The sequence below is a fragment of the Triticum aestivum genome, chromosome 1B (genome assembly GCF_018294505.1).
Source record: "Triticum aestivum cultivar Chinese Spring chromosome 1B, IWGSC CS RefSeq v2.1, whole genome shotgun sequence".
Taxonomy (NCBI): Eukaryota; Viridiplantae; Streptophyta; class Magnoliopsida; order Poales; family Poaceae; genus Triticum; species Triticum aestivum.
In genome coordinates, this window is record NC_057795.1 from 237,315,553 (window position 1) to 237,459,731 (window position 144,179).

General features: G+C 48.3%; 2 protein-coding genes and 1 long non-coding RNA gene across 3 annotated transcripts; 1 reads left to right on the top strand and 2 right to left on the bottom strand.

Moving 5' to 3' along the window:
• The first annotated feature begins 40,871 nt into the window (after window positions 1-40,871).
• Window positions 40,872-88,319, top strand: LOC123078067 (zinc finger CCCH domain-containing protein 8-like). Its single transcript, XM_044500457.1, has 7 exons — window positions 40,872-40,914; window positions 69,938-70,053; window positions 86,058-86,345; window positions 86,509-87,124; window positions 87,173-87,275; window positions 88,040-88,220; window positions 88,311-88,319. Exons 1-7 carry the CDS (start codon window positions 40,872-40,874, stop codon window positions 88,317-88,319), a joined length of 1,356 nt encoding a protein of 451 aa, XP_044356392.1.
• Window positions 88,320-88,787: 468 nt separating this feature from the next.
• On the bottom strand, window positions 88,788-106,290 carry LOC123078074 (uncharacterized). Its single transcript, XM_044500468.1, has 5 exons — window positions 106,123-106,290; window positions 104,714-106,056; window positions 104,525-104,632; window positions 103,183-103,259; window positions 88,788-89,129 (listed from the first exon to the last, which is right to left on the bottom strand). The coding sequence occupies exons 1-2, from the start codon at window positions 106,288-106,290 to the stop codon at window positions 105,256-105,258; spliced, it is 969 nt and encodes a 322-aa protein (XP_044356403.1). The 3' UTR covers window positions 88,788-89,129; window positions 103,183-103,259; window positions 104,525-104,632; window positions 104,714-105,255.
• Window positions 106,291-110,666: 4,376 nt separating this feature from the next.
• LOC123117550 (uncharacterized) lies at window positions 110,667-115,168 on the bottom strand. The gene is made up of 3 exons (XR_006457417.1): window positions 114,958-115,168; window positions 112,248-114,875; window positions 110,667-112,166 (listed from the first exon to the last, which is right to left on the bottom strand). It is a non-coding gene; the product is annotated as an uncharacterized lncRNA (long non-coding RNA).
• Window positions 115,169-144,179: the final 29,011 nt, after the last annotated feature.

A 144,179-nucleotide genomic window follows, 5' to 3' on the forward strand; every position in this document is an offset into this window, starting at 1 on the left:
CATGACATAAATGTTTTCCTCTCATTTTTACATGATGTTTGAACCATGACATATTGCTAGAATATGATAGCCATTGGCTTATTTTTTTTAACTTGGGGTACGATTATTTCCACGGCATTGCAATTCTCTGGCTATGATCTGTGTCACTGTTATAATAATATTAATTCCACATATACTCTTAACATGATTTTATATTTCTATCCTTTTGGTCTCCAATTTGATTTGTTGCAGTAGACGCAAATGCGCTGGCCTTCATGATTCCAGGACCTGGAAATATACAAGTTAGTGGGTGGTGGTTTATCACTCATTCAACTGACGGTGGTCGATTGATGCTCATTCGCACGCACCAAATTGATCAAACCATTTTATCAAACCACATGTTGTACAATGCCTGGGGCGTTCATGACTCTGATGGATATGGCTGCTTCGTGTTCGAGAAAGATCCCAACTTTGTTGGGCCAGGGGTATTCAACTGGAGGGGGGTTTATAGCCTTGGCAACCACTCCATGTTCCTCGGGCTCAATTATTCGATCGATCATCCAACCAATCATCGATCGTATCACCGGCGATGATTACCATGCTATGCAACTTCCATTCACCAGGGGGAACCGTATTTACACATTGTACCATGGGTTTCATGAATCACCATATATAGAGATTAGTCGACACAGCTTGTTGCCAGATGGTCCTGAGTGTGTGAAAGGCATCAATCTTCCAAGTGATGAATGGCTTTTGCAAACCCGACATGCGGCAATGTGGTTCATGCCAACAGCAAATATGCACAACTTGATTCGTAGTGATATCTAGACTGAGCCATGTATCCAGCTGTTGTAGCATGACCCTCTTTTGTTCGATATTATGTACTGTAGTTAGTTTGAAGGATAGCTACCTTTCTGGGTTCAAGTGCATCCTAACTCACTTACATAGCATGTACTGATAATGCTGATGGTGATGTTGTGCAGAAGCCATATATCAATTAGGCTTCAACTGCGTACTTGTTGGTGAAAGTGTTGTCCAATGGGAATTATATTTTGTATTGCTCATGTAGCCTACAAAGTCTGTCACATAGCCTTGTAACTTCATACTCCATCTAAATGTGTACTAGTACTAGTAGTCCTCTATACAATATATTGCGCTACTCGTACTACTACTCCTTCCTTGTTTATTGGTCCCCTTTGTAATTTGTGTCAAATTTTGACCATAAATTTAACTAACTAAATGTTAATGCATGTCACAAAAAGTTACATCGTTGGATTCGTATTTCAACATAGTTTCCAATGGTATAATTTTCGGTGGCATGCAATGATATTTTGTTAGTTAAACCTATGGTTAAAATGTGACACTAAATACGACTATTAAGTAGTACTCTAGTACTAGTATACGTCGGTCAAATTATTCATCATGTCCTCACATTGAATTGACGTGACAACACGCTGCGTGTGAGGTGACACAAGAGTCCCGGCGGCATGTGCAGTTCACCAAAGTGAGCCTCTCCCCTCTCGTAGTACAACAACACTCTCCCATTCTCTATGAAATCACTCTCCCATTCTCTCCTGGTCTCCCCGCCTCCCATCCGCCGCCTTGTTCTGATCCATTTGGTATGATGAGCGATGAGCTACTGGAGCTGCTATACTTCATTGCAATTAGTCAATAGGAAGACGCTAAAAAAATTGATCTCAACAAGGATGCTCTTCAAGCTAGCCGGATGAAGGAAGGAACCAGCGAGGCCGCTCCTGTGAGTAATCGTCCCATCGCCATGTATGATGATTTGATCTTTATGGGGGGTTTTCAAGTCTTTAGAGTCTACATGTAGTAATGAAGACGATACCCCAGTTTGTTCGGGTATTATGGAATTCAGATTTGGGATACCACTTATCTGTCAAAATCTTTCATCATTTACTTAAAACAGTTGATTTATCATACGTTGAGTACCATTTAACTTGAATTAACCAATGCAAGTCCAAGAAGGATTGGCCAGTGCTGACGGCTGGCGTCAAGTTCGATCCCATAGATCAGGAGCTGTTCGAGCACCTTGAGGCCAAAGTGAGTGCTGACAGCATGAGATCATACCCTCTCATCGATATTGTTCATACCAACCACCAACAGTGAACACGGCATATGCTACACCCATCCTGAGAAACTTTCAGGTGAGGCACCAATCGACCGACTACTTGCACAAACATATTCCTTTGTTTATACCTCTATTTTTCTTTTTAGACGCAGACCTAGTGAAGCAATTACAATTTGATAGTTAATAACAAGTGAAGCAAGTGACTGCAACATGCCAAAGATGTTATGAAAATGCCAACTATGTACCCTAAAACTTGTATTCGCCAATACTACAGGTATCACACTGAGTGGCCTAAGCAAGCATTTCTTCCAGTGCAACTCCAGGGCATTCAAAAGGGGCACGCGGACGCGTCGCAAGATACAATCGGAGTGCAGCATGCACGCGATGTGGCACAAGACCAGCAATACCTTATCGGTGATGGTCAACGGCCGACAAATGGGTGTCAAAAAGGTTCTGGTGCTGCACACCAACAAGAACTTCGACCAGCAGAGGACCAACTGGGTGATGCACTAGTACCACCTCGGGGACCTCGAGCAAGAGAGGGAGCGAGAGTTGGTCGTCTGCAAGATTTTCTACCAGACCAACACTAGGGCCAGGACTAAAAAGATTATAAGTTAGTTTGCTATTGGTATACTTGTACTACTTGGTCGTCTGCAAGTTGGTATTGTTGTTAAGGATCTTTTGGTATGAACTTACATTTGCTTCCAACCATCATGTCTGTTGGGGAACATTGCAGAAAATAAAATTTTTCCTACAGTTTCACCAAGATCCATCTATGAGTTCATCTAAGCAACGAGTCATGGGAGAGAGATTGCATCTACATACCACTTGTAGATCGCGTGCGGAAGCGTTCAAGGGAACGGTGATGATGGAGTCGTACTCGCCATGATTCAAATCACCGATGGCCAAGTGCTGAACGGACAGCACCTCCGCGTTCAACACACGTACGGTATGGACGACGTCTCCTCCTTCTTGATCCAGCAAGGGGAAGGAGAGGTTGAGGAAGAAGGCTCCAGCAGCAGCACGACGGCGTGATGATGGTGGAGAGGCAGTACTCTGACAGGGCTTCGCCAAGCGCTCAACGGAGGAGGAGAGGTGTTGGGGAGGGGAGGGGCTGCGCCTTGGATCAGGTGTTCAGCCCTCCCCTCGCCCCTCTATTTATAGGGGAAGGGGTAAGGGGCCCGGCCCCCTCTAGATGAGATCTAGAGGGGGGGCGGCCAGGGAGGCGGCTTACCCCCCAAGCAAAGGGGTGCGCCCCCTTTAGGGTCCCCCCCCCAACCCTAGGCGCATGGGCCCAAGGGGGGGTGCCCAGACCTCCAGGGGCTGGTTCCCTGCCCCATGCGGCCCATGAGGCCCTCCGAGAGGGGTGGCCCCTCCCGGTGGACCCCCGGAACCCTTCCGGTGGCCCCGGTACGATACCGATATGCCCCCGAAACTTTCCGGTGTCCGCATGACAACTTCCCATATATAAATCTTTACCTCCAGAACATTCCGGAACTCCTCGTGACATCCGGGATCTCATCCGGGACTCCGAACAACATTCGGTAATCACATACAAGTCTTCCTAATAACCCTAGCGTCACCGAACCTTAAGTGTGTAGACCCTACGGGTTCGGGAGACACGCAGACATGACCGAGACGGCTCTCCGGTCAATAACCAACAGCGGGATCTGGATACCCATGTTGGCTCCCACATGCTCCTCGATGATGTCATCGGATGAACCACGATGCCAAGGATTCAATCAACCCCGTATGCAATTCCCTTTGTCAGACGGTATGTTACTTTCCCGAGACTCGATCGTCGGTATCCCAATACCTCGTTCAGTCTCCTTACCGGCAAGTCACTTTACTCGTACCGTAATGCATGATCCCGTGACCAGACACTTGGTCACACTGAGCTCATTATGATGATGCACTACCGAGTGGGCCCAGTGATACCTCTCCGTCATACGGAGTGACAAATCCCAGTCTCGATCCGTGTCAACCCAACAGACACTTTCGGAGATACCTGTAGTGCACCTTTATAGTCACCCAGTTACGTTGTGACGTTTGGTACACCCAAAGAACTCCTACGCTATCCGGGAGTTACACGATCTCATGGTCTAAGGAAGAGATACTTGACATTGGAAAAGCTCTAGAAAAACGAACTACACGATCTTGTGCTATGCTTAGGATTGGGTCTTGTCCATCACATCATTCTCCTAATGATGTGATCCCGTTATCAACGACATCCAAATGTCCATAGTAAGGAAACCATGACTATCTGTTGATCAACAAGCTAGTCAACTAGAGGCTTACTAGGGATGTATTGTGGTCTATGTATTCACATGTGTATTACGATTTCCGGATAATACAATTATAGCATGAATAAAAGACAATTATCATGAACAAGGAAATATAATAATAATCCTTTTATTATTGCCTCTAGGGAATATTCCCAACAGTCTCCCACTTGTACTAGAGTCAATAATCTAGTTACATTGTGATGAATCGAACACCCATAGAGTTCTGGTGTTGATCATGTTTTGCTCGCGAGAGAGGTTGACTACGGATCTGCGACATTCAGATCCGTATGTACTTTGCAAATATCTATGTCTCCAACTTGAACATTTTCACGGATGGAGTTGAAACGACGCTTGATGTGCCTGGTCTTCTTGTGAAACCTGGGCTCCTTGGCAAGGGCAATAGCTCCAGTGTTGTCACAGAAGAGTTTGATCGGCCCCGACGCATTGGGTATGACTCCTAGGTCGGTGATGAACTCCTTCACCCAAATAGCTTCATGCGCTGCCTCCGAGGCCGCCATGTACTCCGCTTCACATGTAGATCCCGCCACGACGCTCTGCTTGCAGCTGCACCAGCTTACTGCTCCACTATTCAACATATACATGTATCCGGTTTGTGACTTAGAGTCATCCAGATCTGTGTCGAAGCTAGCGTCGACGTAACCCTTTACGACGAGCTCTTCGTCACCTCCATAAACGAGAAACATGTCCTTTGTCCTTTTCAGGTACTTTAGGATATTCTCGATAGCTGCCCAGTGTTCCTTGCCGGGATTACTTTGGTACCTTCTTACCAAACTTACAGCAAGGTTTACATCAGGTCTGGTACACAGCATGGCATACATAATAGATCCTATGGCTGAGGCATAGGGGATGACACTCATCTCTTCTTTATCTTTTGCCGTGGTCGGGGATTGAGCTGAGCTCAATCTCACACCTTGCAGTACAGGCAAGAACCCTTTCTTGGACTGATCCATTTTGAACTTCTTCAAAATCTTATCAAGGTATGTGCTTTGTGAAAGACATATGAGGCGTCTCGGTCTATCCCTATAGATCTTGATGCCTAATATGTAAGCAGCTTCTCCAAGGTCCTTCATTGAAAAACACTTATTCAAGTAGGCCTTAATGATGTCCAAGAATTCTATATCATTTCCCATCAAAAGTGTGTCATCTACATATAATATGAGAAATTCTACAGAGCTCCCACTCACTTTCTTGTAAACGCAGGCTTCTCCATAAGTCTGCATAAACCCAAACGCTTTGATCATCTCATCAAAGCGAATGTTCCAACTCCGAGATGCTTGCACCAGCCCATAAATGGATCGCTGGAGCTTGCATACTTTGTTAGCATTCTTAGAATCGACAAAACCCTTCGGCTGCATCATATACAGTTCTTCCTTAAGATGCCCGTTAAGGAATGCCATTTTGACATCCATCTGCCATATCTCATAATCATAGTATGCGGTAATTGCTAACATGATTCGGACGGACTTAAGCTTCGCTACGGGAGAGAAAGTCTCATCGTAGTCAATCCCTTGAACTTTCCAATAACCCTTAGCGACAAGTCGAGCTTTATAGATGGTGACATTACCATCCGCGTCCGTCTTCTTCTTAAAGATCCATTTGTTTTCTATCGCTCGCCGATCATCGGGCAAGTCAGTCAAAGTCCATACTTTGTTTTCATACATGGATTCTATCTCGGATTGCATGGCTTCTAGCCATTTGTTGGAATCTGGGCCCGCCATCGCTTCTTCATAGTTCGAAGGTTCACCGTTGTCTATCAACATGATTTCCAGGACAGGGTTGCCATACCACTCTGGTGTGGAACGTGTCCTTGTGGACCTACGAAGTTCAGTAGCAACTTGATCAGAAGTACCTTGATCATCATCATTAATTTCCTCTCCAATTGGTGTAGGCACCACAGGAACATTTTCCTGAGCTGCACTACTTTCCGGTTCAAGAGGTAGTACTTCATCGAGTTCTACTTTCCTCCCACTTACTCGTTTCGAGAGAAACTCTTTTTCCAGAAAGGATCCGTTCTTGGCAACAAAGATCTTGCCCTCGGATCTTAAGTAGAAGGTATACCCAATGGTTTCCTTGGGGTATCCTATGAAGACGCATTTTTCCGACTTGGGTTCGAGCTTTTCAGGTTGAAGTTTCTTGACATAAGCATCGCATCCCCAAACTTTTAGAAACGACAGCTTAGGTTTCTTCCCAAACCATAATTCATACGGTGTCGTCTCAACGGATTTAGACGGTGCCCTATTTAAAGTGAATGTAGTTGTCTCTAGAGCGTATGCCCAAAATGATAGCGGTAAATCGGTAAGAGACATCATAGATCATACCATATCCAATAGAGTGCGATTACAATGTTCGCACACACTGTTACGCTGAGGTGTTCCAGGCGGCGTGAGTTGTGAAACGATTCCACATTTTCTTAAGTGTGTACCAAATTCGTGACTTAAATATTCTCCTCCATGATCTGATCGTAAGAATTTTATCTTTCGGTCACGTTGATTCTCTACTTCATTCTGAAATTCCTTGAACTTTTCAAAGGTCTCAGACTTGTGTTTCATCAAGTAGACATACCCATATCTACTTAAGTCATCAGTGAGAGTGAGAACATAACGATATCCTCCGCGAGCCTCAACGCTCTTTGGACCGCACACATCGGTATGTATGATTTCCAACAAGTTGGTTGCTCGCTCCATTGTTCCGGAGAACAGAGTCTTGGTCATTTTGCCCATGAGGCATGGTTCGCATGTGTCAAATGATTCATAATCAAGAGACTCTAAAAGTCCATCGGCATGGAGCTTCTTCATGCGCTTGACACCAATGTGACCAAGGCGGCAGTGCCACAAGTATGTGGGACTATCGTTATCAACTTTACATCTTTTGGTATTCACGCTATGAATATGTGTAACATTACGTTCGAGATTCATTAAGAATAAACCATTGACCATCGGGGCATGACCATAAAACATATCGCTCATATAAATAGAACAACCATTATTCTCGGTAAATGAGTAGCCATCTCGTATTAAACGAGATCCAGATACAATGTTCATGCTCAAACTTGGCACTAAATAACAATTATTGAGGTTCATAACTAATACCGTGGGTAAATGTAGAGGTAACGTGCCGACGGCGGTCACATTGACTTTGGAACCATTCCCGACGCGCATCGTCACCTCGTCCTTCGCCAGTCTCCGCTTATTCCGCAGCTCCTGTTGTGAGTTACAAATATGAGCAACGGCACCGGTATCAAATACCCAGGAGTTACTATGAGTACTGGTAAGGTACACATCAATTACATGTATATCAAATATGCCTTTAGTGTTGCCGGCCTTCTTGTCTGCTAAGTATTTGGGGCAGTTCCGCTTCCAGTGACCCTTCCCCTTGCAATAAAAGCACTCAGTCTCAGGCTTGGGTCCATTCTTTGACTTCTTCCCGGCAACTGGCTTACCGGGCGCGGCAACATCTTTGCCGTCCTTCTTGAAGTTCTTCTTACCCTTGTCCTTCTTGAACTTAGTGGTCTTATTGACCATCAACACTTGATGTTCTTTCTTGATTTCAACCTCTGCTGACTTCAGCATTGAGAATACTTTAGGAATGGTCTTTACCATCCCCTGCATATTGTAGTTCAACACAAAGCTCTTGTAGCTCGGTGGGAGCGATTGAAGGATTCTGTCAATGACCGCCTCTTCCGGGAGGTTGATCTCCAACTGGGACAGGCGGTTGTGCAACCCAGACATTTTGAGTATGTGCTCACTGACAGAACTGTTTTCCTCCATCTTACAACTATAGAACTTGTCGGAGACTTCATATCTCTTGACCCGGGCATGAGCTTGGAAAACCATTTTCAGCTCCTCGAACATCTCATATGCTCCGTGCTTCTCAAAACGCTTTTGGAGCCCCGGTTCTAAGCTGTAAAGCATGTCGCACTGAACGAGGGAGTAATCATCATCGCGTGATTGCCAAGTGTTCATAACGTCCTGGTTCTCTGGGATGGGTGCTTCACCTAGCAGTGCATCTAGGACATAATCTTTCTTGGCTGCTATGAGGATGATCCTCAGGTTCCGGACCCAGTCCGAATAGTTGCTGCCATCATCTTTCAGCTTGGTTTTCTCTAGGAACGTGTTGAAGTTCATGTTGACATGAGCGTTGGCCATTTGATCTACAAGATATATTTTGCAAAAGTTTTAGACTAAGTTCAAGATAATTAAGTACATCTAATCAAATTATTTAATGAACTCCCACTTAGATTAGACATCCCTCTAGTCATCTAAGTGTTACATGATCCGAGTCGACTAGGCCGTGTCCGATCATCACGTGAGACGGACTAGTCATCATCGGTGAACATCTCCATGTTGATCGTATCTTCTATACGACTCATGTTCGACCTTTCGGTCTCTGTGTTCCGAGGCCATGTCTGTACATGCTAGGCTCGTCAAGTTAACCCTAAGTGTTCTGCATGTGTAAATCTGTCTTACACCCGTTGTATGTGAACGTAAGGATCTATCACACCCGATCATCACGTGGTGCTTCGAAACGACGAACTTTAGCAACGGTGCACAGTTAGGGGGAACACTTTCTTGAAATTATTATAAGGGATCATCTTATTTACTACCGCCGTTCTAAGTAAACAAGATGCATAAAACATAATAAACATCACATGCAATTATATAGTAGTGACATGATATGGCCAATATCATATAGCTCCTTCGATCTCCATCTTCGGGGCTCCATGATCATCTTCGTCACCGGCATGACACCATGATCTCCATCATCATGATCTCCATCATTGTGTCTTCATGAAGTTGTCACGCCAACGACTACTTCTACTTCTATGGCTAACACGTTTAGCAATAAAGTAAAGTAATTTACATGGCATTCTTCAATGACACGCAGGTCATACAAAAAATAAAGACAACTCCTATGGCTCCTGCCGGTTGTCATACTCATCGACATGCAAGTCGTGATTCCTATTACAAGAACATGATCTCATACATCACAATATATCATTCATCATTCATCACAACTTCTGGCCATATCACATCACATGACAATTGCTGCAAAAACAAGTTAGACGTCCTCTAATTGTTGTTGCATCTTTTACGTGGTTGCAATTGGGTTCTAGCAAGAACATTTTCTTACCTATGAATAACCACAACGTCATTTTGTCAACTTCTATTTACCCTTCATAAGGACCCTTTTCATCTAATCCGCTCCAACTAAAGTAGGAGAGACAGACACCCGCTAGCCACCTTATGCAACTAGTGCATGTCAGTCGGTGGAACCTGTCTCACGTAAGCATACGTGTAAGGTCGGTCCGGGCCGCTTCATCCCACAATACCGCTGAAGCAAGAAAAGACTAGTAGCGGCAAGCAAGTTGTAAAGATCTACGCCCACAACAAAATTGTGTTCTACTCGTGCAATAGAGAACTACGCACAAACCTAGCTCTGATACCACTGTTGGGGAACGTTGTAGAAAATAAAAAATTTCCTATGGTTTCACCAAGATCCATCTATGAGTTCATCTAAGCAACGAGTCATGGGAGAGATATTGCATCTACATACCACTTGTAGATCGCGTGCGGAAGCGTACAAGGGAACGGTGATGATGGAGTCGTACTCGCCGTGATTCAAATCACCGATGGCCAAGTGCTGAACGGACAGCACCTCCGCGTTCAACACACGTACGGTATGGACGACGTCTCCTCCTTCTTGATCCAGCAAGGGGGAAGGAGAGGTTGAGGAAGAAGGCTCCAGCAGCAGCACAACGGCGTGATGATGGTGGAGAGGCAGTACTTCGACAGGGCTTCGCCAAGCGCTCAATGGAGGAGGAGAGGTGTTGGGGAGGGAAGGGGCTGCGCCTAGGATCAGGTGTTCAGCCCTCCCCTCGCCCCTCTATTTATAGGGGAAGGGGGAAGGGGGACGGCCCCCTCTAGATGAGATCTAGAGGGAGGGGCGGCGGCCAGGGAGGGGGCTTGCCCCCCAAGCAAAGGGGTGCGCCCCCTTTAGGGTTCCCCCCCAACCCTAGGCGCATGGGCCCAAGGGGGGGCGCGCCCAGCCCTCCAGGGGCTGGTTCCCTGCCCCATGTGGCCCATGAGGCCCTCCGAGAGGGGTGGCCCCTCCCGGTGGACCCCCGAAACCCTTTCGGTGGCCCCGGTACAATACCGATATGCCCCCGAAACTTTCCGGTGTCCGCATGACAACTTCCCATATATAAATCTTTACCTCCGGACCATTCCAGAACTCCTCGTGACGTCCGGGATCTCATCCGGGACTCCGAACAACATTCGGTAATCACATACAAGTCTTCCTAATAACCCTAGCGTCACCGAACCTTAAGTGTGTACACCCTACGGGTTCGGGAGACACGCAGACATGACCGAGACGGCTCTCCGGTCAATAACCAACAGCGAGATCTGGATACCCATGTTGGCTCCCACATGCTCCTAGATGATGTCATCGGATGAACCACGATGTCTAGGATTCAATCAACCCCGTATGCGATTCCCTTTGTCAGACGGTATGTTACTTGCCCGAGACTCGATCGTCGGTATCCCAATACCTCGTTCAGTCTCCTTACCGGCAAGTCACTTTACTCGTACCGTAATGCATGACCCCGTGACCAGACACTTGGTCACACTGAGCTCATTATGATGATGCACTACCGAGTGGGCCCAGTGATACCTCTCCGTCATACGGAGTGACAAATCCCAGTCTCGATCCGTGTCAACCCAACAGACACTTTCGGAGATACCTGTAGTGCACCTTTATAGTCACCCAGTTATGTTGTGACGTTTGGTACACCCAAAGCACTCCTATGGTATCCGGGAGTTACATGATCTCATGGTCTAAGGAAGAGATACTTGACATTGGAAAAGCTCTAGCAAAACGAACTACACGATCTTGTGCTATGCTTAGGGTTGGGTCTTGTCCATCACATCATTCTCCTAATGATGTGATCTCGTTATCAATGACATCCAAATGTCCATAGTCAGGAAACCATGACTATCTGTTGATCAACGAGCTAGTCAACTAGAGGCTTACTAGGGACGTATTGTGGTCTATGTATTCACACGTGTATTACGATTTCCGGATAATACAATTATAGCATGAATAAAAGACAATTATCATGAACAAGGAAATATAATAATAATCATTTTATTATTGCCTCTAGGGCATATTTCCAACAATGTCGAGGGTCGACGTGGATATAAAGCTGAATCATTTGTTTCAAAACGAATTTTCAGGCACCTGATTTTTATTTGATGGGTAGCATAAGCACCTGCCATTCGAATTCCCAGTTCTCCAAAAAATTTACATGTTCGAAGTACGCACAGGATCCATCTGGTTTGACAGGCTGATAGGTGGACGCAGCACATCGGAACTGGATTGTGGCATGCCAAGCCCAGCTACAAATTGTTAAAAGAGAGGTGCAATGGATTTGGGCCTTCCGGAACAGTTAAGAGTCGCGACTTCGATCGCGTGAAGCGCCTCCCATGGACTCAAAAAAGGCCCAGTCGGTTATTATTAGTTGAAATATGTAAAATATTCCATAATAAAAAGAAATATGTAAAATGCAATGAATTTAGTCCAGTTTCACTGAAAACCATTTGATTTGTATAAATTCATCTGTGGAGCCACAAGACAGTTGTCTATACATAGCCTAACCATAGGGAACCAGCAGGTCCATGGCCGTACTCAAGCAAGTGCATGCACTTATTATCACGATAGAAAAATAATGCTGACGTCTGAGACACCTATGAAATTTTCAATGTAGTCAATAAATGAGAGAATTCTGCAAGTACGGACTGTAACTAGGATCCAACAGGTACATTGTTTTTCAGGTCAAGCGTTTCAATTAGGTTGTAGACTGTCCAGTCTTGGTTTTGTTTTTAGCAGGCCTAGCCCATGATAACAATGGGGCACAAAGATCCAGCAGATATCAACTGGCCTCTGGCCCACCAGCCTTAGTTATATTTTCTCTTAGAACACACGACTCAGCTCTATTTTCCTCTTGAAACGCCATGTCCTACTTCCATTTTCTAATCTTTACCTTTAGTTTTAATAGTTCATATACATGTATTATTATATTGAAAATACGTAAATTTCCCTATTCATCTTTACATCCTTATTTTTCGTTGTTCTTTTCCTTCCCAGCGGTGATTTTCTTAGCACTAGTTTTCCCTAAAAGCAACTCAATTGTCCCACGTCTTATTAGCTAACGAAAATAAAACAACTTTCTTTGGAAAATCAATAAGTTCTTAAAAAATTATCATTTCTGGATTAAAACAGTTCGGACTCCACCGAAATATGCAAAATTAGGTTGAACTTTTTGACCGTGGTCCTGGGTAGAAAATGGGTTGTAATAAATTCCTTAAGAATTAGCAAATGGGCTGTAAATTATTAAAAAATAGCAAATGGGCTCTATGTTGTCTGCCACAGATTTGCAGGCTGACTTGTGGGCCTACTAAGTTCATGCATACACAAGGTTTCTAAAAAAAGAAACTTAGTCAACAATCGACTCTACCAGCGTCAGACCGTTAGATGTCAATCCAACGGCAATCATGCTTCTTCAGTCTCCGATCTTCCTGCTCCAGCCGCCCACACCAGCGCCAGCGGAACCGCCTGCTCCCGCCTCCTGTGGTAGGCTGCGCTGTCGGCCAGGCCTCATTGCCCCACCCTACTCATATCCCTGGCCTGGCCATCCCTCTACTCACCCACACCTCCTGATATTTTCTGGCGATAGCAGCCTCACACTGCATCTGATCCAGTAAACCCTCGTAACCACTCTGCGTGGGAAACAACAGCTGAGTCTTCCTCGGCTCCGTGTCGTTCCCTTACTTGGCATCGCCGTCGTCCACCGCCTTGGTGCTATTGGCACGGTGTGGTCAACGAACGACATCCATCGGAAGAGGACTGCACATGGAGAAGCTGACAGCTGGGTCCATGACTGTGTGCAAGGAAGTGCCTCCTTTTTTGTGAGTAGGAAGTGCCTCCTTATTACAGGCAAAATAATGATTCCTCCACCTGATAGCGGGGACCCACCAGAAGGACCTCTGAATTTCACGAAAAAACAATTTCCCCCGCTGACAGCTCGGACCCACCAGCAATATCTTCGCACGGAAGGAAGTGCCTCCTTATTATGCACAAAAAATGAATACCCCCATTGCTAGGTGGGGACCACATATTTGGAGGCTAACTTGTGGGCCTACTAAGTTGACGCGGACGCATGGCTTTTTCAACTTAGTCAATCAAAGGCCGTCATGCTTCTTCAACCTCTGGTCTTCTTGCTCCAGCCGCCCAAACCATCACGGGCCGTGCCGCCTGCTCCTTCCTCCCATGGCCGGCTATGCTGCCGCGCAGGCCTCACCGGCCCCTCCTACTCCAACGGTTGTCCAGGCCATCCCTCTACTCACCCACAACCCATGTTATTCTATTGCGACGGCAGCCTCACACCACAGTCAAAGCAGTCAACTGTCGTACTCCTCTCCGTGTGGGCGTCCACTATCGCGTCTTCCCCGGCTCTGCGTCGTCCCCTTCCTAGGCCTCGCCATCGTCCATGCCTGGTGCTCTCGGCGTGGCGTGGTCAACGTGGTCAAGAAACGACTTCCATCAGAAGAGGACTGTGCGTGGAGAGGCTGATAGCTAGGTCCACGACCGCAGCAAGGAACTGCCTCCTTATTATGCGTAAAATAATTATTTCTCTAGCTGACAGTGAGGACCCACCGAAAGGGACTCTGTATTTTGCAAAAAAAATGTTTCCCCCTGACAGCCGGGACCCACCAGCTACATCTTCGCACACAAGGAAGTGTATCCATATTACGGGCAAAAAAATGATTCTCCCCCTAACCGCTAGGACCCACCAGTTATATCTTCGCACGCAAGGAAGTGTCTTCTTATCCTCGCTGGCAGCTGGGACCCACCCGGTCGAACCGTATGTACGGTTGGTTGTCTGGTCATGAACTTGTACATACATACAGAATCAATCTCTCTGCAATGATGAACCGTGGTCGAGCAAGGAGCAGCACGTGTAGTAGTAGAGTCCCCGACGTAGCAGAACTGTGTACACGTACGTACAACCAGATGCCAAAAAATATGGCCACGTATGTACATATGGGCGGGGTCTCGAACGCGTACTCCTGCATACGTACGGCCAAGGCTCGTGTACGTGGAGAGGCAACGGACGGCAGCAACGGCGTCCTGTTCATCAGGCAGCCAACCGGCTGGGTCGAAATGGAGAAACAACATCCTATTCATCGAGAGGCAACAGACTGGGTCGGAATGCATCCTGTTCAATGGGAGCCAACCGGCTTGGACGGAACAGCCAAAACGGGGTCTGGCATACCACAGTACGAAGGAAACAGACTTGTGTTCGAGCTCCTACGGTCGAAACAGGGTGATGTTGACTGGGAGAGGTGCGGCGTACTGCAAAACGGAGGAAATGAACTTGTGTTGGAGCGCTACGGTCAAAACGGGGGTCCTATTCATCGGGAGGGGTGTGGCATACCGCAAAACGAGACTCCACAAGCTACTGTTCACCCACCGTCGACTTTCTTCCATCTCCACCTGCACTATTCATCCACTGCGTCTTCCTCCTGGCCCCACCATCTACTGTTCATCCAGCCCTCCATCGACTACTGTTCAACCAACCCTCCATGGGGTCCTGTTCATCCACCCCCAACCAGCTCGGCTGTGGCGGCCTCCTCTCAGGGTCCTATTCATCCAGTGGCAACGGCCTACTACCACGGGGTCCTGTTCATCCAACCCCCACCGGGAACTGTTCATCCAACCCCAACCACGTACGTACGTCTCGACTCGTTCAACCAACCCCCACGTTCACTATTCATCAAGAGGCAACAGGTTCGATCGGCTTCAGTAAGCAACAATAGCAGCAACGATTGATCGATCAGGTTCAGTTAGCAGTAGTAGCGAAGGAATCGCTCAGGTTCAGTTAACAGCCATGGGATCGATCGCTCGGGTTCAGTAACATACCTAGTGCAATTGCTCGGGTTCTGTAAGCGAACGCCTTTCTTGGGTTCAGTTAGGGCCCAACGCCTCGCACACACGCGTGTACGTATATGAGAGAAATGTGCATCGCTTGGCCCTGACCACCCATTATAACCAGGAACTCTCCGAAATTTTCTTCTCCCTCGCTTCTACCGCAACTTTTTCCTTGATGGACGGCCCAAAGAATGTCACACATGTGCGTCTCCGGCCCGCCCAGGATGAAAAACCCATTTTCTTTCATGATTTTTTTTCATAGAAGTAGGATCCCACCACATCTATGATGATACCGGGTTTTCTAACAATTATCGCCATAGAAGTGTCATAAGCATAACAATAAAAAATACGTTCGAGCCAAAATGTCACGGATGTGTCTTTTTCTTGTAGTGAGTCCACATTTTCTACGGTGGTGGCTAACATATATATAGTGGCCTTGGTCCTCTTCCCCCAAAGCTTAGGCAGGAAGGGATCCCACAACGGCCAATTTGAAAGGGGACAAGAGGTACATCCTATCCTGACAAAAGGTGGTCTTCTCCTGCAAAGCTTCTGGTCGTGACGCTGCGGTGAGCTCGGCGATGACATCCGTCCGGCCGAGCTCGTGGTCTTGGTCTTGTAGCACCGGAATGGAAACCTTTGGTAGATTCCTTGGGAACCCATGCATGTCCTTGTCTCCTTAGCACCAAAGAGGAAACTAGCTCCTCTGCACCTGCTGGCGCCCGCCTGGCCTTGATCGTCATGGCTCACGTCATCGCAGCCCCGTGAGGATGGGTACCTGCATAGAAATCTCTGCTCCTTCGGAGGTTGCTCCCTCTGGAGGTCTTGGTGGCGTCCGCCTCGCGAGGCCAGGGCCCTCGCGAGGGTCTTGTCTTGGTTGTCTTCCAGATGGGCCATACTAGGTCGTCAAGGGGGCATGCCATGGGACGCAAGCAGGCAAGTCTGGGTACGCCGGTTCCCGGAACACCGACAGTAGCCCATGGGCCCAAGGCACACCCGAGCTGGCTTCCAAGCCAAGCCAATCCAAGGGGCAGGGTCGAAGCACCGCGGGCCCCAACCGCCTGCGGGCTGATAAATCTCCAACATATATATAATTTTTTATTGTTCCATGCTGTTATATTATCATTCTTGGATGTTTTACAATCATTTTATAACAACTTTATATCATTTTTTGGGACTAACCTATTGACATAGTGCCCAGTGCTAGGTGCTATTTTTTGCTTGTTTTTTACTCCGCAGGAAATCAATACCAAACGGAGTCCAAACGCAGTGAAACTTTTTGGTGATTTTTTCTGGACCAGAAGACACACGATGGGCCAAGAAAGTACCTGAGGGGGGCTTCAAGGGGAGCACAACCCACCAAGGCGCGCCTGGGGGGTCAGGCGCGCCCAGGTGGGTTGTGCCCACCTCGGCCGCCTCCCGTACCGCCTCTTTGCTCTATAAATACCCTAATATTCCAGAAACCCTAGGAGAGTCTACTAAAATCAATTCCAGCCGCCACAAGTTCCAGAAACCACAGATCCAATCTAGACACCATCACGGAGGGGTTCATCATCCTCATTGGTGCCTCTCCGGTGATGCGTGAGTAGTTCATTATAGACCTACGAGTCCGTAGTTAGTATCTAGATGTCTTCCTCTCTCTCTTATGATTCTCAATACAATGGTCTCTTGGAGATCTATTTGATGTACCTCTTTTTTGCGGTGTGTTTGTTGGGATCCAATGAACTTTGAGTTTATGACCAGATCTATGTTTTTATCCATGAAAGTTATTTGGGTCTTTTGATCTCTTATATGCATGATACTTATAGCCTCGTATTTCTTCTTTGAATCTTCGGTTTAGTAAGGCCGACTACATTGATTTTGCTTGCCATGGGAAGAGGTGCTTTGAGGTGGGTTCGATCTTACTGTGCTTGATCCAAGTGACAGAAGCGGAACCGACATGTATGTATCGTTGCCATTAAGGATAACAAGATGGGATCTATTTCAACTTAAATAGATCTTGTCTACATCATGTCATTGTTCTTATTGCATTACTCCATTTTTCCATGAACTTAATAAACTAGATGCATGCTGGATAGCAGTCAATGTGTGCAGTAATAGTAGTAGATGTAGGCAGGAGTCGGTCTACTAATCTTGGTCGTGATGCCTATATAATGGTCATTGCATGGATATCATGATGATTATTTGAAGTTCTATCAATTGCCCAATGGTGCCTGCTTGAACTACGTCGGTATTTCACCAAAAAGGAAAGGATGATGCAGCACAGCGAGGATAGGTATTTCCCTCAGTGATGAGACCAAGGTTATCGAGCCAGTAGGCGAACCAAGGAACACAACGTAAATAGCCCCTGCACACAAATAACAAATACTCGCAACCCGACGTGTTAAAGGGGTTGTCAATCCCTTTCGGGTAACGATGCCTCAAGTTGGCGAGAAGACGTGATAAAGTTGTGATAGATAGAATAAATAGATCGCAAAATAAATAAAGTGCAGCAAGGTATTTTTGTATTTTTGGTTTAATAGATCTGGAAATAAAAGCAAAGGAAATAGATCACAAAGGCAAATATGATGAAAAGAGACCCGGGGGCCATAGGTTTCACTAGTGGCTTCTCTCAAGAAAAATAGCAAACAGTGGGAAAACAATTACTATTGGGCAATTGATAGAACTTCAAATAATCATGACGATATCCAGACAATGATCATTATATAGGCATCACGTCCAAGATTAGTAGACCGACTCCTGCTTGCATCTACTACTATTACTCCACACATCGACCGCTATCCAGCATGCATCTAGTGTATTAAGTTCATGGAAAAACGGAGTAATGCAATAAGAACGATGACATGAGTAGACAAGATCTATTTATGTAGAAATAGACCCCATCTTATTATCCTTAATAACAACGATACATACATGTCATTTCCCCTTCTGTCACTGGGATCAAGCACCGTAAGATCGAACCCATCACAAAGCACATCTTCCCATTGCAAGATAAATAGATCAAGTTGTCCAAACAAAACCGAAATATTGGAGAAGAAATAAGAGGCTATAATCAATCATGCATATAAGAGATCAAAGAAGACTCAAATAACTTTCATGGATAAAAACACAGATCTGATCATAAACTCAAAGTTCATCAGATTCCAACAAACACACTGCAAAAAGAGTTACATCATATGGATATCCAAGAGACCATTGTATTCATAATCAAGAGAGAGAGAGAGAGGAAGCCATCTAGCTACTAACTACGGACCCGTAGGTCTACAAAGAACTACTCACGCATCATCGGATAGGCACCAACAGACATGATGAACCCCTCCGAGAAGGTGTCTAGATTGGATATGGTGGTTCTGGAACTTGCAGTGGCTGGAATTTCTTGGCCCACTAGATGTCTTCTGGTCCAAAAAAATCCACAAAAAGTTTTGCTGTGTTTGGACTCCGTTTGGTATTGATTTCCTGCGATGTAAAAAACAAGCAGAAAACAGCAACTAGCACTGGACACTATGTCAATAGGTTAGTACCAAAAAATGATATAAAATGACTATAAAATGATTGTAAAACATCCAAGAATGATAATATAATAGCATGGTACAATCAAAAATTATAGATACGTTGGAGACGTATCAGCATCCCCAAGCTTAATTCCTGCTCGTCTCGAGGAGGTAAATGATAAAAACAGAATTTTTGATGTGGAATGCTCCCTAACATGTTCATCACATTTTCTTTTCTTTGTAGCCTGGCCATTTGGACTCTTATATGGTTCAAAGGAATAGTCTAGTTTTGACATGAAGATTTTAATACTCAAGCATATCAATCAAGCAACCATGTCTTTCAAAATATCAACACTAAAGCAAGTTATCCCTAGCCAATTATGCTCAACCATTGATCCATTCATGAAACACACTCGAATATTAGTTACACCCAATGCTCAAATACGATCATAGTGCCCCTTAGTTGGTGCTTTATAAGAGAAGCTGGAGACTCAAATTCAAAATAAAAGTTGCATAAAGTAAAAGAAAGGCCCTTCGCAGAGGGAAGTAGGGATTTGTAGAGGTGCCAGAGCTCAAAGCAAAAATTGAGAGATAAAAACATTTTGGGAGGCATACTTTTCCCACCAACGAAAACGACCTAGAGCTCTCAACACTTTCCATGCTTGATACATCATACGCGGTTCCCAAACAGAAAATAAAGTTTATTCCTTTCTCCACCATTACTTTAACTTTCCATGGCTAACCGTATCCACGGGTGCCCTCCATACCAAAACTTTTGAAGGAATTTATTATTTGAAAACATAAAGTAAATTCATATTTCATTTCGGGACTAGGCATCCCTAGTACCTTTGTCGTACTCTCGTGCAATGACAAGTGAATAAACACTCATTGAGGGAGTCCTGGACTAGGGGTGTCCGGATAGCCGAACTATCATCATCGGCCGGACTCCAAGACTATGAAGATACAAGATTGAAGACTTCGTCCCGTGTCCGGATGGGACTTTCCTTGGCGTGGAAGGCAAGCTTGGCGATACGGATATGTAGGTCTCCTACCATTGTAACCGACTCTGTGTAACCCTAGCCCTCTCCGGTGTCTATATAAACCGGATGGCTTTAGTCCGTAGGACGAACAACAATCATACCATAGGCTAGCTTCTAGGGTTTAGCCTCCTTGATCTCATGGTAGATCTACTCTTGTAACACACATCATCAATATTAATCAAGCAGGACGTAGGGCTTTACCTCCATCAAGAGGGCCCGAACCTGTGTAAAACATCGTGTCCCTTGTCTCCTGTTACCATCCGCCTGGACGCACAGTTCGGGACCCCCTACCCGAGATCCGCCGGTTTTGACACCGACATTGGTGCTTTCATTGAGAGTTCCTCTGTGTCGTCACCGATAGGCTTGATGGCTTCTTCGATCATCAACAATGACGCAGTCCAGGGTGAGACCTTCCTCCCCGGACAGTCTTCGTATTCGGCGGCTTTGCACTGCGGGCCAATTCGCTTGGCCATCTGGAGCAGATCGAAAGCTACGCCCCTGGCCGTCAGGTCAGATTTGGAAGTTTGAACTTCACGGATGACATCCGCAGGAACCTGATCCTCGATGGATTCGAGCCACAGCCGAGCATGCCGCACTGTCACGACGAGCATGATTTAGCTCTGCAGCCGGACAGTATCCTGGAGGCCGCACTCGAGTCCGCTCCGATCTTCAATTCGGAGCCGGCTGCGTAGATCGAGGACGGATGGCTAGACACCGCCTCGGGGGCTGCAACCTCTATGGTGATAGAGCCGAACACTAATCTTGTCCCTCATGAAGCCCGTGACTCCGAGGTGTCGGACTCTTCGCTGGACTCCGAGCCTCCCGCGCCCCCTCCAATCGAATCCGGTTGGGCGCCGATCATGGAGTTCACCGCTGCGGACATCTTTCAGCACTCACCTTTCGGCGACATCTTCAGTTTGCTAAAGTGTCTCTCATTATCAGGAGAGCCCTGGCCGGACTGCGTCAGGACGGTTGGGATGCGGACGACAAAGAAATTCAAAGCCCACCCACCACCCACTTAGTAGCCATTGTCGACGATCTAACCGACATGCTAGACTACGACTCCGAAGACATCGACGGTATGGACGACGATGTCGAAGACGACCAAGAACCAGCGCCTAACGGGCACTGGAAAGCCACCTCATCATATGACATATACATGGTGGATATCCCAAAGGATGGGAATGGCGAAGAAACAGCGGAGGAAGACCCCTCCAAGAAACAGCCCAAGCGCCAGCGTCAGCGCCGCCGCTCTAAATCCCGCCACAGCAAGAATGAAGATTCCGGCACCGGAGATAATAACACCCCAGACAGTGCCGAAGACAACCCACTCCAGCAAGATTCAGCACAGGAGGACGGAGACGCCAGCCCCCATGAGAGAGCGGCAGAAGAAGAGGTAGAGGATTATATGCCTCCCTCCGGAGACGAGGCAAGCCTCGACAACGACGAATTCGTCGTGCCTGAGGATCCCTTCGAACAAGAGCGTTTTAAACGCAGGCTTATGGCCACGGCAAACAGCCTCAAGAAAAAGCAGCAACAGCTTAGAGCTGATCAAGATCTACTAGCCGACAGATGGAGTGAAGTCCTCGCGGCCGAAGAGCATGAGCTCGAACGCCCCTCCAAAAGCTACCCTAAACGCAAGCTGCTCCCCCGATTAGAAGAGGAGGCATATGAACCTGCATCACCAGCAGACAATACGGCTGACCGACCACCCCGTGGTCGCGACAGAGAGGCCTCTAGGCCCTTCACTAGAACCGTACCCCGGCATCGCTCAAAAAGCACAAGGCCACAGGGGAACGCTCCGGACTTGCGAGATATATTGGAGGATAAGGCAAGACAATCAAGATCAATCTATGGATCGTGTGGGCGCCCCATGATACGTGACGACAACCATCGCGCCGGACACAGTAAGTCCGGCCAGGCCGAACAAAATAGACAAAGCTCTTTTGAGCTCCGTCGTGATATCGCCCAGTACAGAGGCGCCGCACACCCACTATGCTTCACAGATGAAGTAATGGATCATAAAATCCCGGAAGGGTTTAAACCCGTGAATATTGAATCTTACGATGGCACAACAGACCCCGCGGTTTGGATCGAAGACTATCTCCTTCACATCCACATGGCCCGCGGTGATGATCTTCACGCCATCAAATATCTCCCACTCAAGCTTAAAGGACCAGCCCGGCATTGGCTTAACAGCTTGCCAGCAGAGTCAATTGGGAGTTGGGAAGACCTGGAAGCCGCATTCCTCGATAACTTCCAAGGCACGTATGTGCGACCACCAGAAGCTGACGACCTAAGCCATATAATTCAGCAGCCAGACGAATCGGCCAGACAATTCTAGACACGGTTCTTAACCAAGAAAAACCAAATCGTCGACTGTCCGGATGCGGAGGCCCTCGCGGCCTTCAAACATAACATCCGCGACGAGTGGCTTGCCCGGCACCTGGGACAGGAAAAGCCGAAATCCATGGCAGCCCTCACATCACTCATGACCCGCTTCTGCGCGGGTGAGGACAGCTGGCTAGCACGCAGCAACAACCTCAGCAAAAATTCTGGCAGTCCGGATATCAAGGACCGTAATGGCAGGTCGCGTCGCAACAAAAACAAACGCCGCATTAACAGCGATAATAGTGAAGATACGGCAGTCAATGCCGGATTCAGAGGCTCTAAACCCGGTCAGCGGAAAAAGCCATTCAAAAGAACTACTCCGGGTCCGTCCAATTTGGACCGAATACTCGACCGCTCGTGCCAGATACACGGCACCCCCGAAAAGCCAGCCAACCACACCAACAGGGACTGTTGGGTATTCAAGCAGGCAGGCAAGTTAATTGCCGAAAACAATGACAAGGGGCTGCATAGCGATGATGAGGAAGAGACCCGACCGCCGAACAATAGAGGACAGAAGGGTTTCCCCCCATAGGTGCGAACGGTGAACATGATATACGCAACACACATACCCAAAAGGGAGCGGAAGCATGCACTCAGGGATGTATACGCGATGGAGCCAGTTGCCCCGAAGTTCAATCCATGGTCCTCCTGCCCGATCACTTTTGACCGAAGGGACCACCCCACCAGCATCCGCCACGGTGGATTCGCCGCATTGGTTTTAGACCCAATCGTCGATGGATTTCACCTCACCAGAGTCCGTATGGACGGCGGCAGCAGCCTGAATCTGCTTTATCAGGATATAGTGCACAAAATGGGAATAGACCCCTCAAGTATTAAACCTACCAAGACGACCTTTAAAGGCGTCATACCAGGTGTAGAAGCCAATTGTACAGGCTCAGTTACACTGGAAGTGGTCTTCGGATCCTTGGATAACTTCTGAAGCAAGGAGTTAATCTTCGACATAGTTCCGTTCCGCAGCGGCTATCATGCTCTGCTCGGACGTACCGCGTTTGCAAAGTTCAACGCAGTGCCGCACTACACATATCTCAAGCTCAAGATGCCAGGCCCTCGAGGAGTCATTACGGTCAACGGAAACACTGAACGCTCTCTCCGAACGGAGGAACATACAGCGGCTCTCGCGGCAGAAGTACAGTGCAGCCTCTTAAGGCCATTCTCGAGTCCGGCCGTTAAGCGACCGGACACGGCTAAACACGCCCGGAGTAACCTACAACAAGATCACCTGGCACGTTCCAAGCACGCATAGCAGTGCGGCCCCAACCCCAGCCCCTGCAAAACGTCAAGACAGGTCCTTCGCGTACACCATTACGCTTTGGAGATACCATGGGCATGGAGAGAGGGGCACGACCACGATAGGCCTAGAATGCGGCTCAACCACACCAGGGGCTCTCAAGTGTGTCGTTCTTTTTTTCTTTTTCCTTTTTATTTTTACCCACAGGACTCCGTTCGTCAGAGGCCCTGTCCGGCAGCAGACCTGTCGAACTCACGATGCAACAGCTAGGGAAGGAGAAAGGCTACAACGAATATCCAGGTGGTCTCCATTACGAGCATTAAATCTGTTTTATACACCATTCCGCAGCCTACCCCTGGAGGGGGACATGTTTAATAGTCCCATCCCTTGCTTATCGCACCATTTGTATCGTTCTGCATTCACGTCAGTTTTTCTTGAATAAGTAATGCAGCACCTTTTTGCTTCCAATTGCATTTCTTTCTTATACATATGTTCATTTATGACATGTTGCATCCGTACATTTTGGTACGGCTAAATACACCAGGGGCTTATGTTTCCCGCATCATGGTGTGATAAGTCTGAACACTTTCACAAGTGCGGCACCCCGAACTTATAGCATTATATGCATCGGCTCCGAATCATGTCTTGGGTCAATAGTTGGGTTTGCCCGGCTCCCATGTTTTGGTACCTTACGTTCCGTTGTATCGGCTAAGGTAGCACTGAGAGAACCACTGCGATTGCGCCCCAGTTGAGTTGGGCGAGCGCCTCAGTGGAGAAAGCTAAAACTGACCGTCATGATGAGGCGAGAGCTGGTCGCCGTTCGAGAGGTTTTTTGCGAGTCCCTAAAGACTTATGCCGCTTAGAGCGAGGAGCCGGCTTTGTCCGGCCCAGGCGTGGATAGCACCCCAAATTCGGCCTTCCGAATACTAGGGGCTTCGCCAAAATTTAAAATTATAGAATTCTATGGCTAAGTGAGAGTGTTCAAGCATTATAAGTCTGGTTGCCTTGTTCGTTGTGTTGAGCGCCTCCCTAGATGGACCCAAAAATGGGAACAAGAGTGCTCAAATTTATCCCGAACACCACAGCACTCATGGCATGGGGGCTGAAGCCGACGACTTGCCATCTCTCATATTTGATAAACAGCCGCACAGAAGGTAATATTTTAAATTAACAAGCGTTGCTTAGCGCATATGAACTAAGTTTTCAGTGCACAGGATAACAAAATGCGAGTCTACTCAAATATTACATCTTTGGAGCACTCACCCGCAATAATGCGGGCACCCTTCAGGACACTCTTATAATACATCTCGGGCGTGCCATGCTCTTGCTCTGCGGTGGCGCGTCCGTCACAAGCTTCTGAGCATCCATCTTGCCCCAGTGCACCTTTGCGCGGGCAAGGGCCCGACGGGCACCTTCAATACAGGCGGAGTGCTTGATGACTTCAACCCATGGACACGCATCCACCAGCCACCGCACCAGGCCGAAGTAGCTCCCAGGCATGGCCTCCTTAGGCCATAGCCGAACTATGAGGCCCTTCATGGCCTGTTCGGCCACCTTGTGGAGCTCGACCAGCTGCTTCAGCTGGTCGCTAAGGGGCACCGGATGTCCGGCCTCAACATACTGAGACTAGAAGACCTTCTCCGTCGAGCTCCCCTCCTCGGCCCTGTAGAAAGCGGCAGCATCGGACACGCTGCGGGGCAGATCTGCAAACACTCCTGGAGAGCTCCGAATTCGGGTAAGTGATAGGTAATTCACACTCACATGCTCACTTTGCATGAAAAATGCCTTACCCGCCGCTATTTTCTTCAACGCCTCGACTTCCTGGAGGGCCTTATAGGCTTCTGCCTTAGCGGCTTTGGCACTCTCAAGAGCCGTTGCAAGCTCGGACTCTCGAGTCTTCGAGTCACGCTCCAAGCTCTCGTGTTTTTCCACGAGAGCCTGGAGCTCTTGCCGTGCCTCCGCCACCCGCGCCTCCTGCCTCTCTCGCTCGGTGCGTTCCGCGGCCGCATTACGTTCGGTCGCGGACACCGCCTCCTTCAGGGTCGCCACCTCGCTTGTGGCCCCTGCAATACCCACGTTATCCTTGTCATTCTTCTTGCAACCAAAATCCTTTTCTGTAAGGTACATTTTTAATAAGGTGTTACTCACCTTCATTGTCCTCGAGCTTCTTCTTGGCACAGCCGAGCTCGTTCTCAGACCGCTCGAGGCTTTGCTTCAAAGTATTGACCTCCGCAGTCAGTGCGGCAGAGGTTAGCAGCACAGCCTGCAATCCCATATTGACATATTTTTTATGAGTCATGCGTATATCTTTTTAGATCCTCAGTCCGGCTTTTCTTTCCGAACACCGAACCGAGCATCAGGGGCTACTGTCTATGCGGTACTATTTTACATATATCGAAATTCTTACCTCAAAGCCTGTTAGAAGGCTGCTGCAGGCTTCGGTCAGCCCGCTCTTGACGAGCTGAACCTTCTGAATCACCGCACTCATAACAGTGCGGTGTTCCTCTTCGATGGAGGCGCCATTGAGCGCCTCCAGCAAGCTATCCGGCGCCTCCGGTTGGACGGAGGCTGCCGGCGTCACGGTCTTGCCCTTCTTGCGAAGGGGCCGCCCGCCAGACTCCGGAACCCCTATGGGTTCCGGGGCCGAGTCCGGTGCAAAGTCCGGGAGGTTGTTCTGCGACATCTCCGGGGCCTCCTCCTCCTGGTAGGTCCCTTCCCGGGATCCCACCTCGGCATCGTCCGCATCACGGGGGGTGGAGGCGGTCGGAAGGGAATCCATATCCGACGCACCCAAGGACCCGCTCGACGAAGTGAGAAGATCATCCTTGGGCGGACTGCAGGGTTGTATGCGGCATTAGAAAGACACCATTTTGCGAAAGGAAAAAATATAAAGTTATTCGGGAGTCTGGATACTTACGATCTCGCCAGGGGCTTGGCCCTTGGGGGCCAATCCTCGTCGTCGTCGCCGGCGTTGGCAGAGCAGTCTGGGGGAAGAATCCTTCCCTTCTTGGACCCTTCGGCCTCCCTCGTTGGGGAGGCCTTCCTTTTCTTCCCTCCCCCCACTGGGGGAGAGGCTTTCTTCTTCTCCTCCTCGCCTTTGTGGGAGGAGTCTGCCTCGGAGTCATCATCCGATAACACCTGAAAACGGGAACTCTTCCGAGTGCCCGTGGCCTTCTTCTTGGCCTTCTTCTCCGGCACCACGTGGGGTGCCGGAGCCAGCAGCCCCGTTAAGCAGGCGTCCGCTGGGTCCTCTGGTAATGGGGCCGAACAGATAGTCTGTTCGGCCTTCTCCAGCCAGTCCTGTCAAAGGAGAGGGAGTTTAGATCCCGCATGGAGTCAAACTATGGAAAACAAGCGTCCCGTAAAGGGCAAAATCGCTTACCTCGTCAGCTGGACGCTGCGAGCTGAATCCGTGATCTTCGGTAGCGGATGTGGGGGCCTCGGCACCCTTAAACAGCACCCTCCAGACGTCTTCGTATGTAGTGTCGAAGAGCCCGCTCAAAGTCTGGTGCTGCACCGGATCAAACTCCCACATATTGAAGCCCCATCGTTGGCACGGGAGAATCCGGCGGATGAGCATGACCTGGACTATGTTGACAAGCTTGAGCTTCTTGTCCACTAGCTTTTGGATGCAGGCTTGGAGTCCGGTCAGCTCCTCTGAATCACCCCATGTCCGGCCGCTCTCTTTCCAGGAGGTGAGCCGTGTGGGGATACCAGATCTGAATTCGGGGGCCGCTGCCCATTCAGGGTCACGCGGCTCGGTGATGTAGAACCACCCCGATTTCCACCCCTTAATGGTTTCCACGAAAGTGTCCTCAAGCCAAGTAATGTGGGACATCCTGCCCACCATGGCGCCTCCGCACTTCGCTTGACTACCCTTCACAACCTTCAGCTTGATACTAAAGGTCTTGAGCCACAAGCCGAAGTGGGGCTGGATGCAGAGGAAGGCCTCACACACGACGATGAACGCCGAGATGTTGAGGATGAAATTTGGGGCCAGATCATGGAAATCCAGGCCGTAGTAGAACATGAGCCCCCGGACAAAGGGATGGAGTGGGAAGCCCAGTCCGCGGAGGAAATGGGGAAGAAATACTACCCTCTCATGGGGCCTGGGGGTGGGGATGAGCTCTCCCTCATTGGGGAGCCGGTGCGCGATGTTGCTGGACAAATATCCGGCACTACGCAGCTTCTGGATGTGCCCCTCCGTGACGGAGGAGGCCATCCACTTGCCTCCCGCTCCGGACATAGTTGGAGAAGGTTGAGGTGAGATGTGCGGACTTGGGTGCTGGAGCTCGAGTTCGCGGAGATGGATAAGCCAAGGAGGAAGAAGGCGCAGGTAAAAGGGTTGGATCTTTATCCCCTTATATGGGCGGAAAAAAACATGTGTCCCCACCGGCCTGATAAAACTCGCTTATCTCCCAAGCGCCGCAATCAATGGTGCGGTTGGGTTACCCACGTCCGTATTGATGGGAATCCCGGAATAAGGGGAACACGATCTCTGCTTCAACAAGACGTTCCAAGGAAACCGCTTCGCTAAACGCGTTGAGGTGGTACAATAAAAACAATTCGAGTAAAGGCTTGGTAGTGGTGTGACGTCACGCCACCAAATACGTCAGCAGATTGAACATTGTGTGAATATTATTCTCTCTATGGTGGTACGTGGAATTTATTTTGCAGAGCCGGACACTATCCTGGTGTTCACAATCTTCTATAAATTATTCGGAGGAGGAACCCGCCTGGCAATGCCGAAGACAATATGCGTGCCGGACTCGTCATCATTGAAGCCTGGTTCAGGGGCTACTAAGGGAGTCCTGGACTAGGTGGTGTCCGGATAGCCGAACTATCATCATCGGCCGGACTCCAAGACTATGAAGATACAAGATTGAAGACTTCGTCCCGTGTCCGGATAGGACTTTCCTTGGCGTGGAAGGCAAGCTTGGCGATACGGATATGTAGATCTCCTACCATTGTAACCGACTCTATGTAACCCTAGCCCTCTCCGGTGTCTATATAAACCGGATGGCTTTAGTCCGTAGGACGAACAACAATCATACCATAGGCTAGCTTCTAGGGTTTAGCCTCCTTGATCTCGTGGTAGATCAACTCTTGTAACACACATCATCAATATTAATCAAGCAGGACGTAGGGTTTTACCTCCATCAAGAGGGCCCGAACCTGGGTAAAACATCATGTCCCTTGTCTCCTGTTACTATCCGCCTCGACGCACAATTCGGGACCCCCTACCCGAGATCCGCCGATTTTGACACCGACACTCATCGTGAGAATAACACATCTAGCATGGAAAATGTTGGCCACCCCTCACCGCCTCGCGAGCGGTACGAGCACACAAAAGAGAAATTTATTTTGAAAATTAGAGATGGCACATGTAAATTTGCTTAGAACGGCATGGAAATACCGCATATAGGTAGATATAGTGGACTCATATGGCAAAACTGGTTTAAAGGATTTTGGATGCACAAGTAGTGATCATACTTAGTGCAAAATGAAGCCTAGCAAAAAGATTGAGAAGCGACCAACCAAGAAACGAAAAATCTCATACCCAAGCATTAAGCATAAGTAACACCGAATAATGCACCACAAGCAGGATATAAATTTCATCGCATAACTATTGACTTTCATGCTTGCATAGGGAATCACAAACCTTAACATCAATATTCTTACTAAAGCACGATTACTCATCAACATGACTCACATATCATATAGTCATATCTCAAAACCATTACTAAGAATCAAGTCTATTTTGCCCAGTGATCTTAGTTTTTATTATATCCTCCTTGGATATCTATCACTTTGGGACAATTTTCCTATGTTGTTTTCAATAAGCTCAAACAAATATAAGTGAAGAACATGAGCATAACTTTTCTTTCTCTCAAAATAATCTAAGTGAAGCAAGGGAGAATTTCTAAAAAAATACTAACTCCAAAATAAATCTAAGTGAAGCATGAGAGCATTTATTCAAAAATAACAAAGCACAACGTGCTCAAAAAGATATAAGTGAAGTACTAGAGCAATTCCATGGCTCTAAAAATTTAAGAGAAGCATAGGAGCAAGCATAGCATAATTTTTGGCTCTCTCAAAAAGGTGTGTCCAGAAAGGATTCAAGACTTAAAACAAAAAAACAAAAAAATTAAATACTCATATCATACAAGACGCTCCAAGCAAAACTCATAATATGTGATGAATAAAAATATAGATTCAAGTAAAATACCGATGGTTGTCAGAAGAAAGAGGGGATGCCACTCGGGGGCATCCCGAGCTTAGTTGCCTGCTACTTATTTGAATATTATCTTGGGGTGCCTCGGGCATCCCCAAGCTTAGAATTTTGCTAATCCTTATTCCTTTATACATCGTAAGATCACCCAAAACTTGAAAACTTCAATCACACAAAACTCAACAAAACCTTTGTGAGATCCCTTAGTATAAAAAGCAAACCACTACTGTAAGTACTGTTGCAAACCCATTCATAGTTTATTTTTTCATTATATATACTTTATTCCAACTTTTCTATGGCAAAAACTCTTCAAATAAAACCATAGAATCATCAAAACAAGCACACAACGCAAAGAAAACAGAATCTGTCAAAAACAGAACAGTTTGTAGCAATCTAACTACTTCGAATACTTATGTAACTCCAAAAATTCTTAAAAATTAGGAAGACGTGAATAATTTGTTTATTAATATTCTGCAAAAAGAATCAACTCAAAATCACTCTTATGGTAGAAACGAAAAATAATTTTGTGAGCGCAAAAGTTTCTGTTTTTCAGCAAGATCAAATCAACTTTCACCCAAATCATCCCAAAGGCCTTGCTTGGCACAAACACTAATTTAAAACACAAAAAAAATATAATCAGAGGAATAATTGTGTATTTTATTGAAAATAGTAAGAAAACCAAAAATCAAAAAGATACAAGTTGGGTTGCCTCCCAAGGAGCGCTATCGTTTTACGCCCCTAGCTAGGCATAACACATAGGATCTAAGTGTTGTTATCTTTAGTTCTAGTTCCATATGATGCCCTCATGATTGATTCATATGGTGGCCTAATTCTTGTTCTAGGGAATTGTCCCATGCCCTTCATTAGTGGAAATTGAAATTTAATATTGCCTTCTTTCATATCAATCACGACACCAATAGTACGTAAAAACGGTCTACCAAGTGTAATTGGTCAAGACTGATTGCAATCAATATCAAGAACAAAAAAATCTATGGGAACATAAATCTATTTGCAAGAATAAGAAGATCTTTAATTCTTCCCATAGGCTTTTTAATAGTAGAATCCGCGAAGTGCAAATTTAAAGAACATTCTTCAATATCGGTAAGACCAAGCACATCACATAAAGATTTCGGAATTGTAGAAACACTAGCACCTAAGTCACATAAAGCTAAACACTCATAAATTTTAATCTTGACTTTGATAGTAGGTCCCCATTCAACATGTAATTTTCCAAGAATTGAAACTTCTAATTCCAACTTTTCTTCAAAATCTTTCATCATAGCATCAACAATATGTTTAGTAAAAGCTTTAGTTTGTTCATAAGCATGGGGTGAATTTATCATGGATTTCAACAAAGAAATACAATCAACCAAAGAGCAACTATTATAATTAAAGTCTTTGTAATCCAAAATAGTGGGCACATCACTAGTTAAATTCTTGACCTATTCAAACCCACTTTTATCAATTTTCTCAACAAGGTTTTCACCCTTCCAATCATAGGGACGACTTCTAGATAAAGTTGGCTCTTCTCGAGTCCCCTTTTCATCAATCTTAATTTTACTAAACAAATAATCAATAAAAGAAACACCAATCATTTTAAGATCTTCATCACTTTTATGAAAGTAATCACTAGAAAACGCTCTTTCTAAAAATTCTCTTTTGGCTCTAAGCATAGTAGTTATTTTCTTACTTTAATCCATAGAAACATAAAAAGCTTTAATTGATTCTTAAACTTTAGGCACAAAACTTTTCATCTTGAGAGATTCTACATCATGAGAAATTCTATCAATACTTCTTGACATGTCATCAACTTTATTCAACTTTTCTTCTATCGAAGCATTGAAAGCCTTTTGAGTATTGATAAATTCTTTAATATTATTCTCAAGATCAGAGGTGTTTCTATTATTATTATAAGTAGGATTACCATAGGAATTACCATAATTATTAGAGGAATTACTAGGAAAAGGCCTAGGATTAAAATTACCTCTATAAGCATTGTTATTGAAATTGTTTCGCGAGATAAAATTCACATCTATGGCATCACTATTTTGCTCAATCAAAGTAGACAAAGACACATCATTAAAATCAATAGGAGCACTTTTATTAGTAACCAACTTCATAAGAGCATCAACTTTTTCACTCAAAGAATTTATTTCTTCTACGGAATTGACTTTTTTACTAGTAGGAGCCCTTTCGGTATGCCATTGTGAGTAATTGGCCATAATATCTAGCAATTTAGTAGCTTCACCAAAGTAATTTCCATAGAAGTACCCCTCGCGGTGGAATTCAACAGATTACGAGAAACAAAATTCAACCCCGCATAAATGTTTTGTATGATCATCCAAAGATTTAACCCATGAGTTGGGCAATTCCTTAGCATCAATTTCATCCTTTCCCAAGATTATGAAACATGCTCATGTTCAAGTTGCTTGAAATTCATGATCTGGGTTGTAAGGGAAATGATTTTTGCAGGCGGAAAATACTTAGTAAGAAAAGCATCCTTGCACTTGTTCCAAGAATCGATACTATTGCGAGGCAAAGAAGAAATCCAAATTTTTGCGCGATCTCGCAAAGAAAACGGAAATAATTTCAACTTCACAACATCATTGTCCACATCTTTTTTTCTTTTGCATATCGCATAATTCCACAAATGTGTTAAGATGGGACGCGGAATCCTCATTAGGAGTACGGGCAAATTGATCTTTCATAACAAGATTCAGCAAAGCAGTATTAATATCACAAGACTCCGCACTAGTGGCAGGAGGAGCAATCGAAGTGCTAATAAAGTCATTGTTGTTGGTATTTGAGAAATGACACAACTTGGTGTTCTCTTGAGTCATGAAGACTTCACGACAAGATTGCACTCAAAAACAAATCTGACGAGAAAACGGCGAACGAAAAAGATGGCGAATAAAACGACAAATTTTTGTGAAGTGGGGGAGAGGAAAACGAGAGGCAAATGGAAAATAATGTAAATTGCAAGGAGATGAGATTTGTGATTAGGAACCTGGTTGATGTTGAAGATCCTCCACGGTAACGGCGCCAGAAATTCCTTTTGATGCCTGCTTGAACTACGTCGGTATTTCCCCAAAGAGGAAGGGATGATGCAGCACAACGACGGTAGGTATTTCCCTTAGTGATGAGACCAAGGTTATCGAACCAGTAGGAGAACCAAGCAACACAACATAAACAACCCCTGCACACAAATAACAAATACTCTCAACCCGACGTGTTAAAGGGGTTGTCAATCCCTTTCAGGTAATGATGCCTCAAGTTGGCGAGAAGACGTGATAAAGTTGTGATAGAAATAGATCGCAAAATAAATAAAGTGCAGCAAGGTATTTTCGTATTTTTGGTTTAATAGATCTGAAAATAAAAGCAAAGGAAAATAGATCACAAAAGCAAATATGATGAAAAGAGACTCGGGGGCCGTAGGTTTCAGCAGTGTCTTCTCTCAAGAAGAATAGCAAACGGTGGGAAAACAATTACTGTTGGGAAATTGATAGAACTTCAAATAATCATGACGATATCCAGGCAATGATCATTATATAGGCATCACGTCCAAGATTAGTAGACCGACTCCTGCCTGCATCTACTACTATTACTCCACACATCGACCGCTATCCACCATGCATCTAGTGTATTAAATTCATGGAAAAACAGAGTAATGCAATAAGAACGATGACATGATTTAGACAAGATCTATTTATGTAGAAATAGACCCCATCTTGTTATCCTTAATAGCAATGATACATATGTGTCGTTTCCACTTCTGTCACTGGGATCAAGCACCGTAAGATCGAACCCATCACAAAGCACCTCTTCCCATTGCAAGATAAATAGATCAAGTTGGCCAAACAAAACCCAAATATCGGAGAAGAAATACGAGGCTATAATCAATCATGCATATAAGAGATCAAAGAAGACTCAAATAACTTTCATGGATAAAAACATAGATCTGATCATAAACTCAAAGTTCCTCGGATCCCAACAAACACACAGCAAAAAGACTTACATCATATGGATCTCCAAGAGACCATTGTATTGATAATCAAGAGAGAGAGAGAGAGAGAGAGAGAGAGAGAGAGAGAGAGAGGAAGCCATCTAGCTATTAACTACGGACCCGTAGGTCTACAAAGAACTACTCACACATCATCGGAGAGGCACCAATGGATATGATGAACCCCTCCGAGATGACGTCTAGATTGGATCTGGTGGTTCTGGAACTTGCGGCGGCTGGAATTGATTTTTGTCAACTACCCTAGGGTTTCTCGAATATTGGGGTATTTATAGAGCAAAGAGGCGGTGCGGGAGGCCACCGAGGTGGGCACAACCCACCTGGGCACGCCTAGGCCTCCAAGCGCGCCCTGGTGGGTTGTGCTCCCCTCGGAGCTCCTCTCAGGTACTTTCTTGGCCCATTGGATGTCTCCTGGTCCAAAAGAATCCACAAAAAGGTTCGCTGTGTTTGGACTCCATTTGGTATTGATTTCCTGCGATGTAAAAAACAAGAAGAAAACATCAACTGGCACTGGGCACTATGTCAATAGGTTAGTACCAAAAAATGATATAAAATGACTATAAAATGATTGTAAAACATCCAATAAAGATAATATAACAGCATGGAACAATCGAAAAATATAGATACGTTGGAGACGTATCACCCAACAGTAATTTGTTTACCCACTGTATGCTATTTTTCTTAAGAGAAGCCACTAGTGAAATCTACGGCCGCCGGGTCTCTTCTTTATTATATTTGCCTTCGAGATCTATTTTTGTTCGCTTTTATTTTCAGATCTATTAATCCAAAAACACAAAAATACTTTGTTGCACTTTAATTTATTCATGGCCTATTTATTCAACCTATTACAACTTTCTCCTGTCCAGGTGCCAATTTCTGGCGCAGTTTCACGAAAGGGACTGACAACCCCTTTAACACGACGGGTTGCAAGTATTTGTTCTTTGTGTGAAGGAGCTATTTACATGGTGTTGCATGGTTCTCCTACCGGTTCTCATCACTGAGGGAAATACCTACCATTATTGTGCTGCATCATGCCTTCATCTTTGGAGAAATATCGACGTAGTTCAAGCCAACATCACGGGCCAGGCTGATGCGTGGCGCTTGACGGGACGCCGATGCCTCCGCTCCCCCATGTTGCCTCGCCAACCGCTCCTAGTTGATAGCAGCCTAGTGCATGCGGCAGAGCCATCATCACTTAGAACATGGAGGGGCGCCGGTTAGCCTTCCTCCGCCTATAAATGGGCAAGGGGGCGGAGCCCCCTACCCCATCTTTGTCTTCTTGCCTCCTCGTCCTCCTATCTCCTCCGTATCCTCCACCTCACCGAAGTGGTCATGGCGATAGCGAGGAGGTTTTCAGCCAAAGAGAAGGGCTCGGCCTCTCAAGTGGGGCCAAAGGCGCCGCCACCCAAGAGAGGGTGCGGCCGTCCCCGCAAATCCGTCGCCACACTGGTGACGTCGTCACGGGGGCGCGAGCGTCCGCCTCTGATGGCTCGTAACAGCCCCAACCACCGGGAGAGGGGCCTCCCTCACAGGGGCGGTTACAGTGGCCCTAGCAACCACGACCAAGGGGTAAGGCGCACCATGGCCAGCCGTCCATTGCGCCCGTGCCTGCTCGAGCGACTCAGCGTTTGAGTTCGTTGTGCGGGTGGAGGGCCCTAGAGGCACTTGGCTTCTGCTTCCAAGCTCCCTCACGGAGGAACTGCCAGCGGCGGGACCCATTGGGCTGCGGCTGCAGCCTGACAGCTGCTGCAACGGGTCCTCGTGGGTGGAGGTCGAGGTCAATTCCATCGGCCATGTGTTCTTGACCCGTGGATGGCAGTGGTTTGCCCATGCCCGCGGTGTGAAGGGGAGGCGCACCCACAACTTCAAGTATGACGGGGCGGCAACGCTCTACGTCAGGGTCCTCGGGGAGGACAGCAGCCGTCTGGGGTGCTGCCCGAATGGTGGCAACGACAGCGACCATCCTTCGGACGATGACAGCGAACATGGTCGCGGTGTCCTCGGTGGTGAACTTGCCCTTGGCCGCCGCACCTCCAGCACCAGCGGTGGCGCCTCCACCAGGGGAAGCTCGGGCGATGACGACTATGACGAGCCTCATGGAGCCCCCGAGCAAGGGCCGATCATCATTGGCACACCGAGGCGCGATGCCTGGCAGAGCCAGGAAGCGGATGCTCCTGAGTCCGAGGGGTCGATGGCTCGCTCGAGAGCGTCGCGCGAGGATCCTGCCAAGGTCTGCTGCTGGCGCAACCTAGGCCAGTTCATGCGTGTACACCGTGTCAAGCCCCCGCTCGCAGGACAAGATAGTGGGAGCCATGGGCAGCTGCCACACTTCCCAAAGATGAAACTCAAGAGAGGAAACCCTACTAGAAGAAGAAAGAAAGGAAACTCCCTCCTTTTTCAAATAAAGACGCAAGAACTGCAAGTTTCATTCCAAGAAGTAAAAAATGGGTTACAAGAGCAAAGCAAAAGAACAGACACGCCCGGCACCACTAGTCTTCTTGTCTTCCCGCTAGCGTGGAGCATGGGGCTTCCACTAGGCGTAGGCATAGTCGTTGATTGACCGTGTCGCCCGCTAGCGTGAAGCATGGGGCTTCCACTTGGGCATGGGTGGGAGCCCACGTAAGGCCCAAGGGAGGCACTTAGGAGACTCTGGGGCGTGTAAAGCCCCACTCATTATTACATGAGAGTGTCACGGGTAGAACCTCCGGAGGTACTGGATGTTCCAAGCATTTTGGATGGGGACCTCGTCCTGCGTCTCCAGGCGTACAACACCAGGTCTGGAGACGCAAGCGACCTTGAACGGGCCCTCCCACATGGGCGAGAGCTTGTGAAGGCCCTCCCTTAAAAGGACCCGACTCGGGACGAGGTCTCCCACCTCGAGTGTCCGGGAGTGGATGATGCGGTAGTGGTAACGCTGCAGTGCCTGCTAGTACCTCGCTGCGCGGGGCTTGGCAACAGGCTTACTCCAAGAGCACGAGGCATGTCCCCCGTGAGGCATCTTGACGCGCCTCGTCGAATGCCAGGACCCGCAGAGAGTGATGCCTGACCTTTTGAGGGAGGAACACCTCGACCCCGTAGACAAGGAAGAACGGGGTCTCGCCGGTGGGCTTAGTCGCAGTGGTGCGGATAGACCACTACACGGGTTGAAGCTCACTGAGCCAACCCCTGCGCAGGCCTTGAGCTTCTTCTTGAAGCTCCTTGCCTTGAGGCCCCTTACGACCTCCGCGTTGGCGCGCTCGGCACGGCCGTTGCTCCATGCATGCGCCACTGGCACGTAGCATATCTGCGTTCCAAGGTTAGCGCAATACGTCTTGAAGAGGTTGCTCGTGAATTGGGAGCCATTGTCAGTAATGATACGATTGGGAACACCGAAACAACTCACGAGGCCCTTGATGAACTTGATGGCTGAGCCAGTTGGGATGCTGCGCACGGGCTCTACCTCCGCCCACTTGGTGAACTTGTCGATGGTGACGTAGAGGTAGCAGTATCTTCCTGCTGCGCACGGAAATGGGCCTAGGATAACCAGCCCCCAAACCACGAAGGGCCATGAGAGCGAGATGGTCTGGAGACCTTGCGCGGGCTCGTGAATCTACTTGGCATGGAACTGGCAGGCCTCGCAGGATCGCACCAGCTCGGTGGTGTCATTGAGCGGCGTAGGCCAGTAGAACCCGCTACGGAACACTTTGCCCACGAGGGTGCGCGACGAGGTGTGGTGCCCGTAGTCCCCGCCATGGATATCGGCCAGCAATTCACGCCCTTGCTCTCCAGATATGCAGTGAGACGTTGTTGGGGCATCACTGGTACAGCTCGCCGTCCTGCAAACAATAAGCTTTGGCTTGGAGGACCACACGCTCGGCGTCCTGCTCCTTCTCGGGCAAGTTGCCACGGAGCAGGTACGCCTTGAACTCCTCGGTCTAGCAGCCCACCTGAGGTTCCAGTGCCAGGAGTAAGCGGGCTCCTGAGATCGGGCCACAGGCCAGGGCTCCTGAGGTCGGGGCCGGCGGCAGCTCCTCCCTGAGCAACGTCGGGTCTGTGGCCGGGGGGGAGGGGGCACTGACGGCTAGTGGCGCCTCTCCTCGAAGACGCCAGGCCTCTAGGGATCGCGGCGAGACGCCCTCTTGGCAATGTCGTCTGCTTTCTTGTTCGCGCCCCGCGGGACCTGCTGCAATTCCAAGCCCAGGAAGCGTTTTTCGATTTTACGTACCTATTCTAGGTAAGCCTCCATGTGCTCGTCCTTCGGCTTGTACTCTTTGTTGGAGAAGCTGACAAGGAGTTGTGAGTTGCCTTTGATGGTAAGGCGCTTGATTCGCAGGGCGGCCGCGGCCCTGAGGCCGACAATCAAACACTCATACTCTGCAATGTTGTTGGAGACCTTCTTGCCATGCTGGAAGTAGAGTCACACAACATAGTAGGGCTTATCCTTGGTTGGCGAGACGAGCATGACTCCAGCCCCCGCGCCCTGCCATGCGAAGGCACCATCAAAGTGCGTGACCCATCGTCAGGTGCTTTGTCGCCGGGCGTGAGGGATTGGCCCTCATCTAGCCCCCGATCAGGATCGTTGGTCCACTCTGCCATAAAATCGGCCAAGGCCGCCACCTTGATGACCCTGGTCATACTAATTTCTAGCTTGAAGACCTGCAGCTCGATGTTCCATTCTGCTACCCTCCCCACGGCGTTGGGGCTATGCAGCACCTTCTCTAAGGGATACAGTGATACGACCTTGTTGGGGTGGCCTTGGAAATAGTGATGCAATTTTCTTGAGGCAACGAGGAGCAGGAGCAGGAGCTTCTGCTTCATAGGGTAACGCACGCACGTTGAACAACGCCGTGCTGACAAAGTACACCGGTTCTCGATGAGGGGCGAGGAGTCGGGGACATCTTGCTCTGCGAGGGGCACGAGGGGCTTGCGAGGCTCATCGGCCGTTGAAGCAGCGGGATCCTCAGGAGCGCCGCCCTGGGGCAGCAAAGGCTGTGCGGCTTCTCGCAGGCTGTCTTGTCTCAAGCCTGCGTTGGTGGCTCCTTCCCTGACCGCCACGAATGCTGTGCTGGCTGAGTGGGGGGTGGCTGCCAAGTAAAGCACCAGGGGCTCACGCGGACGAGGCACCACCATGACAGCCGAGCTTGTGAGGTATCACCTGAGGGCTTCGAAGGCTGCCTCAGCTTCCAGGGTCCACTCAAACGGGCCCTTCTACTTCATCAGCTTGAAGAAGGGGAGGGCGCGCTTGCCAAGGTTGGAGCTGAAGCGCCCCAAGGAGGTCACGCATCCGGCAAGTTTTTGCATCTCCTTGAGGGTCTAAGGCGGGCTCATCCTCTCTATTGCCTTGACCTTCTCGAGGTTGGTTCTCGAGGTTGGCCTAGATCCCTCTGGGCGACACCAGGAAACCCAGCAGCTTGTCGGACAAGACCCCGAACACACACTTCTCTGGATTGAGCTTCAGGTTGATGTTATGCAGGTTAGCGAATGTTTCTTCCAGGTCTTTGATTAGGGTCCTTGCCTCCCGTGATTTGACCACAATTCATCGACGTATGCCTCGGCATTCCTCCCTAGCTGTGGCCCGAACCCGATCTGCATCAGCCGCTGGAAAGTTGCACCATCGTTCTGCAGCCCAAAGGGCATGCAAGTGTAGCAGTATACGCCGCACGGGGAGATGAAAGTTGTCTTCTTGACATCCTATGTTGCCATCTTGATTTGATGATATCCCGAGAAAGCATCCAAAAAACACAGCAGATTGCACTCGGCAGTGGAATCCACAATCTGGTCGATACGTGGGAGAGGGAAAGGGTCCTGAGGGCAAGCTTTTTCTAGGCTCGTGAAGTCCACACACATGTGCTCGTTCCCACCTTTCTTGGGGACAATTACAGGATTCGCTAACCAGTCTGGGTGTCGCACTTCCCGAATGACATCGGCCTCTTGGAGCTTGCCGACCTCCTGGACAACAAATGCTTGCTTCTCTTATGCTTGACGCCGCACTTTTTGCTTCACCAGGCGCGCACCAGGGCACACTATCAAGTGGTGCTCAATTACTTCCCTCAGGCGCCGACCAAGTCGGACACTTCCCACGCGAATACGTCTTTGTTAGCCCTCAGGAAGCTAACCAGTGCCTCCTCTTGGTCCGAGGGAAGGCCAGCACCAATGGTAATGGTGGGGCCCGAGCCCGCGACATCGACAGGCACCTGCTTCGTCTCGACCCTGTCCTGAGAGAATAGTTGCTTTTTCTTCACGGGCGCGGCCTCCTGAGCTTCCGCAGCGCCCCTGACAGCAGAGCACGAAGCGGTCGCGGCCCTGTAGGCGAGTTTGAGGGCCCATACCATATCTTTCGTATCCCCGACCACCACGATGACAACGCTGCTGCCCGGCATCTTAATGATCTTGTAGCCTAGATGGTCACCGACATGAACTTGGCGAGGGCCAGAAACCCAAGGATGGCATTGTACGGGAGGCTGATGTGTGCCACGTCGAAGTCGATGAGCTCGATGTGGTAGTTGTCGCGCGTGCCGAAGGTGACGGGGAGACGTATCGAGCCCAAGGGGTGGCCGAGCCCTTGACCACACCCAAGAAAGGCTTGGTGGGGAGGATCTGGTCATACGAAACTTGGAGCAGGTCAAAAGTTTCCACCGAGAGGACGTTCAGGCTGGCGCCACCGTTGATGAGGGTCTTGGTCACTGCCGTTGCTGATGGTGGGCGTGCACAGCATGGGGAGGGCTCCTTCCACCATCGTGGTCTTGGGGTGGTCTCTGGAATCGAAGGGATGTCAGTTTCAGGTCCGGCACGGCCATGGAGAGCCTTGTGTTGTGGCCGGGCAACGCCTTGCCAACGGAGAAACTGCTTGATATGGCGGCTGGAGGGAGGCACCTGTGACCCGCCGACGATGCACGCGACCGCATGGGGCGCCGGAGCCATGAAGAGTGTGATGAAATGGTCGTAGAGTTCTTCCCAAGAGGAGATCCAGGCACGCAGGAGGCCACAGAGCCAGGATCGAGGGGCCTCCGTGAGAGCCAGGGGGAACCAGTTTGCCATGACCTTGTCGTCGTCGCCCGCCGCCTCGATGGCCTCCGCGTATGATCGGAGGAACCCTTAGGAGTCCGCAATGTCGTCGTACCGCGAGGGCAACACCGACCTGAACTTCGCAGGTGACTGCACCCGTCGCAGATCAGGGGTGAAAGCCGGGCAACCCGTGGCACTCCCGTACGCCTGCAGGGCAGCGCTTGCCATGGGGGCAGCAAGGCGCGGATGAAGCACGGTCGGCGGATTAGACTTCGACACACCCCTACCTGGCTCACCAAATGTAGGATGAAGTGCTCCGCAGACCCAATAAGGTTTAAACTCTGGGGCATGTGTGAAGATCTTAACCTCTCAGGCCTCAAGCTCGTCTCCGTACAGCCTAGCTTCACTGGATACACGCTAAAGTGGGGAAGAAGATGGACACGGCAATTTACAGGTTTGGGCCACCTTGCGGTGTAAAGCCCTACTCCTGCTTTGTGGTGGATTGGCCTCACGAGGAGGTTTGGGGATGAACTAGTACAGTGGATGAGCTCCCTCGCGAGGGCTCAAGGGGATGAGTGTTGGTGTACAAAAGAAGAGGCTCTCCTTTTGACCCCTTTACTTGTGCATGGGCAGTCGGCGTCACCCGCCACGGCCACGCATAATAGGGAAGGAAAGGGAAGCCGGAGAGAAGCCGAAGGCATGAGACAAACAAAGCAACGACAAGGACCAAGACCACAGAGATCAGAGGGACGGAGCAGGTTTCCCCGACAAGGACCCTTGCCGGGGGCAGCCTCAGCGGCCCCGGCAAGACCCTTGCCGGGGGAGCTCGCCCCCACCAGCCGAGCGAGCCACCTTTGAGCCCACCAACGCTAGACAAACATGTCAGGACAGGGCTCGGGAGGCACCTCTGTGCTGGCATGCAGATCTTTGTGAAGACATAAAATGCTCAAGATCAAATGAGGATAGGAAGGCAACTATCCTCACCGAAGAAACCCACAAGACCCCCGCAAGATCCTTGTCGGGGACGCCAGTGCGCAACAGCAAGACTCTCGCCAAGTGCACCGGCAGGGTCACTGCCAGGCCCGCGGCAGCCAAATCTTCGCCTCCGTTCGCATGTAGCTGCCGACACAACCAGCTGGGCAGGCACCTGCGTGGCAACATGCAGCCCTTCGTGGAGGCTCCACCACCGCGCCACCTCAACTGCCTGCCTGCCTACATGGCACCTCATGCATCGCTGGCCAGGGCGCGTGTCGAAGCAAGGAGGAGCGGCGACGGACGGGACGGGCCTCGCCCCCGTCCCCGATAAAGCGAAGGGACACCTAAGCCTCGCATTAAATGTGCTTTGTCCTGTAATAACCAGCGATAAGCTCGCAACACTGTTGCACTTTCCACCTCCCGTGTGCCATTGTGGCAGCCCCTTTCGCCTATAAAAGGAGGCCCACGACATACGGGGAAAGGATCCGGCTCTTTCGAACCCCACAGCACCTAGAGCTAGTTCGAAAGCTCACGAACACTGAATACATCCACAAAAGCAGGATCGTAGGGTTTTACGCATCTTTGCGACCCGGACCTGGGTAAATCCCCTTTGTGTTGTCTGCTAGTACCGCTCTTCTCACAATCCCCGCGCCCCGCAACCATAGAAGGGATTCCAGTGATCCCATAGGTGTCGTTTCCCACCGACATCTTTGGCGCGCCACGTAGGGGGCGCAATTGTGAGAATATGGCCTAGCAGCCGACCTAGATGTTCTTCATCGCCATGGCTCCTAAGAAAGAAGACGACCACGGTGATCGGTTCATCCGGGACCGGGTTGGTACCGGCGCGGACCGGTAGCAGGCCAGTCACGGAGAGAACCCGTGGCACGGCCCGCGAACATCTACATCACCCTGATGGTCCAAGCCTGGCTAGTGGTTTCGCTCGCACGCCAGGCGACGAGCCACCAGTCGCGGGCTCCGGAGGTGGAGTCGGGCCCCCGCAAGCGGCGCGGGGCCCTCTAGGGGCGCCACCGTCCCGCCAGGCGGCGGCACGGCGGCCTCCAAGACGCCGACACCGGCGCCCACAGCGCGCTCCTCTCAGGTTGTGCGTGATAAGCAGCATCACCCTACCGGTGACCCTGCGCACCGCCCTGGGAAGAGTCCCGTGCACCCATCACATGAAGAAGAGGGCCAGCATGCGCGTCGAGGTGCTGATGGAGATGGCGAACGGCTGCGGAGCCGTGACGCAGCTCCTTCTAACGCAGTTAGAAGCCGAGGCGCATCGCGGTCCACCCAGCTCTCGCCGCCACCCACGCCAGTGGAAGCCCTAGCGTGCACACAGCTGCTCCTCGATTTTCCTCCCGCCATGGAGAAGCTCGACGAGTGGAGGGCCACCATGCGGAGCCTCGTCGGCATCGCCAACAACGATGAGTTACGGCCGGCGGGACCCGTCGGCCGTCGCTCCACCGGACCACCGCATGCCAGCGAAAAGCGTGCTGGAGGCGATGCAGCCACGGTGCACTCCCCTCCTCTGCCCCGACCACCCCGGGCGTCGGTTCGTCGCGACAACGCTCGAGACAATATCTCCATCGCATCGTCTGACCCGCGAACTAACCACGGTCAGCGTCAAGTCCTTCGGGAGCAGGCTCATGAGGACGCTCGAACTACGATCGAGCGCCGACATGACGCGCGCCACCAGTCGGACAGGCGGGCAGGGCCTGCTATGGACCACCCAGCGCCGGGAGGCTACGGTGGCCTACCTTATGAGGTGGGTTGTCCAGCCTTCACCCGTGAGCTGCGGCAGTTCCAGTGGCCCTCCCACCGTATGTTCAAGCTCGACGTTAGTGAGAAGTACAATGGCAAGACTTACCCGTCAGAGTTCCTCAGCATCTACACCATCGCGATGCAAGCTACTGGGGCCCGTGACGATAAGGTACTTGCCAACTACTTCCCGTCTGCACACAAGCCTAATGTTATGTCATGGTTGATGCACTTGCCGGTGGATTCCATCTCTTCTTGGGCGGATCTGTGCCATGAGTTTGTTGGTGCCTTTACCGGAGGTCACCAGGCTCATGGCCAAGTGAGTGATTTACACATCATCCCCCAGAAGGAAGGGGAGAACTTGCGCAAGTACATCCAAAGGTTCAGCCGAGTGCAGTACAACATCCCAGACGTTCATCATGCCGCCGTGATCAGTGCGTTCCATCAGAATGTGCGCAATCATAAGATGCATGAAGAGCTGGCGATGAACAATGTCAAAGATGTGGCCGAACTTTATGTTCTGGCCGATCGGTGCACTCGTGCTGAAGAGGGAAGGAAGTACCCCGGCGAAGACGCTGATGCGGAAACCGACTTCACGGATGACACCGTCACCCCAGTGAAGAAGGCCCGATGCCATAACAGAAAGCGCAAGGGCAAGGTTGTGCTTGCCGTTGAGGGATCCGACAACACTGGCGCCACCAAGAAGACCAAGGCGAGCGACCCCGGCAAGGAGGTTTCCGGGTGTGACGCTTGTCGGGCCTTGGCGGCTACCGACAAGCCAGGAGGCTCCGACGAGAAGTACTGCAAGATCCACCGCACTAAGGGCCATGATCTCCAAAACTGCCGGCAGGTAGAGTTGCTCGTTGAGAAGCAGAAAGCCGAGTATGAGCGGCGGGACAAGGAGAAAGGCCCAGATGGTGCCGAGGGGTCCGGCAAGAAACATGGCGGCCAAGGAGGCCGCCGCGGCAAGGATAATCAGCAAGAGAGGCCCGCCCAGGGCCGCGACAAGAAGCAGGAAGACGATGATCATGACAAGGACGATGAGTCCGGCGACCACGAGTTTCAGAAAGCCACAGAGGCCATGTGCATCGATGGTGGGGCCTCGCTGCATATGTCCCACCGCCAACTCAAGCAGTGGGCGCGTGATATCACGGCGGTGGAGCCATCGTTCGATGCACGGAAGCCGCTGAAATGGTCCAGCACGCCCATCGTCTTCGACACCGAGGACCACCCTGACCGCACCATTGTGGTCGGGTGCTTGCCATTGTTGGTTTCACCAACAATCCGCAACCTCAAGGTGCCAAAGATGTTGGTTGACGGCAGAGCCGGCCTGAACTTGATCTCACCTGTTGTGGTCAGAAGGCTGCAGATCCCCGACGGAGACGCGAGGAGACGGGCACGTTCCAAGGGGTTAACCTGGGGAGGAGCCAGCCAAAGGGAAAGGTCACACTGCCCGTACATTCGGAGGCGAGCTGAACCACATGACGGAAAGGATTGTTTTCGATGTAGCCAAGATCCCCTTGCCTTACAACGGGATCCTCGGCCGCCCGGCACTAGCCAAGTTCATGGCGGCTTCACACTACGCCTACAACATGCTGAAGATGCCCGGGCCGATGAACATCATCACCGTCCCTCCGACAAGAAAGATGCGCTGATCTACGCTGACCAACTCTACTGGGAAGCAGTTGCAGCAGCTGCCGCTAAGGCACCTTCTCCTGCCGATGGAGCCCTGGGGGAGAAGAAGACCGGCGAGACCCCTCGCACCCACTCCGGCAAGCGCACCTCTTCGGGTTGTTGTGCTTCCGTTGAGAACGTGCCAGAGAGCTCCGCCGGCAAGAGCAAGAAGTCCAGAGCTACACCACCGAAGACCAAGAAGGTGCCCGTCAAGGAGGACGGCACGGGGGGAGCGTTCACCATAAGCTCCACCCTCGACGGCGAATAGGAAAGCGAGCTCGTCACCTTCCTGCGGGCGAATGTCGATGTGTTCACATGGCAAGCCTCCGACATCCCCGGCGTTCCCAGGGAGGTGATTGAGCACCACCTTGCTGTCTGTCCTCATGCGCGGCCCGTCAAGCAGAAGGTCAGGAAGCAAGCTCTGGAGTGGCAGGAGTTCATCACAGAGGAAATCAGAAAGCTAGAGGCGGCAGGCTTGGTGAGAGGAGTACTCCATCCGACGTGGTTGGCCAATCCGGTAGTGGTGCGCAAGGCAAATGGGAAGTGGAGGTTGTGTATTGACTACACAGACATCAATAAGGCTTGTCCAAAGGATCCCTTCCTGTTACCGCACATCGACCAGATTGTTGACTCCACGGTTGGGTGTGACCTGTTATCATTCCTTGACGCCTATTCGGGATACCACCAGATCTTCATGACAAAAGAAGACAAGGAAAAGACAGCATTCATAACCCCATGTGGTACGTATTGCTTTTTACGGATGCCTTTCGGGTTGAAGAGTGCTGGCTCAACCTTTGCAAGAGCAGTCCAAATTGGTTTTGAGCCCCAGCTACATAGAAATATGGAAGCTTATATGGAAGACATAGTGGTCAAAATCAAGGACAAAGCAACACTTGTGCAAGATCTGGAGGAAATATTTGGGAACCTACGCAAGATCAACCTCAAATTGAACCCTGAGAAGTGTGTCTTCAGTGTCCCATCCAGCAAACTTCTCGGGTTCTTTGTGTCCCAGCAAGGGATTGAAGCAAACCCAGATAAGATCAAGGCCATCGAGCAGATTGAGGCACCCAAACGGATCAAGGACGTGCGTCGGCTCACTGGTTGCGTTGCCGCCATGAGCCGGTTCATCTCCAAGTCCGCAGAGCATGCCCTTCCTTTATTCAAGATCTTGAAGAAGGCAGGGCCAGTGGAGTGGACCCCAGAGACCAAGGCAGCACTGCAAGATTTCAAGAGATACCTCTCCTCTACCCCAGTGTTGGTCGCGCCCAAACCAAAAGAACCGTTGCTGCTTTATCTAGCGGCAACAAATCAGGTGGTTAGCACCGCACTAGTGGCGCAGAGAGAGGTCGACGAGAAGGCAGCGGCAGCGGCAGAGCCAACAGATGGCAAGCCGAAACCCTCTCCGGCAGGGCTCGATCCTAGCGAGATTGAGTCCCCGGCAGGGGCTGACGCCAGCATGACAGGACCCACGCGATCGGGTGAAGAGGCGCATGAGAAGAAAATGGTGCAGCACCCAGTGTACTTCGTCAGCTCCCTCTTGCAGGGGCTAGGTCGAGGTACTCCGGTGTGCAAAATCTGCTCTTCGGCCTCCTTATGGCTTCGAGGAAGCTACGCCATTACTTCCAAGCGCGCGAAATCATGGTGGTCACCTGCCTCCCATTGCAACGGATACTACACAACCCAGATGCGACGGGGAGGATCGTAGAATGGGCCCTGGAGCTGTCAAGTTTCGGTTTGAAGTTTGAAAGTACCTCGATGATTCAGAGCAGAGTCTTGGCGGAGTTTGTTGCGGAATGGACCTCGACGCCCGACAAAGAGGTACAGGAGACCACTCTCCCCGGCAAGGAAACGAGCCGCAACTGGATCATGTACTTTGATGGTGCCTTCTTGCTGCAAGGCGCCGGTGTTGGTGTGCTACTTATCACACCCACCAGAGAGCACCTCAAGTATGCCATCCAGATGCACTTTTCCCGAGAGATGTCAACCAACAACACCGCCGAGTACGAGGGTTTGCTTGCCGGTCTCAGGATCGCGGGAGACCTCGGAGTTAAGAAGCTCATCGTCAGGGGTGACTCACAGCTCGTCGTCAGGCAGATCAACAAAGATTATCAAAACCCGTTGATGGAAGCTTACATAGATGATGTGAGGAAACTGGAGGAGCGCTTTGACGTTATACAAGTGGAGCATGTCCCTCGGGCAGAGAACGACATCGCCGACTACTTGCCAAAGCGTGCTGCCCTCAAGCTACCTGTGGAACCAGGTACTTTTGTTCTTCAATTAACCCAACCATCCGTTGAGCCGTCGAACGGGCAGAACAAGCGGAGGAAGCTAGGCCCCGGCAAGTACTTCCCCATCGAGCTCCCCGGAGCCGACGGCGAAGATGTTGCCGTGGATGCCGATCCTACCGCAGGGCAACCGACTCCGGCAGGACCTCAGGTCATGGCCATGGAGGCGGCCGCTCCCGTGGCAGAAGAGATGCCTTTGGTCCCTGTCGCGAGCCATAAGCTCCGGCATGGGCGCAGCACACCGTCCAATTCCTTCAAAAAGGAGAGCTTCCTGAGGAGTAGGAAGAGGCAGAAAGAGTAGCCCGCCGGTCTGCTCTGTACCAATTTGTTGATAACGTATTGTACAGAAGAAGACCAAATGGGGTGAAATTAATGCGCATCTCCCGGGAGGAAGGACTAAAGATGTTGGCAGAGATACATGGAGGCATATGTGGCTCCCACATAGGGTCAAGGGCCCTTGCCGGCAAAGCTTTCCGGCAAGCTTTCTTCTGGCCCACCGCCCTCCAGGATGCGACAGCACTAGTAACCAAGTGTGAAGCGTGCCAGTTCCATTCAAAGAAGCTCCATCAACCAGCTCAAGCCCTGCAAACTATCCCTCTCTCCTGGTCCTTCTCGGTCTGGGGGCTCGACATCTTGGGCCCCTTCCCCCGAGCAGTCGGGGGCTTTGAGTACTTGTACGTCGCAATCAACAAGTTCACAAAGTGGCCGGAAGTGGTAGCAGTGAGGAAGGTGACAGCGCAGTCAGCCATCAAGTTCTTCAAGGGACTAGTGTGCCGTTTTGGGGTGCCCAACAGGATCATCACCGACAACGGCACACAGTTCACGAGCCATGCCTTCATGCAATACATTGAGGATCTCGGCAGCAGGGTCTGTTTTGCTTCCGTGGCACACCCACGGAGCAACGGCCAAGCGGAGAGAGCAAATGCTGAAGTCCTGCGAGGCCTAACAACAAAGACTTTTGACAGGCTGCAAAAAAGCGGGAGGCGCTGTATTGATGAGTTGCCGGCGGTTCTTTGGTCGATCAGAACGACGCCAAATCAAGCCACCAGCCAGACACCCTTTGCCCTGGTTTACGGGGCAGAAGCAATTCTCCCACGGAACTCATATACGGGTCACCTCGAGTGCTCTCTTATGATGAGCTTGAGCAAGAGCGGTTGCGGCAAGATGGCGCAACGCTCCTTGAGGAAGATCGTCTCCGGGCGGCTGTGAGAGCAGCACGCTACCAGCAAGCCTTGCACCGCTACCATAGCCGCAAGGTTCGTGCCCGGAGCTTTGAGGAAGGTGACCTTGTTCTTAGGCATGTTCAGTCGGCCAAGAATTCCAACAAGTTGACGCCAAAGTGGGAAGGCCCTTATCGGGTAACACGAGTAACCAGGCCCGGTGCAGTCCGGCTGGAGACCGAAGATGCCATTCGAGTGAGCAACTCCTGGAACATCGAGCATCTTCGCAAGTTTTACCCATAAGGCGCGCCTGCCGGGCCTCCTGGCAAGCCACCCTTTTGTACAAGCCTTGCCGGCAAGGCATGTAACCGTTTGTACAAAGCCAGGTGCAGACCCTGAGCATAAATAAACGAAGCGCTGGCGCCCTAAGTTATAGCATGCATGCTAGGTTGAGTCTCTTCCTTGGTTAGGGTTGATAGTGCTTAGCGGCGGCTAACCCCTAGCTTAGAGGTCGAGTGTGCATCTCTCTGTTCTTCTCTGTCTTCCTTGGTTCGCAGGACACACAAATATCCTTGCCAAGCTATTTTGGAGCAAAGGGGACGGACCAGCATCCGAGCCCCGGCAAGCCAAAGTTGCCGGGGGCTACAAGAGCAAGGATCCATCCGCAGCAAGCCAAGGTTGCCGGGGGGCTGCGGATCCAGATAAGTCTTCTATCCTCTATCATGTGTTTCGTTATGGGCTGAGGTATGTGAAACCTTGTTTTATCCTTAGGCTACCGTGCTCCCTCCATTCTGGACCCTAGGACTCATCTCTTGGGACCGAGTTTGGTCATAGTCGCGACAGCAAGGAAATGAAACGAGGGGCCTAAGCCCACCGCATCCCTGCCTCCGCCAAGGGCGTGAGAAAGGTCAAGCGAAGTGGGGGGACGGCAAGGCCTGTTGCCGGGTGAAAAAAACGTTTATATTAAAGGTGACAAGGATTCACTCCTTGTCATGGGTTCTACCCGCGAACGAAAAACCCGGCAAACATCCCTTTTTCATTAAAAAAACATCCCACACATGTATAGTCCATACGAAATGAAAAACATGAACAAGGGGATTACAAGTTCTAAAGTTAACAAAGGCCCGAAGGCTTACAAGACTAAAAAGATATAAGGTGCTCGTAATCCCTTTCTTGTCCCTCTCCTCAGGAAATGGAACAAGAAAGCAGAAGGGCAAAAGGGGCGCCTAGGCGAGCTACGAGTGGCAGAAGACACCAAGAGAACATCTCGGTGGCCGTCCAAGGGCTGGATGGTGGTGGCGGCGCCGGAGGAAGAGCTTGAAGACGAGGCGGCAGGACGTCAATACGCGACGAAGGCGTTGGTGCCCGCGTACTCCGACTTGACGGCCTTGCCGCCCGCCCTCTTCCTCTTCCGTAGCCTCCCAACGTCAGCCGCCCAAGGAGACAACCCCGAGAAGTTCAAGGAGCCGGCGACACGGATGATGGGGTCGCCGGTGCCGCTCGGGGCGGCGCCCGACACCTAGTCGGACTCGTCATCCTGCCGCCCACTGCCCTCGTCGTCGCTGCCGTTGTCTTCCTTGCCACTCTCGCTTGAGGAAGAATCTTCATCGTCGGAGGAGCTCTCCACACAGCACCTCACGCGAGTCCTGAAGTGCCCGAAGATCTTGACGGAGAGGAGGACACCCTCCATTAGTTTGAAATGGAAAGTGAGCCCATCCGTCAAGCTGTGGAGGCGAGCGAACGTCTTCCACCCTCGGTGAAGATACATGACGTGACGGGCGGCGAACTCGACGTCGGCCCATGTGCCGCTGTTCCCACAACCCCTCATGTGCAGCCGCAATGCCTGCAACGGATCCAGCTCCATCTCCCACGCAAATGGAGTTGGGAGGCGAAGGCAAAGGCGTGGTGGCTAGCGCAGCCTGACGAAGAATTTGCAGGGGTTGTCCCTGGCATGGCCCTCCATGGGGGAAAGGGCTGCTAGCGGGGCCGAGGCCAATTTGCCTCCCCGTCCTCCTCTCCCTCGAGCACCACGACGGCCTCGACCTCGCCCCCTCCCCCTTCCTCTAGCAGCCGGCTCCGCCACTATGAGCTCTTAGGGAGGAGCTATGCACTGTCTGGCCAAAACCCTCGCCACCACCGATGATGCGTCGCCACACCCCCTCGCCATGGCAGAAGAAGAAAGGAAGCAGGAATGGGGAGAGGCAGATGGCGAAGAGTTGAGAGGCACCATTCCTCCCACTCCCCTCTTTATAAAGGGGCGGGGGCAAGGCTCGGCCGCCCCCTCTCAGCCAATCCGGCTCATTGAAGTGACAGCAAGCGGGGCCGTCGACCGCCCTCCCCGCTCCATTGAAGGCGCGTGGGAATCGACCCGCGTGCACATGACTTCCCACGTCCCGCGCTCCTGTCATTCGCTCTGCATTATGCATGCAACGAACATGGCGCAAGGGGCGGGCGCAGTAGGACGCGAGGAATGGCGGTTCCCAAGCAAGGGCAGTAAATGGGAGGCGGCCCTGCAGTCTCGAAGAGACATGCAAGCCACCTCTTTACTGTCCACCACCAGGTGACGCCAGCATGCTTCTGTCATGCGCGCGCGCACGACCCCCACGTCGCGCGTTCAACGCGGGTCATGGGGAAGCGCAGCGGACGGAACAATGGCCGCGGTAAAAATCCGCCCCAACTGCCTGCGCACCGTTTTGGGCCTGGCCCAACAACGCGTTGCGCTTATGTGTGGCCCAGGCCCGGGGGCTCCTGTTGGTGTACAAAAGAAGAGGCTGTCCTTTTGACCCATTTACTTGTGCACGGGCAGTCAGAGTCACCCGCCACGGCCACGCATAACAGGGCAGGAAAGGGAAGCCGGAGAGAAGACGAAGGCACGAGACAAACAAAGCAACGACAAGGACCAAGGCCACAAAGATCAGAGGGACGGAGCAGGTTTCCCCGGCAAGGACCCTTGCCGGGGGTAGCCTCAGCGGCCCCGGCAAGACCCTTGCCGGGGGAGCTCGCCCCCACCAGCCGAGCGAGCCACCTTTGAGCCCACCAACGCTAGACAAACACGTGAGGACAGGTCTCGGGAGGCACCTCCGTGGTGGCATGCAGATCATTGTGAAGACATAAAATGCTCAAGATCAAATGAGGATAGGAAGGAAACTATCCTCACTGAAGAAACCCATAAGACCCCCGGCAAGATCCTTACCGGGGACACCAGCGCGCCATGGCAAGACCCTTGCCGGGCCACCCGGCAAGACCCTTGCCAAGCGCACCGGCAAGGTCACTGCCAGGCCCGCGCCAGCCAAGTCTTTGCCGCCGTTCGCATGCAGCTGCCGACCCAACCAGCTGGGCAGGCACCTGCATGGCAACATGCCGCCCTTCGTGGAGGCCCCACCGCCGCACCACCTCAGCTGCCTGCCTGCCTACATGGCACCGCATGCATCGCTGGCCAGGGCGTGTGTCGAAGCAAGGAGGAGCGGCGACGGACGGGACGGGCCTCGCCCCCGTCCCCGATAAAGCGAAGGGACACCTAAGCCTCGCATTAAATGCGCTTTGTCTTGTAATAACCAGCGATAAGCTTGCAACACTGTAGCACTTTCCACCTCCTGTGTGCCACTGTGGCAGCCCCTTTCGCCTATAAAAGGAGGCCCATGGCATACGGGGAAAGGATTCGGCTCTTTCGAACCCCACAACACCTAGAGCTAGTTCGAAAGCTCACGAACACTGAATACATCCACCAAAGGAGGATCATAGGGTTTTACGCATCTTTGCGGCCCGAACCTAGGTAAATCCCCTTTGTGTTGTCTGCTAATCCCGCTCTTCTCACGATCCCCGCACCCCGCAACCATAGAAGGGATTCCAGTGATCCCACAGGTGTCGTTTCCCACCGACAATGAGAAATGAGTCCACCTTTTCTACGGTGGTGGCTAACCTATATTTATAGTGGCGTTGGTCCTCTTCCACCAAAACTTAGGTGGGAAGGGATCCACACCGACCAATTTGAAAGGGAACAAGAGGTACATCCTATCCTGACAAAAGGTGGTCTTCTCCTGCAAAACTTTTGGTCATGACACTGCGGTGGGCTCGGCGATGACATCCGTCCTGCTGAGCTCGTGGTCTTGGTCTTGTAGCACCGGAATGGAAACCTTTGGTAGATTCCTCGGGAACCCACGCCCGTCCTTGTCTCCTTAGCACTAAAGAGGAAATTGGCTCCTTTGCGCCTTCTGGCGCCCGCCTGGCCTTGGTCGTCAGGCTCACGTCATCGCAGCCTCGTGAGGCTGGGTACATGCATAGAAATCTCCGATCCTCGGGAGGCCGCCTGGGGAGGCCGCTCCCTCTGGAGGTCTTGGCGTCATCCACCTCACGAAGCCAGGGCCCTCGCGAGGGTCTTGTCTTGGTTGTCTTGCAGATGGGCCATACCAGGCTGTCGAGGGGGCCACAACATGGGCAGCAGGCAGGCAAGTCTGGGTATCCTGGTTGCGAGGACGCCGACAGTGAACGTGTCAGTTGGCCATTGGCTGGACCTCGTGTCCAAAATGGTCATTTCCTATCTGGGAAGGCTGCGACTATAAATAGCCACCCCGCGCAAGCTTTGTCCGGTGGCTTCTCCGTTTGATTCCTAAGAAGATTGCTGAGCAACCCCCTATCTGAGCAATTTGAGTTTGAAATCCATGGAGAGAAAAACCCTAGAGCCAAACAATTAGATAGTGGTTCAGCATCACTAGAATCTATGTTTGGCTAGATGGTTAGGTGTCAATTTCTTTAGAGACCAAGAGTGATTATGGTTCTCAAAGAACTCTGTAAAGGTTCGGAGATCACCTTCAAGTATCTAGCATGAGTGATCGGCATCGGTTGACGAAATGATTCTCGAGGAGAATAGGGTGAAGAGAGTTTATCTTCCATGTTAAGTCACAGCCCCTCCAACCAGACGTAGTCCTTGTGCAGAAGGATGAACTAGTCGAACAAATACCTTGTCCCCATCGAGTGATAGAGGCAAAGGTGTCCCGTCTTTCGATGAGATGGTGGATTTCGCTTTGGTGGAAGTCGACTTTGACGATCCGACTACGAACGTGTGAGGACGTCGCGCCTTAGCAATCGCTAAACCAACTCCGAGAGGTTATTGACCACGCCGGGCACGATCAACCTGACCACGAGGGTCTGTTTCCTGCGAGCAAACGAAGAACAAGCAAGAAACTAAGATTGCAATCTGGATATTGCGAATATAAGATGAAAGCTTTATTGATCAAGGTGGGGTTCTGTGACGCCTTTGTCTGGTCGTTGAACACAAACGAAGTACGCGAAGTTGCAGCTATGGCGAACTTTTAATCTAAACAAAACCCAAAGTCTAAACGATGCCCTAAGGGCTGTATATATGGAGGAAGAGGGGGGAATTTCGTGGCCCTTGGTGGAGGAGTCCGAAATCAACCCTATCTCTTGTTTCCCCACACATACGGACTTTAAAAATAGCCTATACTTATGTATTTCGAAATTACATGGGCCTGGCCCAATAATAAGGTGACGCAGCACCTAAAATAGCCTCGGGACGAAATTTATGAAGTGGCATCTTGTATATTTCGTCCAAGGCTTCATGCACCCATTATGGTGGCTTCAAAGTCCTGAAATCATCACTTGTAACTCCGTTCTTGTTCCCCTTGCGCATGCCATCATCTCCATGCTTGTTCTTGCTCCAATGTTCATCCTTCTCCAAGCTAGGCCCTTCATTTGTAAGCAAAACAAATGTATCCAATTTAGGCAGCATCATATTCTCATGAACATTAGAATCATTACCAAGAAACGAAAGTACCTCGTAATTTAGTTGGCGTGCGCGAGCTCTAGTAATTGGTCCAGTATGTATAGCAGCAGGGCCTGTGGGTGTAACAATGGTATTGATGTCCTCATCATCCTCCCCTTCTTGAAAGGAAGTCGTCCTTGACGGAAACTCATCTTCCTCACCCAAATAAGGCTTCAAATCTGCAATGTTAAAAGTGGGACTAACCCCAAAATCTGCAGGCAGCTCAAGTTTATATGCATTATCATTTATTTTCTCTAACACCTTAAAGGGACCATCGGCCCGTGGCATGAGCTTTGATTTGCGCAAATCAGGAAATCTATCCTTACGCAAATGTAACCAAACAAGATCTCCAGGTGCAAACACAACATGTTTTCTACCCTTATCTCCAGCAAGTTTATATTTGGCATTCATACGCTCAATGTTTTCCTTAGTTAACTCATGCATTTTTAAAATCAATTCAGCACGTTGTTTAGCATCAAAATTAACCTTCTCCGAAGATGGAAGAGGCAACAAATCAATAGGTGCACGAGGTAGGAAACCATACACAACTTCAAAAGGGCACATCTTAGTAGTAGAATGCAATGAACGATTATAAGCAAATTCAATATGAGGCAAGCATTCCTCCCACATTTTCTTATTACTCTTCAAAACAGCCCTAAGCATAGTAGACAACGTTCTATTGACTACTTCAGTTTGTCCATCAGTTTGGGGGTGACAAGTAGTACTAAAAAGCAGTTTAGTCCCCAACTTAGCCCATAAACATCTCCAAAAGTGGCTAAGAAATTTAGTATCACGATCTGAAACAATAGTATTTGGCACACCATGCAAGCGAATAATTTCACGAAAGAACAAATCAGCAACATTAACAGCATCATCGCTTTTATGACATGGTATAAAGCGTGCCATTTTCGAGAATCTATCCACGACAACAAATATGCTATCCCTCCCCTTCTTTGTTCGAGGTAAACCTAAAACAAAGTCCATAGATATATCCTCCCAAGGAACACTAGGTACAGGCAAAGGCATATATAAACCATGAGGATTGAGTCGTGACTTAGCTTTTTGACATGTAGTGCAGCGAGCAATAAAACGCTCAACATCCCGTCTCATCTTTGGCCAAAAGAAATGTGTAGCAAGTACGTCCTCCGTCTTCTTCACGCCAAAGTGTCCCATTAATCCTCCTCCATGCGCCTCCTGCAACAACAAAAGACGAACGGAGCTAGCTGGAATGCATAGCTTGTTAGCACGAAACACAAATCCATCGTTAACAACAAACTTGTTCCACATTCTTCCTTGATAGAGGCAAAGGTGTCCCGTCTTTCGATGAGATGGTGGATTTCGCTTTGGTGGAAGTCGACTTTGACGATCTGACTACGAACGTGCGAGGACGTCGCGCCTTAGCAATCGCTAAACCAACTCCGAGAGGTTATTGACCACGCCGGAGCACGATCAACCTGACCACGAGGGTCTGTTTCCTGCGAGCAAACGAAGAACAAGCAAGAAACTAAGATTGCAATCTGGATATTGCGAATATAAGATGAAAGCTTTATTGATCAAGGTGGGGTTCTGTGACGCCTTTGTCTGGTCGTTGAACACAAACGAAGTACGCGAAGTTGCAGCTATGGCGAACTTTTAATCTAAACAAAACCCAAAGTCTAAACGATGCCCTAAGGGCTGTATATATGGAGGAAGAGGGGGGGAATTTCGTGGCCCTTGGTGGAGGGGTCCGAAATCAACCCTATCTCTTGTTTCCCCACACATACGGACTCTAAAAATAGCCTATACTTATGTATTTCGAAATTACATGGGCCTGGCCCAATAATAAGGTGACGCATCACCTAAAATAGCCTCGGGACGAAATTTATGAAGTGGCATCTTGTATATTTCGTCCAAGGCTTCATGCACCCATTATGGTGGCTTCAAAGTCCTGAAATCATCACTTGTAACTCCGTTCTTGTTTCCCTTGCGCATGCCATCATCTCCATGCTTGTTCTTGCTCCAATGTTCATCCTTCTCCAAGCTAGGCCCTTCATTTGTAAGCAAAACAAATGTATCCAATTTAGGCAGCATCATATTCTCATGAACATTAGAATCATTACCAAGAAACGAAAGTACCTGGTAATTTAGTTGGCGTGCACGAGCTCTAGTAATTGGTCCAGTATGTATAGCAGCAGGGGCTGTGGGTGTAACAATTGTATTGATGTCCTCATCATCCTCCCCTTCTTGAAATGAAGTCGTCCTTGACGGAAGTTCATCTTCCTCACCCAAATAAGGCTTCAAATCTGCAATGTTAAAAGTGGGACTAACCCCAAAATCTGCAGGCAGCTCAAGTTTATATGCATTATCATTTATTTTCTCTAACACCTTAAAGGGACCATCAGCACGTGGCATTAGCTTTGATTTGCGCAAATCAGGAAATCTATCCTTACGCAAATGTAACCAAACAAGATCTCCAGGTGCAAACACAACATGTTTTCTACCCTTATCTCCAGCAAGTTTATATTTAGCATTCATACGCTCAATGTTTTCCTTAGTTAACTCATGCATTTTTAAAATCAATTCAGCACGTTGTTGAGCATCAAAATTAACCTTCTCCGAAGATGGAAGAGGCAACAAATCAATAGGTGCACGAGGTAGGAAACCATACACAACTTCAAAAGGGCACATCTTAGTAGTAGAATGCAATGAACGATTGTAAGCAAATTCAATATGAGGCAAGCATTCCTCCCACATTTTCTTATTATTCTTCAAAACAGCCCTAAGCATAGTAGACAACGTTCTATTGACTACTTCAGTTTGTCCATCAGTTTGGGGGTGACAAGTAGTACTAAAAAGCAGTTTAGTCCCCAACTTAGCCCATAAACATCTCCAAAAGTGGCTAAGAAATTTAGTATCACGATCTGAAACAATAGTATTTGGCACACCATGCAAGCGAATAATTTCACGAAAGAACAAATCAGCAACATTAACAGCATCATCGCTTTTATGACATGGTATAAAGTGTGCCATTTTCGAGAATCTATCCACGACAACAAATATGCTATCCCTCCCCTTCTTTGTTCGAGGTAAACCTAAAACAAAGTCCATAGATATATCCTCCCAAGGAACACTAGGTACAGGCAAAGGTATATATAAACCATGAGGATTGAGGCGTGACTTAGCTTTTTGACATGTAGTGCAGCGAGCAATAAAACGCTCAACATCCCGTCTCATCTTTGGCCAAAAGAAATGTGTAGCAAGTACGTCCTCCGTCTTCTTCACGCCAAAGTGTCCCATTAATCCTCCTCCATGCGCCTCCTGCAACAACAAAAGACGAACGGAGCTAGCTGGAATGCATAGCTTGTTAGCACGAAACACAAATCCATCGTTAACAACAAACTTGTTGCACATTCTTCCTTCTTTACAATTATGCATTACATCTTTAAAATCAGCATCATGCACATATTGATCTTTGATGGTCTCCAAACCAAATATTTTGAAGTCAAGTTGTGAAAGCATAGTATAGCGACGAGACAAAGCATCAACAATAACATTTTCTTTTCCCTTCTTGTGTTTAATGACATAAGGAAAAGTCTCAATGAATTCAACCCATTTAGCATGTCTACGATTCAGTTTAGCTTGACTTTTAATATGTTTCAATGATTCATGATCAGAATGTATAACAAATTCTTTGGGCCATAAATAATGTTGCCATGTTTCTAAAGTCCGAACAAGAGCATATAATTCTTTATCATAAGTAGAATAATTCAGACTAGGCCCACTCAATTTTTCAGAAAAGTATGCAACAGGTTTGCCATCTTGTAATAACACACCTCCTAATCCAATTCCACTAGCATCACATTCAAGCTCAAAAGTCTTATTAAAATCAGGAAGTTGGAGTAAAGGAGCATGTGTCAACTTATCTTTCAATACCGTGAAGGCTTCTTCCTGTGCGGTACCCCAAAGAAAAGGCACATCTTTCTTTGTAAGCTCATTGAGAGGTGCAGCAATGGTGCTGAAATCTCTCACAAAACGCCTATAGAATCCAGCGAGGCCAAGAAAACTCCTCACTTGTGTGACCGTTTTGGGCTGCGGCCAACTCTCAATAGCTTCAATCTTGGCTTTATCAACTTCAATTCCCTGTGGAGTAACAACATAGCCAAGAAAAGATACTCGGTCGGTGCAAAAGGTGCACTTCCCAAGGTTTCCAAACAAATGTGCATCACGTAGAGCAATAAAAACAGCACGTAAATGTTCCAAATGTTCCTCCAAAGATCTGCTATAAATCAATATGTCATCAAAGTAAACTACCACAAATCGTCCAATGAAAGCACGTAAAACTTCGTTCATTAATCTCATGAAAGTACTAGGTGCATTAGTTAACCCAAAAGGCATGACTAACCACTCATATAATCCAAACTTAGTTTTAAATGCTGTTTTCCATTCATCTTCCAATTTCATACGAATTTGATGGTAGCCACTACGCAAATCAACTTTGGAGAATATTGTAGAGCCACTCAATTCATCAAGCATATCATCTAGCCTAGGAATAGGATGACGATAACGAATAGTAATATTGTTAATGCCTCTACAATCAACACACATACGTGATGTACCATCCTTTTTCGGCACTAGAATAATAGGAACAGCACAAGGACTAAGGGATTCGCGTATATAACCTTTGTCGAGAAGCTCTTGTACTTGACGCATAATCTCCTTCGTCTCCTCTGGATTGGTATGGTATGGTGCACGGTTTGGCAGTGAAGCACCGGGAATTAAGTCAATCTGATGCTCAATCCCTCGAATAGGCGGTAATCCCGGTGGCACGTCTTGTGGAAAAACGTCAGCGAACTCCTGCAAAATGTTAGTGACAGCAGGAGGCAAAGAGGAAGGCACGTCCTCGAATGAAAATAATGCCTCTTTGCACACAAAAGCATAGCAAACAGATTTGCTGAAATCTAGCTCATCAATATCAGATTTGGTGGCAAATAAACATGCACTTTTCAATTTAATTTCAGAAGCAACACTAGATGGTTTATTATTAGGCTTCATTTGTTGCTCAAATTCTTTTGCCACAATCTGATTTTCACTCTTATTCTTCTCCTGTTGTGTTTTATTAGCTCTATTAATATCATCTTTCAAAATGGAATCAGGAGTCATAGGAAGCAAAGTAATATTTTTATCCTTATGAACAAGAGTATAGTGATTGTTTCTACCATGGTGTACAGAATTTTTATCAAATTGCCATGGTCTACCAAGTAATAAGGAACATGCTTGCATAGGTACCACATCACAATCAACATAATCAGCATATGTAGAGATACTAAAATGCACACGAACAGTACGTGTTACCTTAACCTTGCCGATGTTGTTGAACCATTGGATGTAGTAGGGATGTGGATGTGGTCTTGTGGTGAGAGAAAGCTTCTCCACCATCTCCATGCTAGCCAAGTTGTTGCAGCTCCCTCCGTCTATGATGACGCGCACAGAACGTTCCTTCACAACTCCCTTGGTATGGAACAAATTGTGCCTCTGATTTTGCTCAGCTTGTGTGACCTGCACAGTCAAAACACGTTGAGCAACTAAACATTCATACCTGTCAGCGTCTTCAGGAGCCATGTATTGCGTCTCATGATCAGAATCATCTCCACCATGTTCTTCACGTGTAATAAGAGCCAAAGTCTCCTCATCATAGTCACTAGCGGACTCATATCCACCATCCGCGGTAGCAACCATCACACGCGGAGATTTGCATTCTCTCGCATAATGACCTCCTCCCTTACAACGATGACAAATAATATCACTTGTGTGCCCTGTTGATGCCATGGAAGAAGAAGAACGCTGTGCAGGCCCCGCAGGTGCGCTCTTGGCAGATAATGGTGGTTGTGCCTGTTTTCTTGTATCACGGCTGGAGGTGGCACCGGATGGAGGTGCTGGTGCAGTTGAAGTAGAAGATGCACGTGGTGTCCATGATGAAGGTCGGCCTGCAGAAAAGTTAGTTCGCCCCAATGCTTGTCGATCCTGCACTTCACGTTCAGCTTTACAAGCAAGATGGAATAAACGAGTGATATTAGTATACTCCTTATAGTCTAGAATGGTCTGAATCTCTCTATTTAATCCACCCAGAAAACGTGCAAGCATGGCTTCATTCTCCTCAACAATACCACATCTAATCATGCCAGTTTGTAATTCCTGATAATATTCTTCTACAGAATTTTTCCCTTGTCTTAAACGCTACAATTTTTGAAGCAATTCACGTTGATAATATGGTGGAACCCAACGCGTACGCATAGCAGTTTTCAAAGCAGCCCAAGTAGTTGGAATAGGATATAATCTACAATGCTCAGACCACCATACACATGCAAAACTAGTGAAAGCACAAACAGCAGCAGCAACTCGTCTCTCCTCAGGATATTGTAAACATGTAAATCGTTGTTCAGTTTCTAACTCCCAAGTAAGATATATATCAGGAACATATCTACCCTCAAATGGTGGAATATTCAATTTCAGTTTAGGAATATGGACATCATCTCGTACCTGAGGTGGTGGTGCAGGCCTACCATTACGAATATATACCTGAGGTCGACTTGCTGGTGGTGGTACAGGTGGCTGCACGTAGTGTTGATTTTGATCAACCTCATCCTCATAATCTCCCACATAATCATCCTCCTCCGCATCAGCAGCAGGAGCCACAGAAGTATCAACAGCAGCACCAACAGTTTGGCCAAACACAAGAGGAACACGGCTTGCTCGGCGGAGGTCTGCTTCGCGACGTGGAGGTAGTCGTTGTTGTTGTTGTTGGAGAGGTGCGTTAGGTGCAGCGGGTGGTGGTGGTGGAAGACGCGCGAGCAATTCATTAAACTTGTTATCGAGCTTTGTTTCGAACGTCTTCTCAAGGCCAGTGATCTTCTCCATGGCCTCTTCAAAATTGTTCAGCACATCTTGCACCTGTTCAATCATCATTTGCTGAAACTTATCATGAAGCTCCTTGTTCGATAAATTCTCCCAGTCAATCTCGTCGGCTTGTGATCCTGGCATGGTTAGCAGCAATAGAAACACACAAGAATATGATCCTACAGACTACGAACAAGTGGTGGTGGTGGGTGTCACAAATCCGTCAAGCAAATCTCAAATTCTTACCAGTTCTTACCCAGCAGCAGGCGGTGATCGGCAACCGTTGTAGTCAAAAACTCTCAAAGCTTGGATAGAGCGATTACCAGGGAGAGTCAAACGCACGACGTAGATGTATGTGGAGCTGGGAAGGCTTATAATATGGTAGCAAAAAGGGTCAGCAATAATCAATTCAGAGATGCAAAGTTGAATAAACGCTCAACGACGGTACTGTGCTGGTCCTAGGCTAGACTGTGCTAGAGACGCGAGCCTAGAACACTAAGTTGTCACGCCGCCGCTTGATAGAGGCGAGGGTCCCGATCTTTCGATGAGATGATAACTATCGATTTGGTGGAGACGACTTTGACGATCCGACTACAAACGTGCACGACGTTGCGCCTTAGCAATCGCTAAACCAATCTCCTGAGGTTACTCACGATGCTGGAAGCACGGTCAGCCTGACCACGAAGGTCTATTCCTGCAAGCAATCGAAGAACGAGCAAGAATATGATAAAGCAATCTGAATATTGCAAATATATATGAAGTATTGATAATGGTGGGGATCCGGAAGCGGTCTTGGTCTGGTCGTTGGACACAAACGAAGTACACGAAGTTGCAATGGCTAACTTTTAACTAAACAAATCCCAAGGAAAAGCTACTAGATGGATCTACTTATATAGGAGCAAGGGGTGGCGGCCAAGGAGGTGGGAGGACGTCCCAAGGCAGCCTAAAACTAAATCTAGGTCGTACAAGGCCAATGGGCCCAAGTGGAGGTGATGTAACACCTTTGGACTTGTAGTTTGACTCGGATTCTGCTACAGCATCAGATTGTTTCGTCCACAACTCAATGCTCCGGACGAATTTGAAGGTGATTCCAATTGGGTTGGAAAGTGCACGAAATCTAGTTTCCAACAAAAAAAGAATCACCCAATTCGGAGTCCGTATGAAAAACTTGTGTGCGTTTTGAGTCAGGTATGTCTGTGCAGTCCGAATCTGAATCCAGAACGTGAGAGACTTGGACTCTATCTTCTCTTGGGCCAAAAGTGACGTGAGAGAACTTTTTGGACAGCAAATAAACATCTCTTTCTTCCTTATCTTCATATGTGGATTGTACAAATGTCCCATACACCTGCAATTAGACAAAACACAAAAGTGTGTGAAGTATTTTTGTTCTGGATAACATAAATAGATTATTGAATAGTTTGCACTAGAAATCACCTGACAAATATGCATATATGCAATATTTTTGGTCATATCCAAGGTAGTCATGTCCTCATCAGTACGGTATGGTGCACGGTTTGGCAGTGAAGCACCGGGAATTAAGTCAATCTGATGCTCAATCCCTCGAATAGGCGGTAATCCCGGTGGCACGTCTTGTGGAAAGACGTCAGCGAACTCCTGCAAAATGTTAGTGACAGCAGGAGGCAAAGAGGAAGGCACGTCCTCGAATGAAAATAATGCCTCTTTGCACACAAAAGCATAGCAAACAGATTTGCTGAAATCTATCTCATCAATATCAGATTTGGTGGCAAATAAACATGCACTTTTCAATTTAATTTCAGAAGCAACACTAGATGGTTTATTATTAGGCTTCATTTGTTGCTCAAATTCTTTTGCCACAATCTGATTTTCACTCTTATTCGTCTCCTGTTTTGCTTTATTAGCTCTATTAATATCATCTTTCAAAATGGAATCAGGAGTCATAGGAAGCAAAGTAATATTTTTATCCTTATGAACAAGAGTATAGTGATTGTTTCTACCATGGTGTACAGAATTTTTATCAAATTGCAATGGTCTACCAAGTAATAAGGAACATGCTTGCATAGGTACCACATCACAATCAACATAATCAGCATATGTAGAGATACTAAAATGCACACGAACAGTACGTGTTACCTTAACCTTGCCGCTGTTGTTGAACCATTGGATGTAGTAAGGATGTGGATGTGGTCTTGTGGTGAGAGAAAGCTTCTCCACCATCTCCATGCTAGCCAAGTTGTTGCAGCTCCCTCCGTCGATGATGACGCGCACAGAACGTTCCTTCACAACTCCCTTGGTATGGAACAAATTGTGCCTCTGATTTTGCTCAGCTTGTGTGACCTGCACACTCAAAACACGTTGAGCAACTAAACATTCATACCTGTCAGCGTCTTCAGGAGCCATGTATTGCGTCTCATGATCAGAATCATCTCCACCATGTTCTTCACGTGTAATAAGAGCCAAAGTCTCCTCATCATAGTCACTAGCGGACTCATATCCACCATCCGCGGTAGCAATCATCACACGTGGAGATTTGCATTCTCTCGCATAATGACCTCCTCCCTTACAACGACGACAAATAATATCACTTGTGTGCCCTGTTGATGCCATGGAAGAAGAAGAACGCTGTGCAGGCCCCGCAGGTGCGCTCTTGGCAGATAATGGTCGTTGTGCCTGTTTTCTTGTATCACGGCTGGAGGTGGCACCGGATGGAGGTGCTGGTGCAGTTGAAGTAGAAGATGCACGTGGTGTCCATGATGAAGGTCGGCCTGCAGAAAAGTTAGTTCGCCCCAATGCTTGTCGATCCTGCACTTCACGTTCAGCTTTACAAGCAAGATGGAATAAACGAGTGATATTAGTATACTCCTTATAGTCTAGAATGGTCTGAATCTCTCTATTTAATCCACCCAGAAAACGTGCAAGCATAGCTTCATTCTCCTCAACAATACCACATCTAATCATGCCAGTTTGTAATTCCTGATAATATTCTTCTACAGAATTTTTCCCTTGTCTTAAACGCTGCAATTTTTGAAGCAATTCACGTTGATAATATGGTGGAACCCAACGCGTACGCATAGCAGTTTTCAAAGCAGCCCAAGTAGTTGGAATAGGATATAATCTACAATGTTCAGACCACCATACACATGCAAAACTAGTGAAAGCACAAACAGCAGCAGCAACTCGTCTCTCCTCAGGATATTGTAAACATGTAAATCGTTGTTCAGTTTCTAACTCCCAAGTAAGATATATATCAGGAACATATCTACCCCCAAATGGTGGAATATTCAATTTCAGTTTAGGAATATGGACATCATCTCGTACCTGAGGTGGTGGTGCAGGCCTACCATTACGAATATATACCTGAGGTCGACCTGCTGGTGGTGGTACAGGTGGCTGCATGTAGTGTTGATTTTGATCAACCTCATCCTCATAATCTCCCACATAATCATCCTCCTCCGCATCAGCAGCAGGAGCCACAGAAGTATCAACAGCAGCACCAACAGTTTGGCCAAATGCAAGAGGAACACGGCTTGCTCGGCGGAGGTCTGCTTCGCGACGTGGAGGTAGTCGTTGTTGTTGTTGTTGGAGAGGTGCGTTAGGTGCAGCGGGTGGTGGTGGTGGAAGACGCGCGAGCAATTCATTAAACTTGTTATCGAGCTTTGTTTCGAACGTCTTCTCAAGGCCAGTGATCTTCTCCATGGCCTCTTCAAAATTGTTCAGCACATCTTGCACCTGTTCAATCATCATTTGCTGAAACTTATCATGAAGCTCCTTGTTCGATAAATTCTCCCAGTCAATCTCGTCGGCTTGTGATCCTGGCATGGTTAGCAGCAATAGAAACACACAAGAATATGATCCTACAGACTACGAACAAGTGGTGGTGGTGGGTGTCACAAATCCGTCAAGCAAATCTCAAATTCTTACCAGTTCTTACCCAGCAGCAGGCGGTGATCGGCAACCGTTGTAGTCAAAAACTCTCAAAGCTTGGATAGAGCGATTACCAGGGAGAGTCAAACGCACGACGTAGATGTATGTGGAGCTGGAAAGGCTTATAATATGGTAGCAAAAAGGGTCAGCAATAATCAATTCAGAGATGCAAAGTTGAATAAACGCTCAATGATGGTACTGTGCTGGTCCTAGGCTAGACTGTGCTAGAGACGCGAGCCTAGAACACTAACAAAATCACGGCACGGCACGTAAACAAGGGAAAAGCACACTCTGAATTTTTTTTTCGCTCTTTTTTTTGCGCTCTTTTTTTTGCGCTGCTTTTTTTTTGCGAAAAAACACTATAATGGCGAGTGTCTCAAAACTCTTCCTAGCTCAAACTGACAGGATGGGCACGAAATTTTTTCGACCAATTTTTTTTTTCGACTGCCCGGACCCAAAAACTGGAAACGGGTCAAAAAAACTTCCTATAATGGCACCTGTCTCAAAACACTCAGAAACACCTAAAAATAGGATAGCCAGAATTTTTTTCGAAAAATGCGTTTTCAAAAAATTTTGGGCCTAAACGGAGCGTGGCTACCCGACTCTTTTTTTTTCCGAAACCTACTCCGGCAAGGAAACACGAATCGGAATCTAGATGGATCCCGAAAACAAACCTAATAAGCAAGGAACTCGGATTGGTGGTGGATATATGGTGGTGGTATATGGCAGCGGTGGTGGTAGCGGTGGTAGTATATGGATATGGATCGGTGGTGGTATATGGGCACGGATTGGTGGTGGTATATGGATACGGATTCGGAGCGGTGGTGGTAGATGGCAGGGGCGATGATAATGGTGCGGCGGCGGCGTGACAACTTATGACCAGAACTCGAAACTCTAAAAGACTAGACTCTAAGACCAGCAACTAGACACGACGATGCAACCGCAAATTCAACAAAGCAAAACCCTAAAAAGATTATGCAAAGGCTCAGATTGGTTCGGATATGATGAACTAACCCTAAATTTTTTTTGTGGCTTTTTCGTGGACTGTAGGTATGAAGAACAGACTCGATCTAAACTACGAAAAACTGTAAAATCTCACCGAGCAACCTGGAAATCTGATACCACTTGATAGAGGCAAAGGTGTCCCGTCTTTCAATGAGATGGTGGATTTCGCTTTGGTGGAAGTCGACTTTGACGATCCGACTACGAACGTGCGAGGACGTCGCGCCTTAGCAATCGCTAAACCAACTCCGAGAGGTTATTGACCACGCCGGGCACGATCAACCTGACCACGAGGGTCTGTTTCCTGCGAGCAAACGAAGAACAAGCAAGAAACTAAGATTGCAATCTAGATATTGCGAATATAAGATGAAAGCTTTATTGATCAAGGTGGGGTTCTGTGACGCCTTTGTCTGGTCGTTGAACACAAACGAAGTACGCGAAGTTGCAGCTATGGCGAACTTTTAATCTAAACAAAACCCAAAGTCTAAACGATGCCCTAAGGGCTGTATATATGGAGGAAGAGGGGGGAATTTCGTGGCCCTTGGTGGAGGAGTCCGAAATCAACCCTATCTCTTGTTTCCCCACACATACGGACTCTAAAAATAGCCTATACTTATGTATTTCGAAATTACATGGGCCTGGCCCAATAATAAGGTGACGCAGCACCTAAAATAGCCTCGGGACAAAATTTATGAAGTGGCATCTTGTATATTTCGTCCAAGGCTTCATGCACCCATTATGGTGGCTTCAAAGTCCTGAAATCATCACTTGTAACTCCGTTCTTGTTCCCCTTGCGCATGCCATCATCTCCATGCTTGTTCTTGCTCCAATGTTCATCCTTCTCCAAGCTAGGCCCTTCATTTGTAAGCAAAACAAATGTATCCAATTTAGGCAGCATCATATTCTCATGAACATTAGAATCATTACCAAGAAACGAAAGTACCTCGTAATTTAGTTGGCGTGCGCGAGCTCTAGTAATTGGTCCAGTATGTATAGCAGCAGGGCCTGTGGGTGTAACAATGGTATTGATGTCCTCATCATCGAGCATCTTCGGTTACCTCTGTTACTCATGTTTACTTCTGATGCATTCCATTCACGTCATTTACTTCGATGCATGCTTTAGTTTCCCTGCGGTACTCTACTGTAGTTCTTCGTAGTCTGCTTTTCATTTATTCTGGCATTGGGTTCTGAGAGATTTATGTTTTCCAAAGAAAAAATAAAACTCCCATTCACCCCCCGCCTCTGGTAGACATACTTAGTTCCTAAAATTTGTATCAGAGCGAGGTACTCCTTGACTCTGCTCATTTTGTCTAACGACTTTGGAGTTTAAGTATGTCTTCAGTGAACTACAAGTCGCATCTCAAGATTCCCATGTTTGGTGGGACGGACTATCCCTTGTGGAAGGAGAATATGAAGATCCGTCTTTGAGCAATAGATGATGATATGTGGAACGTGGTGCATATCGGGTTCACTATTGTTATACCTGAAGCTCCTACCGAGGAAGAAAAGAAGCTCATTCAACTGGATGCTGAAGCAAAAGATGAAATTGGTGGCCATCTCTCTCGAGCACAATTCCTTCGGTATCTCTAGTGTGAAACAGCAAAGGAGATGTGGGACGTCTTCGAGAAGATCAATGAAGGAGTTTCAACTCAGAAAGAAGCTCAAATTGATACTCTTCGAGCGAAGTTCAATCGCTTCAAGCGCATTGGAAATGAGATCTGTCAGCAAACTTTCGACCGCCTCAGTGACATAGCAAATAGTAGGATTGAAAGTAGGTCTATAGGGGGGGCTCCAGGTTGATGGAGACTTCAACACATGAAGGGTAACGGTTCAGCGAGTCCACGGAGGGCTCCACCCACGAAGGGTCCATGAAGAAGCAACCTTGTCTATCCCACCATGGCCATCGCCCACGAAGGACTTGCCTCACTTGGGTAGATCTTCACAAAGTAGGCGATCTCCTTGCCCTTACAAACTCCTTGGTTCAACTCCACAATATTGACGGAGGCTCCCAAGTGACACCTAACCAATCTAGGAGACACCACTCTCCAAAAGGTAATAGATGGTGTGTTGATGATGAACTCCTTGCTCTTGTGCTTCAAATGATAGTCTCCCCAACACTCAACTCTCTGTCATAGATTTGGCTATGGTGGAAATATGATTTGAGTGGAAAGCAACTTGGGGAGGGCTAGAGATCAAGATTATTCTGGTTGGATTGGAACGTCTTTGTCTCAACACATGAGTAGGTGGTTCTCCCTCAGAAAATGAGTAGTGGAAGTGTAGGAACGTTCTGATGGCTCTCTCTCAAATGGGGAAGGGGGTGGAGGGGTATATATAGCCTCCACACAAATCTAACAATTACACACTTTTTAGCCAACTCGGTCAGACTGAATAGAGAAACTCGGTGAGACCGATTTAGTTCAAAATGTGAACGTTAGGAATCTCGATGGGACCAACGGGATCAGCTCGGTGGGACTGATGTGCTAGGGCTAGGGGAAAACCTCATCTCAGTGAGACCGATCGCATGAACTCGGTGAGACCGATTTCAGCAATAAGCAAACAGAGACTTGGTCAAGAAAACTCGAGGGGACAGACCGCTCATTTCGGTGAGATCGGAATGTTACGAAAAGGAAACAAAGAGTTTGCAATGTGAACTCGGTGGGATCTATCGCTCATTTCGGTGAGACTGAAATGTTATGAAGGGAAACAGAGAGTTTGCAAAGCCATCTCGGTGGGACCGAGAGCCGTATCGGTGAGACCAAATTGATTAGAGTTTCTAGCTATGGCTATGTCAAGTGAACTCGGTGGCGCTGGATAGATCAAATCATTGGGGCCGAGTTTGAATTCAGGTCTTGGACAAATGTGGAAATGAGAAAGTGGTTGAGGGTTTTGGAGCAATATCACTAAGCACTTTGAGCAACTAGACCATTAAGCAACACCTCATCCCCTTTTAATAGTATTGGCTTTCCTATGGACTCAATACGATCTTGGATCATTAAAATGGAAATTAGGAGTCTTGAGCCTTTGCCAATCTTTGTCCTTAGCATTTTGAGGGGTCCACATCTCTAGTCCATGCCATGCCAATCATTGAACTTTCTGAAACATTTAACTTGAATGGCTATTAGTTCAATGAGCTATATGTTGTTATGAATTACCAAAACCACCCGGGGATTAGTTGCACTTTCAGTCTCCCCCTTTTTTGGTAATTGATGCCAACATATAGATCAAAGCTTCAACAAATGATAATATCAATGAAATACATCGTCTCTTTGAGAAGTATGTGATAGGCAAGAGCTCCCCCTAAATTTGTGCATTATTTAAAATTTGCTTTCGAATGCAAATGCACAATTGATTAGGATCATGGGTTACTCTTTCATGTCACATACATCTTGTAGCGCTCAAAATGATAAGCTATAAGAAACATGCACTCATCACCAAGGGCAAACATGATTGATCATACACATATCATCAAGCAAGCAAACACTAAAGCATAGTATGATCAAACACATGATCATCAGAGTATCCCACACACAAGCACAAATATTGTAGCATGCAAATGATCAAAGCAAAAACGACCAAAGGAGCAAGAGAAGCAACAAAAAGACAAAACGCTCTCTCTATCGAAGCCTAATGATCTATACGCTTTCTCCCCCTTGGCAAGTTACCAAAAATATTAAAAATGCATAGTGCTAAGCGGAACTCTAGGCACAATCTCCAGGAGCTTCTGAAGGGTTATTCTGGCTGGTTGCTCCTGTGTGTGTAGATGGCGTTGAGAGGAGTCCATCTAAAAAAGCTTCAGCAGATGTTTCTGGAGCTGGAGGAGTTGAAACTGGAGGAATCACTGTGGCAGTTGCTGCAGGTGCTGACATTGTTGTCCTGGTATCACTGGCAACTGGCATAGCTAAAGACCTTGGTGCCTTAGGCACTTGCTAAAATGCATCTGTGGTTCGTCCTTCTTCCCTTTCTTCAAGCTCTTTCTGGATCTTCTCCACAGTTGACTGGATCTCAGTGACCTTCACATCTAGATCATGAATCTTTGTCTCAATGATCCTTTCAAGACTTTCTTGATTCTGAGTCAGGGTGGCCAATCCCTTCTCAATCCTCAAAGTAGCCTCAATCAGATAGCTGAGTTGATCCTGTTTGGTCTTGAGGATCACCCGTGCAACATCTGGAGCACCAGCTGGCTTTGCTGCTTTCTCTACCTTTGCTTTCTCTCTCTTCTCCTGGGCTTCTGCACATGTTGGATGAGAGACGTGCATGACAACTTCATTGTCCTCAAAATCTGGCCTCAGGGGAAGATACTCTTTGTCAAGAGGATATGTCCCTTTCCCCATCTTGGAGTTGATGAGCATCTGAATGTGAGGGGCATATCCACAAGATCTCTTTTGATCAGCTGCAGCCCTCTTTATTGTTGCAACAATGAGACTCGTGACCTTGAACTTCCGTGGCACATCAAACAAATGCAGCAAGTTGATAGAATGGCCACATATCATCCTATGATTTCCTGACTTGGGCAACAAAGTGTGCCTCAAAATGGTGTTGATGGTGGTCAAGCTAGAGAGAAGATAGTAGATGGATCCAAATTTATGAGTCTCCAAATCCTTATTAGGAATTTCCTGGTACATATGTGCCACGGAATTGTGGTCCTTCCTAGGCTTTGCATACACATCAATGTCATTCTGTTGACACCAGATTTTGGCACGGTCAAGAACTTATTTAAGATGGCCTCAAATGGAGAAGTGATCTACATGAAAGAGTTTCGTATTGTTGACATGAACATCTTTTAAGTTTGGGTTATCGCCGTCCGATTTCATCTCGAAGGCCGAAACTATGCTCAAATCAATAAGATCTTATATTTAGAGTACAGTTTGGCCGATTAAGCCCCAAGACAACGTCAAATGGAAAAATGATCCACGCAGATTGTCTTCGTCTCGTCGAAATGATTGATATTCATATAAAAATCGTCCAGATCCGAGTTCGTATGCAAAAGTTAGAGCAATCAGAGTGCAGCCCTGTCATCAGGCGAGATGTGGCGCGCCCCACCAGACGCATGTCTGATGGGTAGCGCGAGGGAATAGCCAGTTTTGCGCGACCGGTTAAACCCTCAAGATGACTTATGATCAAAAAACGTTCAACATAAAAGTTGTTCGTATCGTCGGAGCGGTCAAGATTTCTTTTGGGCTCGTTTCCATCCAAGGTTGTTTACCACATCAAAAATTATCCGCAAGGTGCAGCCAGTTTAAACCGGACAATTTTGGAAAGTTCGGACAAACCCAATCCAGATTTGACTAGGGTTTTGGACGTGAATCCAAGCCTTTTCTTTGCACGAAAAGTCCAGCCGCCTCTTATATACCTAAGGGGTGACGGCCGATTGAACAACACACAATCGAACAACACATCTACTACTTTTTCGTGTTCATCTATCCCCTGCCCTTGTATTTTTTTTCTCGTTCTTCAGCAATGAAGGGTTGCGAATCCACGAGGCTCTAGGGGCGGTCAGGTCGATCTAGGGCAGCCCATAGCCTCTGCATGCCTAGACGGGGTCCCTCCCGGGCATGTGGGGTTTCGGGTCTACAAACGCATCCACCGGCTGTCCTGCGTGTCGCGCTGCCGGTCGGGTCTCCTTCGACGCAAGCTGCAGTGTATCACCCCCAGCGTCGAGGGTACATGGTGACATGTTCGTGTGCGAACACACTTTTTTGGCGACTCCGCTGGGGATGAAGCTTTGAACGGTCTCCAGCCCGTTCTTTCTGCGAAGAGATCGTCATCTAGGGTTTGTAATCTACAAAGGTAATATGATACCCAATTCACTTATGTAGATGCAAATAATGCATATGTTGTTGGTAGATCGTTTAATGAGCATAATGTGTCGGCTAGCCCTAGTTTTATCAATCATGCATCTAGTTATGCGCAACAGCCGATTCAGAATAATCTTCATGCTTCAACTTCATATAATTTTAGCAACATGCCACATATGTATGCCAACTCCCATGCATCGGCAACCCCACAAATCTATATGCCGACGAACAACATGATGAGTTCGGTTAATCAAGTTGAGACACCCCATGTAGGAACTTCCAATAGTATGCAGCAAAGTGTTTCAACTTTTTATTCATCGGCAAGTAATTTGAAATATGTTAATCCAAACATGCCGGTGGATAGGGGAATTGGCCATGCTACTGCAAGTTATTCGGCCAATTACCCTCAAACATCATATGCTACACCTCATGCTACTAATTTTTCGGCACCATACACAACTGTTGATGTCCATAATTCGGCTCCGCACCTTCATGGTCATGGCCGAATAAGTGAAACTTCTGCAGGAGCACAAATGCCTTCACCTACTACCGTGGCATATCATGTCCCCCCTACACAATTACGAAATTTCGGCGGCATCTCATTTCCGAAAGAGTTTAAAAGCATCGGGGGGCAACCACATCCATACTGGGTAATTGAGAACAAGCTTACATTTTCTTGGGACTTATGCAACTCCATTCGACAGGAACTAATAGAAGGCGGGAAGCCTCATGATTTTGCTGATGTAAAAGCTAGAGTTGTGCAAATGATGCATTCACACAGTGTTGTACCATCCAGTGTACCCCCTAAACAATTGCAAAGTTTCGGCACCTCATTGCCGGAAGAGTCTCAAAGTATTGGGGGGGGCAATCTCATGAGGAGTGGATGGAAATCGAGATGAAAAAGTTTAAATCTCGCCAAGCTGAGATGTGGGCTAAAATTAGACAAGAGCAAAAGGCCTTGGAAATTCAAAAAGATAAAAGTATTGATTCAGGTAAGAAAGAAAATTCGGTTATTGAAAAAGCCGAATCAAATATGATATCTGCGGAATCTATCGAAGAAAAATAGGATGCTAAGGCGTTGGGGAGCCAACTAAAAGCGAAACAAAGTATCATTCAAATTACACCATTGTCATGCTCTCCCAACATATTCAAAGAGATATATCTAGCAAATGATTTACCTATTACCAGATTTGGTCGCAACTTTATTATTAATACATCTATTAAAACGATCTTATAAGTAATTTCGAAAGACCAATGATGAAGGAAAATTTACTTGTTAGCAATAAAATTGTTACAAAGCATATCGGTCAATATATTGTACCATCTAAAGAGATCGATAGTGACTTATTACTGCAACCAAAGCTTTTCCCCTTGCTTTATTTAAAGTTCATATCTAATTGGGTATCTTTGCTTGCTTCATACTTGGCTTACGCATGGGCTCAATTGAGACATGTATGTTCTAACTACTTTGATTTCAGAAATTTAAAGCCAATGTTATACTCTGTTGAGAAAACCGATGATAGTATAATTTCCTTTTCAAAGTCATCAGAGATAGAGTGCAAAACACAATGCATATCCGAATGGGGTAATGCAAAATCTGAACTATTCATTTGCTTAACTCCAAAGTCGTTCTCACAGCAAGATCGGCTAGAGAATAAAACGTTTTCCTTCAATTCAAGCATGTGTGATCAAATATTTGATTTGTTGCTAAAAATAATTACATCAGAGTTCTCGATCACCATGTGAAGCCATCAATCCAAGGACGAATGTATTGCAAGTTGCATGATTCGTCCAAGCATAATTTTGAGGATTGCAATATGTTTCGTCAAATAGTTAAATCGGCCATTGATAAAGGACGATTAAAATTTGTTGAAACACCAAGGGATGACCAGTCTATTCTGATTGGTCCTAATGGAAAAAAGTTTTTGAATCGGCTGCTTCAAGACACTTCCTTTAAAGATGAGAAGGTAAAAACTGCAGATGATGGGATCAAGTTTTCAAATAAAGAAGTTGTTCAAGAGCACAATGAAAATATTCTTGAAGGCATGAGTTCTATCAAAGATACAAAGAAGAAGCCAAGGACTGGGGGCAACAAAGCAATCCAAAGATCGATGCAAGCAAAGCCAAAGGAGATACAAGCAGCAATAAGCACAAGCACAAGAAATCCAAGGTCACTTTTGCATAATTATTAGATAAATATCAAAAGAAAAGTGAAGAGAATGGTGCTTATCGGCCGAGTAATGCAAAAGCATTAAGATCACTCCCTAGGCGCGAATCCAAGGATCAGTATTGGCAAGAAGAGAATTTTAATGCAACGTGTTCATATCCTTACTTTGGATCGCCAATGCCAATGTCTTGGATGCCTCCCTATACTCATGTAGATCGATATTCATCATGGGACAGGTATGATACAGTGGCACATTCTCAATCATATTTTAGACCATCTCACCATTATTATGCAGCTCCAAGAAGATCAACGTTCAGTGAGCAGTCATATGTTCAAGACCGTTTCAATAAGAAAGAATCGGTCCGGAGCTCAAGAAAGAAGAAAGAGGTGATCAAACAAGTATATCGAGTTAAAAAAGATGGTCGCAAGAGTTCCAATTCAGATTTGATCTTAAAGGATAAAGAGCCAATTAAAGTGTTAACATTGGCCACTAAAGGCAATGAGATGAAGCAATCAATTGTCGAGAATCAAAGTGCCAAATCTGAAGAAAAGAAGTTGAAAGTGCACAAGGTAAAACAAGAATTGTCATTAGTTCAAACAAAACCACAGCCAGGGCAGTTACTCGGCTTATCGTATTGGCAAAAGAAAAAATTACAAAAACTTAGTGCACAAGAGCTGAGAAAGAATAACATGGCATGGGTTCCCAAGAGGATCAATCAAAACAAAAATGATGTGCATGCTTCTATTGCAACAAGTACAATAAAAGTGAAGAAAGAGGAGGATGGAAGCAACAAACAATTAAGCCAAAGATGTGCATCACAACATCAAAATCTTCGGTTAGCACATCATCCATTTTCTTCAACCATGCCATTGATGCCTTTGACATGGAATTCATACCTAGGTATGATCAATTACCCTCCATGGATTTATTTTGATCCATGGATGCAACATAATTTTCTATATCATGAGAGGGTATTACCAAATCACTATACATTTGGTTAGTTACATTTTTGTTGCTAATACAAAGCGGCCGAAATATTTTATTGCTATTTGTTTATTTCAGCTATACATACTTTGGTGGGTGAATTCTACATGGACCTCATAGTAATGGCCGATATAAACTTATCGTCCTAAGAATATGCAAAATGGCCGATGGAGTGTTGACATCGTCCTTAAAGCAAGTATGTGCAAGTTATTTTTCGACACACAAGCTTTGTTGAAAAACAGGGGGGCATGTGTTGACACCAGATTTTGGCACGGTCAAGAACTTATTTAAGATAGCCTCAAATGGAGAAGTGATCTACATGAAGGGGAAGTATCTAGTGAAAATGTTTATTCGATGAAAATCTGAAAACTTTTGACCCGATCCATTGGATCTTTAACTCATGGCACAGATGAGAGGTGGGTTTGCTAACCAGCCACTTATGGCTATTTTTCATATAACCCCCTGTCTTACTCACAGGATAGGAAACCCTTCCCACAATTTCGCCTTATCCATTATCACCTCCCCAATAGCGAGGACCACGCTGCTGCTGCAGTCCCTCACCGTGACGGCTGGCGACAGGGCCTCCCCTACCGCGATGACCTAAGGCGGAGATGAGCCGTTCCCCACCGCAACGACAGACGACGGAGCCGTCCCCCATAGAGATGACCTACGGCGCAACCGTCCCCAATGGCGCTGCCGCCGGGTGGATGCTACGGAGGTATCCGGCGTCCGGCGATAGCCGGCGAGCCTACCAACGGCGCCGATGTAGGCATCCGCCTTGCTGAAGGATTTCCACGAGCGGAAGAATGGGTTGTTGCTCCTTAGAAGCTTGATTCTACCGCGACCCCTTCCAACAAAATTTAGCAGATTTGTTGTGCGAGATTGTCATGTAGAGACAAAAATTTTGAATGCAATGTTGATCTTCTTAGGTGCTCCAATGATGTAATCTAAGAATTTGTGCAAGACAAGATTTTCATAATACAAGCAAGTGTATGTTGTATGAAAGTTTACACATAATTTAGTGCAAATGTGTATGTTGGATGAAAGTTTAGACATATTTCAGAGCAAGTGTATTACTGAATATTGTAGTTCATCAAAATGGCCATGGTGGAGTTTTGTTTCGCAGTGCAAGAATCTTGTTTCTCACGGCATGTTGTTCGCTCGAGTTTACTCCATTGACTGAATATTTTATCTCTGAATATTTTTTACTACCTACAATAAGACGGGATAATAAGCCACAAGAGGTTAACTGGTTAATTCCGATTCCTGTTGGTTGTAGCAGATGGCTTAGTGAACTATGTATTTAGCAAGACTGAGGATGTTAACCACCAGTACATACATGGCTTGTCACTTCTAGCTGTCTGAATGTTATCTCATGAATTTCAGTTTTCTCTGAATACCACCCGTACATATTTGGCATCAGTGGAAGTACAAATATACAGAGATAACATCAGCACACGAAATTCAGTACACAAGTACTCTGAATCCTTTTGTGTTATCCATGTCACTGAAATGACAGAAAAGATCCTTCTTGTACATCAACATTCATTCAAATATTTCTTTGTAGATCCACACTGATTCACATGCAGCAAAAGAACTAGTACGATTTATCTATACATCTACATTCATTCAGTTACAGCAAAACATCAGCAATTTAGCAGTTTTGAAGGGCAAGCAAGCTGCCAGGTCGCTGTCTAATGGATGCAGCACTGCCGCCGCTCGGTCTCCCTCGTGTGGAGGCAGTGCCGGGTTGCAGTTGAATGGATGAAGCCCCGCGGCAGCTTGGTCTCCCTCGCGTGTGGGTGCAGCACGGGTCGCGGAGGTTACCTCCAGGCGAGGGCACCACCATGGTCGTGGGTCGCCGTTGTGTGGGGCGAGCGCCGCGCCACCAGCATGTGTGGTCACTGCTGAGATGCGGTCGTGTCGGGGCGCTGTCGCGGCCTTCGAGTCGCCGTCACTAGCGGCGCCGCAGTCAATCGCCGACTTGCTGTTGAATCGCCGCGGCTGGAGAAAAGAAGGATTATTGTTTATAGGGGGCTGTCGGGAAAACTGTGGTTAAGTGGCTGGTAGGATTCCCACCTCTGATCTGTAGCATACATTTGTAATCGGATGGCCCACGATGATAGTTTTCAAGTTTTCGCTGAATGGATGTTTTCACTAGATACTTCGCCTTACATGAAAGAGTTTCGTCTTTTTGATGTGAACATCATTGAAGTTTGGGTCATCGCCGTCCGATTTCATCTCGAAGGCCGAAATTATCCTCAAAGTACTAAGATCTTATATTCAAAGTACAGTTTGGCTGATTAAGCCCCCAAGATGATGTCAAATGGAAAAATGATCTACACAGATTGTCTTCGTCTCATCGAAACGATTGATTTTAATATAAAACTCGTTCAGATCAGAGTTTGTATGCAAAAGTTAGAGCAATCGGAGTGCAGACTTGTCACAAGGCAAGATGTGGCGCGCCCCACCAGACGCATGTCTGATGGGTAGCGCCAGAGAATAGCCTGTTTTGCGCGACCGATTTGACCCTCAAGATGACTTCTGATCAGAAAATGTTCAACATGAAAGTTGTTCGTATCGTCGAAACGGTCAAGATTGCTTTGGGGCTCGTTTCCATCCGAGGTCGTTTACCACATAAATTACCCGCAAGGTGCAGCCAGTTTAAACCGAACAGTTTTGGAAAGTTTGGACAAACCCAATCCGGATTTGACTAGGGTTTTGGATGTGAATCCAAGCCTTTTCCTTGCACGGGAAGTCCAGCCGCCTCTTATATACCTAAGGGGTGACGGCCGATTGAACAACACACAATCGAACAAATCATCTACCACTTTTTATCTTTTATTTTTTCTCCTTAACCCTAGTTCTTCTTCTTCCTCGTTCTTCGTCTGTTCTTCTTGTTGCAGGGCGGTGAACCTCGAGACCCTAGGGGCGGTCAGGTCGACCTAGGGCTGCCCATAGCCGCCGCGTACCGCGCTTCCGGACGGGTCTCCTTCGACGTGAGCTGCGGTGCATCACCCCCGGCGTCGAGGGTACACGGTGACGTGTTCATGTGCAACACATTCTCTTGTTCAGCAGGGGCATTGATCAACTTGGCCCATTCAGCAATTGTAGACTGATATCTTGTGCCTTCAGTCATCCAGACTATCTTGCCATCCGGTTAGAAGTGTGCAGTGGAGTAGAATTGCATAATCATCTCATCATTCCACTTTGTCAGCTTATGCCCAACAAATTTGTCCACTTCATTCATCCTGAAGCTCTCATGCACTCCAGGGAAGTAATCAGCATTCTGATCAATATATTCCCAGTAAACCCACTTCATATCACAGAATATAGGCTTCTTCTCCAACAAGACTATTTCATAAAAGTCCTGATGTTCCTTGGTGTGGAATCAGTAGTCAACAACAGTCCTTCTCCTCACAGCATAGGGATCAGACTGTCTCCATAGTCTCAGACCTGCATCCTTTCTGTCCTTCATGTTCCCTACAATGGGATGCTTATCATCATGATCAGGTATGTTTGGCTTTAATTTTCTAAGCACTTGATGTTCTTCTTCTTCTTGAACTTCTGGCACCGGGGCCTTGTTCTTCTCAACAACAGAGATATTCTTGGCGCCTCTCTTTGGTGCAGATGGCTTTAAAGCTTGAGCAGCAGCATGCTTGGGGGCTGTCTTGGGCTTAGATGGAGCAGCCCCAGACTTGATAGCATCCCCATAAGCTTCTGGGTCTTTGGAGGAGGTGCAACAGGCTCTTCCTCCTCCTCTTCTTCAGAATCCCTGACCATAGAAGGCTTGCCAATGACTCTGGTCATAGTCTTCTTGACTCTTTCTTTCCTTTTCTTTCCTCCAGCAGCCTCTTCTTCTCTTGGTTCAAGAGTGAACTCCATAGTTTCCTGAGTGGAGGCTCTGGCTTTGGACATGGGAATTCTCTTGGCAGGAGCTTTCTTCCTCATGCCAGGCTTGGGGGAGGTAGCGGTACCAAATTCCTTCTTAACAACTTTCTTCTTTGAGGTTACTTCCTCAACTTCAAAATCCTCATCCTCTGAGTCTGGGGTTTTCTTATTCCTTTGCCTTACAGTGGCCTTAGGCAGATTGGTTGGAGTGCTTCTGCTACCTTCATCATAGCTGCTGTTGGAGGGACTAGTGCCCTTACTAAGATTTGCCTGCTCCTCTAACTTGTTCTGACTATTACTGTTGTCTGACATCTCTGAAACTGTCCCTAAGAATATATAGGTATAGGTAGAGTAGATGAGCATCACAAAGCACAACTATTTTGGCAAAAAGTTAACACAAATACTTAACTTTAGTTTTCTGCAGAAAGCATTTTGGAGCTACCGGTTTGCCCAACTCGGTGACACCGAAGCAGCTGCAGAGTCTAAACATGCGATTTTGGTCAGACCGAGATGCAGTTCGGTGACTCCGAGATGCTAGGTGATGTAGGGCGAAACCCTATGTGGACGATCTTTCACGTTTGGAGTGGATCCTACGGGGAATCACGAAGAACACGGGGAAGCACAAAGGGGAAACACGGGGAAAACGAGAGAGAATCACTAAACCGACATAGAATCAATCACACGAGTGCTAGATCACCGAACACAACGAGATACACGAGATCCAAAGTCAACAAAGGTAAGGATACAAAGGAACCGTTCTTCTCCGTACGGAGGTCTTGATGATCTTCCCTAGAAAGGGGTCTTGAATCCTCTTGGGGGTTCTTCTCCGAAGAGGTCATGAACTCCGAGGAGAAGTATCCAAGTGGATGAGCAAGGCTCTCACACAAATATGAGCTATAACCAATGCTAACCCTAGAAAGGATGAGGGGACGGTCTATTTATAGTCTAGGTCCTCAAAGGGGGAAGTTGGGGGCGAAACGAGTACATGGGCCTCGGCCCGGAACACTGCACGCAGGCAGGGCGGTAGTACCGGTCCTATGGGCGGTAGTACCGCTTGAGGTGCTTCAGCGGTAGTACCACTTGGAGGGGCGGTAGTACCGCTCTGGCGCCGGTCGATTCCTGAAGTTTGTCGGGTTCGGCGGAAGTAGGACGGATGTCGGGCGGTAGTGCCGCTTGGCTCGGCTCAGCGGTAGTACCGCTTGGCTTGAGCGGTAGTACCGCCCACTCTGGACTCTGCAGCTCCTCCTCTTGCTCTTGATGTCCATCTTGGGCTGTAGCTTCTTCTAGGTTGGTTCCTTGGTACCTAAGCACACACAACATTCCGGATTGAGGTAGTAGCCATGTCTCGAGAGGGTCATATGATATTTTACTAAGGAGAGAAGTCACCTCGGTCTCGAGAGCTCGAGCTCGTGCTCTAGTCATGGGTCCTCTTGGTGCTTGGTGAGGCGACGGAAGGTCCATGGGGATGACCGAAGGATGCTCCGCATCACTAGGGTTTCACAAAGTTAGTGGTTTCGGTCACACCGATTCGTACACTTCGGTCAGACCGGGTAGTATGTGCAATGCCCTGAGCCAAATCGGTGAGACTGAGACTTTTAGATCGGTTGGTCCAAGATGAATTCGGCGGAAACCTAACCCTAAGTTTTTGCATCAAATCTAATCTAGACGAAGTTTTCGGTGGATAGATTAATTTCAATAGTGGCAAGAAACTTGGCACTGATCTTTTTGCAAGAATCGGAGTTAAAGAGAGCACAAAGAGATCGACTCCGTACCCTAACTTGGCGACAAACTCGCTACGGCGACAACAGCAGTGGAGATTCCCGTTGACGGCGGTGGAGACCAGTAGCAGGAGGTCGCTGGTGACGAGGAGACGATCCGGAGACCTGGAGGGGCGGCAGAGCTGGGTAGGCGCGGTGGAGAGTTTGAAGAAATTTCGAAAGTCAACCCGCGGAGTATATATACCCAGTCACTGTCTGTGTGACCGAGTGGAATGACTCGGTGGCACCGAGATGCAAACTATGAGCAGTTACTGCAACTCGGTGTGACCGAACTGTTCTAATCAGTTGCACCAAGGTGAAAACCTAGATCAACCTAATGATTTCGGTGAGACCGAGCATGGTGAATCGGTCTGACCAAGATGCATTAAGAGGTTTTGGAAGTTTAAGTCCTTGATGGATCGGTGGCCCCGAGTCTCCTCACCCGGAGGGTCTGAATTCAACTTGTTCAAACTTTGTGATGTAGCAAGAATAGAGTTTGAGACCAGAAAAGAATAGATAGCTAGAGGGAGTACTTAGGCATTCTTGTCCATCCATTTGGCAAAAAGAAAAACCAAACAATCAAAGCAACAAATGGATGTCCTCGAATGGAGAAAATTATGCAACCAACATGCTCGCACAATAAGATAGCAAATGAAATATGTGGCAAAGCATGCACAAACACTCTAGCATCTATCAGGCAATTGGCGATGACTAGGTCATCTATATATGAGTATATTGACTTAGAGTCAAATGAGAACATTTGATCATAGGTCATACTCATCGTTTAAGCACAAGTGGGGTTACCACTTTTACATAAAGCATTGTTGTGTTCACACCATTATACTTTCTTTAGCTCAATTCTTAGAGTAAAGCCCCCCCTAGATGTGATATCCCCTTTTAGAGGGACAAACTAACCTTGGGTTTTGTTGATGATGACTTCATGTAGATGTTGAAGATGTGGATGCTCAATGTTGATGTAGACAATTTGGAGCAATCCATTGAAGTGAGTTGCACTTTCAATACCTACATGGGTTAGTCCCACAAAGAACAAATAAGGATATCCATAGACATAGAGTGAAGTACACATAGGATGATGTCCATGAAAGCATTTGGTTACCTTGTCCCTTGACTTACTAACAAGAGGGTTTGTGACTCCTTGAACTAGTGCAAGATGTGGAAGTTGATTGCACTTGTCCTTGCCAATATGAATATGAGTGAAGTATGTTGGCGGAGTCACCCTCAAGAACTCTCTAGTTCTTCTTCTCTGGGATCCACATCAACTTGATGGGAATCCTTAGATTTGTAGTAGTACTTGATGAAGTAGAACTTGATGTAGTCTTGGGAACCCACTTGACCAAGGCCTTTGGAGCTTCTTCAAATGCATCAATCTCCTCTTGAAGCTGGTCCTTGCCTTTTAGCTTGTGATCTTGTGGTGGAAGATCATCTTGAGCTTGTGTTCCCTTGAGGAAGTAGGGTTATACTTCTCTTATTGAGGAACAAACTTCGTCTTGGGGTATTGATCTTCTTCCCACTCAACTCCATTGGCATTGAACTTTCGTTCAAAAGCAACACCTTGATTCTTCTGGTGCCTTCATTGCTTGCGTACAATTTCCTCAAATTGCTTACTTCCGACAAAGCTCTTGTAAACACCTTTCTCTATAATTCCCTTCAATAAGTTGCTTTCTTGCTCAAGTGTAACTTGGCAAAGAGAATCATTAGTGGAATCAAGAGAACTACTAGAAGCAACAATATTGGATTTAGCATGATTATTGTTACTACTAGAAGAAGAATCTTTCTTACTCTTGTTGCTAGATTTTACTTGTGGCATGTAAGTAGACAAGAGTAAACGCTTGGCAATGTAAGAAGAACTTTTCTTCCGAGGATCATCATTGATTTCTTTTAAGAACCCATGCTCTTGCTCTAAATTGAACTTTTCAAAGCGTAGCTTCTCATTAGTTTTTAAAAGTTCTCGATGATCCTTTAAAGTAGTTTCATGATTTAACTTAAGAGTGTTTAGTTCTTTAGTTAGACACTCAATCTCCTTCTTATCATTGTCATTCGTTTCATCTTGATTAGCATGATTAATAGCAATTTCATCATAGTTTTCACCACTAGCATTGTCAACAAGCAAATCATCATCACCTAGCAAATCATCTTCATCACTATTGAAATCAATATACTTGGGGTGTGATACCTTAGGGCCTTTAGCCATGAAGCATCTCCAATTCCTTCATTTGGTGAGTCAAATATGTCGTAGGAGTTGGTTGACACAAGTGCAAGACCGGCAACACCTTCATCTTGAGTACATTCGGAGTCGGAGTGATAACTTCTCTCGGAGTGATTGTCGGAGTCGGAACCGGATACCCATTCACGAACATGAGCTTGATGTCTTCGTTTTGTGTAGCTCCTTGATGACTTGTCCTTCCTTTCCGAATCCTTGCTTCTGCGAGAGGGTCTTCGTTCATAACGATCATCTCTAGTCCTTCTCTCTCTTGGAGGTGATTCATCTCTTCTACTTCTCCTTTTAGGTGAGTCCTCTTTTCTTTTGTAGGGAGCCGTACACTCATTGGAGTAGTATCTGGGTCTTCCACAATTGTAGCAATTTCGATCACGGCTAGAAGATCTTTTTGTCACGGTAGGACCTTGACTTGGAGCTTCTCTCTTTGCTTCTACTCTTGTAGAATTTGTTGAAGTTCTTCACCATTAAGCTCAATTCTTCACTGAAGAATTGTTTTTACTTGATGTGGCAAGATCATCACATGAAGCTTTATAAGCACCACTAGACTTGTTGTGAAGCTCTTCTTTATCTTTGAGTGACATCTCATAAGCAACAATTCTTCCAATGACTTTCGTTGGCTTGAGATCTTTGAGTATCATTTGGATCAAAGTGCACACGGTATCATATTTTTCATCCAAGGCTCTTAGGATCTTCTCGATGATGAATCTGTCGGTTATCTCGTCACTTCCTAAGCCGGCAATCTCATTTGTGATGAGAGCAAGCCTAGAGTACATTTCAGCGACTCCTCACCATCCTTCATTTTGAGCTTGTCAAGTTGACTTTGAAGCACATCCAATTTGGATTCCTTGACGGACTTGGTACCTTTGTGCATATATCAACCAAAGTATCCCAAATTTTCTTCGCATTCTCAAGACGGCTGATTTTGTTGAATTCTTCGGGGCACAATCCATTGAAGATTATATCGCAAGCTTGTGCATTGTATTGCAACATCTTCAATTCTTCCACAGTTGCTTCACGATTTGGTTCTCTTCCATCGAAGAATTCACCTTGTAAACCAATACACACAATAGCCCAAATGACGGGATTATGTCCAAGGATATGCATTTTCATCTCATGCTTCCAACTAGCAAAATTAGTACCATCAAAGTAAGGACCTCTACGGTGGTAATTTCCCTCGCTAGATGCCATACTCTCCTAGGTTGTGAAACCAAGGCTATGATCACCAAAAGCTATGGAAATCAAGGCAAATGAAGACCAAAGCTCTAATACCACTTGTAGAATCGAAAGTAGGTCTAGAGGTGGGTGATTAAACTACTTGACCAAATAAAAATCTAGCATTTTCTCAATTTTAAGTCTTGGCAGATTTTGCAACTTAGCACAAGTCAAGCAATCAACCTACACATGCAATTCTAAGAGTGTAGCAGCGGAAAGTAAAATATTGCATATGAAGATAAAAGGGGAGGGTTTGGAGAAGGCAAACACAATGTAGACATGGAGATTTTTGGCGTGGTTCCGATAGGTGGTGCTATCATACATCCACGTTGATGGAGACTTCAATCCACGAAGGGTAACGGTTGCGCGAGTCCACTGAAGGCTCCACCCAGGAAGGGTCCACGAAGAAGCAACTTTGTATATCCCCACCATGGCCATCGCCTATGAAGGACTTGCCTCACTTGGATAGATCTTCACGAAGTAGGCGATCTCCTTGCCCTTACAAACTCCTTGGTTCAACTCCACAATATTGACGGAGGCTCCCAAGTGACACCTAACCAATCTAGGAGACACCACTCTCCAAAAGGTAATAGATGGTGTGTTGATGATGAACTCCTTGCTCTTGTGCTTCAAATGATAGTCTCCCCAACACTCAACTCTCTCACACAGATTTGGCTATGGTGAGTGGAAAGCAACTTGGGGAAGGCTAGAGATCAAGATTCTTGTGGTTGGATTGGAATGTCTTGGTCTCAACACATGAGTAGGTGGTTCTCTCTCAGAAAACGAGTAGTGGAAGTGTAGGCATGTTATGATGGCCCTCTCTCAAACGGAGAAGGGGTGGAGGGGTATATATAGCCTCCACACAAAATCTAACTGTTACACACTTTTTACCCAACTCGGTCAGACCGAATAGAGAAACTCGATGAGACCAATTTAGTTTAAAATGTGAACGTTAGGAATCTCGGTGGGACCGATGGGATCAACTCGGTGGGACCGATGTGCTAGGTCTAGGGCAAAACCTCATCTCGGTGAGACCGATCGCATGAACTCGTGAGACCGATTTCAGCAATAAGCAAACAAAGACATGGTCAAGCAAACTCGATGGGACCGATCGCTCACTTCGCTGAGACCGAAATGTTACAAAAAGGAAACAGAGAGTTTGCAATGCGAACTCGGTGGGACCGATCGCTCATTTCGATGAGACCGAAATGTTATGAAGGGAAACAGAGAGTTTGCAAAGCCATCTCAATGGGATCGAGAGCCGTATCAGTGAGACCGAATCGATTAGGGTTTTTGGCTATGGCTATGTAAGTGAACTCGGTGGCGCCGGATAGATCAAATCGGTGGGGCCGAGTTTGACTTCAGGTTTTGGAGAAATGTGGAAATGAGAAAGTGGTTGAGGGTTTTGGAGCAATATCACTAAGCACTTTGAGCAAGTAGACCATTAAGCAACACCTCATCCCTTTTAATTGTATTGGCTTTCCTATGGACTCAATATGATCTTGGATCACTAAAATGAAAATGAAGAGTCTTGAGCCTTTGCCAATCTTTGTCCTTCGCATTTTGAGGGGTCCATATCTCTAGTCCATGCCATGCCAATCATTGAACTTTTAGAAACATTTAACTTGAATGGCTATTAGTTGTCAGCCAACTAGCCGTAGTATTGTCTACTTGTGATTTATATTGGAAAATGCAGAAACTGAAGTTTTGTCTAGTTTTTAGAGAGCAAGAAATTGCACCTACTATATGTGGAATGGTGCTTGCAGATATGGCAAACACTGTCATTTTAACCATCTAGAGCATGTCATTGATGCTCAGTTCAATGCACCAACAGGGTGGGAGGATAATGCTTTGCAATTGGAGAAATCTTGACCATACAACATTAGATGACATATCACACTTGAAGAAATCTTCTGATGATGCAACCTTGGATGACACATCATACTCAAAGAAGTCTTCTGACCATGCAACCTTGGATGAAACGTCATACTCAAAGAATCCTTTTGACCATGCAACCTTAAATGACACGTCGTCTAGCTCAGAGGTCCTGCCACCAAACATATTAAGAATGCTTTTACCTCCCCAAAAAGTAGTGCCTAGTACAGAAAGAAAGGTGAAAAAGGTACATGTTGTACCTTCTGTATATTATATGCGATGTTTAGATTTGTATTTGCACATATCACTTGCATATTGCTACTATTGCGACATCGTACTGTGTACTTTTCCTAGACTAGTGACTGGTCTACGCCTTTCTGATAATTTCTTATCCTATCTGCTTTATGTAGGATTCATATTGGTCATCTACTTCACATGATAGTGATGGTTGCTGTTTAGCAGATAGTTCAGATGGGCCTTTGTGCAAGCAGGAGCCTGTGCATAGTTCATATGGGCCTTTGTGCAAGCAGGAGCATGTGGATTACTCTGAGAGGCCTGGCAGACCAGAATGCCCCTTCCTTATGAGGTTCGGTGATTGTAAATTTGCATCAGCATGCAAATACCACCACTCAAAAGACAAATACCCAACTAGATACCATCCGGAAGTACCATCACTGGGAGGGGAACAGACAGAATATCCCGAGATACCTGGGGAACCAGATTGCCCCTTCTATATGAAAAACAGGTTCTGTAAATTTGGGGCACAATGTAGGTTTAATCACCCAAAGGATTTGACTCATACCATGCAGAGCCCAACGAATGTAAAAAAATCTGTTGCCACTGATGAACATCATCAATCTACCAGAATTGCAGTAGAAGATAATGTGCCCCAGCAAGAGCAGTATCCTGAGAGACCTGGTCAGCCAAACTGCCGGTACTACCTGCAATTTGGGAAATGTAAATTTATGTCTGCGTGTATATTTCACCATCCAAGAGATGGACTTCCAGTTGCGTGGAAACCCTCAGGTCCAGCTCACTCTGATCAGATTGAACCTGAAACACATGGCATGCCAGAATGCCCATTCTATATGAAAACTGGGAAATGTCAGTTTGGGTCAGCATGTGAATTTCATCATCCCAAAGATATATGTTCAACTAGAGGTATGTCATTATCATTGTTGATGTTCAAGTAAACACTATTGATTCAGTCATAACTAGTTTCCACTTGTTCCCTTTTGCCTGGCTGGTCCCTGTTGTACATTATTAGCTGATAGAGATCTTTACTTGCATTGACATGTATGCAAATAGAAACTATATGACTTCTGCGTGTTCAGAATTCTTGTCCAGTTTGCTGTGAGTATGTTTGCTCTGCTTGTGTGTACATGAGACACTTTTGCCGTGCAATGTACTACATTATTAGCTGATAGAGATCTTTACTTGCGTTGACGTGTATGCAAATAGAAACTATATGACTTCAGCGTGTTCAGAATTCTTGTCCAGTTTGCTGTGAGTATGTTTGCTCTGCTTGTGTGTACATGAGACACTTTTGCCGTGCAATGTACTACCTCCTTGTATGAATGAAGTCTATTTTGAACCTTTTTTGTTCCTATTGCCCTGGACCGCGGATCTTTGAAGTATTCACTATAAAATGCTCGCTGGGAAATAATGATTGTACTATCCATGGACTATGGAGTGCTAGGGATGCTAAAATATTGGTTATCTGTGTAGTAGCAAAGAATATATTTTATCTACAACCTCAAGTGCAACGCTTGGACCTTTCATTTCTACAGTAGCATAGCTATCTGGTTGATTTTGTTCATTTTTCATAAATAGGACTATGTCATGTCACCCAATGGAAACAAAATGGATGCTCATCTTTTTCTCATTTTTTACATCTGTCGCTCATGGATCTTTGCTATTTCAGGGAGCATTTGGCCACAGGACTGACTTGGCATGTGATAATTTCACAAGGCGAGAGAATGCTGTGCAGACACAAGAACAAATCATGTATCCTGAAAAGCCAGGTGAACCTCGGTGTTTCAACTACATGAGGCATGGCTCCTGTAGGTTTCAGATGAACTGCAAATACCACCATCCAGCAGACTGGCTCTCTAGGAAACAGGTGCGTAATAGCCTTAAAGTTCAGAAGCTTAATTGTGATGCATTACACTGCTTTTAGAATGACATCTGTGATTCCTGCTTACAAATGCAGTATGACTAGACTTACCACTGAACTCGTCCTCATCTACCGCTTGAGCAAAGCTGTAACCATACTGTTTACCGTGTCAATGCTATCAACTGCAAGGTACCTTGTGATATCTTGAACAATGATTTTCTTCTTGGGGCAGTCATCGTTTTGATACTGTGTGCTATATTGCTATGCAAATTTAGAAGAACTCTTGACGTGGCTAACTGATCTTTGTTTGTTTCGCAGCATTCTTCTGTTTTCAGGCGTCGCAGCTAACTGGAGCGGGCATGACTGATATCAAAGAGAGGAGGGTCTCAAGATGAGCAAAATTTTAGAGCTAGTCGTCTTTTTTTGTCTATGATGAGAACTTGCTAGTCATGTCCATTCGTGTCAGACTTCCGCGCGTCTTATGATGTTTAAAAGGCACCTGCACCTTATCGATTTTACAGGAATTGTATTGTCCAGGCAGTCAACTGTGAACTGTAATCTGGATATCTTGGCATGACTTTTTCGATAAAGGGCTTTTCATTGAATTGAAATATCGAGTTGATACAACCGCATCAAAGATCACCCGGCCTCTGCATAGCTAGATGCACACAGCCAAAGTTTCAAAGTACTAGAAGTCAAAAAAAAAGGCAAAAAACGCCAGCAGTAGCGAAAAAAGATAAAAGAGGCCTAAGGTGATGCCGGTCCAATCCGAAGGTCACACCGCCATCCATGGGGGTAAAAAATGTCCCTGGCCGAGCACTCCAACCGGGTAGAAGCCATCATAAAAAGGTCTCTGTCCTCCGGCCTCTGCAGGATAGACCACATACGGAGCCATCGCAAGCATATATGAATTACCTGCATAGGAGATGAAACACTTTTATGATTAAAAACAATATCATTCCTGGTGAGCCACAACGCCCAACATAAGGCAGCCGCCCCCGCAAGAATGTGCTTAGACAATTGTTTATCTATTCCCCTCAACCATTTGACGAACATATTCCGTACGCTGCATGGAGGATATAGATTCGAAGCAATTTGGACTATTGCCCATACCGATCTAGCAAACTTGCAATCAAAAAATAGGTGTTTAATGGATTCATTATGATTGCAGAAAACACATTTTTTGCAGCCTTGCCAGTTTCGTCGAGCTAGATTGTCCCTAGTTAAGATAACTCCTTTGTTGAGAAACCATAGGAAAATTTTCACTTTTAGAGGAATCTTAAGCTTCCACAATTTTCTATTATCAGATGGAACCTCGTTATGAACCAATGCATCATACATGGATTTAACCGAAAATCTTCCATTCAGATGCAGGTTTCATTTAAAGATGTCCGATTCAGCCGACAGTTGGACAGCTCCCAAACGAGTCAGCAAATCGTTCCATGCAGTCAGACGAGGTCCAGAAATCGTTTTGCGAAAAGAAATATCCGGGTGTTCTTGTCCCAATACCTGCTTAATCGTGACAAACTTATGTCTAACTATCCGATATAAGCTTGGGTATTGCACATTTAGAGGAGTAGTCCCGAGCCAGGTGTCTTCCCAGAATCGAATCTGGGAGCCGTCCCTAACCGAGAAAGTGCCAAATTGGAAAAAGAATTCTTTAGCTTTCATAACCCCACTCCAAAAATGAGAGTCACCTGGTTTCCAGTAGACCTGAGAGATTGCTTTGGACCCAACGTATTTATTACGAATGATCTCCTGCCAAACACCATCCTCAATGAGTAATCTGTATACCCATTTGCTGAGCAATGCAATGTTTTTGATCTCAAGATCCTGGATTCCGAGTCCCCCTTGGCTTTTAGGACGACATAATATATTCCACCTAGCCAAGCGATATTTCTTTTTTCATTGTCACTCTGCCAAAAAAACCTTGATCTAAAATAATCAAGGCGTTGGAGAACACCTTTTGGCAGATAAAAAAAGATAGCATGTAAAGGACCATGTTGGTAAGAACCGAGTTGATCAGAACTAGTCGGCCCCCATAGGACAAGAGTTTGGCCTTCCAGCTCGCCAACCGTTTCTCCAGTCTCTCTTCAACATGTTTCCATTCAGCGATTGTCAAACGCCGATAATGAATAGGAATACCTAGATATCGAATCAGAAATTGGCCTAGTTGGCATCCAAAAATATCAGCATATTCTTGTGAAGTCTCTGCGGCTTCGCCAAAGCAGAAAAGTTCACTCTTATGAAAGTTTATCTTAAGGCCAGAAAGATCCTCAAAAGCACATAATAACAATTTGAGGTTTCTAGCCTTTTGTAGGTCGTGATTCAAAAACAAAATGGTGTCATCCGCATACTGTAAGATTGATAGGCCTCCTTCTACTAGATGAGGAATGACCCTGGTGATTTGACCAGCTAGCTTGGCCCTCTCAATGAGAGTAACTAGCATATCAGCCACGATGTTGAAAAGGATAGGTGATGCGGGGTCGCCTTGGCGTAGCCCCTTCCTAGTCTGGAAATAATTGCCTACGTCATCGTTCACCTTGATAGCCACGCTACCTCCAGACACAAAGTTCTCAACCCATCGGCACCAAGTATCGGAAAACCCTTTCATACGAAGAGTTTGAAGCAAAAAAGGCCACTTCACCTTATCATAAGCTTTCTCGAAGTCAATCTTAAAGATGACCCCATTCAACTTTTTACGGTGGAGCTCATGAACAGTTTCATGTAGGACAGCAACACCGTCTAAGATGTTCCGTCCTTGCATGAAAGTTGTTTGTGTTGGTTTGACTACATGGTCTGCGACCCCATTCAGCCGGTTAGTCGCGACCTTGGTGAAAATTTTAAAGCTCACGTTTAATAAGCAAATCGGTCTATATTGTTGAATCCGATTGGCATCCTTTATCTTTGGTAAAAGGATAATTTCACCAAAATTGAGTCTGGAGATGTCTAGTCTATGAGCATGCAGTTCATTAAACAATTGAACCAGGTCAGACTTTAACATATCCCAAAAAAATTGATAAAACTCCGCCGGAAAACCGTCCGGTCCCAGAGATTTGTTGTGTTTCATTTGAAAAATCGCAGTCCGTATTTCCTCCTCAGTGAAAGCAGAGGTTAGGAATTCATTTTCCGCAGTGGAAACTTGCTGGATGTCATGACAAATAGACTCATCCATCTCCAGCATAGTTTCCGAGGAAGGACCAAACAAGTCTTTATAGTATTTTGTAATAAAGTCCTTGAGCGGAGCGTCCCCCTCAATGCGACCCTCATCCTGATCAAGGGTGAATATTCGTTTCTTTCTATGTCTGCCATTGGCTAACATTTGAAAGTACTTCGTGTTATCATCCCCAAGTACCAACGAGTCGCTCTTGCACCGTTGGTACCATTTGATTTCCTCTTCGCGTAAGAGACGGGCTAGCTGCTCATTGAGATGACCTTTTTGCTCAATCTCAGCCGCAGATAGAAGCCTCACTTCCGCGATCTTATCTAAGGAGTCGATCAAGACAGATAGTCGCAACTTCTCTTTCTTATAAATCCTAGCGGTGTGTTTAGCCCATCCGCGGAGGAATTGGCGCAACGCACGAATGCGATTATTCCAACGTTGAATTGGTGTATCACCCCGTGTTGGGCGTTGCCACACCTTTTTAACCAATTCAGGGAAACCCTCTCTAGTGAGCCACCCCAGTTCAAATTTAAACTGATGGCGGTTCGAAGTGGGTGCTGCTTGACCAAAATCAGTAAGCAATGGAGCATGATCCGATAAGGCCTCAATTCTCTCCAAAGCCCGCACTGATGCTAATGGATATTTAAATTCCCAGTCTGTGGTGACTAGCACCCGATCAAGTTTTTCGAACGTCGGGATAGATCTATTATTGGCCCAGGTAAATTGGCGCCCCGAGAGAGAGAGTTCCCGCAAATCAAGACTGTCAATGACAGCATTAAAAAGAAACGGCCATCGAGTGTCGAACCTATCATTGTTTTTATCCTGCTGGTATCGGAAAATATTGAAGTCCCCCCAAGTAGCATGGGGTGAGGATTTTCTCTGCAGGTATTGACAAGTTCTTTGAGGAAGGCCGCTTTAAATTCATCTTGAGCAGCACCATATACGGCAACCAAGCTCCAAATGAAATTATCGGATTTGTTTCTAAGGTGGAATTTAATATGATACTCCCCCTTTGAAGTTGAAAGAAGTTCCAAGTAAGTGGAGTGTATTCCTAAAAGAATACCTCCGGACCTCCCTGAAGGCAGCAGGATATGCCATTCGTAATCTTTGCCACATGAAAAATGGTCCAAATCACGCGTTGGAAAGTCACGCTTACTACACTTAGAGATTGCCACGAAGTCGAGGGCATGATCCCTAACACAATCGGAAATATGTTTGTACTTAGCCAAGTCACCAAGACCTCTGCTATTCCAAAACATTCCTTTCATGGAGAAACTTTATTACGTTTGGATACTTTGGTCTTCTTCTTAGGGTGACCCTTTTTACTACTAGAGTTAGACTTGTTCTTACGTACCGATGCAACGAGCTCACAAAGCATCGTATCACGCATGGTATCTTCAAAGTCTACCTCTATAGTATCATTGACCAGATGAGAGAGGTGTCTGCCTTCATGGTTGGCATCGGACTCCTCATCCTCCTCATCTGATACTAGTGGATCCACCGTCAGAAGCGTTCTAGGAGCAACCGTAAGCCGGTCGAACTCCATTTCCTTAAGAGTTTTAACTGAGAAATCAACTACTGCATCATTTCTACCTAATGAAATACCAAGGCTAGCAATATTTGAAGACATTTTGGCTTTATCAAAAGATAGAAATGATTTGCAAGGAGACGTACCATCAAAGTCGAGGTTCCGCGATGCCGTTCTACGCATGGCCCTCTGCATGGAATCCTCATCAGTGGCAGAGGCCCCATCAGCCCCAACAACATGGCGGCCGCTACGTCTAGGCGGTGAAGTAGTAAACTCCAAAGCAACCCGCATCCCCGAGGGCCATAAAGGTGGTGTAGATGGCTCCGGCGTAGCAGCGGGAGACCTAGAACGCTGCAGCTCATCCTCCATAACAGCGATACAAGGAGCAGCCTCCTCATCCCGCAGCGGCGACGCAGGAGACAGCGTCGGCCCCGTCGACGCTGCGGGAGACCATGAAAGCTGCAGCTCATCCTCCATGACAGCGTTCGTAGGAGCAGCCTCCTCGTACTGCGACGGCGGCGTAGGAGACAGCACCCGAAGCGTCGCCAAGGCCATGTCATGATCTGCACGCACCGCCGGGGAGAAAATCACACCCCGACGACCAGAAGAAGCCGATGTCGGTGTCGTTAGATGCTCCAAAGCAGCCTCCAACGGTGATCCCATCGCCAAGGGCGCCGCAGGCCCATCAACCCATGTCCGAATAGCTGACATGGGCGAAGCATCCGGTTGAGGTGGTGGAGGCGGTGCAGAGCTGGCAAGCGAGGGAGGGTTCTGGGGCGGCACGAGCTCCGTTGCCGCTGGCGGGTCCCCCGACAAAGGCTGCGATGCCAAGCATGGATGTGTACTGGCAGGAACGGTCGTGGAAGAGGTGATTTGCATCGGAACCACTCCTCCCAAGGAAGATGATGCCGCCGTGTTAGCTGACGACGAAGACGCTTTCGGCCTCTTGCTCTTGTCATCAGCCCTTGAAGTGTCCTCTCGATCCTGCTCCTTGTCCCCTTCCGTATCATCGCCATGCTCCCAAACGCGAGGCACAAAATCAGCGTCCACACGGAAATCATCATCTTCCAGAGTGTACCGGAATTCATAGCCCTTCTTCTGAACAACCACATCCGACGAGAGGGAGTTGACAGGGCTCATCTTAAAAGCATCAAGATTAAGCACGCCAACCTGAATCCTCACAATACCACGGCGGCGCAAGCAAAGGAGGTCGACGTCAAGAGTGGCGCCAATAACAGAGCCAACTGCCCAGAGACCCAAGAAATGTCGGAGAGCGTGAGGAACTCCGTGTACATGCACCCAAACTGGAATAAGCTCAAAACGATTCGGAATCTCCTCGGAATGACAAGCCTTGAACTCCAAAGTGACTTTATGCGAATTGATGAAGACCGTGAAACCAGTAACTCTCAGGAGCACCTCGTCACTGGGAAAAGACATGATAAAAGCATTCTGGCCATGAGGGATAGCCTCCCACGTCCACTGTTGCTGATATTGAGCGATCTTAGCAACCTCCGCCTCCACAATGCTCGAAGAGATAGAGCCTCCCGAGATCGAAACAAGAGCCGTTGGGGAGGATTGTGGTGCGAGGTCTGCCCTGCAAACATTGTCAGGCATCTGAAAGAAGGCCATGCTCTCAGTCCCATAGCATCGCCGCCGGCTTCGGCATCTTGAGAGCTGGACACCGCCGAGTAGTCATCGGATGGTTCGCCTTGTTACAGATGAAACAATATTGCTGTGTTTCACAATCTAAAGCCACATGTCCGGCCGACTGACACTTGGTACACCATAACTTGGTCATTACCGTGTTCACCCCGGGAGCAGGTGCCACCTGAGCCACATCATGTTGTTGTTGAGCCGGTGCCATAAGAGGAGCAGCAGTCACAAGAGGCCCCGAGACAAAAGCCGGAGCACCTTGTACGCCATGATAGGGCAAGGTGAGTGGAGCAGCGATGATCGGGGTGTTTCCCGCATAGTTCTTAGGCCGATTTCCTTTTCCTCCCTTCGGTTTCCTAGGACGGATATTCCCTGTCTGAACTCCGGCCGCCGAGTTTGCCAGACCAGCGTTAAAGGCCATTGGCTGGACAGCAGTGGGGTGACCATGGCTCTGTTGCAAGAAAGGGCCGGCTAGTTGATATGAGTACACCGGCGCCATTTGCTGCATGTACCCCGGCGGCGCATGATACATCGGTTGCTGCTGAAAGAACTGCTGCGGCATTTGATACATCTGTTGTTGCTGCTGCCCCGGTGCTGGAGTCTGTTGGGGAAGGTTCGGCATGACACTTTGAGCGGAGGAAGAAGGGATCACCGGGGGGAACACCCCAGGTGCGAAGCCAGGGGTGCCACCAGACGAGGAGGCGTCCGAGGGCATCGGCGCGGCGGCTGCAGGTCGGACCTGCCCAGAGCCCGGCGGCGCGGACGCGTCGCGACCCATCCCCGAGCAGACGGCAGCCATGAAGGATCGAGGAAGATTAGGGTTTCTGCGAGGAGTGTCCCTGTTCCACATATGAAACAACCAACGGTTGAGATTAACCATGCGTAAAGAACGGTTCAGATGTGACGCACCTGAGATTGGGTGAGGGCCCAGGCCCATCGACCACCCCGACTCGTCCGGCGAAATGCCCGTCGCACGAAACATCGGAGGCGCCGTCGGCGTGATCACCGCCGTCCTCGCCAAGCCGGCCGAGGGCATGGCATCTCCCAGAGTACGAGAGGGAGAGACTCTGGGGGCAGGGAGAGGTCCGATCCAGGGCCGTACCAGAGGCCTAGATATAGCCGGAGCCCTCACGAGCTGGCATGCAGCCGGCGACGACCCCCGCGAATGAATTGCCGGCGAGGTCGAAGAACCGTTTACCTCTTGTGCACAATCCTTCTGAGCAGATCCTCGCCTAGAAGACGGTCTCTCCCATACTCGTGAGGCTGATGTAGGATACCCAATGTCGGCCCACAACTCGGCGGCCAGCTCCTCGTCAGTCTTACGCCGGCGCGATGCCTCGGAGGTCTCGGCCGTCGAGGAGTCCTCACCTCCGTCATTTGCACGGAGGCAAGAAAATCGTGATCCAGATCCGGCCGGCACCGGAGCGGACCACCCCGACGCTAAGGTCAGGCGCTGGCGGGTGGAGATCCGCATCTCGCGGAGCTGCTATTGCCCTCTAGTTAAATGTAGCATGTAGACTTTGATCTTGGTATCATTTGCATTAATGTTCTGATGTGTTTTGAACTTTTGATGCCTGGTTTAAAAAGTTGTTTGCTTAGTGATGAAAGATGAGGCGATGAATGCAAAAGAGGGCAAGCGATTGTTACTGTCTAGTGTCTACTGGTAATAGTGGATAGAGATCGGGCAAGAGTTTTTAGTTATTCCCCTTTGGCAACTGTCTGCTGCTAGTACTGGTAATTTCTGGCTGACTCCAATTACACTTTCTCTGAACAACTATCCTCTTATCACAGTAAAGGCTTTGGATCGTCGGACGATCTGTCGAGCCTCTTCTTCATCCTCCGGGAGTTCTTTTTTAAGAATGTATGCAATGTAAGGCACTGTCCAGTCGGGAGTGATGACCAAAACCTCCATGATCAAGTCGACCACGGCTGGGACTTCGACTTCAGTCGGATCTGTGGCACTCTTAGGCTGTGGGGGCTCTTCAGTGAAAGGATCTTCCTGAACTGAAGGCGAGTGAATATGTTCCAAAAACACATTGCTGGGAATGGTCTCTCTCTTGGATCCTATCTTTGCCAATTCATCTGCAGCTTGATTTTTCAGTCGGGGTATATGATGAAGCTCCAACCCCTCAAACTTCTTTTCCAACTTTCTTACCGCGTTGCAATAACGAGTCATAGCTGGGCTCCTGACATCCCACTCTTTCATTACTTGATTAACCACCAAATCCGAGTCGCCATAGACCATGAGGCGACAGACGCCGAGTGAAATGGCCATAAGCAACCCATATAAAAGTGCTTCATATTCAGCTTCATTGTTGGAGGAATCAAAATGATTCTGGAGAACGTAGCTGAGCTTGTCTCCACGGGGGGATCCCAATAACTACCCCAGCACCGGAACCATTCAGCATCTTGGATCCATCGAAGAACATGGTCCAATGCTCCGAGTGAACTTGAGTCGGCAGTTGCTGCTCAATCCACTCGGCAAGGAAATCTGCAATTGCTTGGGACTTGATAGCTTTCTTTGCCTCAAACTTGATATCCAATGGAAGGAGTTCAATCGCCCATTTTGCCACTCGACCAATTGCATCTCTGTTATTCAGAATTTTAGACGATGGTGCATCGCTGACGACTGTAATGGAGTGATCAGAGAAATAATGTGCAACCTTCTTCATGGTCATGTAAATTCCATAAACAAGCTTCTGACAATGCGGATATCTCTGATGGAGTCAAAACTTCAGAAAGATAATACACTGGGCGCTGAACTTTATAGGCTTTTCCATCTTCTTCCCGCTCGACTGTGAGTACTGTACTGACAACTTGTCCAGTGGCTGCAATGTAAAGCAGTAAAGGCTCTTTGCTGATTGGTGCAGCAAGCACCGGCTGGGTGGAAAGCAGGGCTTTGAGCTCTGCAAACGCTGCGTCAGCTTCATCAGTCCACTTGAACTTATCAGATTTCTTCATCAATCGGTAAAGAGGTAAGGCCTTTTCACCGAGACGAGAAATGAATCGACTCAAGGCGGCCAAACAACCAGTAAGCTTCTGAACGTCATGCACACGCACATGGCGTTTCATTCGGAGGATGGCATCGACTTTCACCGGGTTCGCGTCGATCCCTTGTTCGGAAACGAGGAAACCGAGTAGTTTTCCACCCGGGACTCCAAATGTGCACTTCGACGGATTAAGCTTGATATCATACCTTCTCATGTTGGCAAAGTTTTTTGCGAGGTCGGTCAGTAGGTCGGAACCCTTACGCGACTTGACCACATTGTCATCCATGTATGCTTCCACATTCCGACTGATTTGAGTGAGCAGGCACTTTTGAATCATCCTCATGAATGTGGCGCCAGCATTTTTGAGACCAAATGACATGGTGACATAACAAAAGCACCCGAATGGGGTGATGAAAGCTGTTTTTATTTCATCGGGACCATACAGTCGGATCTGATGATACCCGGAATATGCATCTAGAAAAGACAAGCGCTCGCACCCCGCAGTCGAGTCGACAATCTGATCGATGCGGGGGAGAGGAAAATGATCTTTTGGGCAGGCCCGACTGATATGCTTGAAATTGATGCACACACGAAGTGAATCGTCATTCTCAGGGACCATGACCACATTGGCAAGCCACTCGGAGTGGTAGATCTCTCGGATGAACTCTGCTGCTAGGAGCCGAGCCACTTCCTCGCCAATTGCTTTTCTCTTCTTCACGGCGGACTGCCAAAGATGCTCTTTGACAGGTTTTGCCTTTGGATCGACACGCAAACGGTGCTCAGCCAGTTCTCTGGGTACACCCGGCATGTCGGAAGGTTTCCATGCAAAGATGTCCCAGTTCTCACGGAGGAACTGGATGAGCGCTTCTTCCTATTTGCTATCGAGTGTCGTTGGGATATGAGTCGGTGCAGCATTGGGATCAGTCGGGTGGATATGAATCGGCTTCATTTCTCCAGACGACTGAAATGTAGAATCGGCGGCGGTCTTCTTAGCTCGGAGCAAATCACTCGGATATGCATTCTTCTGATATTCTTGGAATTCAACTGCTGCCATTTGTGCATCGGCAATTTTAGAACCCTTCTGGAAGCATTCTTTTGCCTTCTGCCGATTACCAGTGACTGTGATCACTCCTCTGGGGCCGGGCATCTTCAGCTTGAGATACACATAACATGGCCGAGCCATAAAACGTGCATAAGCAGGCCTACCCAGAATAGCATGATAAGCACTCTGGAAATCTACTACTTCGAATGTCAACTTTTCCTTGCGGTAATTCTTGGAATCACCGAAAACCACGTCAAGGGCGATCTGGCCGAGTGATTCGGCTTTCTTTTCAGGGATAACGCCATGAAAACTCATATTGCTTTCACTAAGCTTGGACATCGGAATGCCCATCCCCTTCAAGGTTTCAGCATAAAGGATATTCAAACCGCTACCACCATCCATTAGCACTTTGGTCAGTCGAGTGCCTTCGACCACTGGATCGACCACCAACGCTTGCCTCCCAGGAGTGGCTATACGCGTCGAGTGATCAGACTGGTCGAATGTGATGGTTGTTTGTGACCATTTCAGGTATGTGGTAGTCGTTGCCGGAGCAACCATATTCACTTCTCTGTTGATAACTTTCAATCGACTCTTGCTCTCAACATCAGCAAAACTCATCAGGATGGAATTGACTTTGGGATAACCATCATCTTCCTCTTCATCCTCGTCTTTGTCCGACTCTTTCTCCTTCTCACTGGGTTGTTTCTCTCGGAACTGCTGGATCAGGAGTCGACATTGCCGAGTGGTGTGTTTAGGATAAATCAGATTACCCTCTTCATCCTTCTTCGTATGAGTGTGACATGGTAAATCCAACACATCATTTCCCGCTTGATCTTTTACCTTCTTAGGGGTCCAGGGCCCCTTAGGTTTTCCTTTAAACTTTGCTTGAACTACGGCCGCAATTTCACCAGGCGCTGCAGGTTCAGCCTTACATTTCTGTTTCCGATTGAAATTGCCTCCCCCGGCGTCCTGGCCGCCTGGTTTACTCTTTCCGCTGTGGAGTTGATCCTCTTCTTCTCCGTTAGCGTATCGAGTGGCTATTTCCATCATCCGAGTGAGGGTCATATCTCCAGTACGACCGAATTTCAGGACCAGCTCTCGATATTTAACGCCTTGCTTGAAGGCACACACTGCTTGGTGCTCAGATACATTTTCCACTGTGTGATGCAAAGTGGTCCACCTCTGAATGTAATCTCTTAGAGTCTCACTCGGTTTCTGTATGCAATGTTACAATTCTGTTAACCCAGCTGGTCACTTGCAAGTGCCCTCAAAAATCCTGACGAACACTCGGGCAAGCTCTTCCCAACTGAATATACTGTCAGGGGCTAACTGAGTCAACCATGCTTTGGCTGACCCTTCCAACATCAGAGGAAGATGTTTCATGGCCACTTCATCATTACCGCCACCAATCTGCACAGCCACTCGGTAATCGTCAAGCCAAGTTTCAGGATTGGACTCTCTAGTGAACTTGCTGACTCCAGTCGCCAACTGAAGTTGGTGTTACAGTATATGTGGATTGTACTAGCCCTTTCCATCAGTTCGGACTTTTGGTTGTGTTGGCTAGTGCATGAAGCTTATCATGGTATCGGAGCTAAGGTCTTGAGTTTGATAGCCCCCCTTTGTGTCCACGTAGAGGCCTCTTGAGTCATACGTGAGTTTCATGCGTCGTCGCTCTCTTCTGGTTGCACGTGTTAACTTGTCTTCCCCGTCACACGTGAGAGGGGGTGTTACAGTATATGTGGATTGCACTAGCCCTTTCCATCAGTTCGGACTTTTGGTTGCGTTGGCTAGTGCATGAAGCTTAACATTTGGGAGGAAACACTGCAACCCTGATGGCTCTGCTGAAACATTCTGGACCCGAAACATGAACTCTGCTACCAGTCGGATGATTTCTGTCAAGGTCCGCCCTGTGTGCCCTGTTACGGTTGACTAGACCTTGAACAAGAATAGATCTCGCATCAAAGCCTGTCTCTCTAGGGTCGGCCGGTACTCTGCACTCGCCGCTGTGATGGCGTCTGTCATCGTATTGCCGAGGCACATATGATCCGCTCCTCGGAGGAGGTGTGGGCGCTCGACGATGGTTGTCGCGGTTGAGTCGGTGATCATACTGCCCACGACCTTCACGCCGCAGGGGCGATCTTGGGTTGTGGGCCGACTAAACTGTGTCCGCCACCACGGATCGGCTATGGATCCTATTCCGCGACTGAGACACTGTTGTGTTATGTTCTCCTACTGCCCGGAGTAAGGCCCGGATCTGCATCAGACCTCTGCCAGCCTCTGACTGGGAAGGCTAAATTGACTCTGCTATTCGGGCCGCAGCTGTGAGATTTTGGATCGGAGTGCGGTATACCTTAGGTGGAGGCGGAAAAAACTATCGTCGACTGGACTCAGGGATCCGCTCCCGAGCACACTCGTCGAGTGCGCGCTGGAGGTTCTCCAATTGAGTGTGCTCAGCTAAATTTGCCAGGCGCACCTCTTCCAAGGCCCGAGCCTTGGGGGTTCCTCCAACGATGGGCGTGTGGAGTGCATCCATGTTGCGGCGACGAAGTTGTTTCCTCTGCTGCGAAGAGAGGGGTTCGAGATGGTACTCCTCGTGGGCGCGCGACGGATCGCCGCCACCATCCCCACCATCTTCACGGCGGAAACCAGGCGGACTACGTGGTCCGTCGACCATCAAGACTTCAGCCGCAGGGTCGCTGCTATCGCACTCGGATGCAGTCTCAACGGAGCCAGTCGAATAGGCCGTGGAGAGTTTCATTGGGCTCGATTGCCGCGACTTGATGGATGACCGAATGTCGAGCCACCGCGTGTTTCATCCACCACTGAAGCCGCGACCGACCGGATCGCTTGCGGCGGCGAACAGCGGGGAGAGAAGACACCATGGGAGCCGACCGATACTGGGTCGACGGCTGCCGGAGAAGGACGCCATGTACGCACGCGCAAAAGTGCGTCGCCCCTCGGACGGGGAGCGCCTCGACGTCAAGGGGAGCTTCCTGAAGCCAGGCGGAGTCGTTGGTGATAAAAACGAGCGCACCGAGACGGATCTCGCGGCCCTCAGCCAATCCACCGCCGGAAACCATGATGATGGGGATCAGAAAAATTGCAACTTCATCAACAAGTCGCTAAGACACCCGCCCCACGGTGGGCGCCAACTATCGTGGTCCTAAGACTGGCAGTAAAAAGGGGGTAGGTATGGAGAGGCAAGATCTCAGCTATGGTGAAGGTGTACACACAAGGTTTACGAGTTCAGGCCCTTCTCGGTGGAAGTAAAAGCCCTACATCTCGGTGCCCGGAGGCAATCGGCTGGATTATATGTGTGTGGTGTTACAGGGGGTGCGAACCCTTGTGCCAGAGAAAGGGGGTGGCTTATATAGAGTGCGCCAGGACCCCAGCCATCCTCCATTACAAGAGGTTCAATGTACATAAAGACAGGGTGTTACTGATAACGCCAGCCATAAGTGCTATTAATGATCTTAAAGACTACGGAGTGAACACCTGACCGTTGCAGTGCTGAGCGACTCATGGTCTTCAGTAGGTCGAGTGATTCCTTGTATGGTCGAGTGCCTTCAGGTAGGAGGGGTACCCAAGTGATATGATTGGTCGAGTGGATGGCACTCGACACCTTCGACCGGGGGTTCTTTGTTGTCTCTTGGACTTCTTTGCTTCTAGGGTAGTGAGCTTGGGTAGGGCGTATAGGTCAGGTCTATGACCCTACCCCGGGTCTGTATCCTCATCAGGGAGGCCCCTCTTCTGAAACTCTACCACCTTCGTCACCCAGCTTCGTGTGATGGCTCTTCGGTTGACTCCTCCGCTTCCCCCACCACCGCTAGAGCCGGATTAAATCTTCCCTTCCCCGCCGCCACCACCGTTATGTGTTGTCTTGTGCGCGTGTGTTGGGCTTGTTGTGCTGTGCCCACAGCTGAACCTTGTGTTTGTGAGGGTGTGTTGGACTGGTGCCTGCGGTGGCGTTGTGTGTGTTTGTGGGTTTTGTCTGATACCTTGTGAACGTTGTGCTCGGTGGTTGCTTTATTTATAAAGCGGGGTGAAAGCCTTTTTCGGTAAACTCTACCCCCTTCAGGACGCCTAGGATATGCTTCTTGGTCATCATGTCTTTCATCGTCTCCAGTTTGGACCTAAACACTCGGGCCACGAGGTCTGGTTGGTCCTGCAAATTTTGGCCTGGAAGTAGCGCGTCCTGTATCTCGGGCCAGTTTGGGTTGCAAGTCATAGTTAGGAAGATGGCAGGTTTGCCGAACGTCGCCAGGGTTTCTGTGGTGTCCGCATACGTCCACTTGGGAGTTTAACGGGTGCCATCTACATAATAAAGATACCAACATTAATTCTCTACATTGTAAAAGGTGTGTACCAGAAGACATTCATGTATTAGGCAGAAAGCATATGTAGGAGCAAGATTAGCACGAAAAATGACAAGAAAAAAGTAACCACAAGATTATATTATGAAAAAAGGAACCATAGGACTACACATAAAACGGTAGTACCTATTACGAAATAGAACAAGAAAGATATGTTTGCAAAGTACATGAAAATGGCATCAAAAGAATCAAGATAGAAATAATGTATGGAAGCTCCACCTGTGATCCACAATACGCTTCTCTGCCTTGGAGGATGAATTAGTTAGGGAGGATGATAAGACCTTCAGTTTGTCAACCTGCCAAGTTAAGCAAATTGTATTATTATTGCAATCCATGCTTCACCAAGTGTGTGCACAGTAACGTTGACGCTGAGTGTCCACCAAATCAATATCAGAAGTCTAGATTGAAAAAGGTAATATGAAAGCTGACATTCTCGCGGTGTCACCAATGCACATTGGTAATTGGTCCTTTGGAACCACACGACACATGCTTGAAACTTTAGCAGAAGAATCAACTATTACGACCATCATCCCAAGTGTCCAACAAATATGAGTAATAGTGCATAGTGTAGAACTATTCCATGGCAAATATATCTAAGAAGGAATACATTATAGCATAGTCCCATGACTCAACAGATCGATTCTTTAGTAATTAAGTTCAGAAATGAAGTTCCAGGAACAAAACGATAGAAGTATGCACTTTGCAGCGCAAAGCATGAAAATATTTCCCTATTGGAGATCTAAAGTATTACTTCAAAAAATGCATGAGTGTGTTTCCATTCACGTGAACTGTGTTTGTTTGGTCATTGTCCAAAACTGGATAGTTAATTTCACAATACGAAGATATCTAGCTGAACAAAGGTGTACATATAGATCACAGAAATACATGCCTTTTGGAAATGGACCTCTGAGGAATGCCTAATTGCCTTTTGTTCAAGAATGGAGAATCAAACCTGGAAGCTATCCGAAAATATATAACAAATGCTACCTCATAGGATATACCAGAGTGTACACATAATCTATTTCTTCTACTGGTGCACCAAGAGTGGCAGTAAAAATATGAGGTCAAATGCCTATTAAATATATGCACAGTATAAAAGGTGTGTACCACAAGCAAACACATTCATGTATTACTCAGAAAGCATATGCAGGAGACAGATGTGAGGTAAAAACTGAGCACAAAATGGTCGTAGAACCACAGCAGTAGCGCCAACACAATTAATCTAACAGAAAAGGTTGATCAAAGTCATCTCAGGTAGGAAATCAGTCTACAAACTCCCTGGAGCATCAAGGACACATTAAGACAAGAGTGATAACATGAAGCAATTACATGCTTGCTGGTATAAATGACTCACACAAAGCTCATGAAAATCCATAAACTTCACTCAAATTAACACACACAAACAGGGCAAGAATTCGTAAATAACCAGACGTAGTATCTAAAAAATGTACAAATTATGTACACAAATTTCTATTGCCTACCGACCTAGCTCAAGGAATGCACTCAGATACTGAAATTTAGGAGTAGTGAATACACAGATTACTATTACCTACTGACCCACCTCAAGGAAACGGATCCGAGCAGAGGTTGCCGACGCTGGACTCTGCAGTGCACCTCGCAAGCTCCTGCGCGATGCTACGATGGCCCCCTCCAGGACCACCACCTCCACCTACAAGATCGATCAATCAAAACCAAATAGCATGCAGCAACAACGTGGAGAAAAAACGGGAGTGGAGTGGAGCAGACTAACACTTCCTCGGCGGAAGAGGGCGTGTCCGGTGCCGACGACGTCGGCAACGGTCCTGCGGTCTGAGAGGCGGCGGCAGCTACTCCAGCCGCCGGATTCGACAGAGGCGACGGGAGGCGAGAGGAGAGGAAGTGAGCATCTTTGAGGGTTCGGGGGATCTTATACTCGGCGAGGTTCAAACCCAGCACGATCGGCAATCCCCACGTTCTGAGTTGACTGGCGGTTGCACACGCACGGAGTGAGGCTGGTCGTAAGAGCATCTCCAACCGTTCGGCCCCAGGATGCCAAAAAAGAGCGGTCTGGGGCATGCCGGCGCTAGATCGGCCTTCTGGGGCTCGGTTCGCTCTCAGCCACGCGCCCACGGTCGCCGCGGGTTCAGCGAAGTACGTCTCAGTCTTTTTGCAAACTCGGCGACTTTTACACGAACTCGGCCATATTTCATCCAAATTTGTAAAAAACTTGGAAACATGTATGAAATACGCCTAAATAACCTAAAAACAAACTAAAAAGCCTAGCCACTGCCGCTGCCATCGCCTCCGCACCGTTTACATGCCGAGAAGCCTGTAGAAGCGGGTATAGTCGCCATCGACGTCGTCGTCATCGTCGTGCACCCTGCTGCAGGCCTCGCCGGGGTCCCTGCTGCAACCCTCGCCGGGGTCGCCGACAGCGCTTGACGGCCCGGCCTCGTCCTCATCGCCGCTATCGATGACGATAACGCCGCCCTCCTCGGCGCGGCGACGGGCCTCGGCGTGGCTACGGGCCTGGGTTTCCAGGCACGCCCGACGCTGGCGGCGCACCTGCTCGCGGACGTAGTCCTCCTTCGCCCATTTTAGGGCGGACTCGTCTTCGGGGGCCACCATGGTGGAGTGCTCCGGCTTCACGGGGAGCACGTTCGGCTCGGGCTTCGGCCGGACCAGGCGGAGGGAGTGCCTCGTCGGTGCTATCGCCGGCAAGGGCTCGTTGATGATGAGGGCGCCGCTGCGAACGCGACGCCCGAGAGGTGTCCCCTCCGGCTCGGGCATGACGAGGCGGAGGGCCGGCGAGCCGGAGCCCGACGACGAGGACGACCCCGGCTCCATTGGCCGCGGGATCCAGGAACTACCGCGGCGGCGAGAGAAGGAGGGCCGCGTCAGGTGCTCCAGCCGCGGCACATTGCCGGTCTCGATGTGGTCGAGGACGGCGTCGAGCGTGCGGCCGGGGACGCCCCACCATTCACGCCACCCTTCGGAGTTGAGGCGGCCACGGGGGATGACGCCGTTGACGGAGGCGATCTGCTCCTCGCGGCAGCGCTCGAAGTACAACGTCCACAGCGTTTCGCTGTCGGGCGCGTACCTCGGCTCGTTCCGCTACTCCCCCACCAGCGAGGAGCGGATGTGGGCGATCTCCGCCGGCCGTGCCGCCCCTTCGGGCACCGGCGGCACCGGGACGCCACCGGCGCTCAGTCGCCATGAGGCTGGCACGCGCATGTCGGGGGGCGCCGGGTACTCAGCCTCGTACAGAAGGTGCGCCTCCGGCTCCTGAAGGTGTCGGCGGCCGAAGCCATTCGCCGCAGCGCCGTCGCGAGGGTATCTCTCCGCCATGGCTTCACTCGTGGGCGGGCAGGGGTGGTGAGGGAGCTCGCCGGCGGGGAGAAGGTTGTTTCACGGGAGGGATAGGGGAAGGTTGTGGTGCTCACCGGCGGGGAGGGGTGCCTTTTATAGCCGAAGCGGGGTGGCGGGGGTGGCATGCGGGCGGACGCGTGGTGCATACAGGCGGGACGCGCGTTGGTGGCGCCTTCACTGTGCCGCCCGTGAGGCATCAATGGAGGCTGACCGGCGCAGCAACCTTCGCATTGATTCCCGCGGGAACCGAGTATATGAGGTCGACGAAGCAGCCGTCTCGCTGACTCGGCAGGCCCGTGGCTATTTTGTGCCAAAACGCTCGCCCTAGCGCGTCGGGTTCGGGCTTGACGGGGCGGAGGGCCGGTGAGCCGGAGCCCGACGACGAGGACGACCCCGGCTCCATTGCCCGCGGGATCCAGGAACTGCCGCGGCAGCGAGAGAAGGAGGGCCGCGTCAGGTGCTCCAGCCGCGGCACATTGCCGGTCTCGATGTGGTCGAGGACGGTGTCGAGCGTGCGGCCGGGGATGCCCCACCACTCGCGCCATCCTTCGGAGTTGAGGCGGCCACGGGGGATGATGTGACGCCCGGGTATTTAAGCTACAGTAATCCCCTCCTAATGTTGACATGTCATCGCAGTTAATTTGCTAAACCTCACTTTGATCCAAACCCAACAAATTCAAAGTTAAAATAAAGTTAAATTATTATTTCTTCAACCGGTAAAACAAAAATGTTCGGTCGTTTGCGAATATTCACTAGGTAATTAACCCGGAGGATCTAACATTAAATGGATTTTTAAATCTCCCCTGGAAATAATTAAAATGGTCATACAACACCTTTTATGCCTTTTAAAATGTGAACTTATTTTCAAACAATTCCAAATAACCCACCAAACCTTTCGAACAATGCCCAAAATATCAGTAGGTAATTATGTGAGGAGTTTCAACTTTAACTAAAATCGTTTAGTACCTACACTAAGTACATAACAGTAGCTAAATAAATAAAACAGAAAAAGGGAAAATAGAAACCAAAGAAAAAAAAAGCAAAGCCCCCCTCCCCCTGGGCCATTCGGCCCAACTGGGCATCGAGGCCACCAAGAGGCCCACCCCATTCCCCCTTATCTCCCCGAGCGACCGAACCCTAGCCCGGTCCACCCCCACTGCTCCCACACGAACTCCACTCCCCCCTCGATCCCCTTCTCCCCCCACCGATCTGGATCGGGATCGGCCCCGATCCCGTCGACCCCGACGCCCAGCGCTCGCCGCCGCCTGACGCCGCCTCGCCGTTGGATGCCGGAGCGCTCCCCCACCGGCCTGCTTCTCCAACGGCGCCCCGACCCCATCGACCCCAACGCGCTCGCCGCCCGAAGCGCCTGGGCCTCGCTGGAGCCACCCCGCCCCGCTGCCTCCATCACCTGCTGCCCCATCGTCGGACCCCCCCCCCCTCCTCTGCTCGATCCCGTCTGGATCAGGGGGGATGCGGCTCCGATGTCGCCGACCGCGCTGACGCCGCCTCATCCGCAACCGTGCCGTCGCCGGACTGCCTCGCCCCCGTCGCCGCCGTCCGCCTCGTCCTCTCCCTCGCCGGACCACCCCAAGCCGCCTCGAGCCCACTGCCCCTCCCTACAGCTTCGCGGTGAGCCGCCGCGCCGGCTGCACCTCCCCTCTCCTTCCCCCTCTCTGCTCCCGTACTTCCCCGTGGTCGCTGCTTGTGCTACGCGACCCGGCCACACCACTCGCACAGCCCCGCGCACGCTCGCCTCTGCGTCCCACAGGACTGCGGTACCGAGCGCCGCCTACAACTGCCGCTGGGCGTTGTCGTCCTCGACGTGCTCGGCCACCCCCGCGCCTCCCTTCATCGCCCCTGGACGCGGCTCGACCCCATGTTCGACGCGGCCAACCGCGTGCGGTTTGGCCACACCGGACGGCGAGTCCCGAACCCCGCCGCCGTTTTCTGTGCTCGCCGGCGGGCACGCGCGCACACACGTTTAGCCAGTGGGTTGACCCACTGACGCGTGGGCCCGACCGGTTTAACTAACCGCTAAATGCTAGTTAAAAAAACAATTAATTTCAGTTAACTAATCTCTGTTAAGTTAATGACTCCATGACAGAAGGGCCCCACTGTAATTTAAACAAAATTTGGTTAATCTAATAAAGCTAGAGACAATGACAAGTGGGACCCAAATACTATTCCCCTTTTGACCAGTCAACTTTTGACCGGGTCAACTCGGTCAATGCCCCCACCTGTCAGCCAGATAAGCAACATTCTGGATACTTTTCCTGTGTACCCATAGCTTTTAATCTTTTATTTTTGAATTATTATTAATTCCAGGAATTTTAGGAAAATGTTTTAAACTTCAAAAAATCATTTAAAATAATCCATAACTCAGATGAAAATGTTTTCTACATGAAAGTTGCTCAGAAAAATCCAACGAATCTGAATACGCGGTCCGTTCATCTGTCACATGCCCCTAGCATGCTGAACATGGGACATTCCCCCTCCGGTCATTTGTCTAACACATGTCCGGAACCGGGAAAACATTCCCGGTTGAATCCCCCCTTCACCTATATCGTGTACCCATGCATTAGGTCACACTCAGCACAGCACATTGCCATGTTACGCTTTGTGATGCTATGCTTGCTCTATATTTATTGTTTTTCCCCCTCTTCTTCCGCTAGACACCGAGACCGACGCCGCTGCTACCCAATACGACTACGGTGTTGACGACCCCTCTCTCTTGCCAGAGCAACCAGGCAAGCCCCCGCCCACCTTGATCACCAGATATCACCTACTCTTCTCTATACTGCTTGCATTAGAGTAGTGTAGCATGTTACTGCTTTCCGTTAATCCTATTCTGATGCATAGCCTGACATTGTTGCTACATCTGTTGATACCTTACCTGCAATCCTAAATACTTAGTATAGGATGCTAGTTTATCATTATTGGCCCTACATTCTTGTCGGTCTGCCTTGCTATACTATTGGGCCGTGATCACTCGGGAGGTGATCACGGGTATATACTATACATACATACATACTATACAGATGGTGACTAAAGTCGGGTCAGCTCGAAGAGTACCCGCGAGTGATTCACGGATTGGGGGCTGAAAGGACCTTTGTCCCGACGGCCCTCTGTGTGGATCTTTGTGGCAGAGCGACAGGGAAGGTTGAGACCGCCTAGGAGAGAGGTGGGCCTGGCCCTGTTCGGCGTTCGCGGATATTTAACACGCTTAACGAGATGTTGGTATTTGATCTGAGTTGGCTACGAGCCTATACGCACTAACCATCTACGTGGGAGTAGTTATGGGTATCCCGGCGTCGTGGTATCAGCCGAAGCACTTCAGACGTCAGCGACGGAGCGGCGCGCGCCGGATTGGACTGGAACGCCTGCTAGGCTAGGTCTGCTTCCGGCCGCCCTCGCAACGTGCAGGTGTGCTATGGGTGATGGGCCCAGACCCCTGTGCGCTTAGGTTTAGACCGGCGTGCTGGCCTCTCTGTTTTGCCTAGGTGGGGCTGCGACGTGTTGATCTTCTGAGGCCGGGCATGACCCAGGAAAGTGTGTCCGGCCAAATGGGATCGAGCGTGTTGGGTAAGTTGGTGCACCCCTGCAGGGAAGTTAATCTATTCGAATAGCCGTGATCTTCGGTAACAGGACGACTTGGAGTTGTACCTTGACCTTATGACAACTAGAATCAGATACTTAATAAAACACACCCTTCCAAGTTCCACAGACAACCCGGTGATCGCTTTTCCACAGGGCGACGAGGAGAGGATCGCCGGGTAGGATTATGCTATGCGATGCTCTTGGAGATGCTACTTGGAGATGCTACTTGGAGGACTTCAATCTACTCTCTCCTACATGCTGCAAGACGGAGGCTGCCAGAAGCGTAGCCTTCGACAGGATTAGCTATCCCCCTCTTATTCTGGCATTCTGCAGTTCAGTCCACTGATATGGCCTCCTTACACACACACCCATGCATATGTAGTGTAGTTCCTTGCTTGCGAGTACTTTGGATGAGTACTCACGGTTGCTTTCTCCCCCCCTTTTTCCCCCTTTCCTTTCTTTCTAGTTGTCGCAACCAGATGCTGGAGTCCAGGAGCCAGACGCCACCTTCGACGACGACTCCTACTACGCTGGAGGTGCCTACTACTACGTGCAGCCCGCTGATGACGACCAGGAGTAGTTAGGAGGATCCCAGGCAGGAGGCCTGCGCCTCTTTCGATTTGTATTCCGGTTTGTGCTAGCCTTCTTAAGGCAAACTTGTTTAACTTATGTCTGTACTCAGATATTGTTGCTTTCGCTGACTCGTCTATGATCGAGCACTTGTATTCGAGCCCTCGAGGCCCCTGACTTGTATTATGATGCTTGTATGACTTATTTATGTTTTTAGAGTTGTGTTGTGATATCTCCCCGTGAGTCCCTGATCTTGATCGTACACATTTGCGTGCATGATTAGTGTACGATTGAATCGGGGGCGTCACAGATGACGCCATTGACGGAGGCGATCTGCTCCTCGAGGCGGCGCTCGAAGTACAACGTCCACAACGTTTCGCTGTCGGGCGCGTACCTCGGCTCGTTCCGCTACTCCCCCACCAACGAGGAGCGGATGTGGGCGATCTCCACCGGCCATGCCGCCCCTTAGGGCACCGGCGGCACCGGGACGCCGCCGGCGCTCAGTCGCCACGAGCCTGGCACGCGCATGTCAGGGGGCGCCGGGTACTCGGCCTCGTACAGAAGGTGCGCCTCCGGCTCCTGGAGGTGTCAGCGGCCGAAGCCATTCACCGCGGCGCCGTCGCCAGGGTATCTCTCTGCCATGGCTTCGCTCGTCGGCGGGCAGGGGTGGTGAGGGAGCTTGCCGGCGGGGAGAAGGCTGTTTCACGGGAGGGAGAGGGGGAGGTTGTGGTGCTCACCGGCTGGGAGGGGTGCCTTTTATAGCCGAAGCGGGGTGGCGGGGGTGGCATGCGGGCGGACGCGTGGTGCATGCAGGCGGGACGCGTGTCGGTGGCGCCTTCACCGCGCCGCCCGTGAGTCATCAGTGGAGGCTGACCGGCGCGGCAGCCTTCACATTGATTCCCGCGGGAACCGAGGTGATGAGGTCGACGAAGCGGCCGTCTCGCTGACTCGGCAGGCCCGCGGCTATTTCGCGCCAAAACGCTCGCCCCGGCGCCCCCCGGCGCGTCGGGTTCGGCCTGGGTCCGCCGGCGCTGATTTCGGCCCAAGCCGGCGTAAAACGGGCTCCCGGGGACGCGACTGGGCCGTTTCTTCGGCGCCAGCGCAAAAAAACGCCAGGGAAGACCGTTCTGTGGGCGCGACTAGATATGCTTAGAAAGCATATGCAGGAGACAGATGTGAGGTAAAAACTGAGCACAAAATGGTCGTAGAACCACAGAAGTAGCACCAACACAATTAATCTAACATAAAAGGTTGATCAAAGTCATCTCAGGTAGGAAATCAGTCTACAAACTCCCTGGAGCATCAAGGACACAGTAAGACAAGAGTGATAACATGAAGCAATTACATGCTTGCTGCTATAGATGACTCACACAAAGCTCATGAAAATCCATAAACTTCACTCAAATTAACACACACAAACAGGGCACGAATTCGTAAATAACCAGACATAGTATCTCAAAAATGTACAAATTATGTACACAAATTTCTATTGCCTACCGACCTAGCTCAAGGAATGCACTTAGATACTGAACTTTAGGAGTAGTGAATACACAGATTACTATTACCTACTGACCCACCTCAAGGAGACGGATCCGAGCAGAGGTTGCCGACGCTGGACTCTGCAGTGCACCTCGCAAGCTCCTGCGCGATGGTACGATGGCCCCCTCCAGGACCACCACCTCCACCTACAAGATCGATCAATCAAAACCAAATAGCATGCAGCAACAACATGGAGAAAAAACGGGAGTGGCGTGGAGCAGACTAACACTTCCTCGGCGGAAGAGGGCGTGTCCGGTGCCGGCGACGTCGGCAACGGTCCTGCGGTCTGAGAGGCGGCGGCAGCTGCTCCAGTCGACGGATTCGACAGAGGCGACGGGAGGCGAGAGGAGAGGAAGTGAGCATCTTTGAGGGTTCGGAGGATCTTATACTCGGCGAGGTTCAAACCCAGCACGATCAGCAATCCCGACGTTCTGAGTTGACTGGCGGTTGCACACGCACGGAGTGAGGCTGGTCGTAAGAGCATCTTCAGCCGTTCGGCCCCAGGATGCTGAAAAAAAGCGGCCTGGGGGCGAGCCGGCGCTAGATCGGCCTTCTGGGGCTCGGTTCGCTCTCAGCCACGCGCCCACAGTCGCCGCGGGTTCGGCGAAGTACGTCTCAATCTTTTTGCAAACTCGGCGACTTTTACACGAACTCGGCTATATTTCATCCAAATTTGTAAAAAACTTGGAAACATGTATGAACAACGCCTAAGTAACCTAAAAACGAACTAAAAAAGTCTAGCCACTGCCGCTGCCATCGCCTCCGCGCCGTTTACATGCCGAGAAGCCTGTAGAAGCGGGTATAGTCGCCATCGACGTCGTCGTCGTCGTCGTGCACCCTGCTGCAGCCCTCGCCGGGGTCCCTGCTGCAACCCTCGCCGGGGTCGCCGACAGCGCTTGACGGCCCGCCCTCGTCCTCATTGCCGCTATCGATGACGATAACGCCGCCCTCCTCAGCGCGGCGACGCTCCTCGGCGCGGCGACGGGCCTCGGTGCGGCTACGGGCCTGGGTTTCTAGGCACGCCCGACGCTGGCAGCGCACCTACTCGCGGACGTAGTCCTCCTTCGCCCATTTTAGGGCGGACTCGTCGTCGGGGGCCACCATGGCGGCATGCTCCGGCTTCACGGGGAGCACGTTCGGCTCGGGCTTCGGCCGGACCAGGCGGAGGGAGCGCCTCGTCGGTGCTGTCGCCGGCGAGGGCTCGTTGATGATGAGGACGCCGCTGCGAACGCGACGCCCGAGAGGTGTCCCCTCCGGCTCGGGCTTGACGGGACGGAGGGCCGGCGAGCCGGAGCCCGACGACGAGGACGACCCCGGCTCCATTGGCCGCGGGATCCAGGAACTGCCGCGGCGGCGAGAGAAGGAGGGCCGCGTTAGGTGCTCCAGTCGCGGCACATTGCCGGTCTCGATGTGGTCGAGGACGGCGTCGAGCGTGCGGCCGGGGACGTCCCACCACTCGCGCCATCCTTCGGAGTTGAGGCGGCCACGGGGGATGACGCCGTTGACGGAGGCAATCTGCTCCTCGCGGCGGCGCTCGAAGTACAGCGTCCACAGCGTTTCCCTGTTGGGCGCGTACCTCGGCTCGTTCCGCTACTCCCCCACCAGCGATGAGCGGATGTGGGCGATCTCCGCCGGCCGTGCCGCCCCTTCGGGCACCGGCGGCACCGGGACGCCGCCGACGCTCAGTCGCCACGAGCCTGGCACGCGTATGTCGTGGGGCGCCGGGTACTCGGCCTCGTACAGAAGGTGCACCTCCGGCTCCTGGAGGTATCGGCGGCCGAAGCCATTCGCCGCAGCGCCGTCGCCAGGGTATCTCTCTGCCATGGCTTCGCTCGTCGGCGGGCAGGGGTGGTGAGGGAGCTCGCCGGCGGGGAGAAGGTTGTTTCACGGGAGGGAGAGGGGGAGGTTGTGGTGCTCACCGGCGGGGAGGGGCGCCTTTTATAGCCGAAGCGGGGTGGCGGGGGGTGGCATGCGGGCGGACGCGTGGTGCATGCAGGCGGGACACGCGTCGGTGGCGCCTTCACTGCGCCGCCCATGAGGCATCAATGGAGGCTGACCGGCGCGGCAGCCTTCGCATTGATTCCCGCGGGAACCGAGGTGATGAGGTCGACGAAGCGGCCGTCTCGCTGACTCGGTAGGCCCGCGGCTATTTCGTGCCAAAACGCTCGCCCCGGCACCCCCCCTCCCCCGGCGCGTCGGGTTCGGCCTGGGTCCGCCGGCGGTGAGTTCGGCCCAAGCCGGCGTAAAACGGGCTCCCGGGGACGCGACTGGGCCGTTTCTTCGGCGCCGGCGCAAAAAAAACGCCAGGGAAGACCGTTCTGGGGGCGCTTATGCAGGAGACAGATGTGAGGTAAAAACTGAGCACAAAATGGTCGTAGAACCACAGAAGTAGCACCAACACAATTAATCTAACAGAAAAGGTTGATCAAAGTCATCTCAGGTAGGAAATCAGTCTACAAACTCCCTGGAGCATCAAGGACACAGTAAGACAAGAGTGATAACATGAAGCAATTACATGCTTGCTGCTATAGATGACTCACACAAAGCTCATGAAAATCCATAAACTTCACTCAAATTAACACACACAAACAGGGCGCGAATTCGTAAATAACCAGACATAGTATCTCAAAAATGTACAAATTATGTACACAAATTTCTATTGCCTACCGACCTAACTCAAGGAATGCACTCAGATACTGAACTTTAGGAGTAGTGAATACACAGATTACTATTACCTACTGACCCACCTCAAAGAAACGGATCCGAGCAGAGGTTGCCGACGCTGGACTCTGCAGTGCACCTCGCAAGCTCCTGCGCGATGCTACGATGGCCCCCTCCAGGACCACCACCTCCACCTACAAGATCGATCAATCAAAACCAAATAGCATGCAGCAACAACGTGGAGAAAAAAATGGGAGTGGAGTTGAGCAGACTAACACTTCCTCGGCGGAAAAGGGCGTGTCCGGTGCCGGCGACGTCGGCAACGGTTCTGCGGTCTGAGAGGCGGAGGCAGCTGGCTCCAGTCGCCGGATTCAACAGAGGCGACGGGAGGCGAGAGAAGAGGAAGTGAGCATCTTTTAGGGTTCAGGGGATCTTATACCCGGTGAGGTTCAAACCCAGCAATGATCGGCAATCCCCACGTCCTGAGTTGACCGGCGGTTGCACACGCACGGAGTGAGGCTGGTCGTAATGTCATAAGTAGTATCATGCAGGCCAACTAAACAATGTTGATGTGGTGGCATAGAATTAAATGAACAAAGAGAGACTTGAGTATCATATCATGATACTGTATCATATTAAATGATGTACTACTCTGTGTGATGTATGACAATAAATATAATTTTATAATAATATTAAAATATGATACTATGCATTACGGATGTAGTATCATACACTAGTAGCATATGCATGATACTAGTATATGGTACTCTCCGTTACAACCAGCTTGAACGACGGTTGTACACGCACGGAGCTCTACACACTACGCAGCAGTTGCCACGGGAGATTGGATCGGCAGCGCATCAGGAGAGGGAGGTGGCAGCGTAAGGGGATCGTAGTCTGAGGCAGCTGCTCGGTTGTTTTCAGCAGGGGGGTTTCTTTCTTTTTTCCTGCGAGGCTGAGCAACGTGTACCAGTTTCTTTTTTCTGCCTTAGAGCTTTTTTCTTGTGCGGGGGTGAGGGGCGGACGTACCAACGAATACCAGGTACGAACACAGACACCAACTGAACTTTAAAGAAATACTTCGTTGTAAGTATAATGGCTCCATTTGACCCAGGAGTAGTAGAAATGTTTCCAACCATTACATTTTAAAGAAGCTACTAAGAAGATACGTATAATGGCAAGCATATAAGATGCTCAAATTTGGCCTAAGTGACATGAAGCATTAAGAACTTCCTTATATGCTATGTTCTGCGTAGTCGTTATTAAGGATTCGGATATTTTCCGCTTCTTAGAATTTTTGCTCCGTTCCTTCCACTTGTCTTTGAATGCAAGAATCTTAATGTTGGACTTTGCGGTAGCTCTGGACAACGCCATGTACAGCTGACCATGGGAGAATACTGATTCCGATAGGTACACGCTGACAATCGGGATGGTCTGGCATTGCGCCTTTTTTATTGTCATGGCGAAGCTGAGTCTGATGGGGAACTGCTTCCTCTTGAATCGGAACGGGAACATTTCGTCATTGGAGGGGCAGAGAGGTATGCGAGGAAGAAAAACCCTTCGTTCGGCGTGTTGTCCCATCACGATCTCGGCGTCGATGGCGTTCCTCTGGAACCCACGGACCACAAGCCTCGTGCCGTTACACAGCCCATTAGCAGGTTGATGTTCCTCAACAGTATAATGGGGCAGTTTATCTTCAGTTTAAGTGCGTGCGGGGGAAGCCCATTTGGAGTCAGGTCATTCAGGAACTCTTGAGTGTAGTAGCCGTGTGGATCATCTTTTGCATTGTCAAAACTGTGGTAGATCTTCTCCTTGCCCTGGAAACGCTCTATCATACACATGTTACATCGACGTTGTCATTCTTGGTGGATAGGATTGCTCGAGACGTCATGTAACTCGGATTGACCATATTGTGGTGTAGGGAAGGAAACACGTGGTCGATCAACTTCTCTATGTCTGCGGCCTCGCCTGTCGAAGGAACATATATATCTTCTGGGAGCCGGATGTTTCCTTCCTCGTTAGTTTCCTCGGTGCCATTTCCTACTCTCAATAGGTATTCCACAAACTATCGATCGTTTTGAGACCTCATGTTAGTGACGAGCCTTAGCTGGCATATGCCATTCCAAAGGTATGAGCTACGCATGGTCGCATCGATTATCTAACCTCGTGATCCTTTCCTAACTACTGGAAGCACTTTCCTGAAGTCCCCACCGAACACGACAACCTTTCCCCCGAAAGGTCGGTCCCGTCGTCCCATGATGTCGTGCATGCTATTGTCCAGTGCCTCAATCATCTGCCTCTTCGTCATGGTGGCCTCGTCCCATAGGATGAGCGAAGCCATTGTCAGCAGCTTGGCTGTCCCACTCTACTTGGTGAAGTTGCGCGATGTCCTTTCTTCAACGTTGAGTGGGATCTTGAACCTCGAGTGGGCGGTCCTGCCCCCAAGCATGATAGAAGCGGCGACACTCCATGTCGCAGTGGACACAACGACCTTTTTCGCACCTCGAACCCTAGCGAGCAACGCCCTACACAGGAAGGTCTTCCCAGTGCCTCCCGGGACATCGATGAAGAAGACGCCCCCTTCACCGTTGTCAATTGATGCTACTATCTCTTCATAGGCTTTCCTCTGCTCAGGGTTTAGTGAGGACTCCAGGGATTTTTCATCCTCGGCAACCTTGATAGTGGTTTCCTCGATGACCTCCCGAGACTCACCTTCTGTGCTGTCATAAGTATCATCGATGTCCGAAAGAGGGAACAACTTTATGTCCTTTCCCATGGACTGCAGCATTCCCCTGATATCAAGGAATACCATCTGCACCACCGTGATTGGGCATGTGTGATGTCGCCTGTAGTCGTCAGACATCGTGATGTAGGGCGGAACCCTAGGGGCCGATCTTTCACGTTTGGAGGGGATCCTACGGGGAAAACATGAATAACGCACGGAAGAACACGAGGAAATCATGGGGACGAACGAGAGAAACACTCAACCGACAAGGAATCGATCACACAAGGGCTAGATCACCGAAAGCACAAGGTAACACATTATCCAAAATCAACAAAGGAAGATACAAGAGTAACCGTTCTTCTCCGTGAGGAGGTCTTCATTGTCTTCTCGGGATGGAGGCCTTGAATCCGAATGGATCTTCTCCGAAGAGGCACGGTCCCTCACGTGGAGTAGATCCGGTACGGATGAGCAGAGCTCTATCTCTAAATGAGCTATCACAATGCTAACCATAAAACGTAGGTGGGGATGGAGTACATATAGTCTAGGGGCGAAGGGGGATACATGGGCCTCGGCCCTACACTGTGCGCAGACAGGGAATGCCGGATGTCCGGTGGCTCGCGAGGGGCCGGATGTCCGGGCTGGTGAAGATGGTCGTTTTGTCCTCTGGATGGGCGGCGCCGAATGTCCGCTCGGAGGGGCCGGATGTCCGTTGCTTCGGGAGGCGCCGGATGTCCGGGGCGGTCGCCGGATGTCCGGGCTGACGGGGCAAGCTTCTGTGCTCCCTGGACGCCGGTGCTGGATGTCCGAGATTTTGGTCGGATTTCCGGTGAGGGTCGGATATCCGGGCTGTACGCCGGATGTCCGGTCACTGTAGTTTCTTCTGCAGGGGCCTGGCCATGTAGATCTCCAGGGGCCGGATGTCCGGGGTCCTGGCTGGATGTCCGGTGCCTGGAGGCTGTTCTCGCCTTCTTCCATTGGTTCTCTTCTTCCATGGACTTGGGGTCTTGACCATCTTCATGTGCATCCTCGGGAGGGTCCTCTTGGTACCTAATCATGCACAACATTCCAGATTGAGGTAGTAGCCATGTCTCGAGAGGATCATATGAGATATCACTAAGGAGAGAAGTCACCTCGGTCTTGAGAGCTCTAGCTCGTGCTATAGTCACGGGTCCTCTTGGTGCTTGGTGAGACGATGGAAGGTCCATGGGGATGACCGAAGGATGCTCCGCATCATGTCCCCTCCCCCTTGGGAAAGATCCGACCTCGGATCGAAATCCTCATTACCATGGTAGGGGGTGAGATCGGAGACGTTGAAGATGTCGCTCACGTTGTACTTGTCGCACGGGAGATCGATCTTGTAAGCGTTGTTGTTGTAGCGTGCTAGCACCTTGAAGGGTCCATCAGCTCGAGGGAGAAGCTTGGACTTGCGTTCGTTGGGGAAACAGTCCTTGCAAAGGTGTAGCCACACGAGGTCTCCAATGTTGAATATCATGGGATGCTTGTTGACGTTCAGCTTGGTCGCGAGTCGTTGTACTTGGCGCTCGATGGTGTGCCTTGTATCTTCATGCATCATCTTGATGTATCTTGCACGGGCACTTGCGTCAAGGTTGGTGCGCTCTTATGGAGGAAGAGGTAGAATGTCGAATGGGGACAACAGGTTGAAGCCGTAGACGACCTCGAAGGGGGCTTGCCGGTCGTCGAATGTCTTGCACGGTTGTAGGCGTACTCGGCGATGGGTAGACACTCCTCCCACTCTTTGATGTTCTTCTTCATCAACATGCGAAGTAGAGTGGAGAGTGTATGGTTCGTCACCTCCGTTTGGCCGTCGGGTTGAGGATGGTATGCGGATGAGAACAAGAGCTTGATTCTAAGCTTGGCGCATAGCGTCTTCCAAAAGTAACTCAAGAACTTGACGTCGCGGTCAGAGACGATTGTCTTTGGTACTCCATGGAGGCGCAAGATTTCCCTACAAAAGAGATTTGCAATGTGTGAAGCATCGTCTATCTTGTTGCAAGGAATGAAATGTGCCATCTTAGAGAATCGGTCCACAACAACAAACACGGAATCCTTGCCATTTTGAGTTCTAGGCAAACCAAGTACAAAATCCATGCTAATGTCTTCCCAAGGTTGATAAGGAATAGGAAGAGGCATGTAAAGACCATGGGATTGAGCTTTAGACTTAGCTTTGCGACATGTAGAGCATCGGGTGGTGAAGCGTGAGACGTCGCGGAACATCTTGGGCCAAAAGTAGTTCTTGGAGAGCGTGGCAAATGTCTTGTCGCGTCCAAAATGTCCCATGAGTCCGCCTCCATGATCCTCTTGCAAAAGGAGCAAACGAAGAGAAGACTCGGGAATGCATAGTTTGTTAGCTCTCATAAGATAACCATCCTTGATGTAATATTGTTCCCAAGATGTATGCGTCAAACATTTAGCATAAGGAGTCGCAAAAGATGTATCATTAGCATACAAGTCTTTTATGTGCTCAAAACCAATAACATTCAACTCAAGTTTAGTGACAAGCGTGCATATGCGTGAAAGTGCATCCGCAACTACATTTTCCTTACCCTTAATGTACTTGGTCACATGACGCTTGTTCAACTTAGTTTGACCTTTTAAGTACTTAAGCGTTTCATGATCGGTATGTATGACAAACTCATGAGGTCTAAGATAATGTTCCCAAACATGTAGCACACGCACTAAAGCATACAATTCTTTGTCATAGATGGGATAGTTAAGTTGAGCACCGGAGAGTTTTTCACTAAAATATGCAATGGCTCATTTTTCTTGCATCAAAACTCCGCCAATTCCGGTACCACTTGCATCACAATGAACCTCAAAAGTTTTGTCAAAGTTGGGCAAAGCAAGAATCGGAGCATGAGTAAGCAAAGACTTGAGCTCATCAAAAGCGGTGGATTGCAAAGATCCCCAAACAAAAGCAGCATTCTTCTTACTCAAAGCATGCAAAGGAGCGGCAATAGTGCTAAAGTCTTTCACAAAGCGACGATAAAAACCTGCTAGACCAAGAAAACTACGCACTTGTTGCAAATTGGTGGGTTGGGGCCAAGTTTTAATTGCTTCAATTTTTGATTCATCAACATGGACACCCTTGGAAGATACAACAAAACCCAAGAAAACCACTTTGTCAACACCAAATGTGCACTTTTTCATGTTGGCATAAAGACGTTCCTAGCAAAGGGTTTGCAAAACAGCCCTAACATGATTAAGATGCTCTTTCATGGTTTTGCTAAACACAAGAATATCATCGAAGTAAACCACAACAAAGACTCCAATATAAGGGCGAAGCACATAATGCATGAGAGGCACGAAAGTACCGGGAGCCTCCGATAAACCCATAGGCATAACTAACCACTCATATAAGCCAAATTTGGTTTTGAAAGCAGTTTTCCATTCATCACCCTCTTGAATGTGGATTTGATAATAGCCACTTTTAAGATCCATTTTTGAGAAAAAGTTGGCTCCACTAAGTTCATCAAGCATATCATCTAAGCGAAGAATGGGATGCCTATAGCGAACGGTAATAGTATTTATAGGTCTACAATCAGAACACAAGCGGAAACTTCCATCTGGCTTAGGCACAAGTATAACTGGAACGACACAAGGGCTTAGGCTTTCACGTACATGACCGTTGTCGATTAGTTGTTGTACTTGCCATTGAATCTCCTTAGTTTCTTCGGGATTGACATGGTATGGAGCTTTGTTTGGAAGTGGCGCTCCGGGGATGAGGTCGATTCGATGCTCAATCCCTCGAAGAGGAGGTAGACCCGGAGGTAACTCATCGGGAAAAACATCTTGGAATTCCTGCAAAAGAGATTGAAACACTAAAGGTAGCTCGTGAGAGGTGTTAGTTTTTGGTTCTCCATCCTTGCACACAAGGACAAAGTGCATAACACTCAATGGATTCTCACACACTTCTCTCATCTCACTTTTTGTGGCAAATAGGACTAGGTTTTTCTCTCTAGGCGAAGAGGCGCTCAAGTTTGGCTTGTGGCTCTCACTCACTTTTTGGTGGACCACTTTCTCACTCTTCTCTCCATGATGGGTGGCTTGCTTGTCGGCTATCACTTGACTAGGAGACATAGGTCGTAGCACATATTCCTTCCCTTTCATATTGAAGCTATAGTGATTGGTGCGCCCGTTGTGGATGACACCACGGTCGAATTGCCATGGCCTACCAAGAAGGAGGTGGCAAACGGTCATGGGGACCACATCACACTCCAAAGTGTCTTCATAGGCACCAATTTTGAAGGAGACTTGGACCGTATGCTCAACTCGTATAGTGCTAGAGTCACTTAGCCATTGAACCTTTTAGGGGTGCGGGTGCTTCCTCTTGACCAATTGAAGCTTGGAGCATAGTTCTTCACTTGCCAAGTTGTGTAAACTACCTCCATCGATGATGACCTTGACAGATCGTCCATTGATGCCAGCCTTTGTGTGGAAGATGTGGCATCTTTGGTCTTCTTCTTGTTGATGTTGAAGAGTCAAGACCTTGGATACAACGAGAGCGGGGCTCGAATCCTCATCACAAAAGACTTGATCATCTTCATCCTCGTTCACGCGCCGGTGCATGGCCACTTGCTCAAGAGCTTCCATCTCCTCATCACTCGTGGAGTCATATGTGCCATCGTCGTTGAGGATCATGGTGCGCTTGTTTGTGCATTCATAGGACTTGTGGCCTCGACCGCCGCAAGTGAAACACTTGAAGGAGCTTGTCTTGACGGTCTCATCGGTCGGAGTGGATGAAGAAGCACACGGCTTGAAGTTGCTTGCAGGAGGAGGAAGACGACTTGAACTTGCCGAAGTTTTCTTGTAACTTGACTTGTCTCCATTGCTTGGAGAAGGCTTGGTTGATGTAGATGTTGGAGTAGTTGTTGAAGCTTGGTTGTTGGAGAAGCCGTAGGTCTTGGATGAGTACTTTGCGTACTTGAAGTCATCTTGCACTTGACGTTCCGCCTTTGTAGCTTGATGTATGAGCTCAATGAGGTTGGAGTAGGGTTGGAAGTCGGCGATCTTCTTGATGGGATGATTGAGTCCATTCAAGAATCGTGCCATTGTTTGCTCATCATCTTCCGTGACGTTGGCTCGAATCATGGCTATCTCCATTTCCTTGTAGTATTCTTCAACACTCTTTGTTCCTTGCTTGAGGAGTTGTAGCTTCTTGGAGAGATCGCGGTTGTAGTAGGTTGGCACAAAACGTGCTCGCATGACATCCTTCATTTGAGCCCAAGTGGTGATTGGAGGTTCACCTCTTGCTTGTCGGCGCTCAAGGACTTGTTCCCACCATATGAGCACATATTCTTGGAACTCAAGTGATGCCTTAGCGATCTTCTTCTCTTCCTCATAGTTGTGTAAATGAAAGATTTTGTCGACCTTAAATGCCCATGAGAGGTACTCTTCGGGATCATTGCTTCCATTGAATTTGGGCATGGTTAATTTAAGCTTGCCACATCGTTGCTCTTCATTGTGTTGTTGGCGATGGTGATGATGACACCCTTGCCTTGGAGGGTAATCATCCTCATGTTTCTCTTGGCGTGGAGTAAGTCCATGATCAACTTTCTCTTGTTGAATTTGAGGTTGAGGTGGAGCTTGACGAGCTTGTGAAGGAGCTTGTGGAGTTTGACGTTGCATGCGCGGTTGGTTGTTCCGCTCTTGGATTTCTTCTCAAAGGGATTCCTCTTGATTGCGTCATTCATGATTGCGGTTTGCGATGGCTCGACTTGATTCTTGAAGGGCATGTTGCTCCTCAAGAGCTTGCGCTTCACGTAGTTGTTGTTGAAGACGTTGAGCCTCGACGTCTTGTTGCTCTTGGTGTAGACGCGCTCGTTCTTCTTCTTGGCGACGAAGACGTTGTCGCTCTTGAGCTTGAGCAAAAGCGACTTGGTTTGATTGAGGACGAGGGACTTGCTCGTCGGCTTGCTCTTGTGAATGCTTGTCTTGTAGCGGGTTGCGAGATGCATGATGGTCTTGACATGCGGCTCGTCGAAGAGTGTTCGATGACGGTGTACTTGAGCCGGAGAAGGAGTCGTCGGAGTGTTGACTTGAGTGGCTCCGTCTTGAGAATGAGGATGTAGAAGGAGGACGGTTCACCAACAAGGCACGGATCTCGTCCATTGTTGCATCATTCTCTTGCTTGTGCGCGTCGAGCTTGTTGTCGAAGTAGTCTCATGTATGTTGCTTGGAGAGTCGCAAGTCGGTGGCGAGGTTGTCGATGCGGTCGTTCATTGCTTGTTGCTCTTGATGCAACGCTCGTTGTGCACCGAAGAGGTGGCTCTTGGTGACGTATGATGACATGTCGTCGTCTTGCTCGATGAAGAGTAGGTTGGTAGAAGTACTCGGCCTATCCATCATTCCAAGCAAAATGTGAGTGGTAGAAGGAGAAGAACTTATACCAATGTACCTTGACCAATGTTGATGATGAATCAAGTTCACTCAAATGCGGACAATGAAATAGCACTATTGGTACCAATTCTTGTCGGTTCTCACACCTACACAAGTAAAAGGTTATGGTGGAGCTTGGTTAGGATGGTGGCACAAAATTTGATGCAATTGTAAGTGAGCTTCAATAATGTTGGAAAAGATTCACAAATTTGCAAATGCAACAAGTAGACCAAGCAAGTAGTGGTACACAGAAACACACACGCAAATAGATAAATGGGATTGTGCAAACCAAAAGTGAGCCAAAATGTGAAATCCACGAAAATGCTCTTGTTGCACAATACTAGAGAGACGCTAGCATGATTGCACAGTAGGCGGATACGAAACTTGTGCACAACCTACTAGGCAAAAATGCAACGATCTCTATCCCAAGTATGCTATATGTATGGTATTTCGGTGCTATGATCCAAGATGATCTTATATGACAATCTTAATGTAGTATGATGCTATGGTTCTTGCTTATAAGCTCTTTGCTTATCTTTCATTTGATACTCTTGCATTGATGATTCAAGAGCGAGCTGATTACAAGTCTCTAGATCCCGCTAATATCCTTGAGAGGCTAAACACTCATGAGTTCCAGCTTGCTGAGAAAAGAGACCTCTATGGATCGAGCTTTGGAAGATCACGTGCGCTGAAGGCCAAGGCAGTCTCTGAATCTGAAGGTGAAGATTCTGGTAGCAGCCTTGGTGACCCTGAAGAAATGAGCCAGGAGCTAGCAATGCTCATGAAGAAATTCCAAAAGTTCTCTCGCCATGGTCGCTTTAGAAAGTCTTCAAGGAGTGATGATTCCTCGTCCTATGACTACAAAAAGAGAACTTGCCACAAATGCAAGAAACCTGGTCACTACATGTCTGATTGTCCTCTGTGGGAAAAGGATCAAAGAAGAAGAAGTACAAAGATGACGATTCTGATGACTCAACAAAGAAGAAATCTTCAAAATCCTCATCAACAAAATCTTCAGAGTCTTCGTCTCACAAGAAGAGCAGTTCAAAGAAGGCACGAACATTTGTTGGCAAGGAAATGGACTCTGAAGCTGAATCTGAGGAAAATGTGGAAGAGGAGGAATCCGAGGAGTCAGACTCTGGTGTGGCGAGCCTAGCCCTCGCTACTGCTTACGCCAGCAAGTCCATCTTCAACACTGAAGAAAATGACCTCCCCAACTCTGCTGACAAGAGCGTCGATGACTATGCTCCCACCTATTGCTTCATGGCAAAAGGTGCCAAGGTACTCAAACATCCCCCCTCTGAATCTAGTGAGGATGAATCTAATGACAATCTCAAACCTAGCTATTCCAAACTAGCTAAAATTGCTGTTAAACAACAAAATGCTTTGGAAAAGATTCAAAATCTGCTAGACAAAAGCGATGACCTGTTGGGTGAGAATTGAATCGAACTAAGACCTTGACTGAAAATCTCCAAAGACTTCAGTCTAGGTTTGACAACCTTCAAAATCATCATAACACTCTCTTACCTGACATGAGAAGCTTTCTTATGAATTTCTTCTGAGAAAGCAAGATCTTGAGAAGTTAAAAGTGAGTTATGAAGATCTTCAGAAGGAAAATGATTCATTGCTTGCTCAAAAGATCAGTTCCGCTCAGGAAGAATTTATTCCACCATGTCTGAAATGCATTGAGTGCGAATCTGCTAATTCTTCACCTGAATGTTCAAATGCTTCTACTGCTACAAATTCTTTAACTGTCTTTGTGGTCACAAATTCCTCATCTGAGGATACCACAAGTATCACTGACGATAATGCAGGGTTGAAGGAATTGTATGTGACAGGCATATACAAAAGCCTCAAAGGGCATCAGACTCTTTGTGATGTGCTCAAAAAGCATATGTTGAACAGGAACCCTAGGAAAGAGGGTATTGCCTTTGAGAGGAAACTCAATGCTGATGGGACCTACTGGAAACCTGGGCAGTACCCCAAAACCTCATGGGTTGCTGCGAAGGGAACTTCCATAGATCCATGCACATTATCTGGCTTTACTTGTGAATCTTCATATTCCTCTGATGAGTCATTTGACTCCAACTATAAACTGTTCAAGAATCAGAATGGTGAAGTATTTGCTCGATATGTTGGAACTAACTGCAGGAACAACCCCCATATGAAGAAAATCTGGGTTCCCAAAAGGTGCCTTGAAAATCTTCAGGTGAATGTCATCATGACACCACCTATGAAGAATAGGAACCCCAGATCAAATTCCTCATATGGATCAAAATCTTCATATGGATCCAAGTCCTCTTATGGACCAAATTCTTCATCTGGATCAAATTCCTCACATGGATCCAAATCCTCATATGAACATCGTCGTGCTAACACTTTTGTTTCACAGGGAAAGTCTAAAGGCTATGAATATGTGCATTATTCTTCAAACTATTATGTTCATAAGTCCTCGAAGAATTTCTCTGCTTATTCATATGCTTATCCTAACCCCTCTTCTGTGAAACAAAGTGCACTGGCTTCAATGCCATCTTTTTCTTATGGAGCTAGCAGAATGATGAACTCTTTGCCACCCCTTCAAATGTGGGTGGTGAAGAAAAAGAACTAATCTCTTATGCAGGGTCAGGTCTCCAGATGATCTTAATCGTCTGAAGAATTTGCTGGAGACCTGAATGTGCTTGAATGGACGCAAGCTAATCATGAAGAAATGAATTACTCATTTCTCACGTCCTCATGTTGCTATATCTGTTACTGTTGATGAAATTGATATCATATTCTTCACTGATGAAGTATATGGGTTCGTAAGTTGCACTAATTCATCTGCAGGATGAACAACCCAAAGCTACTAAGTGGGTCCTCGGCAGTGGATGTACAAATCACATGACCGGTGACAGGAACTTATTGATGGACTCTGCTTTATCTCCATCTCATCTGAAGCATATCACCCTACGCTGACAAAGGCAAAAGCAAGGTATTAGGTCTAGGTAGGGTTGCGATCTCAAAGGATAGACACATGGACAAAGTCATGCTTGTCGAGTCCTGAGGATTCAACCTCATGTCTGTCTCAATGCTTTGTGATCTTGATATGGTTGTCGTCTTTGGCAAATATCGTTGCATTGTGCTAATGGAATCTGACAATTCCAAAGTCTTCAAAGGCTTTAGGAGAGGAGACTTGTATATTGTTGATTTCTCTGCAGGACCACAGCCTGCCACATGTCTACTTGCAAAATCTACAGAAGGCTGGTTATGGCATCGATGACTTGGTCATGCTAGAATGAGAAACTTGCATACACTCGCGAAGAAGAAGCATGTCATTAGCATTGAGGGTGTCAAATTCCTCAAAGATCATCTTCATGGGGCTTGTGAGGCTGGAAAGATCACAAGAGCCAAGCATCCCTCAAAGACTATCATGACTACTTCTCGTCCCTTTGAATTACTTCACATGGATCTCTTTGGCCCTACTCATTATGCCACGTTCACTAGTTCTGCATCATTATATGGCTTTGTCATTGTTGATGATTATTCTTGTTATACCTGGGTGCATATCATCACTTACAAAAATGAAGTGCAGGAAGTCTTCAAACAATTTTCCTCATGAGCATCTATGAACTTCGGTGTGAAGATCAAGCATATCAGGAGTGATAATGGAACCGAGTTCAAGAACACTGGTCTCGATGAATATCTTGATATACTTGGTATTACTCACGAGTTATCCGCTCCCTATACTCCTCAGCAGAATGGCATCATGGAGCGCAAGAACAGAACTCGTGTTGAGATGGCTCGCACTATGCTTGATTAATACAAGACTCCACAACGTTTCTGGCCAGATGCTATACTGCATGCCACATCATCAACAGGGTATATCTTCACAAATTCTTCAAAAAGACCTCATATGAACTCCTCACTGACAAGAAACCCAATGTAAGTTATTTCAAAGTCTTCGGTGCTAAATGCTGGATTAGAGATCCTCACCACCACTCTAAATTTGCACCGAAAGCACATGAAGGTTTTATGCTTGGTTACGGAAAGGACTCGCACACCTACAAAGTCTTAAACACCTATCATCACAAAGTTGTTGAAACTGTAGATGTGTGGTTCGATGAAACTAATGGCTCGCAGAGAGAGCACCTACCTCCTGTGCTAGATGAAGTGTCACTTGAGGAATCCTTCAAGTTCAAGGCTACTGAGGATGTCATTCCTACCGAAGAATCTGCTGAAGAAGTCATTCCAGATCGTGAAGAAAATCATGCTGGTGCTACTGAAGAAAATGGCACTGAAGAAATTGCTGGGCCAAATCAAAGTCGTCAACCTGCTCATCCTTGTGTTGCAAACGAAGTGCAGATTGAGAGAATTATCAATGACATCAATGCACCAGGTCCTCTCATGCGCTCAAAAGCTTCACACTTGTCTAACTTTTGTGGGCATTTTGCGTTTGTCTCTATCACAGAGCCCACCAAAGTTGATGAAGCATTCATGGAATCTGAATGGATTCAAGCCATACAAGATGAATTGCATCAACTCGAGCTCAACAATGTGTGGGAGCTTGTCAAGCAACCAGACCCACGCAAGCACAACATCATCGGTGCCAAATGGATCTACCGCAACAAACAAGATGAAAATGGCCTTGCGGCGAGGAATAAGGCTTGTCTTGTAGCTCAAGGCTACACACAGGTTGAAGGAATTGATTTCGATGAAACTTTTGCATCTGTTGCTAGACTTGAAGCTATTTGCATGTTACTTTCTTACGCTAACCATCATAATATCATCTTACATGAAATGGATGTGAAAAGTGCATTCCTTAATGGTAAGCCCGAGGAAGAAGTATATGTTGCTCAACCACCAGGTTTTGAGGATCCAAAATTTCCAGATCACGTCTACAGACTCAACAAGGCCCTCTATGGCCTCAAGCAAGCACCTCAGGCATGGTATGATACATTGAAGGAATTCCTCATGAAGAAAGGCTTCAAACCCGGTTCACTTGACCCAACTCTTTTCACCAAAGCATATGATGATGAATTATTCATGTGCCAAATATATGTTGATGATATTATCTTTGGCTGTACTAACCAATGTTACAATGACTAATTTGCCTATATGATGAGTGAATAATATCAAATGTCCATGATGGGAGAGTTGAAATTCTTCTTAGGTCTGCAAATTCGTCAACAACACAATGGCATATTCATATCTCAGGACAAATACCTCAAGGATGTGTTGAGGAAATTCGGGATGCAAGATTGCAAAGGCGTTAAAATCCCTATGCCCACAAATGGCCATCTATGCACCGATGAAAATGGTAAGGACTTCGATCAAAAGGTATATCGCTCCATGATTGGCTCTTTATTGTATTTATGTGCATCTAGGCCGGATATTATGCTTAGTGTTTGCATGTGTGCCTGATTTCAAGCTACACCGAAGGAATCACACCATAAGGTTGTGAAGCATATTCTTTGATATCTAGCTCACACTCCAACACTTGGATTATGGTATCCCAAGGGCTCTTCTTTTGATCTCATTGGATATTATGACTCTAACTATGCTGGTGATCGGGTGGATCACAAGTCAACATCAGACACATGTCATTTCCTCGGACGATCCTTGGTATGTTGGTCCTCAATGAAACAGAACTGTGTATCACTCTCTACTGCTGAAGCTGAGTACATTGCTGCTGGATCTTGCTGTGCTCAATTGCTATGGATGAAGCAAACCCTCGGGGACTATTGCATCAATGTGAAGAATGTGCCACACTACAAAAAAAATACACTTCTGTGATGATACGTGTTTGTCATAGTAGGTCACATTTTCTGTCATGCATGTACATCCATGATGATTTTATGACAGAATCAAGATAGTCACACCTATGCTGTCGTAGAAGTGTTCCATGACATTACCAAAATTATCATCATGGAAGTGTCCACTTCCATGACGATAAATTGCGCGTCACAGAAGTGCTTTCGTCAAGGGTGACCAACACGTGGCATCCACCATAGCGGAACGCCGTTAAGCTATCGGGTCCGGTTTTGGATCTGATAACCCGTTAACAGCCCCGACCAATGGGGATTTTCCATGTGTAAAATCATCACTGGCTGGAGGAAACACGTGTCGGCTCACCGTTGGGACAGATGTCATCCACTCATTGGACAGAAGGCGCCTATGATATGTCAACACGTGGCACGACCCAACAGAGGCCCATTCCTATGAAAAGGCCAGCCCGTTTGACTTGGTAAAAAGGTGGCGGCCTGGCCCATGGAAAGCCTGTTAACGGCATGTTCGCATATAGCGCATTTACAGCCCGCTAACCTAGGGCCCGTTACGCCCTATCCGAATTAGGCCCAGTAGTGTCATTTGGGCCATCCAATATGATTCCAGCCTATTTTCACTTCTGGCCCATGTATGGCCCATGACGTCTTTTGGCCCATATGAGGCCCTTTGTAACTCTTGTCCCATTAACGGCCCGTGGTGAAACTGGCCCGTAATGAACAGTGTATCACTTTATACCCATTAACGGCCCGTGGTGAAACTGGCCCGTAATGAACAGTGTATCACTTTATACCCATTAACGGCCCGTTATTCCATTGGGCCGTTTCCAGGCCATGTTATCTTTCGGCCTTCTCAGAGCCCATTTATTCTTGGGCTCATTTCCAGCATTCGTTTACTTACGACCCGTTACTGTCATTTTCTGCTTGTGGGCTAAATTCAGCCTAGGTTACAGTCGACCCGTTTGTGGACCGCTGATACATTGGGCCGTTTTCATAGCGTCATCAAATACTTCCGATTAACGACGGCCCGTTATGGTCGGCCCATGAACAGACGATTCCAATTCTAACCTGTTTACGACCATAATGTGGTCTGTTATTGGCCCATGTTTGGCCAACCGATCATACGGCCCGTAGAAGGCCCATTGATGATATGACCCGTAGAAGGCCCATTGTGTCTACGACCCGTATAAGGCCCATTGTTTCTACGACCCGTAGAAGGCCCATTGTTTCTATGGCCCATAGGAGGGAAATGGTAACTACAGTAAATATAAAGCCCATGGTTATTGTGGCCTAGTTTTAAAAAATAGGTTATTGCGGCCACTAGCAAACCGCGGAAAAAGAACTGCACTGACTACAAGCAAAGAAATAAACAAGATAATAAGGAAATAAATAAGTGATGTAGGGCGGAACCCTAGGTGGGCAATCTTTCACATTTGGAGTGGATCCTACAGGGAATCACAAAGAACACGTGGAAGCACAAAGGGGAAAACACGGGGAAAACGAGAGAGAATCACGAAACCGACATAGAATCAATCACACGAGTGCTAGATCACCGACAACATAGAGTAACATATGATCCACAATCAACAAAGGTAAGGATACAAAGGAACCGTTCTTCTCCGTACGGAGGTCTTGATGTTCTTCCCTAGAAAGGGGTCTTGAATCCGCTTGGGGGATCTTCTCCGAAGAGGTCGTGAGCTCCGAGGAGAAGTAACCAAGTGGATGAGCAAGGCTCTCACGCAAATATGAGCTAAACCAATGCTAACCCTCCCTAGGAGGTGGGGGCATCCTATTTATAGTCTTAGTGCAAATGGAAGTCAAAGAGAAGGGGTACAAGGGCTCCAGCCCACAGGTGCGGTCACTCAGGCGTCGGACGTCCGGAAGGCGTCGGACGTCCGGAGGCTCGGGACGTTCCGGACGTCCGGTCGGGCTCGGGCGTCCGTAGAATCAGCTCTATCGTGGGCGCGTCGAACGTCCAGAGGGGGTCGGTCGTCCGGAGCTTCGTGATGGTCCGGACGTCCGGAGATCATCGGTCGTCCGTAGATTTGGCTCGGGCGTGCATCGGTCGGACGTCTGGTGGCTTCGGTCGTCCGTAGTTTCCATTCGGGTGCCCAGCCGCCGGACGTCCGGAGGGCGTCGGTCGTCCGTGGCCTGGGAGTCATCGGACGTCCGAACTCGGTCGGACGTCCGAAGCCTGTAGCTTCAGCAGCATCTCTTCTTCTTCTTCAACACGCTTGGGGTCCTCGCCATCTTGGCTCTTGCAAGTAGTTGTTCCTTGGCTCACCTCCATGTACCTGATCACACATAGGGTTTCTGAATGAGGTAGTAGCCATGTCTCGGGAGTAGGAAGAGGGAGTTCACAGAGGAGCGAGTTCACCTTATCTTCGATAGCCTTAGCTCGAGCTCATGTCATGGGTCCACGTGGTGTTGAGGGAGATGTAGATGCGTCCATGGGGATGAGCGAGGGATACTCCGCATCATCTCCACCCCCCCCCTTGGGAGAGATCAGACCTCGGATCAAAAGCTTCATCTCTATGGTAAGGTGCGAGGTCCTTGACGTTGAAGATGTTGCTCACATTGTACTTGTCTCGAGGTAGGTCGATCTTGTAGGCATTGTCGTTGTAGCATGCTAGCACCTTGAAAGGTCCATCGGCTCGAGGGAGAAGCTTGGACTTGCGTTCGTTGGGGAAGCGGTCCTTGCGAAGGTGTAGCCACACTAGATCACCAATGTTGAAGACCATGGGTTGCTTGTTGACATTGAGCTTGGTTGCTAGTCGTTGTACTTGTCGCTCAATGGTGTGCCTTGTATCTTCGTGCAGTTTCTTGATGTAGCTTGCACGAGCACTTGCGTCGAGGTTGGTTCGCTCTTGTAGAGGAAGAGGTAGAATATCCAAAGGGGACAATGGGTTGAAGCCGTAGACGACCTCGAAGGGGGACTTTCCGGTCGTCGAATGTCTTGCACGGTTTTAGGCGCACTCGGTGATGGGTAGACACTCTTCCCACTCCTTGATGTTCCTCTTGATCAACACGCGAAGTAGAGTGGAGAGTGTACGGTTCGTCACCTCCGTTTGCCCGTCGGTTTGAGGATGGTATGTGGAAGAGAATAATAGCTTGATGCCGAGCTTGGCGCATAGGGTCTTCCAAAAGTAACTCAAGAACTTGACGTCGCGGTCCGAGACAATTGTCTTTAGCACTCCATGAAGTCGCAAGATTTCCCTACAAAATATATTGGCAATATGTGAAGCATCGTATATCTTGTTGCAAGGAATGAAATGTGCCATCTTAGAAAATCTATCCACAACAACAAAGACGGAATCCTTGCCATTTTGAGTTCTAGGCAAACCAAGTATAAAATCCATGCTAATGTCTTCCCAAGGTTGATAAGGAATAGGAAGAGGCATGTAAAGACCATGAGATTGAGCTTTAGACTTAGCTTTGCGACATGTAGAGCATCGGGTGGTGAAGCGTGAGACGTCACGGAACATCTTGGGCCAATAATAGTTCTTGGAGAGCGTAGCGAACATCTTGTCGCGTCCAAAGTGTCCCATGAGTCCGCCTCCATGAGCCTCTTGCAAAAGGAGCAAACGAAGAGAAGACTCGGGAATGCATAGTTTGTTAGCTCTCATAAGATATGCATCCTTTAAATAATATTGTTCCCAAGAAGTATGCATCAAACACTTAGCATAAGGAATAGCAAAAGATGGATCATTAGTGTACAAGTCCTTTATGTGTTCAAAGCCAATAAAATTCAACTCAAGTTGAGTGATAAGTGTGCATATGCGTGAAAGTGCATCCGCAACAACGTTTTCTTTACCCTTAATTTACTTGATCACATATGGGAAAGATTCAATAAATTCACTCCATTTGGCATGACGCTTGTTCAACTTATTTTGACCTTTTAAGTACTTAAGTGTTTCATGATCGGTATGGATGACAAATTCATGAGGTCTAAGGTAATGTTCCCAAACATGTAGCACACGCACTAAAGAATACAATTCTTTATCATAGATGGGATAGTTAAGTTGAGCACCGGAGAGTTTTTCACTAAAATAAGCAATGGCTCGTTTTTCTTGCATCAAAACTCCGCCAATTCCGGTACCACTTGCATCACAATGAACCTCAAAAGTTTTCTCAAAGTTGGGCAAAGCAAGAATCGGAGCATGAGTAAGCAAAGACTTGAGCTCATCAAAAGCGGTGGATTGCAAAGATCCCCAAACAAAAGGAGTATTCTTCTTATTCAAAGCATGTAAAGGAGCGGCAATTGTGCTAAAGTTTTTCACAAAGCGGCGATAAAATCCTGCAAGAACAAGAAAACTTCGCACTTGTTGCAAATTGGTGGGTTGGGGCCAAGTTTTAATTGCTTCAATTTTAGTTTCATCAACATGGAAACCCTTGGAAGATACAACGAAACCCAAGAAAACCACTTTGTCAACACCAAAAGTACATTTTTTCAAGTTCGCATAAAGGCTTTCCTCGCGAAGAGTTTGCAAAACAGATTTAACATGATTAATATGCTCTTTCATGGTTTTGCTAAACACAAGGATATCATCAAAATAAACCACAACAAAGACTCCAATATAAGGTCTAAGCACATGATGCATAAGATGCACGAAAGTTCCGGGTGCTTCCGATAAGCCCATAGGCATCACTAACCACTCATATAAGCCAAATTTGGTTTTGAAAGCAGTTTTCCATTCATCACCTTCTTGAATGCGGATTTGGTAATAGCCACTTTTAAGATCAATTTTTGAGAAAAAGTTGGCTCCACTAAGTTCATCAAGCATATCATCTAAGCGAGGAATGGGGTGCCTATATCGAACGGTAATGGCATTTATGGGTCTACAATCGGAGCATAAGCGGAAACTTCCATCGGGCTTAGGCACAAGTATAACGGGAACGGCACAAGGGCTTAAGCTTTCACGTACATGACCGTTGTCGATTAGTTGTTGTATTTGTCGTTGAATCTCCTTGGTTTCTTCGGGATTGACACGGTATGGGGCTTTGTTTGGAAGTGGCGCTCCGGGGATGAGGTCAATTCGATGCTCAATGCCTCGAAGAGGAGGTAGACCCAGAGGTAGCTCATCGGGAAAAACATCTTGAAATTCCTACAAAAGAGATTGAAACACCAAAGGTAGCTCATGAATGGTGTTAGTTTTTGGTTCTCCATCCTTGCACACAAGGACAAAGTGCATCACACTCGATGGGTTCTCACACACTTCTCTCGTCTCACTTTTGGTGGCAAATAGGATGAGATTTTTCTCTCTAGGCGAAGAGGTGCTCAAGTTTGGCTTGTGGCTCTCACTCACTTTTGGGTGGGTCACTTTCTCACTCTTCTCTCCATGATGGGTGGCTTGCTTGTCGGCTATCACTTGACTAGGAGACATAGGTCGTAGCACGTATTCCTTGCCTTTCATCTTGAAGCTATAGTGATTGGTATGCCCATTGTGGATGACACCACGATCGAATTGCCATGGTTGACCAAGAAGGAGGTGGCAAATGGTCATTGGGACCACATCACACTCCAAAGTATCTTCATAAGCACCAATTTTGAAGGAGACTTGGACCGTATGCTCGACTCGTATAGTGCCGGAGTCACTTAGCCATTGAACCTTGTAGGGGTGCGGGTGCTTCCTCTTGACCAATTGAAGCTTGGAGCATAGTTCTTCACTTGCCAAGTTGTGACAACTACCTCCATTGATGATGACCTTGACGAACCTTCCGTCCTGGAACCTATCCCCTGATCGAAGAAGAAGCAGAAGAAGAACTCAACGCAAGCAAGCATCGCTCTCGCGTCATGATCATCGCATAACCTGTACCTGCAACTGTTGTTGTAGTAATCTGTGAGCCACGAGGACTCAGCAATCCTATTATCATGGGTATCAAGACTAGCAAAGCTTAAAGGGAAAGGAAGGGGTAAAGTGGTGAGGTTGCAGCAGCGACTAAGCATATATGGTGGCTAACATGCGCAAATAAGAGCGAGAAGAGAGCAAGCAGAACGGTCATCAACTAGTAATGATCAAGAAGTGATCCTGAACTCCTACTTACGTCAAACATAACCCAGAAACTGTGTTCACTTCCCAGACTCCGCCGAGAAGAGACCATCACGGCTACACACGCGGTTGATGCGTTTTAATTCGGATCCGGTGTCAAGTTATCTACAACCAGACATTAACAAATTCCCATCTGCCTATAACCGCAGGCACGGCTTTCGAAAGATATACCCTGCAGGGGTGTCCCAACTTAGCCCATGACAAGCTCTCGCGATCAACGAAGGAATAGACCTTCTCCCAGGAAGACCCGATCAGACTCGGAATCCCGGTTTACAAGACATTTCGACAATGGTAAAACAAGACCAGCAAAGCCTCCCGCTGTGCCGACAAATCCCGATAGGAGCTGCACATATCTCGTTCTCAGGGCACACCGGATGAGCAAGACGTCGGGTTGGCATAGACCCTGGTTGCCCAGGGGTGCCGGACATCGCTCGGTTCGGACCAACACTTAGACAAGCACTGGCCCGGGGGGGGGGGGGGCTAAAATAAAGATGACCCTCGGGTTGGCCGACCCAAGGGAAAGGGGTAGGTGGTGGTGAGGCAAAAGGTAAAACCAAGGTTGGGCCTTGCTGGAGGAGTTTTATTCAAAGCGAACTGTCAAGGGGGTCCCATAAATCACCCGACCGTGTAAGGAACGCAAAATCCGGGAACATAACACCGGTATGACGGAAACTAGGGCGGCAAGAGTGGAACAAAACACAAGGCATAAGGCCGAGCCTTCCACCCTTTACCAAATATATAGATGCATTAATAATATAAGAGATATTGTGATATCCAAACCAAAATCCTGTCCACCATGGAGAAATCTTCAACTTCACCTGCAACTAGCAACGCTATAAGAGGGGCTGAGCAAAGTGGTAACATAGCCAAACAACGGTTTGCATAGGAAAGGTGTCAAAGGTTAGAGGCTGACATGGCAATTTGGGATGGCTTGATAAACAGGTGATAGGTAGCGCAGCATAGCGATAGAATGAAACAACTAGCATAGCAATGATAGTAGTGAGATCCAGGGTAGCGGTCATCTTGCCTGAAATCCCGCAAGGAAGAAGAACGAGTCCATGAAGAAGACGAACAGATGAAGCCGAACCAAGCGTAGACGAACGAATCCTCACGATCGCAACGAAACAGGAACTATCGAAAGAAGCACACAACATGGTAAACACAGAAGCATAAACATGGCATGATGCACAAACAAATATGATGCATGTCCGGTTTAAAGAGCATGGCATGGCAAAATGCAACAAGCAAAACTACAAATTAAGTGGAGCTCAATATGCAACGAGTTGCATATTGACAAAACACCACATGCAATTATTTAGTTTGATCTCGGTTATTTACCCAACAATATTAAATGTTATTAGCATGGCAAGGGGGTGAAACATAATGAAACTACCTATCTAGGCAAGTTTAAATGAGGCCGGAAACAACAAACAATAATTCCGGAAAATCCTCATGTGCAATTTATGAATTTGGTACTGTTATGCCCTAAACACAATTTTATTGTTGTTAAACAGCAAAATAAAGTGCACCATGTTAATCTAGGCATTTTCCACCCCATTTACATATAAAGTTTATTTAAAATGGAGCTACGGTTATTTAGTTATGAAATAAATCATTTTAACATGGCATATTCGCAAATTAACACAAACAACATTTTAAACATTTTAAACATGGATGAAAGTGGCAAAATATTAAACTAAATGAAATTCTAAGCATCTTACATATATAATTTGTTTTAATCCGATGCATGGTTAATTAATTATTGATGCATGAGCACGGAGGGTTTTTCTGCAAATCTGTAAATACCTGGAAATTGATTAAATCGCAGTTAAGGAAAAAAACGCACACGGGCTGAAACTGCTGGCCCAACAGGAACAGGCGCTGGGGGAGGCAGCTCACCATGGGCCTTGGCCCGGCTCGGTGGAGAGGGGCCGGCTGGGCCTGGTGCGCTGCAGAGGGAGTTGGGCCGCGCGATGAGGAACGAGGCGAGGCCGGATCTGGCTTGGGCCGGCTTCGGCTGGGCCTTGCTGGAGCTGGGCTTGGAGATCGGGAACGCGCTCGGCTGGGACGGGGTCAACACGGGAAAGCGAGGCAGAGGAGGCGCATGCCTCTGTCGCCTAAAGCAGAGGGCGAGCGGGCGCCGTGGCTCCAGGATGGCGGGGAGGCAAAGGCGCAGGGGGAGGGTCTTCGGCGAGGTCAGCAGGGCAAGGACGACGGCGACCGGACGCGGGAGTGGGCGAGGGAGGCGCCTGGGTTTGGATCCGGCGGCCGGCGCCTTGAACTAAAGCAGAGGACAGCCATGGCCTGGGCTCTGCAGAAGCAACGGCGGCTGGGCAGTCAGCGAGGAGCGACGCGAGGGGAGGAAAAGGAAGACTCAAAGGCGCAGCTCGACGGAGGTGCTCACCTCTAGCGATGCGACGGCGACGGGGAGGCAGCGGCAAAACTCCCTGGGTGTCGGCTCCTGTCAAGAGAAATAGGGGAGAGATAAGAGGCGGGAAGAAGGAAAAGAGAAAGGAGGAGGAAGGTGATGGGCACGATGGGGTCCTGCGGGTGGTCACCGGCAACGGCTGCCGGAGGAGGCTCGAGCAACAGCGACGAGGTCGCCTTGGCCGCAAGGATCGGGAGCTCCTTTCCCGTCCGTGCGTGGAAGACGAGCACGAGCATGGGGCACGGGGGCGATGGCTGGACGAGGGGATCCAGAGGAGGCGCTGGTTGGGTGGAGAAGGATCGGGAGGGGATCCCGAGAGGGTTTGGTCGGGTGGCGGCGGAGGGAATGGAAGGATGGGACAAGGCACCTAGGATCTAGGGTTGGGTCTATAGTTTGGTCCGGTGCATATATAGTAGGTGGACTAGGCTTAGGGGCTACCTCGACCCTCGGATCGAAATCAGACGGTCCAAGAAAATAGGCTTAGGAAGTTAAAATAAGAAAACAGGGATGTTTTAAAGACGTTTGGGGATGATCCGGACACAACGGTGGCGACTGCCCGGGTCGGGTCCGGGACAATTTCGGACGCGCACGTGAGGGGTTCAATGCACTATGCAGAGAGGGTTTCGGACCGTGCGGTCGTATCGGACAACTCCGGATAGAAGAGGGGAAGGAGGATGGACTAGGTGGGCTGTGGTGAGACCGCGAGGGGGAGAAGAGAGAGGGAGGGCCCGACATCTGTTTCCGGAGACCGAAAACGTCCGACGTATATACCGACTATATCGCAGTTATATATTTAACGGTTGGGCAGTCAAACGGACTCCGAATGCGACGAAACTTGGCAGGCGGCCTGTCTACACTATAATAAGACCGCACGACAAGTTGCAACCGATTCTGAGAACATTTTTATGCCACTTATAAAATAATATTACGGAGGTGCCGCGGGCGCGTGCGAGTGTGGTCGGGCTCAGAACGAACAACGGAGAGAACCGGGGAAACCCGAACGGATGCAAGTTTTATGAAAACATATGGATGCGATGGACATGATGCTATGAGATGAGGTGCATAACAAGAACAAAATGCAAAACAACAGATAAAACCCAACCACGAAGGAAAATAACATATCGCATCTCCGGAAAAGGCAAGAGTCGGAGTTATGAATATGGAAAGTTGTATCCGGGGCGTTACAGCTTGTTCATACATTGGAAGGACTTGTGGCCTCTGCCGCCGCAAGTGAAACATTTGAAGGAGCTTGTCTTGATGGTCTCATCGGTTGGAGTAGATGATGAAGCACGCGGCTTGAAGTTGCTTGTAGTAGGAGGAAGACGACTTGAACTTGACTTGTCATCATTGCTTGGAGAAGGCTTGGTTGACGTAGATATTGGAGTTGTTGAAGCTTGATAGTTGGAGAAGCCGTATGTCTTGGATGAGTACTTGGCATACTTAAAGTCATCTTGCACTTGACATTCCGCCTTTGTAGCTTGATGCACGAGCTCAATGAGGTTGGAGTAGGGTTGGAAGTCGGCAATCTTCTTGATGGGATGAATGAGACCATTCAAGAAACGTGCCATTGTTTGCTCATCATCTTCCGTGACATTGGCTCAAATCATGGCAATCTCCATTTCCTTGTAGTATTCTTCAACACTCTTTGTTCCTTGCTTGAGGAGTTGTAGCTTCTTGAAGAGATCGCAGTTGTAGTAGGTTGGCACAAAACATGCTCGCATGACTTCCTTCATTTGAGCCCAAGTGGTGATAGGTGGTTCACCTCTTGCTTCACGGCGCTCAAGGACTTGTTCCCACCATATGAGCACAGAGTCTTGGAACTCAAGTGATGCCACAGCGATCTTCTTCTCTTCCTCATAGTTGTGTAAACGGAAAATTTTGTCGACCTTCAATGCCCATGAGAGGTATTCTTCGGGATCATTGCTTCCATTGAACTTGGGCATTGTGAATTTGAGCTAGCCATAGCGTTGCTCTTCATTGTGTTTTTGGTGATGGTGATGATGACGCCCTTGACGTGGAGGATAGTCATCCTCATGTTGCTCTTGGCGCGGATGAAGTCCATGATCAACTTGCTCTTGTTGAATTTGAGGTTGAGGTGCAGCTTGACGAGCTTGTGGAGGAGCTTGTCGAGCTTGAGGTTGCACACGCGGTTGGTAGTTCCTCTCTTGGATTTCTTCTCTAAGGGCTTCCTCTTGATTGCGCCGTTCGCGATTGTATTTTGTGATGGCTCGACTTGATTCTTGAAGGGCACGTTGCGCCTCAAGAGCTTGTGCTTCTCGTTGTTGTTGTTGAAGACGTTGAGCCTCGGCGTCTTGTTCCTCTTGGTGTAGACGCGCTTGTTCTTCATCTTGGCGTCGTAGTCATTGCCGTTCTTGAGCTTGAGCAAAAGCGACTTGGTTTGATTGAGGACGAGGAACTTGCTCATCGAGTTGCTCTTGGGAATGCTTGTCATGTAGCGGGTTGCGAGATGCATGACGGTCTTGACGCGCGGCTCGTCGAAGAATGGTCGATGACGGTGTACTTGAGCCGGAGAAGGTGTCGTCGGAGTGTCGACTCGAGCGGCTCCTTCTTGAGGATGAAGAAGTGGAAGGATGCCGGTTCCTCATCAAGGTGCGGATCTCGTCCATTCTTGCATCGTTCTCTTGCTTGTGAGAGTCGAACTTGTTGTCGAAGTAGTCTCTTGTACGTTGTTCGGAGAGTCACAAGTCGGTGGCGAGGTTGTTGATGCGGTCGCTCATAGCTTGTTGCTCTTGGCGTAACGCCCTTTGAGCACCAAAGAGGTGGCTCTTTGTGACGAATGATGACATGTCATCGCCGTTCTCGATGAGAGGTGGATTTGTAGAAGAACTTGGCCTATCCATCATTTCGAGAAAAATGTAAGTGGTAGAAGGAAAAGAACGTGTACCAAATGTACCTTGACCGAAGTTGAAGATGAATCAAGTGTACTCAAATGTGGGCAATGAAATAGCACTTTTGGTACCAATTCTTATCGGTTCTCACACCTACACACGTAAAAGCTTATGGTGGAGCTTGGTTAGGATGGTGGCACAAAATTTGATGCAATAGTAAGTGAGCTTCAATAATGTTGGAAAAGGTTCACAAATTTGCAAATGGAACAAGTAGACCAAGCGAGTATGGGTACACGGAAACACACACGCAAATAGATAAATGGGATTGTGCAATCCAAAAGTGAGCCAAAATGTGGAAACCACGAAAATGCACTTGTTGCACAATACTAGAGAGACGCTAGCACGATTGCACAATAGGCAGATACGCAAACTTGTGCACAACCTACTAGGCAAAAATGCAACTATCTCTATCCCAAGTATGCTATATGTATTGTATTTCGGTGCAATGATCCAAGATGATCCAATATGACAATCTTAATGTAGTATGATGCTATGGTTCTTGTTCATAAGCTCTTTGCTTATCTTACCTCTTTGCTTAAAAGCTTGGGTGGCTCTTTCACTTTTGAGCTCTTTTCTCATGCAAAACTTCACGAACCAAGATAGCAATTGTGTATGCTATGACAACTTTGTGACACACAAGTGGATCCCAAGGTATGCACCACTATGGTATGGTATGTATGCTATGGAGTATGATCCCTAATGTGCACAAGTCACGTTGCCGGCAATACTCAATGGCTAGTCTCGATGGGTAAGCTACGCAAAGGTAGGGACATGTGGGCTATCAATGCAATTGCAAGGTATGACAAAGATATCGTCGAAGTTACCGTCCTTGGCGATGATGATGTAACGCCCCGGATACAACTTTCCATATTCATAACTCTAACTCTTGCCTTTTCCGGAGATGTTATATGATACTTCCTTCGTGGTTGGGTTTTTGTCCTTTGTTTTGCATTTTGTTCTTGTTATGCATCTCATCTCATAGCATCATGTGCATCACATCCATATGTTTTCATAAAACTTGCATCCGTTCGGGTTTCCCCGGTTCTCTCTGTTGTCCGTTCTGAGCCCGACCACACTCGCACGCGCCCGCGGCACCTCCGTAATTTTATTTTATAAGTGGCATAAAAATGTTCTCGGAATGGGTTGCAACTTGTCATGCAGTCTTATTATAGTGTAGACAGGCCGCCTGCCAAGTTTCATCGCATTCGGAGCTCGTTTGTTAGTCCAACCGTAAAATATAGCGGTACCGTTGCCGGTACCTTCGTCGGACGTTTCGGTCTCCGAAACTACCGCCGGGCCTCTCTTTCTCTCCTCTTCTCTCAGCCCAACCCCTCTTCTCAGCCCACCTGCAGCCCACCTAAACCCCCCTCCGTTCCTGATCGTCGGATCGCGATCGAAGGCTCCGAAATGCTCCTAAAACCCCCCTAATCCGAATATATAACCGGTGCATTTCTAGACCAAACCCTCTCTTCTAGGGATCCTCGCCTGTCCAATCGCCACCGCCGCCAGTCAACCACCCCTCTTCCCCTTCGGGATCTCCCCTGTCCCATCCACCATTCCATCCCCATCTAGCAGCCGCCACTCCTCTCCTCCTCGATCTGCATGCCCGGCCAACTAGAGCTCCCCTCGATCCCCTCCTCCCGAGCCACCTCTCCCGTCCATCCCCATTGGAGAAGAAGCTCCCGTGCCCGAGCGCCTCCTGCAGCCAAACCTCGTGCGGGCCTCGAACCTCCTCGTCGTCCCGAGCAGGAACGCTCGTCCTCAGCTCCTCTCGATCCATGCTCGCCTCCTCCCCTCCTCTGATCTAATCTCTCTCTCGCACACCTTCACAGGAGGCCAACTCCAACGCCATGGCCGCCCCCGCCCAGCCGCCGTTCCGCGCGCCTCCGGCCCCATCTCCGTCCAAATCGAGCCGTCCCCGGACTCCTCGTCCGACCGGCTTCCCCCGTCAAGTCCTCGCATCGCCATCCAGCAGTCGCCGTCGCTGCCGTATCTGCCTCCCTCTGCCTCGCCAAGTCCCCGAACAGCCAGGTCCGCAGGAGCCAAGCTCGCCGAAGGCTTCCTCCAGGTCCGGTCGGACTCCTCCAGCCACGACCCTTCCCGACCGGATCCTCGTCGCCGGAGCCTGCTGTAGCTCCGTCCCTGCCGCCGTTTGCCTCGCCGCCGTCCAGGACCCTGTGCCGCCCCGCTTCCTCCGCTCTCGGCCTCGCCTGGTTCATCTCCGCCGGAGTCCCGCCGGCGCTGCTCCTCTGCATCGTCCCAGGGCGCTCGAACCCGTCTGCTTCGAGCCCTGCTTCCCCTCTAGGCGGCCCTGTTCGTCTCCAGCCGTGCGCCTGCATCGATGGGGTCAGCGCCCCGAGCGCGTTGACTGCACCCTGCCTCGCCTCGATGTCCCTGTGTGGCCCGCAGCCAGCCTCCATGTCGGCCGCGCCAAGGCCCAGCCCCTCTTCGCCAGATCCGCCGGCCTGCCAGGCCTCTCCACCAGCTGGGCCAAAGCCCATGGTGAGCATCAGATCCAGCGCCCCCATGTGCACTGTTGGGCCAGCAGATGTTGCCCGTGGTGTTTTTTTCCTGCTACTGCGATTTTCGCATTTATCCAGGAGTTTACAGTTTTGCAGAAAACCCCCTGTTCATCATGCATATAATAACTTTTTAACAGTGCATCATATGTAAAAACTTTATATATGTAAAATGTTCAGAAAATTGTGTAGATTAATAATATGCCATTTTCATCTATGTTAAAATGTTTAACTTGCTGTTTATTTAAATTTGCTAATATGCCATGCTAAACTGCTTTATTTCATAACTAAATAACCGTAGCTCCATTTTAAATAAACTTTATATGTAAATGGGGTGGAAAAATGCCTAGTTTAACATGGTCCACTTTGTTTTGATGACATTAAAATTGTGTTTAGGGCAGAACAGTACCAAATCCATAATTTGCATATGGGGATTTTCCGGACTTGTTGTTTGTTACTTCCGGCCTCATTTAAACTTGTCTAGATAGGTAGTTTTCTTGTGCTTCACCCCTTGCCATGCTAATAACATTTAATATTGTTGGGTACATAACCGAGATCAAACTAAATAATTGCATGTGGTGTTTTGTCAATATGCAACTCGTTGCATATTGAGCTCCATTTAATTTGTAGTATTGTGTGTTGCAGTTTGCCATGCCATGCCTCTTTAAACCGGACATGCATCATACTTGATTCTGCATCATGCCATGATTAT

Excerpts from the sequence above, each read along its gene's own strand:
- LOC123078074 (XM_044500468.1), bottom strand. The coding sequence starts at position 106,290 with ATGGCGGAGAGATACCCTCGCGACGGCGCTGCGGCGAATGGCTTCGGC. Across the intron at positions 106,057-106,122 it reads GTGGCGTCCCGGTGCCGCCG|CGGAACGAGCCGAGGTACGC; the intron begins GTGCCCGAAGGG and ends GTGGGGGAGTAG.
- LOC123078067 (XM_044500457.1), top strand. The coding sequence starts at position 40,872 with ATGTCGTCGTACCGCGAGGGCAACACCGACCTGAACTTCGCAG. Across the intron at positions 40,915-69,937 it reads CACCGACCTGAACTTCGCAG|ATGGCGTTGAGAGGAGTCCA; the intron begins GTGACTGCACCC and ends CTGTGTGTGTAG. Across the intron at positions 87,276-88,039 it reads AGAGGTATGTCATTATCATT|GACTGACTTGGCATGTGATA; the intron begins GTTGATGTTCAA and ends ATTTGGCCACAG.